The 137,446-nt window shown below is 44.0% G+C and overlaps 13 protein-coding genes and 1 pseudogene across 28 annotated transcripts in view; 9 read left to right on the top strand and 5 right to left on the bottom strand.

The window, feature by feature from the left end:
- pde4a (phosphodiesterase 4A, cAMP-specific) overlaps nt 1-10,424 on the top strand; it is a 34,974-nt gene extending 24,550 nt beyond the window's left edge. The window contains exons 1-18 of one of the 3 annotated variants that reach the window (XM_067233488.1): nt 4,129-4,157; nt 4,504-4,631; nt 4,989-5,105; nt 5,250-5,345; nt 5,495-5,552; nt 5,884-6,001; nt 6,095-6,224; nt 6,944-7,028; nt 7,123-7,201; nt 7,372-7,455; nt 7,545-7,709; nt 8,314-8,404; nt 8,580-8,649; nt 8,747-8,836; nt 8,940-9,014; nt 9,113-9,212; nt 9,435-9,594; nt 9,730-10,343. In XM_067233488.1, the coding sequence (XP_067089589.1) occupies nt 4,532-4,631; nt 4,989-5,105; nt 5,250-5,345; nt 5,495-5,552; nt 5,884-6,001; nt 6,095-6,224; nt 6,944-7,028; nt 7,123-7,201; nt 7,372-7,455; nt 7,545-7,709; nt 8,314-8,404; nt 8,580-8,649; nt 8,747-8,836; nt 8,940-9,014; nt 9,113-9,212; nt 9,435-9,581 (1,605 nt within the window). In that variant the 5' untranslated portion in view covers nt 4,129-4,157; nt 4,504-4,531 and the 3' untranslated portion in view covers nt 9,582-9,594; nt 9,730-10,343. Of the gene's footprint in view, nt 3,705-4,128; nt 4,158-4,503; nt 4,632-4,988; nt 5,106-5,249; nt 5,346-5,494; nt 5,553-5,883; nt 6,002-6,094; nt 6,225-6,943; nt 7,029-7,122; nt 7,202-7,371; nt 7,456-7,544; nt 7,710-8,313; nt 8,405-8,579; nt 8,650-8,746; nt 8,837-8,939; nt 9,015-9,112; nt 9,213-9,434; nt 9,595-9,729 lie in introns of those variants that run through there. The other 2 variants (XM_067233486.1, XM_067233487.1) reach the window with 2 other exon arrangements.
- Nucleotides 10,425-11,219: 795 nt separating this feature from the next.
- Nucleotides 11,220-26,653, bottom strand: elavl3 (ELAV like neuron-specific RNA binding protein 3). 2 transcript variants are annotated; one of them, XM_067233489.1, is made up of 8 exons: nt 26,364-26,653; nt 20,118-20,334; nt 19,907-20,010; nt 17,571-17,724; nt 17,157-17,385; nt 16,971-17,024; nt 16,540-16,578; nt 11,220-15,765 (listed from the first exon to the last, which is right to left on the bottom strand). In XM_067233489.1, exons 1-8 carry the CDS (start codon nt 26,370-26,372, stop codon nt 15,417-15,419), a joined length of 1,155 nt encoding a protein of 384 aa, XP_067089590.1. In that variant the 5' UTR covers nt 26,373-26,653; the 3' UTR covers nt 11,220-15,416. The 2 variants fall into 2 exon arrangements, with proteins under 2 accessions (XP_067089590.1, XP_067089592.1); XM_067233491.1 differs by having other exon boundaries at nt 11,220-15,744.
- A 9,580-nt stretch (nt 26,654-36,233) lies between these two features.
- Nucleotides 36,234-61,178, top strand: LOC136941312 (dedicator of cytokinesis protein 7-like). 7 transcript variants are annotated; one of them, XM_067233795.1, is made up of 49 exons: nt 36,234-36,349; nt 38,680-38,767; nt 39,372-39,547; nt 39,718-39,786; nt 39,928-40,054; nt 40,315-40,527; nt 40,795-40,880; nt 40,993-41,059; nt 41,355-41,504; nt 42,110-42,190; nt 42,640-42,796; nt 42,926-43,056; nt 43,530-43,623; nt 43,757-43,919; nt 47,374-47,491; nt 48,258-48,328; nt 48,441-48,579; nt 48,685-48,786; nt 48,879-48,965; nt 49,077-49,308; nt 49,414-49,578; nt 49,789-49,961; nt 50,593-50,694; nt 51,073-51,156; nt 51,594-51,689; nt 51,838-51,978; nt 52,249-52,362; nt 52,535-52,705; nt 52,848-52,987; nt 53,411-53,580; nt 53,738-53,889; nt 54,362-54,544; nt 54,727-54,853; nt 54,989-55,073; nt 55,260-55,356; nt 55,501-55,635; nt 55,790-55,942; nt 56,083-56,241; nt 56,373-56,666; nt 56,783-56,926; nt 57,035-57,166; nt 57,343-57,357; nt 57,785-57,910; nt 58,021-58,110; nt 58,201-58,437; nt 58,554-58,697; nt 58,834-58,940; nt 59,048-59,221; nt 59,781-61,178. In XM_067233795.1, exons 1-49 carry the CDS (start codon nt 36,297-36,299, stop codon nt 59,821-59,823), a joined length of 6,357 nt encoding a protein of 2,118 aa, XP_067089896.1. In that variant the 5' UTR covers nt 36,234-36,296; the 3' UTR covers nt 59,824-61,178. The 7 variants fall into 7 exon arrangements, with proteins under 7 accessions (XP_067089896.1, XP_067089893.1, XP_067089895.1 ...); XM_067233792.1 differs by having other exon boundaries at nt 51,073-51,360; nt 51,405-51,689; XM_067233794.1 differs by having other exon boundaries at nt 49,786-49,961.
- On the bottom strand, nt 44,743-48,966 carry angptl8 (angiopoietin like 8). 2 transcript variants are annotated; one of them, XM_067233799.1, is made up of 5 exons: nt 48,860-48,966; nt 45,980-46,286; nt 45,280-45,429; nt 45,024-45,146; nt 44,743-44,922 (listed from the first exon to the last, which is right to left on the bottom strand). In XM_067233799.1, the coding sequence occupies exons 2-5, from the start codon at nt 46,283-46,285 to the stop codon at nt 44,869-44,871; spliced, it is 633 nt and encodes a 210-aa protein (XP_067089900.1). In that variant the 5' UTR covers nt 46,286; nt 48,860-48,966; the 3' UTR covers nt 44,743-44,868. The 2 variants fall into 2 exon arrangements, with proteins under 2 accessions (XP_067089900.1, XP_067089901.1); XM_067233800.1 differs by lacking the exon at nt 48,860-48,966 and having other exon boundaries at nt 44,743-44,927; nt 45,980-46,295.
- Nucleotides 61,179-62,057: 879 nt separating the features above from the next.
- On the top strand, nt 62,058-78,950 carry kank2 (KN motif and ankyrin repeat domains 2). Of its 2 annotated transcripts, XM_067233117.1 has the most exons (13): nt 62,058-62,095; nt 67,800-67,904; nt 71,652-71,737; nt 72,020-73,396; nt 73,552-73,764; nt 73,848-73,959; nt 74,041-74,736; nt 74,834-74,921; nt 75,068-75,287; nt 75,475-75,617; nt 76,303-76,503; nt 77,934-78,032; nt 78,179-78,950. In XM_067233117.1, the coding sequence occupies exons 3-13, from the start codon at nt 71,701-71,703 to the stop codon at nt 78,233-78,235; spliced, it is 3,243 nt and encodes a 1,080-aa protein (XP_067089218.1). In that variant the 5' UTR covers nt 62,058-62,095; nt 67,800-67,904; nt 71,652-71,700; the 3' UTR covers nt 78,236-78,950. The 2 variants fall into 2 exon arrangements, 1 of the variants encoding a protein (XP_067089218.1); XR_010876403.1 differs by lacking the exon at nt 62,058-62,095 and having other exon boundaries at nt 67,791-67,904; nt 77,912-78,032.
- A 7,915-nt stretch (nt 78,951-86,865) lies between these two features.
- Nucleotides 86,866-87,656, top strand: LOC136940504 (hemoglobin embryonic subunit alpha-like). The gene is made up of 3 exons (XM_067232686.1): nt 86,866-87,022; nt 87,150-87,357; nt 87,441-87,656. The coding sequence occupies exons 1-3, from the start codon at nt 86,928-86,930 to the stop codon at nt 87,567-87,569; spliced, it is 432 nt and encodes a 143-aa protein (XP_067088787.1). The 5' UTR covers nt 86,866-86,927; the 3' UTR covers nt 87,570-87,656.
- A 2,539-nt stretch (nt 87,657-90,195) lies between these two features.
- Nucleotides 90,196-94,578, top strand: LOC136940533 (hemoglobin subunit beta-1-like; annotated as a pseudogene).
- A 1,372-nt stretch (nt 94,579-95,950) lies between these two features.
- On the top strand, nt 95,951-96,744 carry LOC136940502 (hemoglobin subunit alpha-1-like). Its single transcript, XM_067232684.1, has 3 exons — nt 95,951-96,110; nt 96,238-96,445; nt 96,529-96,744. Exons 1-3 carry the CDS (start codon nt 96,016-96,018, stop codon nt 96,655-96,657), a joined length of 432 nt encoding a protein of 143 aa, XP_067088785.1. The 5' UTR covers nt 95,951-96,015; the 3' UTR covers nt 96,658-96,744.
- A 3,222-nt stretch (nt 96,745-99,966) lies between these two features.
- On the top strand, nt 99,967-102,587 carry LOC136940433 (hemoglobin subunit beta-like). 2 transcript variants are annotated; one of them, XR_010876392.1, is made up of 4 exons: nt 99,967-100,123; nt 100,226-100,448; nt 100,802-101,011; nt 101,100-102,587. XR_010876392.1 is itself a non-coding variant. In XM_067232579.1 (3 exons), exons 1-3 carry the CDS (start codon nt 100,032-100,034, stop codon nt 100,928-100,930), a joined length of 444 nt encoding a protein of 147 aa, XP_067088680.1. In that variant the 5' UTR covers nt 99,967-100,031; the 3' UTR covers nt 100,931-101,057. The 2 variants fall into 2 exon arrangements, 1 of the variants encoding a protein (XP_067088680.1); XM_067232579.1 differs by lacking the exon at nt 101,100-102,587 and having other exon boundaries at nt 100,802-101,057.
- Nucleotides 102,588-104,887: 2,300 nt separating this feature from the next.
- LOC136940432 (hemoglobin subunit beta-2-like) lies at nt 104,888-105,767 on the bottom strand. The gene is made up of 3 exons (XM_067232578.1): nt 105,614-105,767; nt 105,287-105,509; nt 104,888-105,143 (listed from the first exon to the last, which is right to left on the bottom strand). The coding sequence occupies exons 1-3, from the start codon at nt 105,703-105,705 to the stop codon at nt 105,015-105,017; spliced, it is 444 nt and encodes a 147-aa protein (XP_067088679.1). The 5' UTR covers nt 105,706-105,767; the 3' UTR covers nt 104,888-105,014.
- A 4,623-nt stretch (nt 105,768-110,390) lies between these two features.
- LOC136940431 (hemoglobin subunit beta-2-like) lies at nt 110,391-111,266 on the bottom strand. Its single transcript, XM_067232577.1, has 3 exons — nt 111,106-111,266; nt 110,797-111,019; nt 110,391-110,646 (listed from the first exon to the last, which is right to left on the bottom strand). Exons 1-3 carry the CDS (start codon nt 111,195-111,197, stop codon nt 110,518-110,520), a joined length of 444 nt encoding a protein of 147 aa, XP_067088678.1. The 5' UTR covers nt 111,198-111,266; the 3' UTR covers nt 110,391-110,517.
- Nucleotides 111,267-113,850: 2,584 nt separating this feature from the next.
- Nucleotides 113,851-114,644, top strand: LOC136940503 (hemoglobin subunit alpha-2-like). Its single transcript, XM_067232685.1, has 3 exons — nt 113,851-114,011; nt 114,129-114,336; nt 114,425-114,644. The coding sequence occupies exons 1-3, from the start codon at nt 113,917-113,919 to the stop codon at nt 114,551-114,553; spliced, it is 432 nt and encodes a 143-aa protein (XP_067088786.1). The 5' UTR covers nt 113,851-113,916; the 3' UTR covers nt 114,554-114,644.
- Nucleotides 114,645-116,397: 1,753 nt separating this feature from the next.
- nprl3 (NPR3-like, GATOR1 complex subunit) lies at nt 116,398-127,377 on the top strand. Of its 4 annotated transcripts, XM_067232676.1 has the most exons (14): nt 116,398-116,604; nt 116,832-116,901; nt 119,310-119,348; nt 120,133-120,265; nt 121,806-121,880; nt 122,853-123,006; nt 123,161-123,242; nt 123,363-123,500; nt 123,933-124,089; nt 124,489-124,595; nt 125,152-125,281; nt 125,907-126,096; nt 126,304-126,496; nt 126,920-127,312. In XM_067232676.1, the coding sequence occupies exons 1-14, from the start codon at nt 116,406-116,408 to the stop codon at nt 127,083-127,085; spliced, it is 1,833 nt and encodes a 610-aa protein (XP_067088777.1). In that variant the 5' UTR covers nt 116,398-116,405; the 3' UTR covers nt 127,086-127,312. The 4 variants fall into 4 exon arrangements, with proteins under 4 accessions (XP_067088777.1, XP_067088775.1, XP_067088774.1 ...); XM_067232674.1 differs by lacking the exon at nt 119,310-119,348 and having other exon boundaries at nt 123,164-123,242; XM_067232673.1 differs by lacking the exon at nt 119,310-119,348.
- Nucleotides 127,378-127,835: 458 nt separating this feature from the next.
- Nucleotides 127,836-130,117, bottom strand: mpg (N-methylpurine DNA glycosylase). Its single transcript, XM_067233675.1, has 3 exons — nt 129,731-130,117; nt 128,929-129,133; nt 127,836-128,620 (listed from the first exon to the last, which is right to left on the bottom strand). Exons 1-3 carry the CDS (start codon nt 129,935-129,937, stop codon nt 128,187-128,189), a joined length of 846 nt encoding a protein of 281 aa, XP_067089776.1. The 5' UTR covers nt 129,938-130,117; the 3' UTR covers nt 127,836-128,186.
- Between the last annotated feature and the right edge of the window lie 7,329 nt (nt 130,118-137,446).

Here is a 137,446-nt window from a genome sequence, read left to right as displayed (position 1 = left end):
GGAGGAGGACGAGAACGTCATCGAAGAGGAAGGGGAGGTGGTGATGGAGGAGGACGAGGAGGCAGGAGAGCAAGGGAAGACGCGGTTAGGGGGTGAGGAGGGGAGAAACTCTGACACGAGTCCCGTGGAGGAAGAGGAGGAGGAAGATTCATCCTCACCAGCTGATGACACATGAGTTTTGCCCCCCACCCCCCTCCCCCACCCAACTCACATGCACACACATTCTCTTTATCCATCTTTATTTTTGATGGCAAAACCAAGAACAAAGAAAAAGAGTACATAAACAATACAGACCTTTAAATCTATTTTTCAAAAAGGGAACTTAATAATAACGCTTCAAGCTAATAACACAGCAACTGTAGATTTGACGTGGGAGCTGGAGTCATTCCAGCAAATATAATCTGAGGATCTGTGGATGAAAAGGCATGGGGAAACACATCAATAATGGGCCATCGAAGTCGGTGTAGTACTCTGGAACTGAAATGTACACATAAACACATACAGACGCATACACATACACCAAAGTAGTCATGTTAAAACACCGACAAATACACACAACACGCACAGACAAATACACGCACACGTACTATACAGAGTCACTTAAACACAACTGCACACTTGTAACACACGTGTGTGTTTTGTGTGTGTGTAGATGGGGTCTTGGATTGGTTCTGAGTCTCTTTGGAAAAAGCCATCTCTTAGTGGAGTATTAAATAGTGTCAGTCAGTATTAATAGTTCATGTTTGTCAGAATCTCAACAGGAACTCTGTTTCCTCAGAAATGCTACACTTCAGAGTGACTTTTTTCCATTTCTGTCGGAAAGAATAATATGGATCTATAAAGCAGATGGAGAGGAAGAGAGGAGGAGAGGAAGGGAGGAGAACAGACAAGGAGAGGAAGATAACGATGGAGAGGAAGATGCTGCGATAAAGGGACCTGCCGGTCCCACCCCTCTTTTCCCTTTATGAGAAGTGCTACCGGTGCAAGATGGCTGTGTGCCTTTCTGAAACACCAGCTCCCTGAATGGAGTTGCTGTGAAGCAATGCATCGTGGGACAGGAGTGTTTGCTTTTGTCTTCATTTTTGATTGTCTCTTGAGATCTATCTTAACTGTTCTTTATTTACTGTGTACTTCACAAGCTCAGTTTGTTTCTGTGTTTCTGACATGTTTTCAGTAAGTCTTCCTTTGTTGCTCTTTTAGTAATGAGTTGTCTCAAAACTCAAAAAGAGCAGTCACTACTACTACCACACCTCCACTATACCGCTAATAGACTCTTTCCTGCAACTGGGTTTTCTTCTAAGAATGACTTTTTTTTACTTTATGAGTATAAGCCATGTAAATCTTTGGAGCATACGTTATGCCTATTTTCTATTTATCAAAGTTTTGCTGAATATGTTGAACACTTACTAATAATTTCAGCAGCAGCACTAATTCCATATTTCATGCAAATTGTGTGTTTCACGTCCAGTCTCTCTTCACATAATGCTTCGGTTGTCACCAAAACATAAGATTAAGAGATCAGTGATGGAAAAGGAGCTTGCAGAGGGCAGAGGGAGTTTGAGGAGAAACAGTGATTTTAGGGTTTGAAAATCAGGGAGCAGTACTGGTTGGAGGGGAGAAGCTTGGCCAAAAGGAGGACCGGCAGTCCCAAATCATCCTTATTATATTTGAAGCTTTTTTGCCTTAATGTCACATGCAGGACACATGCTGTGCCTGCCACTATGTAGATTTATATGATATATTCTAAAATATCCTAGTATATTTATACCATGTCTGTATGCCTCTATCTGTGTGAATTGTCTTTACACAATTTATCCAGCGTCCTGCATTTTAAAGAGAAAGTGTAACATTGCTGCTACATAATCAATATGTTGCTACAATGTTATAGCCAATATTAAGAATGTGTTGTGATGGTCATGAGAGGACGAACCCACATTTCAATCCCCACTTGAGGGGCCTCTTTGGGGGAGGGTTGATTTTTACCCTTTACAGTTTTGCTTTAGGTGGAAATTAGCAAGACGTGGGTATGGAGGTTTCTGATGATGAATGTGAAGGTCCATGTAGAGAGAGAGAGGGAGAGGGAGAGAGGAGAGAAAGAGAGAAAGAGAGCGATGAGAAGAAGAAAAGGATCGGGAGAGGGTGTCTTTTGTTGCCACAAACTAGCTTGTCACACTCACAATCATCATTATTATGGATTGATGGTCAGGCCTTGATCAGGACAACTTGTAAAGGTGACAGTTTGACTTGGGATTTTTCATAGGGTAAAATGCAATCAGGAAGGTTCTATCGAGGGCATACGAAGCTGGTTTCTGCTGGTCAGTAACCGGGCTTATCTTAAGAATCCTGTGCCTGATGGAAGAGGATCCTGGGTGTCCGGCCAGCTCTGTGATTGGATAGAGCAGCTTTGTGGGGTCACTGCTCTGGCCTTTGATATGTGGAATGGGAATCCGGGGTTACTGTTGCAGTTGCATCTGATATTCCCATGATGCATTTACCTATCTCTGAAGATGTGGCTTTGTTTTTGTGGCTTTTTGTTGTTACGAGCTATAAAAAACAAACACCTATTTAATTGCCATTTTAACACAATACTGTAGCAATCGTTTCTTATTAAGGAATTATTCAATTGATTGATCGCTGCCATTGTTTTTAAATGATGAAAAGAAAACCATAGAAAATACCAGAAGTGTTTTCTTTGAACAGTTTGTGTACAGTTTTTATTTTTGTATCATTCTGGTGGATGGTCTGGAAATTGAACAACATATTGATAGTATAACTACTAGCATTACCACGGCTTGTTTTGTATATAGTGTAATGTTGGACTGTAAATTATAAATTTATCCAAGTATATTTGTCATCATCCCTGACAAATTACCTTGTATGGTTGTTATAAGACTGAGGTAGTAAAGTAAATCACTTAAGCACTATAGGCCAAATCCTGACACTTTCATCCTTCCTCTCTACTGTCCTTCTCTCTTGTGCTGTCCTTTTCTCACACACTCTGAATTGTGTAAATTCTAATTGTATACAAACGGTCAGAAAAATATTTTGTACCAGCACTTTATTTTTGGGCGGGTCGTAAGGTAGGTGATGTGGTTACAGTAGTGTGGGTCTATGTGTCGGATGATTGATAGTTAGCTGTTACACTGATTGCATTCCATTGGGCCAGATACCTGACCCTTTTATTGTTAGTTGCATTTGCCCATGCTCTGTTGGCATAGACAAATGTCATAGAAAATGATCGCCATCAATAATCCAGGAAAGTTCATACTAGTGTTTTTGACTGTTTGTGTCACATGGTGTGACTCAGAAGGAAGAAAAAAACGGTTGTGCCCTCAAAGGTCACAACCTTGCCATTTCTAGAATAATCTCCACTTTTAATTCTAAGTCACTTTGGTCATAGAATCCCTCTGAGAAACTATCTGGGCTTTAATTCATTTGTTTGTTCACAAGTTAGTAAAATTATATAAATTGAAAAAACACATGAAATGATTGTAATATTTGTAAATTATATTGCCGTAATGTGTAAAATGTGTCCAAGTTATTTTCTATTATATTATTTTTATGAAAGGTTTTCCTCTGAGAGAACTGAAGTGTTATTTTGTGAATAAAATGCATTTAATAAGCAAACAGCTATATATAAAATAATTATATATCAGTATATTTTTCTTTTATTTCACTGTTCGGTACTGTAAAGTGTGTTAAGATTACAAATAAAGGAAGATTTTTATATTAAAGCCAACATGCAAAGTTTTACTTTCCATTTGTTGCCTTATTTCAAAGAAAATATGAAAACATTGCATATTTATTTCAGCTGATTTGACCCCAGGCTATATTTAAAAATGGGAATAAATGTATTTATTTCCCCCTTTATTTGATACAGAACGCACATCGTGAGGCAAGCGTATGACCCACACAGTAGGGACACATTATATAATAGACATAATGGGCTACTGTGCATTCTATTTGACTTGATCTTCTTGCATGAGATGGCTGCTTCCGACGCATTTACCCAGAATACTCCTCTTCTGATGTCTCCTTAAGTTTTCTCCAATCACCAAGCGAAACACATGTCGCAGTCCAATCAGAGAAAAACACCACATTGTACGTAACCCACGTCCTAAGAGTGTTTTGTTGTTGGCAGTGCGGAAGAAGGAAGGGTAATGAATGATTAGCTTCTCATTCTGTATTCCTCAAATATTATAATTCTTGTCATAGCAAATGTATCATAAATTGTTACTCCTCGTAGACAGTGTAGCCAAATACAGTATTATGTTCTTAGTGCTAAGTCTGCCATCGTTAAGCCTATATAATTTAACTAGCCACATAGCTAGCTTGTTAGCTTTAGCTACCACTGCGTAAGGTGGAGCTAATACAAGCTTCTTATTGTTAAGCAAATGGTCGGCTGTTGGTGAACACTATCTAGCGACCTAATACTGTAATAGCAAACGAACCGGGGTTTCATTAACGTAAATTTGGGAATTGTGTTGACTTTCCTTTGGACAGTTGAGATCTGCAAAAAGCATACTGCACCATGTCTAGTGTGCACATAACGTTACTTCTGTTGATGAGCCTAGTGGTGTGCACATGCACAGCGGTGGAGATCCAGCGACCGCGCGGCGTTCCTCTTTCAAGTAAGCTTCAAGTGTAAGACAGTATATTGAAGTAGAACGGTGGAGTGAAGTGGCTGAGCCGTTAGGGAATTGGGCTAGTAATCTGAAGGTTGCTGGTTCGATTCCGTGCAAAATGACGTTGTGTCCTTGGGCAAGGCACTTCACCCTACTTGCCTCGGGGGAATGTCCCTCTACTTACTGTAAGTCGCTCTGGATAAGAGTGTCTGCTAAATGAGTAAATGTAAATGTAAGAACGTTCCATTTGATTATCTGACTACTTCAATATACTGTCTCACAACTAAGAATATGTGGATATAGCAGCAAACGTGTTTTTCACAGCCTAATCATGTCATAATCATCTATGGTTTGATTGCACAGAGCGTCAGTTCTATGAAGAAAACAAGCCTTTCACCTGTCTGGACGGTTCTCGCACCATCCCCTTTGATAGGGTCAATGATGACTACTGTGACTGCAAGGATGGCTCTGATGAGCCAGGTACGAGGCTCTCAAAATAGAGGAGATATTTGTCTTGGCATACAGTTATCATTGCAAGGGATCAAGTGCTGCTTACTTAATCTATTAGGTCTCATACAAATCCTACGTGCCATTTAAAGTATACATCCCTGTTATGCATTTCAGGTACGGCTGCCTGCCCTAATGGCAGCTTCCACTGCACAAATGCTGGCTTCAGATCCACCTTCATCCCTTCTTCACGCATCAATGATGGCATCTGTGGTAAGAAATGCAAATGTCTTCACTTGACCTGGAGGTCAAGGTCAATGTCCCTGTCCTCTCTGCTGAGTCTTGGGCGTTCAGGTACCAGGTGTACAGGTTTGTGAGGCACTCTCTCTCTCTCCCCCCCCCCCCCCCCCCCCCCTTCACAGACTGCTGTGACACTACTGATGAGTACAACAGCGGTGCTACATGTCAGAACACCTGCACGTGAGCATAGCAAAGACCTCCGTCCACACACGTAACGCTGTGTTTACAATCTATACAATCCATTTCCAACGTCAGCGCTTTTGGATTCAGTGTGGGTGTAGGCTATCAGATGCTGTCAGAAGAGCGAGAACTTCATCACAAAACGGAGTGTTTAGCACTGGATCATGTGTTTCCTTGAGACTGAACCACCAAACATGAACTTCCCATCTTTTACACTGTCTTATGAATAGTGTGATTTTAATATATCATTGTTATGACATGGGATTATTGTACACATTTCTGGCAATCCCCCATCCAGTCATTGTTCTGATTGTATTGCTGTGATCCTCAGGGATTTGGGCCGCCTGGAGAAGGAGAGCCTGCAGAAGCTAGCTGAGGTAGCTAAGGAAGGTTTCCTGCTCAAACAGAAACTGATACATGAAGCCAAAAAGGGTCAAGAGGAAAAACAGGTGAGAAAGGCAACCCCAAGAAGTTGTTCGCTCAGGGCACAATACTTTCATCGACTTGTATGAGCTTTTTCTAACGTTTTTTTTCTTCTATAGGACAAGGTGAAAGAGCTTCAGATCAAAAAGAAGGAGTCTGAGGAGAAGTTGGAGGCTTATAGAACCGTGAAGGAAATTGCAGAACAACCAGAAAAAGAAGCTAAAGAGCGCCACCTAAAGGCCTGGGATGGTATGTAATAGTTAAATGACTACGCTGACATTTTGTGGTTCTCGGGCACAGAGGTAACAATGCCGTTATTAGACCCGATAGATGTGAAGAATCACAAAAGAAAATCTAAATGATGATTAACACAGGCAAGGAAAGATTGAGAGATGCTTTTACAATCGTTTTGAGTTGGGAGTTGGGATTTTCAATAAAATAAATAAATAAAACAAAAAATGAAAATACATTTCCAACTCTTAATAAAAATGAATTACGCGATTAGAATGGGATCTTTTGCAAAGAACCAGAAGAGATGTAGCCTCTGCTAGTTTCTACAGTATAATGACTCAACTCCTTTTGTTCTAATGAGATTGATCACAGAGACTGAATTTCTGTGATGATTATTGGTTAACAGTGCTTGGGGGAGACTGTTGACATGGGGGTGGATCCATATGCAGGCTGTTGTTTCTATGTCAACTCTCATTTTGACATTTAATTATAAGTGAGGGACAACTGGTTGTTGAGTATATATTACAGTTGGTTATAGTTGGTCCATTTGACATTATTTATGAATAAGGAGTGGAGCTGATTATCCTAAGGGAAAAAAGACACATCTCTGTAATGAATGCTTCTGGTTAATACATAGTCAATTATTTACCTTGAAATGTTCTTAAATTGTCATTTGGAATTAAATTAAAAGAATCCCATTGTCTTCCTTTTTTCCCCTTTTGTTCAATATTTTTTAGAACAGAAAGAGATTGTTCGCATGGAGAAGGACAAGGCAAGGATGGCCGAGGCTTTCCTGGAGCTGGATGATGATGCAGACGGCTAGTGAGTGCATTTCTGGATCTCGCATCCATTTGTTTCTGTGTCATTCAGGAGATTCCTCCGTGGTTGACTAAGGGGTTGGTTTTGTTCATCCCAGCGTTTCTGTGGCTGAGCTTCAGTCCCACCCAGAGCTTGACCCAGATTCCGATGGCACTCTGACAGAAGCAGAGGCCCAGGTAAGACATCCTGTCGCGTTCTATCTCTTCTCTTCTCTCTGGCTTCCTGGGAACACATACCATCTCACTACCGGATGCCAGTATAGCTTCTACAGTGGATTTGATCAGATATTTCTCCATAGCTAGTCCCGACAGAGTCTAATGCTTATACATGTCTTCTGTTTCCCCAGGAGTTGCTGGGGGCAACCGACAGGGTGGACACGGCGGTGTTTGAGATGACGTGGAGCAGGATCCAAGACAAATACATATCAGAGGTAACCACAGAGTTGCTGATCTACTCTCCGCATCTACGGTTCTCTTGTGAGGAGGGATGTGGGTGACCGTGTGTGTGTGTGTGGCGCAGGCAGACAGCCAGGCACCAGTGGAGCCCCCCCAGGAGGAGGTGAGGGAGCCTGTCCCCGAAAGCGAATCTGACCACTACCCCGAGGAAGACGTCGGCGAAGAAGAGGAGGAGGAGGACGACGACGAGGATGAGGAAGACGACGAGCCAGAGGATGAAGATAGCAAGGCACGAGCAAGTGTTTATTTTAGGGATTGTCTCTGCCTGTCTGTTCTTTAGAGTGAGAGAGAGAGAGAGAGAGAGAGAGAGAGAGAGAGAGAGAGGGGGGGGGGGGGGGTCAATGAGCTCATCTAACAGCACTTTCACAATTCTAATTTTACTCAGCTCATATGATGTGGATTTATACTTTGTTGTAGTCATTTATACTAATCCTACTTCAGGGGTGGCATAGTCGCTGTTTATATCAAAGATCCGTTTAACACAGTGGGGCTGTTGTGCTTTGACTCCTAAAAGCATGAATTGAGACGCTTTTTAGAATCCCTGACAGTCTCACTTTCTGGTTGACGACTGTGAAAAGTTATTTCAATGGCTCATGCTTTTGTGAGCATCATAGTGGGCTCCCTAGTGCAAAAGAAATTAGATCGCAGCACACGTTGCCGGAAGCGACCAGAGTTAACACCACCCTTTTAACCTGCGTCTGCTACCCGGGTTATTGAACATCAGTCAGCACATTCAATCCCAACAGCTCACCTGTATTTTACAACTGGGGGAGCGGGAGGGGGCTAGATTGGTCTGGAAGATGTAGAAGTGACCCAGTGTGTTTGGTGTGTAGGTACCTCCCCCAGCAACGACTTCAGAGAAGAAGGAGGATGACCAGGCCTCTATGCCACCCTACGATCCAGAGACACAGAGCCTGATTGATGGTGAGCTGATTCAGCGCTCGACTTACAATGTGCTCGCGACTAAAGCACCTTTTTGAAACGGAGACAAATTGCTTCGGAATAAATGCAGGCGTCCCGTTTCTTTTATTGATTGGTTTATCTGGACCAAATCCTTTTGTGCCATGCGGCCGTAAGATCGTATAATGTAACCCCTCAGCTGCACAGAAATCCCGGGACGAGTTCGACGAAGCCGAACGAGCACTCCGTGAGATCGACGATCAAATCAAGTGAGGGACTCGCCGCATTATGGACGACCCGTCTGGCTTTTAAACCTGCGGCGGAGAGTCGATGGCAATCTAAATCTGCGTTTTACTGTGTATCCAGGAATCTGGAGAAGGAGATCTCTTTTGACTTTGGCCCCAGTGCAGAGTTTGCTTACCTCTACAGCCAGTGCTACGAATTGAGTACTAGCGAGTAAGTCACATGTCGTGTATGTTTGTATGTGTGGTCAAGGGAGTGTTTCATTTCGATATCCGACTGTGACCTTCTTGTCACCAGCAACTTCTCGTCATTTCAGGTACACTTATAGACTGTGTCCCTTTAATCGAGTAACACAGAAACCCAAGTTTGGGGGATCGGAGACCAACCTCGGGTAAGAGAGAACCTTCTAGTCATTACCTCTTTTTACTGAAGGCTGATATGATGGTAAATTACCACTGTGGTCTCTCTCTGTGTGTCCCTCCCCCTTAGCTCTTGGGGCACATGGGCAGGCCCCGAGGGCAACATCTACTCTCTGATGAAGTATGATCATGGGACAGGCTGCTGGCAGGGCCCCAACAGATCCACCACAGTAAGTCTCCAGTCCAGTCGAATCCAGTCCAGTTAATTGTCAAATAGTCACATGACGCCACCTGTCATTTCCTGGAGTGCGTTTCTGCCGATTGCAAACGCTTGACCGCTTCGAATCAAACTCGGCACAGCTAAGGAAGTGTTAGTCGCAGGAGCTCGAGATCCAGACAGGGTTGTCCCAGGTACTCAGACAGTTGAGATGCTGCCGATGTGCCGGTGTCAGGTGAAGCTGACCTGTGGGAAGGAGACGGTGGTGACGTCCACCTCGGAGCCCAGTCGCTGTGAGTATCTGATGGAGTTCACCACGCCCGCCGTGTGCCACGAGCCGCCCGGCGTGGACTCGGTCGTCCACGACCACGAGGAGCTCTAGGCGCGCCAGAGCGGTACGTATTATAGAAGCTGTAACGCTTGCTGTGTACCTCCTGGCTTTGGCCGGACCTTTGGAAGGAAACGTTGCTATATGTTGTTTCAGTCACTTTGTTTTGTTTTATTTGTTAATGTTTCTTTGCTTTTTCTAGGTTGTTGTTTTGGGACCACTGTGGGGACAGGCCTCCCACACTGCTAGGCTACCACCTTCTCTCTAGCACTCCTACTTCTGAGATGGTGTTGCTGGAAGGAACTTCCATTCTTTTTCTGTTGGTCAGACTTCTGTTTGTCACCTGTTTTGTTGTAACAATCTGATATGGTGTCAGTTAGTGTCCAAATTAATGTCATTCCAACCAAGAAATCTGAATAAAGATGATTTTAAAATGATCTGAATTGGTTTCTTTTATCTCATTGCTAAACACAAATATTGACAGGAATATGCTTTGCTGTATTTAATTGTTAGAAAAAGTCTGAGAAGGTGTAATAAAGTAGCATTTGAGCTAAGGCATAATTAATCTGCCTTAAGTCTGTGTAAAGCATGTTGGTATTGGTAAGATTTGGCTCATACCCATTTGAAGCTAGAGGACCATTTATTCCGAAATGAAACTTTTTCAGTGTAAGAGAGGGTAATAGTTAGCATTGTTGTAAGGCTTATTTCTGTACCTGTGACATTTAATTCTCCAAGGGAGGACTCTGAAAATGTGTTGACATGAAATTCTCCATCATTGTAATTTACATTTTGTAATTATTGCAACTGGATGTTGTGCATTCATGACAAAACAATTACATGCAAATTAGAAAATTAAGCATAATCTATACATGTTTTAAGCAAATAAACAAGATCGAACAAATAAAAGCAACTTGGTTCACTCAGATTTGTAACTTTTATTTTATTTTTTTTCTGGCATGTAAAGTACAAATAATTAAACAATTCCATGAAAAAGTCTTCAAGCGTCTTCAGCTGAAATCCCAGTAATAAATATCCTAAACTAAACTGAAAGGTTTATTTTTCTTTGTAACGTTTTGTCTTTGTTCATTTGGTCATGTTTGGAAGTATGAGATTTAGATATCTTTCTACCGACGTGAATGCCAGTAGGTTTTTTGATCATTTTCTCCTTTGATTTGTTCTACCATTCCAGGAAAATGTAAGAAGAACATCAATAAGTTACTCTGTGTCCCTTCTTCTAAATAAATAGACACAAAATACAGTTGGTTGAGAAACAGAAGAACCACTGACCCCTTTTCATCCCACATGATCCCCAACCTTCCTTTCCTCCTGCAGCTGTTACTGCTAACAAGCTCAGGACTGCATCTCAATAAGCTCACGTGGCTTCCTTCTGTTGTCCCCCCTCAATTACCTACACTGGAACTAGTAACAAGATGGAGGTGTCCACTTGGAATCAGGGGTCTAACTCAACAAGGTCAGAGCAGAGGGAACAAGGAGAGGAAGCCTTCACAGACTATTGAGATACCTCTCATGTTATATTCAGTCATTAACCTCTCCAGCAGTAGGAAGAAAGCATGTTTGGAGCATGTGGAGCCTAAGGCTTCTGCCTAGACCCTCACAGCCTGGCCCCAGGCACCTCCTCACATCCTCACAAGCTCAGGGGTTCTCAGAGTGGCCGGAAAAACAAGACTGTGATTAGATTAAATAATCAAAAGATTTTCATTTAACAAGACAAACAGAACACAGGCAGTAAAGGCATAACATCTAGCACACAGCATGTATGTTTATACACTTCAATTAGTTAAATATAGCAGTGCATTCTTTGACTATGGAGAACTTTTCCAAATCGTACTTCTAAAGCTGTTTTTAATCTATTTGTTCCCTTTTTAAGAAAGAAATGGTGTAACCACAATTTTGGCAAACTTAAATTTTTTTCAACTTGCAAATATAATGAAATAAACCATAAATATACACAAAACATACTTTATACGAGGCAATAATAATAATCATAATAATAATAAATAGTTTTTAAGTTAACAATAAGTTAAAACTACAAGCTTAAAGTCGCCAAATAATACAAGTTTGTTGGCGCTATCTTGAATTTTTTCAGTTTAAATTATTTATGTTGCAACAAAAGCTACCACAGACTTTTACAAACACAATTGAACACAGTTTGATTGAAATAAAATTCTAACTAAGTCTAAAATCGGCATACACTGTAAGAACTGCAACTAATTAAATAATGGAATAAAAATCATAACAAATTGTACCCAATCAAAGCAACCAAATAAAAACTTTGACCCATGTGTGTCCTCTATGGTAACATCAACAACACAAATACGCTAAGTTAACAAGTGAAACTTGATATGTAAAATAAATCAATAAATTACAAGAAAATGATATTCTGAAATTGACATGGGCTAAAACTGATGATATATTAGACAGTATTCCTTTCAAGGTCTTTTGAAATTGCTCTTTAATTCACCCAGATATGCAGTTAGTTTTAGCTTGCATGGTTAGAGCAGTAATTGGGGACTGGAAGGGATTATGGACATTTAGAGATCAGAGCTCTTGGTGCTTTTTTGATTCTCTGTTAATTAATCTGTTCATTAACACTTTTTTCTTTACATTTGATCCTTTCTCTATTCCGCAAACCATTTCAGTGTGACGTTTAATTTCTTTTTTTAAAAATATATATATCTTTTGTTCTCAGTCAATATAAAAACAAAGCACATTGCACTTACTGTTCCATAGGAAAGTTTTTTTGTCTTTTTAAATGATTATTATTGTTGTTCAAGCGGTGCAGTACGGTGGCCTCCTGCCATTTTCACTGTCTCTCTACTGCAGGTGGGAGGGAGATGGGTCTCTGTATTAACTGTGTATGGAGGGACCATTTGGGCTGTTGGTCTGGGGGGGGTTAGCTAACTATGCTAGTCTGGATGTGGCCAGACAGCTCTGTTTTGTTCCCAAGGTTTGCCGTTGGACTCTCCCAAGTGCTGCTGGGTCAGCTTTACTTGCCACCTTCTCCAGAGCAGAAGTGAAAAAGGCTTGTTTGTTATTGGATGTTGCTGTTTATTTGTTTTTGGTCGGCACTTGGCACACCACCAATGATATTAATCTGGGCAAAACAGGAGATGAAATGGTTTTAAGATGATAAAAGCCAAAGGCAAAGTAGAAGTGGTGCAATGTGAAGAGCATTGGGTTCAATTCAATCTGCTGTTTTACAAAGATATTGTAATCAGGCATCAAGGTTGGAGATCAAGTGTACAGACTATTTTATGTGTAATGTTATTGGAATATGGTACACATCGGATGTAATTTTTTTGCGGGGAAATAAACTGTTTCCATGTTACAAATTCAAGCATTTTGGCGAAGTGATATTCATTCAACACAGAAAGTGTGATATGCTGTATTACGTTTGGTGCTTTGCATTTGGCAAGTACAAACTGATATGAACAACTGTGATAATAAAACTTAATGACGGCACAAAACTCAAAAGGTATCCTCATGCAATAAATAAATGTTGGGACTGATATTGTTAGACTGAATCAAACTGTACTGATGATGAAATTCAATCAAATTCTTTGGCTAAATATTATGTCAGATCGTTACAGTCAAGATTGGTGTTATTAAGAATTGCTTTAAACCTCTCTGTGACTGTCCCAAGCAGCCAAACATGTACCAACAGTAACAGGGCCTGTCTTAATGCAGCTTAGTGCTTAGTACCACAGCACTGCACTTCACTGCTCATGATTGAAACAACATTGTATACAATCTGAGAACAACATATACTGGATGTGTTCATCTACACTCACATATTACAGATGCTGACATGTTTCTATATTATTTGCTAATTGTTGAATTGCGTTGTGTTTTATCCATGTCTTTGTTTTGTTGATTTGTTTCAATTTAAATTGTTTTTCTCTCATTTCATACATTTGAACAGTTAAGTTTGTCTGAGATAAAACTTCTCTCCTCCCCCTCCCCTAAATGCCCATCCGTACACCACATGCTCCTTCCTCCTCTCTCAGAGGAGATCAGAGGGCTTAAAATAAAGACATGTGGAGTCCCAATTTTGCCAAGCTTAAGAATCTGTAAAAATTCAGCACAAGGTCTTGTTCTTTTGTATGTATAAAAATAGATTTATCTAATGTAATCCTTTCAAAGAGATCGTCTTCCTCTTTGGCTAACGCAGCGTTATTTTAAAAAAAGCAAAATGTCTTGATTACATTTGACCTTATTTAATCTACTATGTGCAGATGTCTTGATATTGTAAGCCAATAGCTCTCCCCATGGAACATACTGTATAAGGTCAAGATGCTGGAGTCCAACCGCCAGTCACCAAAACAGCTGATTTTTGCCACAACATTTCATCAAGGATGCCTTAAATCATTTTCATGCAAATGGAATATTTTGGGAAACGCTATTTTGGTGGTAGTGCCGATCAGATATGAAATGAAGAAATAGAATAACTACTGTCTTGTTTGTTTATATGATTTGTATATATGATATACATGCCCTGGCTAGAATTTTCAGGCATGACTTGTTATCCAATCGATGACGGGAAGAATTATGATGATAAGCTTCTTGTAAGGGATTTAAAAGACATTGAGGAGCGCCTGGCAAAGCTGAAGGAAGAGATGGAACTATAAGACAGTCCTCTCAATCTGCTTTAGGCATGCTGTTTTGTGGAGCCCTGTTTCAGGTTGGGTTTTAGGGTAAAGTGGCTCTGTGATTTGGTGAAATAATTTCTCTCTAAACTCATCCCCCAGCCTCAAGAGATTCACTCAGGAACACTGGCACCATAGGAACAAAATAAATCTGGGACAGCTGCTTGTTGTGGAATCCATTCTCATGAATACAAAACATGGTGTGAAAGTTCAAGGAGATTCTTCAGCTTCAGTGACCGAAATTATTGTGTTACCTATCCCTATGGGAAGGTGGATATGTGAATGTGTCTTCCTGTGGTAAATGTGCGTGCTGTTTTTTTCAGCAGTGGTTTTCTCGTGTGAGATTCGTGTGTTGTGAGGGAATAGTGTGATTGTAAGGCCCATCTAGCTGCTTGTCTCTGTGACCAGTATCCATTACTTCACCTAAATCATATTGGGTCTCAGCTCAAATAGAGAAACGGCCCTAAAAACTAGGTACCACTGAATGCAGAGCTAGGGAACAGTAGTCAACGTTTCTAGAAAATGCTTACATACTCGGCTATTTAACCACCTTAAATATTGAATATATAGTTATATTTTTAATATACGTATATAAGAGAACACTGTTTTTAATTATTTTCCTTTGATCTTAAAAAAAATCACTGATTCAAAATGCCCAAGTGTAAAAAAAGTGACTACATCTTCTCCAGCAAGATACTGGGAGAGTTTGTTGGGTAAGAGTTTGGGTAAATTGCACATATTTGCTCATTTCGATTTTTGATCATTTTGTTCAGTAGTGGTCGTTATTTGCCTGAATTCAATCAAAGCACTCAGCACACATTCTCTGTCACATTCGTTAGACGGTCTCCCTCATAGACACCTCTCAAACCCACCCCCACAGAACAACTATGCACCCCTACTAATTCAATCCAGGCAAACGTAGGGAAGGACTAGCATGTTGTGTAAGAGAAAAGAAAAAACTCTACTTGTGTATTTGTTTGAAACTCTGACTATCATTGTGTGTGTGCTTGGATGTGTGGATATGTTTTGGTATCGTATGTGTGCTTGTGTGTGTGTGTGTGTGTGTGTGTGAGAGAGAAAGAGCGTGTGTGTTTGTTTGTGTGTGCGTATGTGTGTGTGTGTGTCAGAGAGAGACTCAGTCCAGGCCCATGTAGAGTGATCGTACAGGGAGCTCAGGTACTCTCCCTGCAGGCTGAAGAAGCAGGTACAGGCTGCACCTCTCTCAGGCCTTGTGCTGCTTGCTCGTCTTGAAGGAGACTTGCAGAACACGATCGCCGAGGCGGTAGCCATTGAGGCTGGCGATGGCCATGGCTGCCTCGTCGTAGTTGGTCATGGTGACAAAGCCGAAGCCCTTACATTTGTTGGTGGTGAAGTCACGGATGACCTTGACGTTTGTAACGGCGCCGAACGGCCCGAACAGCTGCCACAGGACGCTTTCATCAGCTTCGGGGGACAGGTTGTAGACAAAGATGCACCAGCCGGCTCCGGTGGGTCCAGTGAGGTTGACCCCTGCCAGGCTGGTCATGCTGTCGATGGTAATGGGTGAGAACCTGGGAAGGAGAGAGGGAGAACTACCATGGGTGTCATTCTGAAGTTCCACACAGCAACCAGCACTCTACTGTCTCATACAGGCATGTACTGCCACCGTTATAACTGTGTAGCCAGGCATGGAGTGTCGGGACCCCCATCTCCATCCCCATTGCCGTAAGTAGATAAATGCATGTGTGGGCACAACAGTGGTTCCAAACTACCTGCTATCACACGAAATAACCCTGTGGGCTATGACACACAAACTCCCACACTCTCTGCATATTTTAGTCATATTCTCTGTTGACCAAAGCCTCTGCAAAAATTAGACACATAAATCACAATGTTCAACAGAAATCACAATATTGAACAAAACACAGAAACCTATAGAGAGGGATGAAAGCAAATCAGAATCAAATCATAGGAAAACTGGAGCAAACAGAGGAGACGCAAACGGAATCTGGTATGTCCATGCTGGTGGAAAAAAAAGGGACATTAAAGCAACCGAAACTGATAATGTTAGTTCAGAAATAAATACATACAAATCGATTCCATTCATCAAAACAAAAGAACGAAAAGGTTCAACAAAGCCATGCCAGAATACCCTGCTGTTAGGAGTCTTATCACTGCTTGAAGTGTGTGCAGAGAGTATTTAATTGTCCTGGATGCTTACGTAACAGTGGATTGGACTGTGAATAGGAAACGAGAAAATGATCTCTAATTTTAAGGTCAAATCAGCAGTTGGTATTCCGGTCACTTTGTTTGAGGTATATTTTTGAGGCATGGATGCTTTTTGAACGTACACCTTTGGCATTTACCTCTTGACTCCGTAGCTGGCGTTTAGTAAATTGTCGAGTCTGCAACGCAAGAGGGAGAATGAAGGGGGTGGAGAAGTTAGTTGCGATATCCGAGAGGAGGAAGGGCTTTCATTGATCATGCGGCTCCTTCACCAGCTGGCCTCCAGAGGGCGCCCTGCACTGCCAGTGAGTCTAAAGTCCCCAAAGAACCAACCAGAGAGCCATAGCCTAGCCAACCACAACACTCCACTAGACAAGTGGGATGTGTGCACATACTGGAAGTGTGTGGGTACGCATGTGTATGCATTTGTCATGTGTGTGGGCTTGTGTCTGCGAGTGTGTGATTTCGGTTGGATTCTTTTGTTTGTGAGGGGAGGAGGAAATCTCTTGGATCTAGAAATATGCGAGGAGCTATTTGCTTTTATTGTGCTTTGTAAACTGGGGTCTCTTACATTGGTTTTGTGCTGTTATTTGGATCGGGTCCCTTTCCAAATGGAGGGATGATGCTGCAGTTTAAAAGAAAGTCAGAGAGAAAGGGGAGAGAGGAAAAGAGGATGAGCGCCGTAGTGCTCTGTCCAGGTGGTCTGGAGGGGTTGAGGTTTAGGTGGTGTGGGGTGAGTAATGTTGGGGGTCAGTACCTGAAGCGTTGGGTCTGGTGGTGCAGGGGTCCAGTGTAGCGGCGAGCAGCTGTCTGGTACAGCTGGGTCAGGAGAGCCTGGCCTGTCTTCTGGCTGGGGTTGTTGGCGAATTTGACGGTGATGGGCTCTGAGGCGCCCAGGGGCTTCTGGCCGTTCAGCCCCTTGATGGCCTCCTCTGCCTCGTTTCGCTTGTCAAACCGGATGAAACCCACTCCTCGCGATATGCCTGCTCCGGATCAGAAAACAGGCCAATGTTAGCACCTGGGGGGGAGGTTGTGGGGTGAATCACACGCAGCCTGCCAACACTCTGCCAGTCACACCACAGTCCAGTGACGTGGGTAAGTTCGCTTTGGCTGGATGTCGGGTATGGGAGGGTTAATGTGAGGCTGGTGTGGGAGTGAGTTAAGGCTGTACCTGTGACTTGATCCACCAGGATGCGCGAGGTGATGATGCGGCCGTACTGAGAGAACAGCTGTTCCATATCTTTTTGACTCATGGTTTTGGGGAGGCCACTCACATACAGGTTGGCATCCCGGATGGAGGCTGAGCTAGGCCGGGCGTAGGACACCTACAGTACAGAGGCACACGTAAGAAATGGGATCGATTCAACTGAGTTGACTCGAACATTCCCAGATCTTTCCCAAAGTCTTCACATACACTCTATTCCCATGTTTCTCATCAGTTCTATCAGTTCTCTTTCCCCACATCTGATCTCCCATATGCTTCCTCTGACCCATCCTGTATCTTCACACAGGGGTGTCATCTCAAACTACAGCAGTTTTTCTCTGTCTGAGAGGACACCCACTCTCATCCAACGACTCATGTCCCAGACACACTGTCGCCTGCACTGCTGATGCCTAATCTACTTCCATGGCTGAAATGGGCAGATCCACAGAGATGGGTCTGGGCAGATATTTCTCCTTTTAATTGCACTGCAGTACTTCCACAATCAATCCATTGCAGCACTTGATTCCATGGCGTGTCCACTTGCTCGGTGATTGATTGTTATTGTCTACCCTAGAGCCCATTGCTACATCAGTATTCTGGGAGCGTTCCGTGGTACCGTGTGACTTAGTTGATAAGGAAATGTGTAAGTACAATCATGTGCAGAGAGAGCGAGCAAGTGAGTGTGTATGATAGATAGTGCAAATCAGTGCATTGTGGTGAGTGGTGTGTTTGTGAGTGATGGAGAGAGAGAGCGAGTGTTGTCAGAGATAGGCTGATCTCCCCTCCCTCTTCTAGCTCCTTCCTTTGTTTCTGTCCTTTGGGGGGGTGGGGGGGGGGGAGAGAGCTCCACTGGCAACCAGCTTATAATGTCAACAGAACAGAAGACTTGCAGCATCCCTGAGAACTCGGATGTTACACTCACTATCCTGACAAACAAAAACTATTCATAGAATTGAATTTGAAATCATATATTTTTTAAATACATGGATACAATAATTCAACCAAGGATGCAGGCATATTAAAAGAGATGTTGACTATTTAAACAAGATACAGAATGGACATTTTGATCATGTTCTTTGTGCTTGTGTGTGTGAGTGTTAGTGTGTGTGAGTGTGTTTATATGTGTGTGTGTATACGTGTGTGTACACAGACATTGTGTGAAAGGGACTGCACCGTGTGGTGCAGTGATTGGGGGTTCTGTTTGGTGGGGGGTTGGGAGGAGTTGCTGCATTCGGGGAGCAGAGGCTGCCCTATAATTAACCCTCTCCCTGTCTCTCCCACCGTACAGATGGTGCCTGTAGCCCATATGGCCTCTAATCCTGTCATTGGCATTCTGTTCCCCAAGCTACCCCCTACCCCCTACCCATCACCCCTGCCCCCTCCCTCCCTCCCTCCTGCACCACCCCCTCTCCCTCCACCACGCCGGGCTCTTTCACAATGCTTTCACGGAATATGTATTTGCTTTGTCATAGCGCTGGGGCGTTTCAAGTCTAGTTGTTTTCCAAATAAAACTTTATTCATCGATTCATGGTAAGCAAAGACAATATCAATAAACTAAATTATTTTTTGAACGTACGGTAAGTGTTTGCAATTTGTAATAATACAGAATATCAAATATCAAATATGAGAATAACATGGAATAGTGCCTGTATAAAAGTATGTCTAATATATATATATATAGTGGTATATGTTCACCAATGAAAGGAAAGTCTGCAGCACTATACGGATGATAAGCAATATGGTAAGTCATGTGTCAATAACTTGGTCTCTCCAGGACAGCTGAAGCTGGCTCTCTAGGCCTGGTCTTTCAGAGATTTGATTTTTGGTAAGCCTGCACTTTGTCCCAATCTTTGATCTACTTTGATCGGGTGGGGGAAGGGGAAGAGGGGAGGAGTAGTGTTTAATCTGACCCCCCCCATCCAACATTGGGACAAAGAAGCCCCCTAATTAGCCCAGATTGGAGGCAGATGGGGTAGCCTGGACTGACCCCCTGGCCCAAAGTGAGCCTTCCCTAATTACATTTCCATCACAATCACCTCTGCATGCTGCCAGACCCTTGCTTTCTGACCTCCACTCTCTCTCCCTCTCTCTCTTTCTTTTCTTCTCGCTACCTTTGTTCTGGCATCCTCTCCTTTCAGTCTCCCTCTCCCTGCTTTCCTCCCCTCCCTCTGTCACGTCTGTTTCTGCGTCTCTCTAGCCCTCTTTTCATTTCCCACTACTGTTATTCACATCCCCTGGGCTGTATTGAACCTGAGGATGGACTGTGGAGTGGGCTCAAGAGATGGAGCCAGAAGTACTCTTACCTTGATTGTTTTGGTCTGCAGTTTGAGCCCATTGAGTGTGTTGATGGCCTTGTCTGCATCATTGGGGTCTACGTAGTTTACAAAGCCATAGCCCAAACTCTGACCTGTAGATGAATATAAATCTTAGCACAGATGCTTCACACCTCTAGTGATGCTGCATATAGTGTGTGTGATCTTGATAGACCTAGTTGGGTGTTCAACAGCAAGATACCTGTTATCTTGTCTCTGACTAGCTTGCAGGACTCAATCTCTCCGATGCTACCGAACAGACTTTTGAACTCCTCTTGGGTCATGTTCTGCGGCAGGTAGTTGACGATCAAGTTAGTCTTGCTGTCGTCTGTAGCACCATTGGTGCTGATGACTGGGCCGTTTGGCAGGCTGGTTCCACTTGGACCATTGGACACCTGAGTTTCCATGGTGCTGATTATCTGCTGATGAAAATGATGGATTTAGACTTGAAGTGACACACAATGATAACAGAAAGACCACAAACACACACACACACACACACACACATGCTATCTCTCTTGTCCTTGTCAGGGGACAGGTCACAAATCATCTAGCTAGCAGGTAGTGGGGTAAGAGGGGTGGTTTGCTATACATCCAAACCCTTGACCCCTCCCTCTTACCCCCACTCTCCCCTTCCCTCCCTCCTTCCCTCCCTCCCTCTGGCCCTGCAGATGTCACAGTCCTTTTTCCCTTTCCCTCCCCTCCCCCTCTTCCATCCTGGGTCAAACACCATTACATCATGACACAGGCTCTTAAGTGATGATAGAGGTGGTGTGGGGGGTGGGAGTGAGATGACAGACAAAAGAGAATGGGACATCGTCCAATGTTCGGTCTTCACATCACTGAAGGGTGTCATGTAAAGGGAGCAGGGGTTTTAAACAGAACAAAATGGAGAATGGGTGTTCTCAGGACGGGAGAATTGATGTTTATCTGGGTACCCTAACTTTCTCAATGCTTTTTTGCAACTCGGACCGCACCATTTTTATTGCGTGTGAAGAGCGAGAGTGTACACACACCTCTGTGTTGCTTTTGAGTAAACCATGTTGCTTAGTTTGACCCACAGGGGGATGCTGATGGAACAGATGTGTGCAGGTCAGCACTGAAACTCCCTGCTGTGTCTTTCCTCCCTTCCTCCATTTTTGTACAATACATCTTACATCCTAGAAATATAAACAAACTGCAGACTTCATTTGTCCCAACATCACTGGGCTAATTGGCTGCTCGCAGCGTCCGAAAAGGCTGTTATTCAGGCTAAAAACCTAGTGGGAGATACAATCAGTCTGAGGGGTCGCTCTGAGGGCTAGACAGAACTACCCTGTAAACCTACTAGCCTGGAATCGTCAATGACTGTACGTTTGTTGTTGTGTCTGTGCGATGATATTTTGATACTGTTCACCAATAGCAAATGTAGTTCCATCCCGTATATTTCCTACGCCATCACAAACAGCTTCTATCAAGCATTTCCCTTCTCTTCTGTGCAACCTGTTTTCTACCTCTGAACCTTGCTTCAAACCCAGGTTGCCCAGGTAACCGCAGCTGAAAGACAGTTGCTAATTGCACATTGACTTGCTGACTTTGAGGTGTGTGTGTGTGTGCACGTGTTTGTGTATGACGCAGAGACGTTAAAATGAGCGAGAGAGACTGACATAAAAAGATTTAAAAAAACATCTCTGCCGGGCAGATATAGTTTTTTTTTCCTAGCGTTAATATTCTAAGGGTTTGCAGAAACAAAGAATATGTTTAAGTAAAATTCACATTGACGGAAGGGGAGAACATAAGAGGAGAAGTGGAAGTGAGACAGGCTGTGAATTATGACAGCCTAAAAATAAATCTCATATCTCGGCACATGAGAGCTGCAGCAAAGTGCACAAGCCATCCATCATATAAATATTATGGGTCCTTTAGTAAGTAGCTATCATTCCTTTTTTTCTGTGGACAGTGGAGAGAATATATAAATGTCAAACACTGAATCTAGTCACTGCATTTGTAAAAATAAATATAGATATTATCACTTACACTCAAAATGTGTTTTTCCAACTGACAAAAATGACTGCTCTTTGGACAAAGATACAGAATCTAGGCAAATCTGATTTGCCAACTGAAGTGAAGCATGGCAGGGCACACATCCATAGTGACAAGTGCAAAAGTTATGGTTATATAATCCACAAGCTCAGGAAGCACTGGGTGGCCACAGAGACTGGCTGACACAAGCAGCATCTAAAACTGCCCTAAGATTCTCATGTAATAGAAAGAGGAAAACGACAGGAGAAAAAAAGCTTTTAGGCTGTATGCTATAAATAAAATAACTCTGAACTTCTGATGTAAGCATGGATATCTCTACAGAAAGACAGACCACATCACAAGCATCCGCAAATGATGACAATATCCAAGCAGGCTGTATGGTACTGTAACCATTCTGGAGGTAACCCAACTGGCAAGAGATGCATGAAAAAAAAGGCGGAAGAATTCCACTTTGAAGAAACAAGTTAATTAAAAAGATCTTACAGTAAACATCGCAGGACAGATTTAATGTGACTAAAATGAACCACGCAAATACTCAAAACAGTCATCAGATTTCCGCTGGTGGACCAACCTAGCCTGTCCCAGCCTGTGCTTTTTCTATTTCTGGGACCTGAGAGACCTCCCTCAATATTTAATGCACTGCATCAGCATCGCCTACACATGGACTCAGACTTGCACGCAAACAAGAACCCTGCCTCCTCTGCCAAGTACACAGACCACCTACACTGTACACTGTCAACTACAAAACAGAGAAACATTACATGACCAAATGCAATTGTGGAAAACAATATCCTTTGTGAAATCCCAGGCTAATCTAAGAAAGTGGTATAAAAGTGAATTGGGATATCAATCTTAATTGTGTCTGTACATTTTAAATGTCTTGGTAAAAATACAATAAATAGCACTGGTATCTATATTAGCACCATACCAAATCTGAACCAAATTTGTTAGAGGTTGTTAGAGGTTCGTTTGTCTCTATCAGAGAGCTAGAGGCTCAAAATCATGACTGCTACAAACACTTCCTGGTAAAGAGAAGTCACTGGTAACAGAATTCCCAGGAATCGTACTGTCACTGGACTGATTGTCATGGGAAATCACATTGGAGAAGGCTGCTTAATTCATATTACAGCAACTCGCACAATTTCCGTGGTCACATACAATATATTTCACTAAACAGTAAAAGGTCAACATTTGAATTTAAGATTTCTCATCACTAGTATTTCCCCATGCATCTCGTCTAAAATACATGAATTCATCTTTTGGAAGGTCTGAATCCAATCTGATTGTTAGGTTGGAGTGTAAATAGGCCTTCTAAATATCACAGATTACAGGATTATCCTAAACAAAAGGCATTAGTCTCACTCTCGCTGCAGCTTAGGGGATCATGGTGGCAGCTGTAAAACAACAGGACAACAGGAATCACAGCTCAACACAAACATACAAACACTAAAATAATAAAACGTACCACTGAAATAAGGCCGTTTGTTTTTATAGACGTAATTCTTTTGCGTATGTTTCATGAAGTTCAGCCTTACAATCGCAAACAAAATCATTACTGTCAACGTTTTACTGGAGGGAGAAATAATCTATCTGCAAGCCTAGCCTACGATGAGACCAAGGGCGCTATCCAGAGTGCTGAAGAAGGGAGTGGCTTTCGCGCGATTTGATTTGAGGCAGGTCCAGACAGGTCTTTCTTAATAAAATAAAAAAGAATAAAGAAGGAACCTTTACTATTGCATGTAGATATTTGCTTTCTTGACATGAAAATAACAATGTTCGTCTTTTATAATTTATGGGAAATCTTTTGTTTGATACTCCTCGTTTCTTTTATTTATTTCGAGTTATTCACCCTCTGTGAAAACAAGACATGTGCGCTCTGTAGGCATTCATAGACCCGAACGCCTTTTCGCTGAATAAACGTATTGAAACAACCAAACAAAAGAGCCACCCGTTCCTCTTCTCGCGCGCAGAGACTATGGCAGCACTATGAATATTAATGTAAACAGTAGCGCTTTGTGTCCTGGCCAGGGGCTGCAGGACGCTCCGGGAACAATGAACGTTACACTTTCCAGCACTATTTCCCGTTGGAAAGTCACAAGTATTTAATAACGATGAGAAGCCTCTACATAATAAATAACAAAAAAAAAAAATACTACAATTTGTCATACTAGATGTTAACAAAGATGATAAGAATAATAATAAAAAATCATAGTAATAATAATAATGATCATGATAATAACATGTCTTCTCGTTTTTATGCCTTAAAGGGCAATACTGATATTCGGCCAATTTCCACATGGTTGCATACAATCACCACAATCCACGAGTAGGCAATAGTAGGCTCTTACTACTAAGACTTACATAACTACCAGACAATTAAGAAATTGTATGACTTTCGTGCATTGCCCATCCTGGCAATCCAGAATACCAAAAGGAAAATTAATCTGATATTATCTCAATATTGAATATGAACGTGGAATTTTCAGGAAAGCTTGCTAGATCACTTGGAAGTGTATCTGTACCATACTGTATCATCACATACGTTTAGGTTCGTTTTCACTCGGTGGCTTCTACTGTCCTTGCCCTTGAATTGTGTAAGCGCCTCGGGAAGGTTAACTGACTCAACGCATTTATTTGCTTTGCACTGCGGTACAGGCGTGCTCACGGAGGACTGCGGACCATGTGGAGGAGAGCGACACGTACGTGACGCTGCCTGGGCCTGCTTGCCTGTCGCTTTATAGGCACAAAATACAAGAACACGTTGTATAGCTACTCTGAAAACACAAAAGCCGTGGTAAGCTTAAATTAAATAGGTAATGCAATATATGAAATATGAACATAAACCTTTATTTATTCCCAATCGTGATTAAGGCCCAATGACACTAGGCACACAGAATGCTTCGGTAAAATAACTAGCATTTTCTTGTGTCAGTTCCATGTTATTATTGTATTAGAACGTGCAACAATTTGAGACATGCTAGTGAAGCCATAAACTACGAATGTAGGCCCATAGCCAAAAGTGGATGTTGTGTTGTCACAGAGCCTACAGAGACATATTTGACAGAGGAATTCATCACAACGAAACAATGTCTATATGCAATACGCTTTACCTGAAATAGTTTACGCCTACAAGCCTAAAGATAATACAAATATATTCTGCTAGATGATGTAGCATACATTAAGCCTTCATATGTAGTCTCGGCCTAAAAGATTGGTTTTAGGCCTTACATTTGGCAATGCAGTTTTGGTTTACTATTGAACGTTGTCCTAAGCAATGAAATATGCAAATGCCACCGTTTTCCACCTGCTGATAGGCATAATTAGAGGACAGATACCTTGTCTCGTCATTAAGTCAAGAGGAGAACGTGAGCATGAAAGACCAAACGCTGGCGCGTGCCATCATTATCTGCTCGAGTCCAGCAGACACGCCCAATTCGGCCCTCGGCATTGAACAAAGCTAATTTATTTGCGCTCCACTCCTTTTTATCCAACAGGCGTGATTCGGACGGAGGCAGCTCTTACATAGATGTGTTATGATGGATGGGTAAAAATGTGTTTGCAAATGGAGAGATGCTTCTCGCCATCCCTATTCTCTCGGACTCTAAAATTTCCAGCCCATTTACTCGGTTGCATCGCAACGCGAACCCTTAGGAATTTTGACTTGCCTGATTCAATCCAAACCAATGGATGCGTAATCTCTCTCATCCCCTCCCCCTCCCTGAGTGACTCGACCCTTTTTCTTTTCCTTGCTCTCGACGGGCCCTCAGCCTCCGAGGCATCATGTTTTGTCTCAGAAATTTGTCTCGAGCATCCTTCTGCTGCGCAAGGCAGAGAAAAGCAGTCCCATCCTGGCTCAACAGCATGGGGCCTCAGCACCCTGTCCCTACGCCCTTCTGCCTTTTTACTACCACCCTTGTTTCCTTCGGAATTCGGTAACCTTCCTTTCTGCTCTATTACCGTGATGAGGTAAATGTTACGTTAAAACAGCTACATTCATACGCATGGAAGATATTAAACATAAATGCTATTTAAAATGGGAGAATAGTGCATTGTGCATCGTCGAGGATAGGAGATGGTGGTAGCGCAGTTTTGGCGCATCGACATTACTAATTGCCACGATCGATCGTTAATCTTGTCAAAATGATACAGGATTACGTTGAACAGAGAATATTTTTTATCTATAGGCCACTAATCCTTGTTAGTATAGTCCAGTGAATCCCAATACATGTGTTTATGTTGGGAGTACATTGAGATGCAACAAAGATATGTGATGATATTTAAACCCCATGTATATGCGTGTGACAATAGTCGCAAAAATCATAAATCAAATTGAAAACAAAGAATTGAGCTTTTGGTCATCGAACATGTATAGCCTGCCGCTAGAATATCGCCCTAACAAATAGAAGAGATAAAGATTCATACGTACAGTAACCATTCTTGACGTACAATGAAAGAGGTCTAGGTCCTTCGTTTCAGAGGTCTTGAAGCCGTAGGTTGAGTTTGTAAGTATTGTTTGGCCCCTATAGTATATGGCCTTTCTGTTCTGTATAGAGTGGCTGTGTCCAAATTAAAAGAAAAAAAAGAAAAAAGGAAAAAAGACTATCTTCACCAGGGAATCTCAGCCCTTTGAGATTGTAGGTGTCCTCTGTAGGATGAAAATGAGGAGAAAGGGGTTTTCTTCAGGATGATGATGAGGGAGAGCTTTCTCTCAGAGTGGCGTGGGCGATGGATCAGAAAAAAAGAGAAGAAGCAGTGATCCCCAGCAGGGTGTGTCCAGGGGAGGGTGTTCGGATTCGGCTGTGTTTGTGTGTAATTCCCAGCTCCTCTCGCAGTCTCCTTCTGTGCCTCTGCTGCAATGTTCTTCTTTTATGCGTCCTTCTGGCTGGCAGAGCGCGCTGCTGATTGGCTAATTGTGCAGGGAGGGTACTACATGGCAGCCATTGCAATGCGCTGCTCTCCCATTATCCCCTTCAGGAGAGATCACCAAGAGCCCCCCCCCCTCTCCCTCTTCTCTCCTCCCCCTTCCCTACTCCATCTCTGCCTCCCTCCCTCCATCTCTTCACTCCCTCCTTCTCTCTGCCCTTCCTTTCTTCCAGCACACCCCTCACACACACACATGCAGAGCTAGTGAATAGGGCTCCACCTGCACTATCAGAACAGATGGGTGCAGCACAAGACAGTAGCCTTCTCTCTCTCACACACATCCTGCTCTCTCCCTCTCTATAGCCTTTCTCCATTTCTCTAATGTGTCCTTTCCTGTTTGGAGGCTGTACTGCACGTTATCAGAGTCTTCCCTTTGTGTTTGTGAAGGAAAATGGTGTGTATAGGAAAATGTTGCGTGCACAACTTAGGTAGTCCATCCCCTGACAAACAAGCAAAAATGACAGAAAGATGTAACAAAGCATGAAATCAGCAGAGCAAACTAACAAGCTGAATAAACATCTAATTCCCTCACCAAGTCCTATTAGCTTGTTGTGCCTCTGTACTGATTTGTGTGGTGCAGATGGCATAATAGTGGGTCAGGTGCAAGCATGAGAATATGGAATTAGACGAAACTAAATAGATTTTTTGGGCGTGAATATTTAATGTAGGGTTCATTGAAGACGACCCCGATTGTTCTTAGAGTACATGGTGAATCTGAAATGTTTGTGGAACTGTCTGTTGGCACACACTGTTATGTCAATAGGAGCACCTCTGCAGTGATTGTAAACTACAGTCGGTCATGTTGCTAAAGCATCCTCGCAGTGAGTAGCTGTCATCTCTGTCTCAACGCCTCCTATACTGCTCCCTCCCTCCTCCCCAGCACTGTGGTGAGTGCTCGCTGAGACAGGCTGTTTGGTCTCATCTATAATGCATCCCATGCCCCGGGACATCATGTGTGACAAATGACCTATTTCAGCACAGACCCCCATAGGGCCTTGACCTGAGGGTGTGTGCGTGCGAGTGCGTCTGTGTTCGAGTAAGGGGAGTGTGTGTTTGTTTGTTTGTCTGTTTGTCTGTTTGTTTGTTTGTCCAATTTGTAGGGTGGTTGCTATTTTACGCAAAGAGGAAGTGCGTTAATGTGTGTTTGTATTTTTGCATTGAGCATGTGTTTGCGTGTGGGGGGTTGGTGTGATACAACAATGGTGGGGTCTGCCTCTGTATCTCCCCAGCTTCCCTTGAGGAGTCCTCCTCTGATGTTTGCCTTGAAGAGAGAGTGAGAGTGAGAGAGAGAGAGAGAGAGAGAGAGAGAGAGAGAGAGAGAGAGAGAGAGAGGAGGGAGAGAAAAGGAGGGGTGGGTCTAGTTCTGATATTAAGCACTAGCTGCTCAAATATCAGTCATCTTTTATTTAATCTGGGAACTATACATAAACAATTTATTCCTTGAAAGATTTTGGAGGACACACAGTATCTAGATTGAAAAAAAAAATCAATACAGTCGCTGCTTTATGTACAAGAAAATAGTCAAAAAATCCATGGAGCATGACAAGGAATCAGGTGGAGAGAGCAGAACCAATCAGGGCGAGGCTAGGTGTTTGTGGAGGAAATCCTTCTGGGTTAGGGGAGGTCAAACGTGAGGCCGGTTACGGGGTGAACAGAACTAATCTAGGGTAAGGCTGGCTGCTCCAGGCTGATCTTAACTGCTCCACTGGGTTGAAATAGATGCTAATTCTTCACATAATTTTATTGTAGCTTCTGCTCTTTTCTCTATTCCTCCGTCCCTGCCTGCCTCTCCCCTTTCTCTCTCTCTTCATTCTACTCCCTCTCTTTCTGTCTACCTCTCTTCCTTTCCGTCCTTGTCCTGAAGCTCTCTCCCAGCCAGTTTCTGAATTTGGGCCCTGTCTGATATTTTACATAATTGCCTTACATAAGTAGCCAGCTCAGCTCCAAGCTTGGATGATATTAGCGGAGATGAATATTGCATGAGGAAAGCACTCGTTAAGCGTTAATAAGAGGATAGAGATGGGGCTCCACTGTCAGTCGGTCTTAACCCCGCCCCCACTGTTCTGTAAAGCAGTGACTCTACTCAGCTTTTACTTATTAGTATGAGTGTGTGTATGTGTGTGTGTCTCAGTGTGTGTGAGCGATTGTGTACATGTGTGTCTGGTGTGTCGAATGGAGAGAAAGGGTGGGAAAGGGCTAGGGTGTGTGCGAGAGAGAGACATAGCCAGTGTATTGGTGTGCGTGTATATCTGCATGTAAGAAAGAGAGAGATGGAAATGTTGTCATTAGATGCTTCTGCATTGTGCTCTGCTTTATTTGCTGGATAAAAGCGACTATTGTGACCCAAAGATGGCCAAGTCTGTTGACTGCAGCCCCATGCACTTGCAGTTCACACTTAGTGTGAATAAACGGCCTTAATTGCAGCCCCTCATTAGAGTGGTAGTTGGCAGAAGGGCAGCTGAATCCACCCTGTGGGTAAGAGGGCATCTGAAGCACCTGTTGTTTCTGAATGAAAGGATCAAGCACCGCTCTTGCCTGAAAACCTTTTGTTATTCTGCTGATTATTTTCCTGTTTTTTTAGGGACTCTGGCAAAGGACGTGATTAGGAGCCCTGTTGCACTGGTTCAGATTCGAAAGAAACCCAGTCTGTACATTTGTTAAGACTTTATTTTAGATTTTTTACTGACTGAGTCTTTGAGGAATGTTATTTGAATAACTACATTTTGAGCTGCTTATGTAAAACATTTAAGTTCACAGATTTCAAAATGCACCGTTGACTATAAATAAACCCTTTTAAGTTGGAATATGAATATTTTTGCTTCAAAATTTAAGACGGTAGTTTTATTTGACGTGTTGGGTACTTTGTACGCACCAAAATGAGATGGCCATTAACAATAAATAATTTGAATCTAGAGCCAATAACGTGTATCCCAGAATTTATGTCAAGCCACTTGAGACACAAGCAAAAGAAAAGTTAAATCAATTAGAATAGTCTAATTATTTTTTGCTGATTTAACAAAAAGACAAAATATTTTACTATGACAAAAATTGCCCAAAGAATTGGGTGACTGCTCACTCGTTTGACACTTAATTTGTTTTAATTGTATGATTTGTTTTGAAGTCACCAGCACACTCAGGTTGAAGTTTGCAGTAGTAACAGATTATTACAAGAAAGGCAAATGGAAAATCTATTGCATAGCTGTGGTGTTTCTAGAAAATGATAAATATCGCCCTACCGTACATTACCTTGAGTACATGTGAAAATGTTTATTGTCAGGGTACAGACCTCACATGCCTTAGGAATCAATTAAGAAATGTCTACCTTCACATTTTGTATTACATTGTTGTTGCACTGCAGTGTTGTGATCTCTGGATGCTTGGTTTTATAAGTGGATTAGAGAGTGTGTGTGTGTCATTGTAGGATGGGTTGGTTTATTTAGTGGTCTTTCCATTGGACTCAGCTCTTGGCAATTCAGGGCCTCATGGTAAAAGGAAAGAGGGCTTACAGCTTTTAGGAATGGATCCAGAATTAAATTACTCCTCTTTTAAAGGACATTTGGAGATAATGGCTATTGGCTTGATTCAACCCTGCATGCATTATTTGGCATTTCTCTTGTGCGCTCCCTGTCTGGTTCTCTCTGTCTCAGTGTGTTGTCTCTGGGCTATTATTAGAGTAGACAGGCTTGTGGGAGGAAGACTCTGAAGTAGACTCATTTTTTCCATGTCATTTTTACTTATTGATTTTCCATTTGAGTGTGTGTGTGTTTATGAGTATGTTCCGTGATAATGTTTGTCTTTCAGTGTTAGTGTGGTGTATGTGCATAACATATCACGCTCATATGGGAGTAATGCAATCATACATACATTTTGAATTGACACTCCCATTAGCTTGTCCATATGGCGTAAGTTATAGTGCACTGCGTGTGTGTGTGTGTGTGTGTGATTGAGAGAGAGAGAGAAGTAGGAGTGTTAGTGGGACAACCCTGCCTGGTAAGGAACATGTTTTACTCTAAACCTTGTTAAATATAGAGACGTGGTTATTAATCTTTCATCCCGACCTGTCTGCGTTGGTACCCAGGGAGAAAACCTTAAATACACAAAGCTCTCAGACAATCTCTTTCTTTTCTTCCTTTCTTCTGTCTTTCCTTCTGCACCACTCTCTTCTCACTGCCTTTTTGTGACATGCAAACGCAATAACCAAGAAAAAAGAACTGTACACGAAATAAATGTAATAAGACAAATGTGTGTGCCTTAGCTGAGCTATTTTTTGCCTTGCTATTTTATGCCTTTTGTAACTTTGATATAAAAATTCCAAAATGTTTTCTTTCTCAAGATAAGCAGGACAGAAAGATAGATACCATACCTATTTGGGGAAGGAACATATTATCACTATAAAATGCAAATGCTTTTTCCACTTTATTTAGGTCTCATCTCTAAAGCATCTTCCTTCTTGCCTACTCTTATTTCAATCCCTTGCTTTCACTGCTTCTGATGCATCTCACTGAGCCCACCACCACCACCCACCACACCCAGCTCCAGTAATAAGAGCCTTGAAATCAATAGCACATTAGTCTGGCCGGAAGCTCTGGTCGAATTAAATATGAATGACTGAGATTGCGGCTCAACCTTCTACTGAGAGAGATGCATGATGGCTCATAGGGGAGATGGAGTTGTGCTGAGTTCTTTCCGGTAAACACCCAGGCCTCTGCTAGACCTCATGAGAGATTGAATCACAGGGATGCTGCTGGGACGGAAATCAGGGTGCAGCAGCGTTCAAGGTTCCTCCCGTATTGTCTGAGAGGACCTGTTCCTCTGTGTGCTGACGAGTGACCGTTAACACGGCGTCATCTGAGTAAAAAGACAGAAGGCTGGATGTCACAAGGAGGAGACGGCTCAGGAGGCAGGGAGAATCAAACCACCCCGCCCATCCTTGAGAAACAGAGCAGCGGCACCATTTGAATATGAAAGACCCCTCCATGGTTATGAACAGATTGCATCTCACATTTTTTTGATATGGCCTCTCTGACTACAATCGGCCTCTCTTTTCTCAAGCGGACAGGTAAAACGTTTGGTGCATTCACAAGCGTTTTACTGCCTCGTCGACTGCCGCTTTCATAAACGGAATCAGGGAAAAAGGAAGGAAATTATCACTTTCAAAAGATTGCATTTAGCTGCGTTTCACTCGAGAGATTGAAGTGACAGCTTGCTGGACGCTTGGGAGTGCTGAACAGTTAGACGTGGGGGTAAACGAGACGGAAACTGGAAATTCTTCTGGGGATTCGTGCAGGCTTTGCGACCAGTAATAAACCAGTAATATATAGGTAGCTGTGTTGAAGACATATATTTCACCCCATCATAGCGGTTTGTGACAGATGGACTGAGATTGTTCCCCCTTTACAGCTTAGTCTCACCCCTCCTGCTCTCCCTCTGACAGATGCAGAGGGAGGACCACGGCCCACCTCTCTTTCTTTCCATTGATTTGGGTGTTTGAACCCTCAGGGACTGGATGGTGTGTGTGTGTGTGTGTGGGGGGGGGGGTTTTGAGGGGTGGAGGTGAGAGGGATTGGGGTTTAGTCATTTCCTGCTGGTCAAAGGGGAAGACAGGCCAAGGAGGTTGACAGTACAGTGCACGTTACATGCCCACAATGGCATCTCCTCATGAGAAGATGAGGGTGGGTTATGGGCATGCTGCTTGGAAGAGTGATGGAAAAATCCCATAAATCTTGGTTAGTGTGAGACAAGCATTGCATGCATCCATGCATGTAATGAAGGCAGAGAGGGGAGAGAGAGCTGCTCAGATTGGTATTTGCTATGCCTACTCTGTATACTATCTGCATACAAATAAGTCTGCAGGGACATCACCGTTTCCAATGTGGTACTCTCTACAATCCAAGAACTGTGATTACATTGATCCCCATTTGAGCCCAGACTTTGATGTTTGGTTGTCTTTGTTAAAGCCCTGTGTTTGGTATCTCAATCTGCAGTGTGGGATGTGCGAGGTAGAGTTGAGTGGTGAGGTGGGACAGCGTCTTGGATCATGCAGTCTTGAGAAACTGAACAGTTTTGAGTCGTTTCAGTTTCAGTGATTATACCCAACCCCCTACCCTTTCAACAGTAAGACAAATTCCATTAAAGGGCTCACAGCTGTCCGGCAGCAGATGCGCTTCAAGCTCCACCTCACTGTCGGTCCCTGGAGGAGAAAGGTCGGTCCAGGGGTGGAGGGTAAAGCAAGCACCGTCCTGAAGATGCTACGTGTTGATGCTTTAGGAGCAACACTCGCAAAAGAGCATCTGCCTGCTCCTCAAACAGGGCCATGGAGAGATGCCGCCCAGATTACTATTAACATTATTGATCACTTTAGTTTGATTATTGTTAGGGTAATGAGCTGTGAACAGCAGCTGAAGGATCGGTATTTTGAGAAGAATCATTCTCCTTGGTGATACATTGCTTACTTTATTGTGTGTTCAAGCTTTTTCTTTGTCTCGTTTGCTGTGTTACTTACACAGGCTGTGTATCAGTCTTTTGACCAAATAATTCAACAATTTGGTTTACTCATTGTATGGTTTTTCATACTTTTTATTAAAAAAATTAAACAGTGTCTTTTTTTTCTTTCTCTGGAGTGAATGTAAAAAATATTCATGATTGCTGAGGTAATGTTCTGGAGTCAGGCCACAGTGAGCAAGTGGTTAATGATTTTAATGGGACTCCCTGGCGTGGTGGGGTGGAGAGGGGGCGTGCTCTGGGCACGGGCGCGTGGCGGGCGAGCAGGTGGATGACGGGCAGCTGAGGAGTGGGCTTGGGGGGAGGGGTCATCCATTTTGGAGGACTCTTGGGGCTGACAGAAATCCTGAAAAAAAGCAACCCCATCTGGAACCGGGGAGGGGGCTTTTATGTGAAAGAGATCTAGTGGGTGGTGTCTGACACTCTCTCTTTTGTTCTTTGGTAATGCAGCAGGGATGGTGGGGGGACTCGCTCGCTGCCGTGGGGGAGGGGCGGTCGAACAATAGTGCTGGTCTAGGAATCAAAAACCTTCGATGAACAGACAGGAAAGGACTGGAGAAAAGAGGAAGGCTGAGGAGGTGGAGACAGAGGAATAGACCAGTTGTACTGTTCATCTAAAGCACGCTCAGTCTTATGCTTCACAACAATGCAAGGACAACACAATGTCATGGCAAGCATTCAGTACATACAACCCTACCAGCAACAACTGACCTTTCTTCATCCAATAATGTACAATATGTCATAGTGGGATTAGGTTTATGGATGGCTCACATAGAGTACCCATGTATATTTCAATTAGATTATCAATAAAATTACCCTGGCAGGAAAATGTGTTAATGTTATTAAATTTAGTAATGGACTTGGAACATCTCGGACAAATATTATTGTTTCGCATTCACATTCATGCATCCACCTCCACAGAAGATTTTACCATCTCTGATGCACACAAGCCCCCTTTTAGGTCTCCTGTTTAAACAAGGGCTGGCAACACACTCGTTGTGTTTCGCTATAGACAGAAGGTGAAGAAGGATGAGTTCTGGGTCTGTGCATGCAGTGGACCTACATAGAGGAGATAGAGGGAGTCGGATTCATTTATCTTCATTATCTCGGTCTCTGGGCCAGACTTCTGCCTGCTGTGAGAGCTGAGGCTGCTCTCTGAGCAGCTCCATGCAGAAACATATATCCCCAAGATGTCTGTCCTTGCGCGGCTACAGCCCAGCCCAGCCTCTGTCACACAAGGTTAATTTCTCCTCAGTCTCCCCCTCTCCATTTTTCATAACCCCCATATACATGCCATCCATCAGCCATCTTGCGGACGCTGTCTGGCAGGGCTGAGTACCTGCAGCAGCTCTCCAGGGTGCTGAATTGGAGGACCACGGGGCAGAGGGAGGGAGGGAGAAAAGGAGGGAGGGAGAGATGGAGGGAGCAGGGGTGGGGGTGGGGCTGCAGCAACAGCAGCAGCAGAAGCTCTGTATGTCTAGGGTTTCCTGATGGAGGCCATGGGGGTAGGGAAAGAAGGCAGGAAGAAGGGAGTGGTAGATTTACTGTAAATTGACATACGTTTCCTAACTGGGAGGGGTTGAAGAAAAAAAATCCTGCTCTTTTATTGGCCTTTTGAGAGAGAGAGAGAGAGAGAGAGAGAGAGAGAGAGAGAGAGAGAGAGAGAGAGAGAGAGAGAGAGAGAGAGAGAGGAGAGAGAGAGAGAGAGGGAGAGAGACAGAGAGAGAGAGAAAGAAAGACAGAACAGACAAGGTTAGAAAAGCGGAGAAGCCTCCTTTCGGGGATTTCAACGTAGGCCCTGACGGTGCTGAATTATAGATTTGAATTAACACTACCAGGTTGCTGGATGTTGATCTATCAAATAAAGAATTGCAAATATTGCAGCTGTCGAGACAGAATTTACAAATATGTCTAGCTTATCTTTGAATTCTATTAACTGATTAACTTTTAAAATATACATCATAAATGTAAGTATGGTAATCAAGTTAAAAATACAAAACACAATTCTGGTAAATGACGTGAGCTTTGGTGCATCATCACTATTACCAAAGTAATGTTGAGTCTATGAAAAATCACGGTTTTTGTGTATCTTATTTTATTTGACATCAACCCAAAGGCACAGATTTCTTTTATGAAAAAAAGTAAAGAAACCATCACCTTCGTCACTGGTAGAACCAAGAAGATAAATTACATTCTAAGGCCCATGCCCTGCCCTATTCCACATATTCATGGCCAACACCTCCATCTGCAGGTCAAAGTAAGTCAGGTCTGAACATTGTGTAAATAAATAAAAATGAAACAAACAATATATCCAAGGTTGCAAAACTGAGAGATGAAGGGCTCCGTACCGCAATATATATTTTTATACACAAACACGATATTTTATTACATTTTCCACATGTTTATTTTTCACTTCAACTCACTGCTTAAAATATTACAAATCATGTGGGCGCAGGAACTGCGAGACGTTGGCTACGAACAATGATTTCTGTTTTAGGCCTACTACATAAATCTGGTGCCTTAATTACCTTAAATCCTACAAAATCATAGGGTTTGGGCTAAACCTTTGTTTAGTAAATATACTGTATATCGAAGTTAGGCTATGTGAAGTAGATTGGCATGGCAATACAAGAGTTCCGATTTCATACAGAATTGAAACCTGTGCAACCCTAAACCTTACACAGATATGGGCCATTGGGTGTGTGGCTGTGTTACCGAAACCGGTCCGTTGAGAAGTATGAATGCAGAACTGTAGCAACTGCCGACCAATCCTACTACACCCTTCCCTTCTGCTCCCAGCCACTAGGAGGAACAGGCAACCCAATTGTGGGACAAGGAAGCTGGGATAAGACACAACAGTATCGAAGTAGGCTATATACTGCAGCAGATAACAGAAAGGAGAGTTCCGAAGAGTTGTCTTACATGGACATTCAAAATGGCATCAAGTTCAACCAACGAAAGGAGGGCATTTGCACACAAAATTAATAGGTGAGAAACCTCTTTTTAACTTCGTCTCATGTGTGCCGCATATCGGATGATTTGAATTCGAGTATCTGGGAGACAGATTCGGCAGCATTTTAGGATTAGGGATATCACTGACAATAAACCGCGGCAGACTGAGACCGAAAGATTAGTCTTTTTAATTGTTCTGCGTGCACTTCAAATGAAGCTATGATAACGTTAGCTGACATTGAATTCGTTTAATAAAACAAAATGCGTTGTTCCCAATCTTAGTGTAATGAGCCATTGGCATTGCACTTGCTAAATAGCTAGCCAACCAGATTAGCTTTCTAGCTAGCTTTACTAAATGGGATTTAGGGCCACAAACCCTAATTATCGGTGCACTAATACAATTTAGATAAATTGCGAAATATTGCATCCCAAACCACTTACAACCAAACTGGAAGTTGATATACAGACGATAGGTGGTGGTTGTCACATTCTTGCACTTGCAGTGCTAGCTATCTACACAACTTAACGCATGCCATTGTTGTCAGCTCCGCTCGCTTAAGTCCCATATCGATCCCCTCCCGTGTGTGGTGATATCAATCAACTCAGATTTGAACTGTTTCTGAGAAATGGAAATGGGAAGAATCATTTCCGGTGCTAATGCATCAGACTCCTTAAAGTGGCTGACTGAATACATAAAGTAGCTAAGTGATTGCATACAAATCATCCAGTGTCAAACTCGCTCATGATTTTGAACACTCACAGAGTGTGCATGTAGATCTGAATGTAACGTTTAAGAAACGTAGACGCCAGTAAGACTAAAGAAATGTAATTCTACGTATTGCTAAATGCTCAGGACCTCCAGTCAACATGTGTTTATATCCTGGCTAATCAGTGCCTTGCCTTAAGACAATCCCGGTGACCCCAGAGGCTCCTGCATTCATTTGTGCAGTGTGTCATTTTTAGTTGGCTCAGCAGTCAAGACTAAACAAATATGTTTTGTTTGCAAACGTGCATAGGTTGCAGGATCCCTTTATATATATATATAAAAAAACATCCACACTCCCTTCTGCTTTAGTCCTTAGTTCAGCCTTCTCCTCACTGGGACTTAGACTATTGTTTCTGCTCAGGATACAGGAAAAGGGCGTGAGTTGGTGTTCCGGTTATTGCCCTTGGAGTAGCAAGCTTCCCCTTTTCCTGTGTTAAATACTAGTTGGATGTGGGGAGGCCGACTTGTAGGCTTATACTGATATGATGTATATCAGTATAAGATGCTCTCATGCTACTGTACATAATTTGTGGAACCTACAGCCACACGTTCCCTGCCAGAAAGATTCTGTGACTTGTAATATGAGAGATATGGGAAGTGTTGTAGGGAGACTTTTAGTTGTTTTGTTGTGATTTTCTTTAGTATAAATGTGTGGCTTGAAGGCTCGCTATGCATACAAAAATAACAATATTGGGACCGTGACAATGGGTAGGGGAAGCCTGCGTGGGTACGCAAAAGAAAAAATGAAGAAATGGCCCATTTTGAGTTTCTGGAAGAGCAGCTGCATGTTCTCTCTGAGAGGATTCTGCGTGTATGTGGTTTTGTCCCTCTGTAAGCCTTCCTAACTGTTGCTCCGTAAAGGCCACGGTTCGAGTTATGGCTCTGTGCCTGGCTCTGCAGTCTGTTGGTCTGCCACTTCTCTGAGAAATCTGGCTTGAATGCTATTCACAACAGCTGCTGGCTTTCAGCACTGCTACTGGTACCAGCTGCTGGAGACAGTGGAAGAGAGTTCATGGAAATGTCGTTGTATTTTTTCCGGAGTCTTATGAAAGTCCTTTTATTAATGGTTCTGAACACAAGTGGCCTCTCTCAGTTTGAAAACTTTTTCAGCGTAGTGTCTCTGAGTTTGTTTTCAGGGTATGATTAATTCATTCATCTATGCCGTCTGACTTGGGTTAGCATATCTGCAGAGAATCCAAATTAAGCTTCATAATTTGAATATGCATGATGGTGAAGAGGCAATTAGATTTTTGGGACATTGCGGGAGTTATTTCTTTGATTCACGATTTGGAAAAGAGCCTGAAAGTCTATAATTGCATACGGGCACATGTAGGCCCGCACATGGACTCACAAACACATAGACACACACACACTCAAACAGTGTCAGTCTTACTTAATTGGTTGAGAGGCTGTATTTTCCTGCATTGGATTCTATCAAGATCACTGACCCAACTTCAGTCTGTCAGTTACCTTATTATTATCTTCTGCCTGATAATAAAAGTGTGTGAATAAAACTGCCTACGTTCCCAGCCTCCGGTCATCTGTCCCCATCTCTTAATGTACTCGATGACACGTGTCCAAATTGCATTTTGTGTCTCAGGACCGTGGCGGCGGAGGTGAGGAAGCAGGTGTCCAGAGATTACGGCTCCCCTCAGCTGTGCAAAAAGCGACCCGGAGCCCATCAGCCTGTGAGTTCGACTGTGTGCTGGTCAATGTGAACCATACAAATCTGCACTGGTGTCACACTGTGGCACAGATGAGGGTGGAAGGGGAGGTGTTTTTTGTTTTTCTTCTTCTCCCCCATCAACGAGAAGTCGCAAGTCACTCCTGAAGAATCGACCACAATCAGTGATATCAGACATGCATTCCAAGCATAGCGATTGAAATATGCAATAAAACAACCCATTACGAATGATATAAAGGTGCCATTGTCGGCTGCTCATGGTGAAGTGCAATAAAAGAGTCAGATGGCTGAGCGGTGAGGAAGTCGGGCTAGTAATCTGAAGGTTGCCAGTTCGATTCCCGGCCGTGCCAAATGACGTGTGTCCTTGGGTCCACTTCACCCTACTTGCTTCGGGGGAATGTCCCTGTACTTACTGTAAGTCGCTCTGGATAAGAGCGTCTGCTAAATGACTAAATGTAAATGTAAATCCTCCCTCCAGAGTATAACAGTAGAGAGGAGCAATCAAGGGCCGATCATTCCCCTTCCCTGTCTCTCCGGCCCATTCTCCTTCCACGTTGCCGGTGTCCTGTTAGAAAAACGTCTCATAGTAGCTTGCTGACTCTCGGCAGGTGCCCCTGACCGAGGTGGTGGAGCCTTTGGACTTTGAGGAGTATGTGAGCAGCCACGCCCCGGGAGCGGAGTCTGGGCCTCTGAGGCAGCTGATGGAGTTCCCCCAAGACGACCTGGAGCTCCTCCTGCAGGAGAGAGAGTGTACTACACTGGAGCCCCCTCTGCCTGAGGAGGAGTAAGATGCTCGCACGCACGCACGCACACACACACACACACACACTCGCCAAAGCACATCTCGGCGCACTAAATAAACAGCATTACAGGCCACTTACCATACTTAGAGAAGTTCTCTGCCTCTATCAATATGGATGACATTCTACATAATGGATGTGCTTTTCTGCGCAGCACGCTGGACCCCAGAGTGAGAGATGCCTTGGCAGTCTACACGGATGACTGGCTGATTATCCAGAGAAAGTGAGCAATGTCACCATGTTGTCCAATATGCTTCTCTTGTCACGCTTGGGGTTCCCCAGTGTTTGTTCCGTGGTGGTCTTGGAGCGAGTTGAGTCGCTCGAGATGACCCCCTGAGCGTCGTGTCTGCTTTCGCGCTTGCAGGTATCAGCGCTACAGCACTGCACACTCGCCCCACAACTCTGAACGACAGAGAGAGAGGCAGAGAGGCCTGGTCAAGCAGACCTTCGAGCTGGACCAGACGGCTGCCGCCGAGCGCCAGGATGACCAGGTAGCTGTCCCGAGGCGCCAGAGGAGCCTCGTGGGGGAAAGTCCGCCTCTGTGGAATGTGTTGTGGTTACTGGACTAATCATATGGAATGTGCAGTGAATAGGGCCACACACTCTCCCCTTCAGTCGTTTAAGCTTACGACAGGAGATGTTGTCGTCTGCAAATTCGTAGCATAGGAACTCTGAAATGGTACCTTGTTCTTGCAAAGGTCAAACTCTCTCTCGTTTTGTGTGCGTGCGTGTGTGTGTGTGTGTCTGTCAGGATGACGCGAAGAGGCGGTCCGTGTCCCTGGACGACACACCGCGGGGGAGCTGGGCCTCTAGCATCTTTGACCTTAAGAACTCCTCTCCTGATGCCCTGCTGCCTTCCGTACTGGAGCGGGCAGCTGCCGAGGACATGGACCGCCGCAACGCCGAGGCTCGCCTGCAGGGGCGCCATCCTGACCTGCTGGGGCTCTACCCTCCTCCGGACGAGGTCAGGCGACAGGGAAGAAGAGATTTCTAAGAGCTCGTGTTTCACAAGGACTCCTCATGAAGGAGCTGTAGAAGTCTGGACTTGGGAACGGCCTGAATGTTATCGCCTACCTCTACATCTTTCTCACTTCCTCTCTCTCCCCCCTTCTCTCCCCCTCTTCTTTTATATCTCTGCGCACACACACACACGCTGTGTCTGTGTCCCTGTTGCCATGGCGCCTGTTCAAACACGGGTGTTTGTGTTCTCACGGCCGTGTCTGGGAGGCAGGACGAGGCTGTGGAGCGATGCTCTGTTCCCGAGGTGCCCAAGGAACACTGTGGGCAGCGAATCATGGTCAAGTGTCTGTCCCTGAAGTGAGTACCATCCCTCACTCACCGCTGAAGCCCTTCATCTGGTCCCCTCAGTGATCCCAGTCACACATGCCTCGATCACCCAATAACATTGTGTCCTGCCACTTGCTTTCAGATTTGAAATAGAAATCGAGCCGATATTTGGAACCCTTGCTCTGTACGACGTCAAGGAAAAGAAAAAGGTAGCCATCCTGATTTTATACACAATGTGATCTTCAAGCGCAGGGCAGGCCGAATGTAGGGACTGTGTTTATCTAATACACATGACCGGTCATGTTGCCACAGTGAAGCTTTGCTCATGGCTGACTGATTATATTACTCTACTCTTGAGTGTCTTGTGGTTAGAATCTCCCCCCCCCCCCCTTCAAAACAGAATTCAAATCCCTTGACTTCCATTTCCACTGATCGACTCGCTCCCCCCCCCCCCCCCCCCCCCCCTCCCTCGCTGCCGTATCATGATGTGCCTGTCTTCCCCAGATCTCAGAGGACTTCCACTTTGACCTGAACTCAGACCAGATGAAGACCCTGCTGAAGCCGCACATGCCTCACACGGCCATCTCAACCCTGGCCCGCTCCGCCATCTTCTCCATCACCTACCCCTCCGCAGACATCTTCCTGGTCATCAAGGTACAATCAGCACTGAACGACTGACTCCATAAGTCCAGATGCAACCTGAGAAATGATTCTCTCAGGACCTCCCCCCCCTGTGTTACCTGCATCAAAACAGACTTTTGATAGCCTCAGTTCCTGTGATTTCAGGACTTATTAAAAACAAATCACGATATTACTCACTGTAACATTCTTATGAGGTTCCCCACAATTGTTTTGGATCCATCTAGTTTTCCCAGCTCTTACTTTTTCTTATTAAACAGTTCTGGTAAATATTGTCATTATCTCTTGCAGACATTGGCTTTAACCTTGAACTGTGCAACAGAATGATGCCAAGCTCATTTGCAATACTGAATCATTTAACATGGCCAAAACAAATTGATCAGTTCTTGACTTTCTATGAAGTCAATATTGTCTGACCAAATAGTAAAGTTCAATGAGACATTAGTTGACAATTTGGAATTATGAAAAAAAAAAAAAAAAAAAAAACTCCAATAGCTATATGCATGCTTGGGTATCAATATCTGTATCAATTATACATCTCTAGTCATCATAACTATCATTTCAAGTTATACAATATACTTGTAATACAGTACATGTATTGCTTTTATTGTATGTTTCAGCTGGAGAAAGTCCTTCAGCAGGGTGACATTGGGGAATGCTGTGAGCCCTATATGGTCATGAAGGAGTCAGATTCATCCAAGGTAAAGTTCCTAACTGCCTGGATGTGAGTAAAGAGGGATAATACACGTGCTGCTGTGCAATCATAAGCATTTCTCAATTCTGTCTCGACACCTGCAATATTTGCAATTCTTTATTTGATAGATCAACATCCTGCAACCTGGTAGTGTTAATTCAAATCTATAATTCAGCTCCGTCAGGGCCTAGGTTGAAATCCCCGAAGGCGTCTTCTCCGCTTTTCTAACCTTGTCTGTTCTGTCTCTCTCTCTCTACTACCTCTCTCTCCTACCTCTCTCTCTCTCCTACTTCTCTGTCTCTCTCTTACCTCTCTGTCTCTCTCTTACCTCTCTCTCCTACCTCCCTCTCTCTTCTACCTCTCTCTCTCTCTCTCCTTCCTCTCTCTCTCTCTCCTTCGTCTCTCTCTGTCTACCTCTCTCTGTCTCTCTCTCTATGTCTACCTCTCTCTCTCCAGCACAAGGAGAAGCTGGAGAAGCTGCGTTCGCAGGCGGAGCAATTCTGCGGCCGTCTGGGGTGCTTCCACATGCCCTTCGCCTGGACCGCCATCCACCTCCTGAACATCGTCAGCAGCGTGGGCGGGCTGGACCGCTCCGACCCGGACTCCGACTCGGGTACTCATCCGACCATCGTATCACCATGAAGGATGGGAGTCAAACCCTGCACTGAGTGAAATTCAGCTTTGTGGCTGGTGTGTTCCCCAAGGCTCTGAAAGGCAATGTGCTCTCTTCCCTTCCTGTCAGAACGCAAAGGCCATGGCACGTGGAACGAGAGAAAAAAGAAGGGATTCGAGCGGATGAGTGTGGGAGATGATATGTGTAACTTTGCCACCTTCCGTCCAGCCACCCTCACAGTCACAAACTTCTTTAAGCAGGTTAGTTAGGGTCTGTCTTAGTGTGTGTGTGTTTGTGTGTTTTCGATGTAAATGGGGATGTTTGTTGATGTAGCAGAACTATGCGTGTGAGTGCTATGTCACAGGGTTTGTGTAAGTTTCTCCGTTTTTGTGTGTGTGTGTGTGTGTGTGTGTGTGTGTGTGTGTGTGTGTGTGTGTGTGTGTGTGTGTGTGTGTGTGTGTGTGTGTGTGTGTGTGTGTGTGTGTGTGTGTGTGTGTGTGTGTGTGTGTGTGTGTGTGTGTGTGTGTGTGTGTGTGTGTGTGTGTGTGTGTGTGTGTGTGTGTGTGTGTGTGTGTGTGTGTGTGTGTGTGTGTGTGTGTGTGTGTGTGTGTGTGTGTGTGTGTGTGTGTGTGTGTGTGTGTGTGTGTGTGTGTGTGTGTGTGTGTGTGTGTGTGTGTGTGTGTGTGTGTGTGTGTGTGTGTGTGTGTGTGTGTGTGTGTGTGTGTGTGTGTAGGAGGGAGATAGGCTGAGTGACGAGGATCTCTACAAGTTCCTGGCAGACATGCGCAGACCGTCGTCGGTTCTCCGTAGACTGAGGCCTGTTACAGGTTAGAGTAACACACATTCACACACCCACACACACACGTATACTGAGGACACATCTTAAATGCATCGCCATGACGTCCACCCTCGTGAGTGTAACTCTGGTCCCTGCGTGTGCCCCCTGCTGTGTGTCCGCAGCCCAGTTGAAGATCGACATCTCCCCGGCCCCCGACTCTCCTCACTACTGTCTGTCCCCTGAACTGCTCCACGTCAAGCCCTACCCAGACCTCCGGGTGCGCCCCACCAAGGAGGTGCTGGAGTTCCCCGCTCGCTATGTCTACACCCCCCACACCACATACAGGTCAGCGCACACTCACACACACCTACCGGCAGACATTCCCCCCCCACAGGCGGTTGCGATGAATCCACGCACTCATAACATAGACATCCAACTTTATTCACGTCATCAGTTAAACGCTTTATTAACGGAGTTAACGCAAACCCATTTTAACGGCGTACAGTTTTTTATCGCGAGATTAATGTTAATTTTGGCCTAGCAAACTTTGTAGTTTTATTCACATGCTGTTGCAACAGCTACTGACGTTAGAAAAACTACAACACCACACCGGATATAGCTAGACCAGAAACAAAACAGGCATTTCGCACACACTTGTTTGGGCTTGCGAGCCGGCTAAAGAGTAGTAGGCTAAAGTTACATTTTGAGTGGATGGCGAGCGCGAGATGCCGAAATGAATGCCAATAAGATTCTGAATGGAAAGTTTACTTTAAAAAAGTTGCCAAATGGTTCTATTGACAAGACCAAAGTGATCTGTGTGTTTTGTTGTTGTGTGAACTCAAGCTATCATCGCAGCACGTCCAGTCTGAAATACCACTTGATGGCCAAGCACACAGCTGATGTGAATACTCCACCCCCTCGTCAAAGCCAGGCGATTGCAATGTTGTTTTCAATATAAAAAAAAAAAAACATTTGCACCAAGCGATCCGATCCATTTTTCCATGTTGATAAGAGCATTAAAATGAGAAAAAATAATGGGACAAAAAGAAATCAAGGGACATTTAGAATAGATAAAAATATGACATTAATGCGATTAATCGTGATTTAAATATTTTGATCGTTTGACAGCACTAATATAAATACAATGAGTTATTCGTTCTCATGAGTTTTTGTTTATTGCTTTCAGCGTGGCTGTTTGAGTTGACAAGATGTGTATACTAGGGAGTGTTGCGCGCTGTTTCTGTTGGTGCGAAAGGGAGACCGCGGTGTTCTACTCAGGCAGGAAGACCTCGTGTCAGTTGAACGATCCCCCAGGTGATGTAGACTCCGGAAGGGCTAAATCCTGGCCCTGCTCTGCAACGAGAACAACAACACGATTGATTCGCTCAAGCACTCAGCCGCTGTGGATCGTTAATTCACGAAGCGAGCGTTTGGGACGTAGAGACCAACCTGAGCCGCCCCTGCCCTCTGCAGCCTGGTCAGCTTCCTGTTCTGAAGCTCCAGGTTCTGTCTCTGTCTCTTGTTCCACTTCTCCAAGGTCTTCAGAAGAGCCGAGTGATTGACGGCCCTCTCCTAAACAAGACATGAAAAGTGTCTTCTTTTAGTTTGAAACAAATACCGTACCTCCGGAACGACACCCGAGTTGCAAGGCGGCAGGTACCGTGGGTGCCTGCGTGCGGTCGAGGGAGATGCACCCTGGGGGTACCTGTAGTTCCTGAAGCCGGATCAGGGTGGAGTTCTTCAAGTTGGTCTCGAGGTTGGCCACCTTCTTCTTCAGCTCCTCTTCCTCCTGTTCCACGTGGGCCAACTTGCCCTTGGTCTGCTCAGCTTGAGTGTACAGCTCAGCCATCTGGGCCTGTCAAAGAGAGCATCTGTCAGCTCTTTCCTCCTCTCCCCCCCCCTTCCCCACACACTGGGCTCCGACCAGCTGGTAGCTGACCGCACCTCAACACATACTTGCTGTTCAATGGCTTTGACACCTTCCTATATTCTTAAAATAGCATCTATCCCAGAGCGTTTTAACGGTAACTTTGCCCGATGGGTACGCTAAAACAGGTATGCTTTACTCCCACGCACTGTTTGTAATGCGTTTCTAAAGCGTTGGCTGTTTCCTTCACATTTGGCAAAGGAAGAAAGGGCTGCAGCTTTGTTATGTCTGTTCCGCTGCTCGGCTCGTCTCCTGGCCACAACAACAGAAGCTTATCTGACTGGGATTTCAGCTACCTGGCATACCATCTCTCAGCTTCAGCACAGCAAATCCACCCACATCCACGACTTGATAGCAAGGCCCGAATATTGCTATTAAAACAAGTCAACCATTCATCTCCATTAACCAGACAGGTTCTCAGATAACGGTGAGGAGAGTGTTGAGGGGGGGGGAGGAGGAAGGGGGTGTTTTTCCTCACCTCCAGCAGCCCGAGAGCCCCTCTGATGTGGACCTCCCGCCCGGCCGCCTGCACGGCGTCCTGGCTCAGCCCGTGCAGCGCCAGCTCGTGGCTCCTCAGGGATTCAGTGATGCGGGCGATCTTAGCCTCGGTGCTCTGGTAGATTTCGTGGAAGGACTGGCTGAACTGGAGCACGCCGTACATCAGCACGCTCACCTCATCCTGCGAGGCCGCCGCGGCCTCCGCCTTCCTGGGCGTGGCGAGGGGGGCGGCGAGGGAGCCGGTCAGGCACGCCGACACGCACAGCAGGCACAGGGTCACCCTCATCCTGGAAAGATTACTAATGAGAGACCGAACGAGGTTCTGTCTGAGAATCAATATGTCCAAAATCCAATTCTCAGTTCCCCCCTCAGTCCCCCTAATAGTTTATGGTGGAGCCTTTCTCAGAAGTGACGTTTGCGTGTTTGTGTGACTGTCATTTATATTGGATTATAGAGTAGGTGTGCAACATCGCTGTGAAATATTTGCTCAGCAATGGACCAATCAGAGAGCAGTCCAGTGGCCTTAGTCCGAACGACCTTGAAGTTTTGCTCAACCCCTGAAATTGTTCAATCCTTGGGCTCTAAATACCGTTTGCCCTACACAAGCTTTCTTCTCACGCTGTTGTATCTATATGTCACCATCCATTATAGCAAGTCTGAGGATCAATTCTTTGCGTTGAGAGATTCTTGATGGTGGATTATCAGCAACTGAATCAAATCGGAGGTTGTCAAATGTGCACGTCGGTGACTCTTCTTGTGTTTGACTTGGGAGTGGTTTCCAGGTCACTCACACCTATGCAAGTGACCTCATGCACGGGTCAAACTCTCTAGGCTGCGTTAAGGACAGTCCAGCAGATTGACAGATGGCCTGTTCACACAACACAGACAGATTAATTCGATAGTCCCCTGCTGTTTTGGTCAGACTGTTGGGTCTGCCTGTTCTCTCACAGTCTGTACACTGCATATATCTGTACATGATTGACAGTGGGGTTGCCGTGTCCGTTACCACTCATGTTTACTCAGAACACACATGGATTCTCACAACCTCTCTCTCTTTCCTCGCTTCACTAGTTTGATTTACTTTGCATAAAATTGGCTCTCATTAAGGCTTTTATTTATTTATTTGGACTGCCTAACTGTTTTAAACCCTCAGCAACCCTCTGTTGGATATTTCACAGGCGCGGCTGGAAAATGTGTTTGGCTGTAAATACATGGGCAGGCACACTGTAGACGAGCTGAAAATGGAATGCCTTGACCTCATATCCCATCGCTATTCTGTCATTGCATTGAAATTCACCGCCTCCTCCCTTTCTCTTTTCCTCCTCGGCGTCCTCCCTTCCTCCCCCTCTTCCTCCACTCCTTTGTCGCCTGCAGGAACCTGCTGTACGTGTACCCCCAGAGTCTGAACTTCAGCAGCCGTCAGGGCTCTGTCAGGAACATCGCTGTGAAGGTCCAGTTCATGGCAGGAGAGGACCCCAGCCAGGCCATGTCGGTGAGTGGCTCCGACCAATCGCACGCCAGGAGACTGCAGTGTCCTCATGACAATGGCATCTCCCCCCACAAAGACCGGCCTCGGGCTATGAAAGCTAAGGTTTCGTTGTTTGACAAGGTCCCCCCCCACACACACACACACACACACACACACACACACACACACACACACACACACACACAAGAATGTCTATTGTGTGTACAGCTGTGTTGCATTAGGATCATTGTGGTCTTAGTTTCTTGGAAAATACAGTATGTCTGATACGTTGATATATGTTTTACCTGCGTGATGTTTTTGAGTGCAGTTCAGACAAAGGGGGATGACATTTTCTTAATCTGATAGAGGTAGAAACTAACCTAATTATAATCTGTGCAACTGTCACTAGCCTCCAATTCCTAACAGGGAGGTGGATTACCAAATGAGCAGTCCAATCAATTTAAATAACAAAAATAAAATAAAACATTCATAAATTAAAATACACATGGACAGTTACTTAGTGTAATTGCTTAACACAAAATGCATCTCAAAAGTGACTAGGTTTTTCTTGACATGTATTTTTACAAACAAGACAATGACATGCCATAAACATGTTTTGCCAGTAGATTACATCATGCTTGACTCATGTTTTGACTAACTTATCCTTGAGATCAGATCCGCTTGTGATGCGGAGAAACACAGTGTGATTTCAGGTGCACCCCCTGCTGCTGAAACGAAAGCAAAAAACACATTTGACGTCATGAAAGCGTATCTTTTCTCACTCAAACAGGTCATCTTCGGCAAGTCCAGCTGTGCAGAGTTCATAAAAGAGGCCTACACTCCGGTCATCTACCATAACAAGTATAACTCCCACCTCGTTCTTTCGTCACACCCAGATCCTCTTCATCCTCTTTCCACCGCCTCTCACCTCCCTGCCTCTCTCTCCCTCCGTCCCTCCCTCGCCCCTCCCCAGGTCTCCAGAGTTCTACGAGGAGGTCAAGATGAAGATTCCCGCCAACCTGACGGATAACCACCACCTGCTTTTCACCTTCTATCACATCAGCTGCCAGCCCAAGCAGAACACGCCCCTGGAGACCCCAGTGGGATACACCGTGAGTACAGCATGCTAGGAAGGCCACGATCACAGCCGCGCTGCCATGCCATGACGGTTCGTGTGGCCAGAGATCTGAGGTCCTGCTGCCATCTGCTCTCCACAGTGGATCCCTCTCATGCAACATGGCCGCCTTCGGACCGGCTCCTTCAGTCTCCCCGTGTCTGTGGAGAAGCTGCCCCCCAGCTACTCCGTCCTCACACCAGATGTAAGTGTGTCTGTGACCGTGTGTTTGTGTGTGTGTGTGACTGCGTGTGTCGTGGTCAGGGTGGTTGACGTACCCCGTGTCTGTCGTTCCAGGTGCAGCTTCCAGGCATGAAGTGGGTGGACAACCACAAAGGGGTGTTTAACGTGGAGGTGACGGCTGCATCGTCAGTTCACACTCAGGTCCGAGCGCGACACACCTCACCCCCCCCACACACACACACCCTTTCTTCCTTGCTAATTCAGCCTCTCGTCACACCTCCTAAACACGGGCGCGTGTGTCTGTGTCGGCAGGACCCTCACCTGGACAAGTTCTTCACGCTGGCGTACGTCCTGGAGGAGTACTCCTTCCCCTTCCGCCTGAAGGACGTGATCATCAGCGAGGCCAACGTGGAGGGGGAGCTGAAGGCCAGCATCTCGGCCCTGCGCGGGGCGCTCCTGGACACCTGCGTGCGCTTCCTGCACCAGCTGCTCAGCAAGCTCATCCTGCTCATCGTGCACCCGCCCGTCATCGCCGGCCAGATAGGTGAGACGGCCCCCTGGGCTTCCAGGCGGCCATTTTGTTGACCTCGCCCCCCTCCTCCTCCTCGCGCTGAGGCCTCACGCTCCGCTCTTCCCCGTTCCGTCTCAGTGAACCTGGGCCGGGCGGCCTTCGAGGCCATGGCCCTGCTGGTCAACCAGATCCATAAGAACCTGGAGGGGAACCAGGACCAGCACGGCCGCAACAACCTGCTGATGTCCTACATCCACTACTGCTTCCACCTGCCCAGCACCGAGCCAGCCATGCCCCCTGCTGGTGAGTGATCCCTGGGCCCCACAGCCCAGACCCCTGGGGAGTCAGCCCCCACAGGGCTGGGAGATGGCTCTCCACTTTAGCAGAGAGATCCATTATCACTATCCTGCATTTAGCGGAGATCTCCGTCGATAAGGGCGTTGGCATCCGTTGCCGTGGCGACTCCCAGGACCACGTTTTAACAGATAGCCGCACCTTCTTTCTCCTCAGCAGCAGGATCCCCGGCCTACGAGCTTCCAATCCACTACGCCACGTTGTCGAGGGCGACGGCGCGCCCCAGCAGCCTGCACCTGTCCCGCTCCAAGAGCATCAGCAACTCCAACCCCGACCTGGCCTCCTCGCCCGCCTCCCCTGACGAGGAGGTCCAGAGGATCATAGGCAGCAAGGTCAGCCTCAAGACGTGTCCGCGGGACCCAGGACTTCCTGTGTTTCCTTGCAGCGATGAATCCTATTTTTGAATGCTATTTTTCTTTGATTTGCTCTAGCATATACTGCATTATGTTTATGTGTAGCTCCTTCTACGGCTCTGAGTTGTTCCTGTGCTTCGCCTGTAGTTAGGGACGGAAACCGCGGTCTCTTCCCATGGACAATTACTGTTGTGTGTTTCCTGTCCTGCTAATGAAGGCGCCATTAGCGTGTGTGTGTGTGTCCCTCCCTCCCCCCCCCCCCCCCCCCCCGCTGGTCTCCTGTGTGCTGTACTGGATGTTGGTGTGCATGCCTGTGGTTTGCAGGGGAACTCTGTTGATTCCAACTGCCGACGCCAATTATGCAATTATGCTGTGCCTCTGTCCCCTTGTCTTCTGTCCCTCAACACCCCCCTCCCCCTCCTTCCTCTCCCCCCCCCCCCCCTCACTCCTGTCTAATCTGCCCTTGTATCCTCCCTAATCTTCCCCTCCTAAACCCCCCCCTCCATCTCCCTTGCTAACCCCTCCCTCCTCTCCCTCCCTCCTCCCCCTCCCTCCCTCCCCCACCTCCCCCCCGGTCCCTGCCTCTTGCCTGCCTGTGTGGGGAATCCAGGGGATAGACCGTTCCCACTCCTGGGTAAACTCTGCTTATGCCCCCGGGGGCTCCAGAGCCGTGCTCCGTCGGAACCCCAACTCCAGCTGTGAGCTCAAGCAGGTGCCTACGCCCTCCCTCTAATCTCCTCCTCCTCGTCCACGTCCCCGAACGTCACATCCGACACCCCGTCCCCACCCAACTCACCCTCGTCTCCCTCCGCTCACAGGGGACTGCATCCGTTTGTTTGTGTTTGTGTGTGTGTGTGTGTGTCCATTCATTCTGCTGTCCAATCAGACTCGCCCAGCTTTCCCCCTTCCTTCAGCTAGACCTTTCTTTCCATGCACATGGGTCTCATTCATCCGGGGGTTTATGCTGTCACGGTCAAGTTCAGCTCGGGGAGCTTTCACAACCCGACCGGTCTTCTCATTGCTCCCGTCATGTCTTATCACCCCACCTTCTCATCTGCGTGTCGCCATGGCACCATCACCCCCATCTCAGACGAGCGAGCGAGGCTGTCGCATGTCGGCCTATCTGGACAGCTCCTCCTTCTGCTCCGCTCCCACTAGGCAGATTGCCAAGAAGGTAACAACAGTCCAACACACGAAAACAAAACGAACGTTCGACCACTTCACTCATTGTCCACATTCCAAACTCTTCTTATCATGCCCATCCTCACCCACCACTAAGCTGTGTCTGTGCGTGTCCCAGTTGAGCCACCGTATAAAACCAGATGTGTTTGTGCGAGAACCTGTTCCTGTGAGCGTTGACAGTCACCAGAGGTACGAGGTTATGTTGCTTATCTGAAGCGCGTGAGTTATGCCTACAGTGAGCTGCCTGTATCAGGAGTCGGCCTTAAGGAGCTCGCACTCCCACACGACGCATATCTCCGTAGATCTCGCAGGCTCAGCTTCGTCCCCACGCCACCTTTTTGTGCATTCGCGAGATATGTGGTTCTCTTTACTGACTTGTCGGTTGTTTCCCCTCTCTGCCTGGGGTTCCTGTCCTGGCCTGTGCTCCAGCTGCTCCACGAGGAGCTGGCCCTGCAGTGGGTGGTGAGCACCAGCACTGTGAGGGAGGCGGCCCTGCAGCAGGCCTGGTTCTTCTTCCAGCTCATGGTACGTCTCTCCCGGGGGGGCCCCTGGAGAAAAGCACCGACACGAGTCCTTGCGCCTGTCAGGGTGGGCCTGCGTTCTGCCCTGCGTTCAGTGTGACCGTGTGGTTGACGGCACCGCTCTCCCTCCTCCCCCTCCCTCCTCCTCCCAGGTGAAGAGCATGACCCACCACCTGTTCCTGTCCTCTCGGATGGACCTTCCCAGGAGGCAGCGTTTCCCAGACCGCTTTGTGGACGACATCGCCGCGCTAGTTTGTGCCATCAGTGCAGATATCGCCAGCCGGTACCACAAGGTACTAAATACACCGACCCATCTCGAATCCTTTTACTCGCGACCTCCTTTCCTTGTGTGGTTAGTTCATTTCATACTTGTGCGTTGTTTTAAAAGTAAGTACAACAGATATGACTTTGAACGATACAAATATGTTTTATTATTATCCTCATTATTATTGCATAACTGTATATCTGACACTCCTCTGTGTCTTTCCTTGTCTTTTTCACGTTTTATATCAATTTCTCACGTTATACCACCCCCCCCCCCCCATCCTCTTTCTCTATAACAGGATGTGGAGCTTGTGGAGAGGTTAAACTGCAGTCTGGCCTTCTTCCTGAATGACCTGTTGTCCCTTATGGACCGAGGCTTTGTCTTCAACCTCATCCGCACCTACTACAAACAGGTACAGTACTAACAAACTCATCCGCTTCTACTACAAACAGGTTCCAGCAATAACAGGCTGCTTTCCCCATGAAACCATTTTCAGATGTCGATCTCTATTTGGTCCTTTCTCAAACAATTGTGCCTGTGTTTGTGTGCCAATATGTGTGTGTGTGTGTGTGTGTGTGTCCCAGATTGCCAACAAGCTCCACACAGCCCAGAACCCCAGCACTTTGACCGCTCTAAGGATGGACTTCTGCCGCATAGTGTGCAGCCACGAGCACTACGTCACCCTGAACCTGCCCTGCTCCACCGTCAGCCCCCCCGCCTCGCCCTCCCCCTCCACCTCCTCCACCACCTCCCAGGTGCTGGAACTGCACCCTCCAGTCACTTCACAACAGTTTACCAACAGCGAATCCAATGGAGTGGAGATTTCCTCTTGATTTGGGATGTCGTTGACCCCCAGCCTCCTGTCCTCCTCTCCCCTGCTTCTTCTTCTCTCCCCAGAGTTCAGCGTTCTCCAACATGGTGCAGGACCAGGGTGTGGCCAGCATGTTTGAGCTCTCCGTCCCCTTCCGCCAGCAGCACTTCCTGTCGGGCCTGCTGCTCAGCGAGCTGTCCCTCATCCTGGAGCCCGACGGAGAGGGGTGAGGCTTGACCGTGCACGCAAGCCCACACACGCCCACACACACTAGCCTCTAACCCACACCCACCCACACACTAGCCCCTAACCCACACCCACCCACACACTAGCCCCTAACCCACACCCACACACACTAGCCCCTAACCCACACACGCCCACACACACTAGCCCCTAACCCACGCCCACACACACTAGCCCCTAACCCACGCCCACACACACTAGCCCCTAACCCACACCCACCCACACACACTAGCCCCTAACCCACACACACTAGCCCCTAACCCACACACGCCCACACACACTAGCCCCTAACCCACACACACACACTAGCCCCTAACCCACACACACACACTAGCCCCTAACCCACACCCACCCACACACACTAGCCCCTAACCCCCCGGGTGTTGACGCGGCCCTTGTTCCGCAGGGTGTTTTTCCTGCACAAGAAAGCCATCAGTGCGGTCCACTCCCTGCTGTGCAGCCACGACGCAGACCACCGCTACGTGGACCCCCAGGTCCGCGGCCACGTAGCCCAGCTCTACCTGCCCCTCATCCCCATCATCATGGAGACTCTGCCACAGCTTTATGACTTCACAGGTCAGGGCGACCACTGGTCCGACGCCATCTAGGTTGAGATATCGGGGTCGTAGAATGTCTTGTGTGTTTTATAAACTCCAAAGTCGAGGTAGCAATGCTTTTCTGTTTGTGTGTGTGTGTGTGCGCGTCTCTCGACACGGCGTCTGTGCATGTGCAGACACCTCGCCTGTTCGTACGCGCCACGCCCCCGCCCTGGCCGACGACGGCGACCCCGACAACGGCAACACCATCAGTCAGTCTGTTGCCATGGCGATCGCTGGATCCCCATTGCCTCATGCCAAAGCGAACCCGTTCGCCCTGCCCACAGTGGTAAGACAAAACACCCTCCCTCTGCGCTGCCCACGCACGCACGTACGTCAGATGTCAAAACACGCTCCCTCTGCGCTGCGCACACACTGGTCAGATGTCTAAACGCCTTCCGATCTTCCAGTCAGATATTAACTGGGGGGGGGGTCAAGAAAAATAAGGTTTAAATGCAGGCACATTTCAAAAAAAGGCTATTCAAATTGGACACCCCTAGTTGGATGCTGAATGAAATATGTCCTTGTGCACATGCAGGAGTCATTCCATTGTGATATCACGGGGAACCAAACATTAGAACAGCATGTTCTTTTTCCCAAGGAATGTACCTTCCATTCCACTACACCTCTGCGCCTGCAGGTGGCTCTCGAGGTGCCACGTCCCTGTTTTCACAAACACTCGCCCGCTACTGCGTGCAAAGGCTGTGGGAGTGGATCTTGATATAAGCCCGTGTGTGTGCGTGTGCGTGTGTGTGTGTCAGGCCGGCCGCCAGGGCAGCACCCTGTCTGCCGAGTGCAGCAGAACCCTGCTGGTGTGTTTCCTGTGGGTGCTGAAGAACGCCGACGCGGGCCTTCTGGAGCGCTGGGTGTCCGACCTGTCCGTCCTCCAGATCAACCGGCTCCTGGACCTGCTGCACCTCTCCGTGTCCTGCTTCGAGTACAAGGTAACCCCCCTTCCCCTCGCTCTGGCCCCCCCCTCGCGCGCCCACCTGTCACGCGGCGCGGCTGACCCACGCTGACGGCGCCATATTTATCAGCGACGCATTATTGTTATTTTTTTTTTACCTGCCGCTTTCTGATTCCCGTGGCGGTTGTGTTCCTGCTCTGTGATTGGTGGGGTTTTTAGGGGAAGAAGGCCCTGGAGAGGATCAACAGTCTGACGTTTAAGAAGTCTCAGGACATGAAGGCACGTCTGGAGGAGGCCATCCTGGGCACCATCGGAGCCCGCCAGGAGATGGTCCGACGCAGCCGAGGTGCCAGCCAGGAAACACAGAAAAAAAAGACTGTAGAAAAGACTATCTGTTCACGTTTTATGTTTTCATTTGGAGGAATGTTGGGAGAAGGAGGTGTGTGTGTGGTGACTGAAGTTTCAGTGTGTTTGTTTCCAGAGAGGAGTCCGTACGGCAGCCAGGAGAACGTCCGATGGAGGAAGAACGTCACTCACTGGAAACAGAACACAGACCGAGTCGATAAGTAGGTCTCCTCGTTTACATGGGCGCCAAGCGAAACCGCTCGCTTTAAATACACACTCGAATGACGGTTTCTCACCCCGGATTGCAAGTTTGCTTTGCATTTCTGCGCTCTGCTGGCTGTTTCTGTTTGAGAGGGTTTACTTGTAGGTTCCTCTATTTGTGCGAGTGACGAGTTGTGTTCTGACAGGACCAAGTCTGAGGTGGAACAGGAGTCGGTGGTGGATGGTAACCTGGCAACTGAAGCGTCCCTGGTAGTACTGGACACGCTGGAAATCATAGTCAAGGTACAAGGAGACCTCCCCCCCCCGCTCATGCGGCAGTCATTCTTTCTCCTTCCTGGTTCGTGACAGCAGTGGTATCACACCTCCCGTTGTTCTCCCCGCCCCCCCCCCCCCCCCCCCCCCCCCCCCCCCGTGTGTGTGTTTCAGACGGTGCTGGTGTCGGAGCTGAAGGAGAGCGTGTTGGGCGGGGTGCTCCGCGTCCTCCTGCACAGCATGGCAGGAAGCCAGAGCGCCCTCTTCCTGCAACACTGCTTCACTACACAGAGGGCCCTCGTCTTCAAGGTGTGTGCGTGCGCGCGCGTGTGTGTGGCTGTGCATGTGGTTGGCTGTAAGGCACGTCGAGAATTCCTTTCGATTTTGCGGCACATCATTTGTCAGCAGATGCTTCTAGGCTGTACAAAGCTGATTAATGGTGTGTGTGTGTGTGTGTGTGCAGTTTCCAGAGATGCTGTTTGAGGAGGACACTGAGCTGTGTGCAGACCTGTGTCTGCGTCTCCTGCGTCACTGCGGCAGCAGTGTGGGCGCCGTCAGGAGCCATGCGTCCGCCTCCCTCTACCTCCTCATGAGGCAGAACTTTGAGATCGGCAATGTGAGCCTGAACCGCACCTACTTACTGGAAGGGAAAAAAAACAAATACTAAATGAAAAAACGGCACGCGAAACTCAACAATGCCCGTGTGTGAAGCCACGGTGAGATGAATAATGATCTTTTGATCTGGGTTTGGGGCAGAACTTCGCCAGGGTGAAGATGCAGGTGACCATGTCCCTGTCGTCCCTGGTGGGGACGTCTCAGAACTTCAACGAGGAGCACCTTCGGCACTCCCTGAAGACCATCCTGACGTACGCCGAGGACGACCTGGAGCTCCGCGACACGCCCTTCCCAGAACAGGCAGGAACCCCCCTTCCTCTTTCCACCTGGAGAAGGAACGCTGACCAGGACTTTTGTTGTATATTTTTTTTTTTTTTGCCCTACGGCATCAACATCTCTCCTCTCCTTCCGTTTGTGTGTTGTCACTTCAGGTCCAGGACCTCGTGTTCAACCTACACATGATCCTAACCGACACCGTCAAGATGAAGGAACATCAGCAGGACCCGGAGATGCTCATTGACCTGATGTACCGCATCGCCAAGGGCTACCAGAACTCTCCGGACCTGCGTCTCACCTGGCTCCAGAACATGGCGGGGAAGCACTCGGAGAGGTCCAACCACGCCGAGGCAGCCCACTGCCTGGTGCACAGCGCCGCCCTAGTGGCAGAGTACCTCAACATGCTGGAGGACTGCCGCTACCTGCCCATCGGCTGCGTCACCTTCCAGGTCGGTCGCGCGCGCGCGTGTGTGTGTGATGTCACCGTGCATGTCATTGAGAACGGACTTGCGTGCTTGTCCTGATGCGAGTTTTCCTGACAATATGTACCCCACGACACATGTAGAACATCTCGTCGAACGTACTGGAGGAATCCGCCGTGTCGGATGACATCCTGTCCCCAGAGGAGGAGGGCATCTGTGCGGGGAAGTACTTCAGCGAGTCTGGCCTGGTGGGACTCCTGGAGCAAGCGGCTGCTTCTTTCAATATGGTACAGCTCACCCCCCACCCCTCCACACACCCTCCTAGTAAACAAGGCCTGTCTGTAGTTAAACTCACCGCAAGATCATAACATGACCATGTGGTGTCTGTTCCACAGGCTGCCATGTATGAGGCCATCAATGAGGTCTACAAGATCCTGCTGCCCGTCCACGAGGCCAACCGGGACTTCAAGAAGCTGGCCACGGTCCACGGCAAGCTGCAGGACGCCTTTAATAAAGTCTACAACCAGGTGTGCTGTCAGCCTCTGGCAGTGACATGCCCCCCTCCCTCCCCCCCCCCCACAAGCTGCACTGTATTACTGTAAATCTGACATTAGAGATTGATATGCCACCACTACATTCACTTCTGCTAGAAATGAACCAACAATGCGTACCGTTTAACCGAGAGATTTTGTTTGTTTTTCAGAGTTCTGGATGGGAGGTAAGAAACAATTTGTGTTTGTGATTGTGTCTACTTTGGCCGTTTTCTTTCAGCCGATAACATTTTCTTTCCTCTCTTTCTCAATTATTCCTACATCCTGCCTTTCTTGTCCTCTCTGGATGGTGTTTAACCGGTGAGTGAAACAATATAAAACCCCAAACCTAATTCAGACCTCATTTGTGCCCTCAAACTTTCCCTCACTTACAAGCACACAGTGTAGAACCATTGCTCAACTCAGACTCAATTCCCATGGGCCTCCTTAATGGTGGCTGCGGTTGCAGCTGGTTTTAAATGTTGTAACATGTCTATTTAGGCCAGCTCAGCACCAGCTCTGAAAATGATCTGGGGTGGTTGTTTTTGTTGTTGTTTTTGTTTTTTTTCTCGTCTCTTCATCCTCCCACACCCCCTCTGTTCGGGCAGGACGCAGAGGATGTTTGGAACCTACTTTCGGGTGGGCTTCTACGGCTGCAGATTCGGAGACCTGGATGAGCAGGAGTTTGTGTACAAAGAGCCGTCTATTACCAAGCTGGCCGAGATCTCCTACAGACTGGAGGCACGTCAACATTTGTGTGTGTGTGTGTGTGTGTGTGTGTGTGTGTCTGAATGGTGGAGTGGTGCCATGTACGGGTGGAGCTGACTGGTTCTCATTGATCTGGCGTTTAGGAATTCTACTCTGAGCGATTCGGGGATGAGTTGGTGGAGATAATCAAGGACTCGAACCACGTGGACAAGAATAAGATGGACCCCAACAAGGTCAGACCAACCGACGAGTAGCTTAGAGGGCCACGTCTAAACTCGCAATCCTCCTCGTTGCTAACTTGAGTGCGCACGTTGGTCTTCCAGGCCTACCTGCAAATCACGTATGTGGAGCCCTACTTCGACACCTACGAGCTGAAGGAGAGGATCACCTACTTCGACAAGAACTACAACCTGCGCACCTTCATGTACTGCACCCCCTTCACCCTGGACGGGCGCGCGCACGGCGACCTGCACGAGCAGTACAAGCGCAAGACCATCCTCACCACCTCGCACGCCTTCCCCTACATCAAGACCCGCATCAACGTCATCCACAAGGAGGAGGTGCGCGGGCCCCCTTCCGTGTGCGCCAGTCTGGTCGCGACGCGTCGGCCCACCCTTAAGGGGCGCGGCATCTCGGACCGAGAATGATTGTCCTCTTGTGGTCCCTCGTCTTTCAGATCATTCTGGTGCCCATGGAGGTGGCCATAGAGGACATGCAGAAGAAGACCCAGGAGCTGGCCTTCGCCACCCACCAGGACCCGGCAGACGCCAAGATGCTCCAGATGGTGCTGCAGGGGTGCGTGGGCACCACAGTCAATCAGGTACAGCTAGCACTTAGCCGGCCCCGGCCCTGCACACGTGGGGCGTCTGCAGCCAGTGTTTATTTGTCTGAGTGGAAGTCTGCGCGCGTGTGTAAACATGTCTGAGCGTGCTTGTCACGGCTCTCCTCCTTGGCAGGGCCCTCTGGAGGTGGCGCAGGTCTTTCTCTCCGACATTCCCGATGACCCGAAGTTGTTTCGCCATCACAACAAGCTGCGCCTCTGCTTTAAAGACTTCACTAAGAGGTAAGGACGTGTTCCAGACTCCAGACAGTGGACTGTCGTAGTCTGCCCGGGGGGGTGGGGGGGGTGGGGGGAACCAGCCTTGACTCTCTGGGTCTCACCTCACGCAGGTGTGAGGATGCCCTGAGGAAGAACAAGGCTCTGATCGGACCGGATCAGAAGGAATACCACAGGGAGCTAGAGAGGAACTACCATAAACTGAAAGAGTCTCTCGGCCCCCTCATCAACCGCAAGATCCCCCAACTCTACAGAACACTGCCAGCTCAGACCACGCAAACACAACGGTAACACGAGCCTCTCTCTCACACACACAGAGACGCACTCACACACTCGGTATAAGCTCATCCAATTCAACCCAGCACCGAGGCTTAGTCAACACACAATGGTAACTGGACTCTGTACTTTTACTGCCTGAAGTCACACGTTTCAAGCTGATTCAACTTAACACATCTCTGCGAACCACATCACTCACAAACACTACAAGAACTCCACCAAATGCCCACATACATCCAAACTAAATTGATGGAATACCCCAAAATGTCATCACTTGACGCATGCAATGAAGCTACTGGGGGGGGGGGGGGGGGGAAACTGCCTGATTTGTTATGGAAAGTATCAGCACATAGTTTGTTGTTTTATTACATATTTCTTGGAGCCAGCTGCATGACTTATGTTATTGTTGGAAAGCTGCTATTTTTTTTTTATTGAAACCAGAACTTTTGTATCACCTGTTGCCAGAGCACAGGTCTTACCCTTTCTGAAACCTCTCTCTCTTCATCTGTAACATTTGAAATGCTTCTGCAGAAAAGTAAGACTTCTTTTTTGTTTGTTGGGGGGGAACAGGAATTCTTACAGCAGGTCCAGTCTTCGCAGAGTGGACTGTTGAAGCAAGGCAGACTTCCGAAGACAAGAAATGAAGGCCTTGAGAGCTTTATTCTAGTCTGTGTTTCCCCACCCTCACACACCAACTAACTAAAACACACTTGCCATCCTGTCCCATCTCTAGCTTGCACTCCCCACACACACACACACACACACACACACCACAGGTCATGCTATCCAACCTCTAGCCCTTCCTATTCATTTGCTTCCCACCCTGAACCATCTTTCCCCCATTACTCCTTCTACCCTGTCTCTCACACTTCTACAGAAAACACTCCCACTGTTTATACTGGAAGTCTATCAGCACAGTAAACATAGTCATTGCAAGCATGGTTCTGGTTCTTGAGCATTTCGAGTCTCTTTCAAGAGAAGTCTCTTCATTCTGGACAAGGACTGAGCCCCCCTGTGTCGATGTCCTGGGTTATTTTTGATTTTTCAGAACTGGAGAATCCAAACACTCCCCAGCACTTCCGTAATTGTCTGTTTGCATTGGGTGCGTTTGTGTTTGGGTTTTAGTATGCGGTTTCTGAAACCAGGAATCTTTCCCTTAGCTTGTAATAGTGTTTGCTGTGGAAGAGGCTAGTCACATGTTGTGGTTAGATGGTCTGTTCACTGTGATTGGTGGTCTTTGGTGAATTTGTGTGTGATTCTTTGGGACCAGTTGCTGCCAGACAGTCATTTATTTGTCCCGGGTAGTTTTCTATGTTGATGTGTCCTCATACCAAATAACTGACATTCTTTCTTACACAGTGTAAGTGGCGGCAGTTTCTTTTGAGCACAGATAAAGGGGGTACGGTAAAGAAGATGAGACGGGCACAGTGGAGGGACTGAGTCTTTGTTGGTCTTTGTTTAAAAACTGTGAAAATATTTGTTTTTCAATGCACTGACCAAAAACAGTCGTGTCACTGTACACTAATGTTCACTTCATAAACATTACCCCAGAAAATCTCTATATATCTCACTCTTTCACCAAGACACGCACTGACACAAGAACCTTATAAGAATTAAAAATATGACAGATAGTCCTATGTTTCCTGTTAATAAAGGTTTTTTCTTGTGTAGTTGTGTCTAAATAAGACAGAAGCACTCCATATGCTTTTGCATTTAACTGTGGTTGTGGGAAGCAAATTAAGTAGTGTTACTATTACTCTAACTACTGTATGGGAACTACTGTATCTATTATATTGCACTACTTCAAACTGCAGCACCTGACCACTGTTATGACTGTTGTATTTTCTCTGCTTTTGTACTCTTCTAAAACTGAACTTTACCTATCAGGAAAAAAAAGTTGTATTTATTCCTTTTTTCATATTTTGTGTTTTTTACTGCTTTATATTAAAATTCCTTGTAAAATAATGATATTTTGCACTGTTAAGTGATTCAGATCAGAATAGCAATCAAACACATTTAACCTTGCCAAAGCTATTTATTCTGATAAGCAACCTTATCTGCAATGGATTTTACAACTGAGTGTCAGGGTTTTCGATTAGCACCATTTGACTGATTTTCAAAACTTTGATCTGTTAAGCCTACACTTGATGATAAGTAAAAAATTTATTTGTTTAGCATTTAGCTAAACAAATACATAGCATACACGTAATCCCAAATGTTCTCTAATTAGTAAACACAATATTTAACCGAGTTAATGGACTTGTTGCTTCGATAACAGCCGTTGTGCTTTCACCCTAATTACTGCCCAGGCAAGACTCATGTAGGCTACAGTATACTATGAGATCCAGATGTCTTCTTTAGCACAAACGCGCGCCCTTTTTCGTTATTTTTACGGATTTACCTTGTTCGTGTGTCTCACATTGTGCTGAAACCTAAAGTGTAGGCAAACTAGTTCCAAGATTTTGTCTGCACGTTAGTCTATATTGTTAGACACAGGGAACGTGCTGAATGTATGACGTAATTTTACGCGAACCATATTCCCCTTTATTACAGCCACTGATAAAATGTGAATGGACTGCATATTGTGAGGGCACCCGGTCCTTTTAAACTTAAATATTGTTTTCACGTAGAATATGGTGATATTTTAAACGCGCTGTATCTTAGTGATCCCTAACATAATATGCTAGTTGATTATTCAAAACCGAAAAACGTAACCACATACAGTTTAAATCAATTGGGACCCCCAACCACTCGCGTCAAATTTGAGCTGCTGGCCCTTTAAGATGGAAGAGGGAGGGGGTCTTGTCTTGGTTGCGGTGTTTTTTTGTCTCGCTGTCAGTGAGCGCTCCCGGACCGAGACGTCTAAAAGGATTTCTTGGGGATAGGTAAGGACTACAACGAAAATATTTAACTAAGCTTTATCTTTCTATTGTTACCGTAAGTATATTTGCTTAGTTTACGAGTTTAGAAATCTGTCTTGAAAAATGCTTCTTTTGTCTAGTACGGGTCCTACCCATATCTCGGTCGTAGCCTACTAAGTAAAGTAACGGGTCTCTTATCCACGTACTAGCACACAATTTAGTTATAGATAAATTGTGACTGTCTGGCACATTGTATTCTCATAACCTTTCGCATTAGACACCAGTTGTCCGTGGATCTGCTTTCGTTCTTGGTTTTTGGTCAGAGCATCATCTTATGCATGCGCTCGTATAGTCCGTCGATGAGCGCACACAATACATTGATAGCCTATTGTAGCGCGTGTTGTCCAAGAGCAGTTGTCTCGAGACAGTCAAAATAATTTATTTTCAATTCAACCTATAAGTAACCAGCAATACACCTCGTAGATTAAAATGTTTCCCTCTACTGTTGCTGAAGTGGTTAACATTTATTTTCGCATAATAGGCTTGTTGACTCATCTATTGTCAAACTTCAAGGAAATCTTTCCAATTCTTACTGAAACTATAATACATGTGATATAATTATCTTTGAAGTTAAGCTCCTCACTAAGGCTTGAAGATTATTGACTAAAAACAAACCCGTGAATGTTTTGACTTAATGGGGTGGGTGGGTCCGTGCATTTTGTAGGTTTCATTACTTCCAGATGTTCATCAGTTTCTCATTGCCGCTTTGCCTAATCACTGTTAGATGGTAGCCACTCATCGGTCAAATTGAATGGGTGACCGCACGTATAGGACCAATGCTGAAAGAAAGTTTCAGAATAAGTTGCCTCACTGGATTGGATTGATTATGCATATTTTCCAATTGTTTCCTTTTTGCCTTTTTATGTTTTGACCTCTGATTAAATGGGACGTTAGTTCGTCAGGAGGCGTAAACTGTCTAATCTCGGGAGCTAAGACTGTCTTGACGAAAACGTGTCTAAATACTTATTATCTTGAGTGAACAAGCAATCTAGCGTAATGTCAAACGTTCCTCAAGTTGAGATGAATAGGATTTGAATCACCATGTCGCGTGACGATGATGGTCCCATTGGGTTGTCATGGATAGTGCCCAGCTGGAGTTGCCCCCATGTTATCGCCAGCCTCTGTAAGGATGGAATGTGTCCGTCTCACGGACTCAAATTCCAAATTACAACGTTTTGAACAAGGGGCGCTGTAGTGGAATTTCAAACGGAGGAATGCAGGTTATAAACCCCATTTGTACGGTGGGCGACACGCTGGGCGTTTAAATGGTTTAGCAAGACTGATGGTATTACGCCCTGAACCTGTATGAGGCTGCCTGTAATTGTCTGTATTTATTCACATGAAGTGACAGTTCACAACATGTCAAACTGTGCCTTTGCAGACGCAGTCTGTTTACTATTGAGAAACGTTTTGTGGGGCAATGGAAAGATATAAATGAATTATTTAAGGATTTGACAATAAGTATAGATTGTTTGGATGTAAACTTCAACATGTACTCTGGGCCACAGTCCATCACATTTGTAAACAGTTATTGCTGAAACTGTATAGTCTAGTTCTCCTAATGGTACATTGTATGTACATAAGGAGACAGTGTAACGCTGTTTCTCAGATCCATTTATTATGTCTCATTAAAGTGACCTTATAGTTGCAGACAGAAAGCTGTCTTTTGTAAAATAACAATGAATGCAGAATGGGCATTTGGTCGTAATATCTGGGGTAGGCTAAGAGAGAGACGCCAATTTAATAACATTAGTGACCATATGTCCAGATAAGGCAGAAAATCATTATCTGTTTGTCTAATCTTCAGTAATCCTCCTTAATGCATTAATCCTTCAGAAAAAAAGATGGACTGCTCTGTTCATGAACTCCCTAAAACTCCCCTTGGAATGTGAGTGTGTGCAAATTTGCCATGTCTGTGGTCTAGTGGTCATTTCATTTACAGCTTTAATCGAATCAGGTAGTAATTGGTCAGGACCCTTGTGAGGGGACCACTACTAGAAGACATAAACTTTAGTTTTAAGACCGCTTCTTCCACCCCCTCCCAGTCCCATGTGCTGCTCCAGGCTCAACTCCAAATGATTGACCCCATGGGTTTAACCCCAACACTGCCCTGACCACCTCTTTTCCGTGCTGTCCTGACTGCAGCTCTGGTCTTCGTCTGCCTCTCCTTCACACACCAGCACCCCTCCACTTCCCCAAATCATTACAACACACTGTCTCTCTGGCCTTCATCACTCCTGATCCCCACCTCCAGCACTGCTCAGGAATTCTCTCTCCCTTTCCCTGTTTAATGCCTTGCTCTTTTTTTTTTGTTTCCCTGGCCATTCCTGTGTCTCAGCCCCACCCTTGCCTGGTTTCCTGTTGAAGGTCAGCACAATGACCAATAGCAGCTGGGATGATGTTTATTCTGCTCCTGTTCCAACTGTAATGTGAGGAGGGAGGCCCCTCCCTGGGCGGGGCCCGGTTCCCTTCTGGCCTGGCTTGGCTCGGCCTGGCCCAACCTGGGCTGGTTTAGTCTGGGCCTGACGCTTGCAGCAGTATGTCGTCTTTTTCCCCACACCACTCCTTGATGGCAAAAAGTGGCCCATTTGCACTGGGCACTCTTTTTTGGCCTCCAACTTAGAGATGGATGCCTCGTGATTGAGTAACGACTTGAGTGTTCCCACTCCAAACCCCACATTAGTCAGACACCAAAGGACCTTCTCCACAGAAGAGAGGTTTGTTTGTTTTACTCTGGTGATATGACTTCATGTGTCTCCCTCACAAATGTAAATGCCATGCCTGTCAAGTAGGGATATAAATGAAAGCACAGTTGCAGATGTAAACACAGTGCTGCTGACAGACACGCCTACTATCTCTACTTCAGTCTGCCAAGTTGAAGTCTGGGGTGGTTGGGATCTGGGGCTATCGTGTTCGTTGGTTATTATTCATTACTGGCCATATGACTAGATGGAGCTATCTGGGATGCAGAGTAGGGCCACATGCAGGAGTCCTCAGCCATACATAAATATTAATGAAATTCATATGTGGGTTGTGCTCCACTAACATTCACTACTGTGTATATCTTTTTATAGTTTTTCAGTTATTCTAGTCATTGAATGTCTGTGTTTTAGAAATTCTGTTACATTGGGTGTTGACAAAATAACAATGGGCTGTTTTTAGTTACGAGAATTTAGCTGTTTGTTTGTAGACCCTAACAGTCCAAAATAAGTGGGAGTCTGCACAAAAAGCAATGGTAATGTTACACGCACAATTGATTGGATTGTATAGAGTGGTCTCGAGGATCCTTCCTTACTGTTGGTAAGGAGTTTCACTAAAGCCTGGTCTAATCACCCCTTACCTATATCTGCTCTGCTTTGGCAAGAATAGGCTCTCTTCTGGTGCAGCTGTTGGATTATCCAGTGATTCATACTGGTGGATACTGAACCTCCAAGAATCACGGGACTATCCTTCTAGAATTTTCCATCTTAAAAATAATTCCTCTCCTTTTCTTTTCATTCCCTTTTTCAGTCTCACCCTTATTTTCTCACATTCCCTCCCGTTCCCCCCAACTGTTACTCTCTCTCTCTCTCTCTCTCTCTCTCTCTCTCTCTCTCTCTCTCTCTCTCTCTCTCTCTCTCTCTCTCTCTCTCCACACACACTCCTTCATTCCCAGTTTCTCTCTCCGCCTCGTTACCCTCTCTTCTCCTTCTTACTCTTTCTCCTGAGTTTCGGAGGAAGTGACTGGGTTGTTTCTGGATCCTGGGGGAATAGAGGGATGGAGCTGCCTTTCCTGTAACCCCTTCTTGATCAGTACTCAGACAGTGCAGATGCGTGGAGATCACTGTGCCCCACCAGTCTATTCACACGGGAGAGGCCCAGTTCAAGTCTGTTTGGTGGGACTGAGAGGGCTCCCTCGTGCACAGCCCCAGGGCTCGCTGCCGGATGGGGTGTCGAGTGACTTGGTGATGGCGATTTGATCTTTTGAGTGGGCGCATGTCGTCATCACATGGTTGCTGTTGAGAGGCTGCCAGCCACGTTATTTTTACGGTGGTTTTCAGGCCCGCCATCCCGGCCTGCAGTTTGAGTTGTTGTGTGTTGATGACTGAAACGGCTAGGTCTCTCCTGGCTCGTCTCATCAAAGTCCCCGCCTGAGGAAATAAACAGAAGTTATACAGCTGTGTAGGTGTGGGAGACACACTGAAGGGGTGCAAAGGGTCTCGGGGAGTTTGTGTGTGTTCTCAGCTGTGAGGTAGGAGTTTGTGTCCTAGGAAAGGGGAGAGATACAACTACTGTATCTCTTCAGGAGTATTTGTCTGTCATACAGACAGAGGAATGTACACACTATCACGCACCTCTCCTCTGCACCAGGGGAATGCTGTGCGTTAATGGACTGCCTCACAGTTATACACTTGCATCAGGTTTGTAAGCAGCTGTCAATGTTAGGATATATTGACAGAACATTTTATAGCAATTAGATAGTTTGTACTGATGCAGACATGTTAAGTAGACCTAAACCTTGGTCATTTAAGATTTGCCTGTTCCTTATTTCTGACAGATCCATAACCACTATTATGTTTGTTTAGAGGCTTCAAGCTCTCTTGTGTTTTGTCTCGCTTCTCACTCTCTCTCTATCTATCTCTCTGTCTGTCTCTCTCTCTGTCTCTCTCTTTTTTCTCTCTCTCTCAGCCCCTCCTAGCCCTATATTAGAACCAGCTGTGGAACTAGGGGCTGAATGAATGGCTCTTTGTGATTTGGCTATCGTTCCTGTGTAAGGGTCTGTTTCTCTCTCTCTTTCTCTCTCACTCTCTCTTTCCATCTTTTCCTGCATCTGTCCTTCTGCTATGACAAAAGTACTAAACAATGGGGTGCCTAATACCAACCCCTGTTGGTATCTGTTAATGGCAGTCATCAACGTTGCCGGGCCATGAAAACCTCCAACAAAATGTCGGCCCCTAAACCCACACACACACAGCACTCAGCCTCTGACTCATCAACCGACGACATATCTCCTGGACATGCGTTTGTTTGAGGGCGAGTTTCAAACTCTCCGCTGCCCATTCGGAGAGGCAGGGGACCTCGGGGTGTTCCTGCCTAGCGCGAGAGTGGGTGTTCATGGCACCGGCTGGAGGAGGGTGAGTCATGGAGACATGGAAACAGAGAGCATTGCTCAATGTCATGGTAGGGTGGTTCCCAGGCTTGGATTGATTAGCCACACAGCGTGTTGTTGTGGTGGAAGAGAGGGGAGACATGATGATTGCGAGGCAGGAGAGAACAGGGTGAGAGCAGCAGCTCAGAGGGTCATCTCGTGGACTTTGTAAGGAGGCGAGCTTGATTGACATGTTGTGGGGGAGACGAGGGTCTGATTCTCATGGTGTGTGGTGTCAGTGTGAAGCAGCGGAATGCGCCGCTGGTATTAGTTCACAATGCAAAGGTTTTCTTATTATTATCATCGACATTCCTCGATGACGGCGTCGATGGAACAGATGGGACGCGATGGCATGTCATTTCGATCCCTGGCAATTCCTGTAGACGTGGGCACAGCCTGCTCTGGTTCTATCTTTAATGTACTTCATGTGTAAAAAAAACAAAAACAAACAAACATACTGAAACGTGGATTAAACCGCTACCTCACAGCTGTTATTATGTCATTTCAAATGTCTTTCGCATGCTGTATTTCTGGGTTTAGGTGCCATAAAAAGCAGGGAGAGACAAGGAGACCGGGGGAGAGGAGCCAGAGCAAGGAGACTGGGGAGGAGAGACCATCCCTGCTGCACCCGGAGCTGAGCAGCTGGTACGAAGCAGAAACTAAATCCCTTGCTTCCTAATGCCTAAACCATTCCCAACCTTGTGCAGAATAGAAATCAACAAAGTCTAAGACTTAAAAAGAGTCAATGGAAAGATCCATCAGGACTTACTCTGGGTAGAGAGAATTGAGGAATGTCTAACTTGGTTATGTCGTCAGAAATAATCCCTTGTCATGGCAATGAAAATGAGGTGATACAGTGAATGAAGACTGGTTGACATCCGTGAGGAACTGGCTCTGAGAGTTAAAACCGACATCTTTGCCACTGGGCTTGGTAATCCCACTCCTAGACACTACAGACTTGGTTTCTTGTATTGTAGGGCCATCAACTATTTTATTAATCTGTTTGGTCCAGGGGAGTCGTGTTTACTCACTGTAGCCTTTGTAACTATGAGAAACCATTATAACTCACTCTACTGTAGCAAAAGTGCATGCCTTGTAGTATGCCACAGCATTTCAGAGCAAGCAACGTAGCTTGCATGCGGTCATACTTGTCCTACATGATGTTTCAGTCAAACATAATTAATTTGTCCCAGGAACCTGAGGAGGGGTCATGCCTCCTGACTCTCCCCCCTCCCATTCCAATTCCTAATCTTAATAGTTGGAATGGGTGGGGGGACCCTGGAGGGGGCAATGTGAACTTCCGTTATTGTGGAATGTTGGGGGGAAGAAGGGAGGGGGCATTTGTCTCGGGCAAGGGAGGCATTCCTCCCTGATGAGGGTAGAGCAGGGCGGTAGGAGTGTAAAGCAGAGCTAGAGGAGGGTAAAGCAGAGCTGGAGGAGGGTAAAGCAGAGCTGGAGGAGGGTAAAGCAGAGCTGGAGGAGGGTAAAGCAGAGCTGGAGGAGGGTAGAGCAGAGCTGGAGGAGGGTAAAGCAGAGCTGGAGGAGGGTAAAGCAGAGCTGGAGGAGGGTAGAGCAGAGCTGGAGGAGGGTAAAGCAGAGCTGGAGGAGGGTAACTGAAGGAGGGTAGAGCAGGGTAGAGCAGGACTGGAAGATGGGTAGAGCAGTGTAGAGGAGGGTAGATCGGGGAGGGTAGAGCAAGGTAGAGGAGGGTAGATCAAGGAGGGTAGAGCAGGGTAGAGGAGGGTAGATCAAGGAGGGTAGAGCAGTGTAGAGGAGGGTAGATCAGGGAGGGTAGAGCAGGGTAGAGGAGGGTAGATTGGGGAGGGTAGAGCAGGGTAGAGGAGGGTAGATCAAGGAGGGTAGAGCAGGGTAGAGGAGGGTAGATCAAGGAGGGTAGAGCAGGGTAGAGGAGGGTAGATCGGGGAGGGTAGAGCAGGGTAGAGGAGGGTAGATCAAGGAGGGTAGAGCAGGGTAGAGGAGGGTAGATTGGGGATGGTAGAGCAGTGTAGAGGAGGGTAGATCAAGGAGGGTAGAGCAGGGTAGAGGAGGGTAGATCAAGGAAGGTAGAGCAGGGTACAGGAGGGTAGATCAGGGAGGGTAGAGGAGGGTAGATCAAGGAGGGTAGAGCAGGGTAGAGGAGGGTAGATCAGGTAGGGTAGAGCAGGGTAAAGGAGGGTAGATCAGGGAGGGTAGAGCAGTGTAGAGGAGGGTAGATCAGGGAGGGTAGAGCAGTGTAGAGGAGGGTAGATCAGGGAGGGTAGAGCAGGGTAGAGGAGGGTAGATCAGGGAGGGTAGAACAGTGTAGAGGAGGGTAGATCAGGGAGGGTAGAGCAGTGTAGAGGAGGGTAGATCAGGGAGGGTAGAGCAGGGCTGAAGAAGGGTGGGCTGAGGGTGAGGAGTGGGCACACTGGTCTCTGTTCACTGTCATGTCAATGGAACACTGTTTAAGAGTTGGGAGAGAGGGAGTAAGGTCACCAACACACACAAGGGAGCGCAACACACATCACAAACACCCAGTGAGGTGCTGTTGCTAGTGCTGGCAGATGCGGAGGGTTGGGGGGAGGGGAGGAATGGGCGCACCAGGCAAGGCTTTAGAGAGAGAAGGAGAGAACAGAAGAGAAAGGGGAGTGACAGGGAAATTTGAAGCAGAGAGCAGCAAATTATGTGTCCCCTTGATTTGAATAAGGGAAGAAAGGAAGGGATGTATTGAAATGGAAAGCTTGCGAGAGCGGGATAGAGGGTGAGAGTTTAGTGAGGAGAGGACAGTTTTGGACATCCTTGCTATAGGCGGGGATGTTTTTCACATAGTCTGGCTGAACTGCAGGCCAATTACATCAAATCTTATCAAATGTCTCACTGTGAACCCTAGTCTGTACCTTCCTAAACTGACTCTTTTTGAAAGTTATTAAATCCAGTATTTCTACAATTTAAAATCAGCAGGACTGTTCTGCTAACAATTCTTAAGATTAAATGTGAATATATCAAAGAGTGAGAGATTGTATCAAAATGCCTACATTCTCTTCACTTTTTGTGTGTGCATGTGTGTGTGTGTGACTGTGTTCCACGTCACAGTGAGGGAGTCTGATGAAGGGACAGAGATAAGGTGGAATTATACCGCGACATTCGACTGACTAAAAGGGCTCCAAAATACCAAGTCAATTCAGTCAGTGTTTCCAAGTGCCCTACTTTTCCTCAAACGGGCAAGAGCATAAACAGGCAGTGACGAGGGTCACGAGATTAGAGGGAGAGACAGAGAGAGGTTAGTGTGTGTGAGAGCGAGAGTCAGGGAAGAGAGAGAGAGAATGAGAAGAGAAAGACCAAATTGAATGAAGCAGAGAGACTCCATTCGTGCTGATCAAAAAGAAACATGGTCATGGAACTTAGCATTTGCAGAGAATAAAGTGGTCAAGTCCAAACTTTTGATTCCTTCCTGACTTTCTTTGACTTATGTAATGACGCTCACATTACTAATATTACAATACCGATAGTTCAAACAGTACATCCCAGGTTCCCACAAACCAGTGACCTAGAAAGTTAATGTTTAGCAGGGGAGACACACAGACTGAGAGGCAGATCCTTGTGGGCAGTATGTCATAGCTGGCAGAACGTCATTCACCGTGGGGCAAGCTGACACAAACTGCTGTCAGGAAAATGGTCTTGTCATTTCTGACAACACCCAACTATATTAAGCTAACGGGCCGTATCTCAGGAAGACTATATTGAATATACTGAATAATGTATTAACACTATCTGTGCTTCCAACTGGTCTTTGCTAATTAGATGAATGTATTTGCTTGGGATGAGTGCATGGGAGTGAGAGGAAGGGGCGACAGTGGTGAACTGATATCTCCTGATCATCAGCTGACACGTTCAAGGGTAAAGAGAGGGAGACAGCGAGGGGAGGGAAAGAGAGAACGGAGAAAACTAGGCACGGGGGAAAGTTGTGGAAAAAGAGTCGGAGAGAGAGAGAGAGCGTCTCTAACCCCTAAATCGAGAACCTCTTCGAGTGAGCAAATGATTCCTAATAAGGTTGTAACTGGCAGCCTCTACGTTCACCCTTGGAACAAGCTGCCAGGAAACTATTCTGCTTCTCCCTTTTGCTGAATATCATGAACATAAATATATACAAGATAAATTAAAAGACAATACACAGAAGAAACTGAGAAAGAAAGTAGGAAAGGGAGCAGTGACTGGAATAGATTTGGTCTCACAACACATCTTCACTGACATCGAAGACGTACAGTGAACTGTACTGTACTGTACATGTTAGGGGCTACCAACCAGTACTGGCACTTCTGAGGTTTTGGGACCCATGTCTGTAGATTCATGGCATCAGCTCTTTTACCAGAAACATTAACCCTAAGTGTTCATTGTGTGTTTGTATCTTTTCAGGTGAGGATTTGTGGGCAAACGTGTGACAGGCAGCCACAGGTGAATCATCATGGCTCAGGTGCTCCATATGGACCCCAGCTTCCCAGGTATACCCTAATATATTGTGTTGTGTTATTTACATTTTTCAGAAAATCTGCAAGTAATATTTGTATCTATCATGAGGGTTCATCAGGTTGCAACCCATGTATTTAACTGTGTTTGTGCTTCATTTCAATTGTCCTTAATTTAGTTTGTACCTCATTTAGAGATAATTTTAGAGCACATACATAAACACACAGTAGCCAAGAGATAATGCTATTTTCTGAAGTCTGAGTCTGAGATTAGACGCAGATTTCCGCCTGTTTAAAGTTGATTTCCTTCCCCCCTAGGGAAGCTTAACCCGCCAGCTCCCCCCTCCCTTCACGGGAAGGAACAGGAGGCGCCCTACTCGGTGGAGACCCCCTACGGCTACCGTCTGGACCTGGACTTCCTCAAATATGTCAACGATATTGAGAAAGGCAACACCATCAAGAGGGTGCCCATGCAGCGTCGGCCTCGGTACGGCTCTCTTCCCCGTGGCTACGGCTACACGGGCTCCTGGTGGACCTCCACAGAGTCCCTGTGCTCCAACACCAGCATGGACAGCAGACACTCCTCCTTCTCCTACTGCGCCCCAGGCTACCACACCTCCCAGAGGCCCAGCTTCAGCACAGCCCGGGTGGAGAAGACCCTGCTGGACGCTCGCAGGAAGCTGGAGGAGGAGAAAGACAGCCGTCGGTTCTCCAACCTGGGCAGCATGCACAACAGCGTGGCCGGCTCGACCACCTCCCTCAGCAGCGCCCACAGCTTCAACCGAGCCCAGGGAGGAGGCTCCTTCACCCCCATAAGCTCCGGCTTGTCCACGCCCGTGTCCCCCACCCCCGCCCACCTGCAGCACGTCAGGGAGCAGATGGCCGTGGCCCTCAGGAAGATCCGCGAGCTGGAGGAGCAGGTGAAGACCATCCCCGTGCTCCAGGTGAAGATCTCCGTGCTGCAGGAGGAGAAACGGCAGCTCAGCGTCCAGCTGAAGAGCCAGAAGTTCCTGGGCCACACGCTGGGATTCGGCAGGGGCCGGCCCCGGGGGGAGCTCTACATCGACATCCCTGAGGAGGAGGTCAGTGCTGGGGCGGGGAGGACCTCCATGCCAGCAGGGGTGCAGTCCCCCACCTCCACAGACAGCATCAAGCAGGACTCGGGCTGTGAGATAGAGGACACGGTGATTGTAGGTGGCGTGCGTCCGGGCGGGAAAAGGGAGGTGCGCACCATCGGTGTAGGTCCAGAGGAGCAAAGTGGCAGCTCTCAGGTGGGCGTGGGAGTACAGGAGCAGGATCTGGGACTGCTTCCAGAGACACAGGCCCTGAGGAACAAGGTAGGCCAGCTGGAGGGCCAACTTAAGAGGACCATGGATGAGCTGCAGGTTTCCCAGCAGCAGGTGGAAAAGGCCCAGAGAGAGAGGCAGTCCCAGGCACAGGCCCCCCAGGCTGACCACTTTGCCAGAGCCACCAGTCTGGGCTGGCAGGAGCAACAGGGGCTGCAGACTGTGGTCAGCTTCACCCAGCAGCCCCAGCACAGACAGCAGAGGACTGTGGGTATCCAGGTGTACACCCTGGAGCAGCCCACTGTGGTGGGGGTGGGCACGTTGCTCCGAGCAGAGGGGTGCAGTTCCATCGCCCTTCTACCAGTTGGTGCAATCCAGGGAGGACATGCTCAAACCCCGGTCTCAGAAGGTAGGCACAGTATCCACAGGGAATCATATGAGTTAACTGGAACTAACTGAAGGACTTGATGACTTTCTAAGTGTTTGAACAGGTCATTTTGTCATGCATAAAGGAGTATTATTTAAATTGTGTTGATCTCTGTTTTATTTTCCATCATTTCCCAGAGCCACCTGTTGAGCTACCCATCGCCATCAGCTCCAGGCAGGTACGAGACATCCTGAGAAGCGAGGTATCCACTTCTGTGCCAGTGACTAATCCCGCAGTCACCATGGAAATCATTGACAAACAGATGACTTCATTACATGTGAAGGAAGGAGAGGCACACCAGCATACAGTCGTAGAAGCCGTCCAGTCTCAAGAGGACCTCTCGAAGTCTGGTAATTGGAGCTCAATGTTGTCCAACTTGTAAATATGAATCTAAACCACTGTCCGTAGCGTTGACTGTTGCTCTCGTCTTCAGCTTCGGCCTCTCCCCAATCCGCTCTGAGGTCCATTATGAAGCGGAAGGCAGAAGTTGAATCTGGCTCTCCCTCAACGAAGAAGAACTTGCAGTTCATTGGAGTCAATGGCGGGTACGTTTGTGTAACTCGAAAGGATGGTTTCGAACAGGTCATAAGGTGTTCTGGAAAGTAACGATTGTTCTTGTCCTTCAGGTATGAGTCAACGTCGTCAGAAGACAGCAGCAGTGAGAGCTCGGAGGAGGAGAGTGATTCTAGTGAATATCATGAAGCCAAGGACAAACTGCCGGATACTGCAGCTCAGCCCAACCAGCCAACAGGTGTCCCTGACTCCCCCCAGCCCCCAGCTACAGACCTCACACCTCTGCAGACGGCCATCCAACCACCAGCCTCTCAGCCTGCCACTGAGCTGAGCACCCACCTGTTAGCAGTCACAAACACAGGACTTCAACACGAACCTACCCAATCACCAGCCATGGACACAGTCGTAGAGCGATATACTTCTCCACAACCAGCCTTTGACTCTACACTCCCATTCCAGGCCTCAGTCAGTGACTGCGCCCCTCAGGAGAGTATCAACCAATTACCAGACAGCACAGTCCCTCAAGAGAGTACCTCTGAAACTTCAAGCACTGAACCAGCACCTGAACGAGACAGCCTCCAATCACCTCCTACCTGCAGCACACCACAGCAGAATACCACTCAATCAGAGACCACTGAAGTCACCCAGCAACAAGAGGCACATACGACTAACCTCGCCCCTCAGCATGGGGCCAACCAATCAACAGCCTCCGAACAAAGCTCCCAGCAGTGCACTATTCAGGCATCAGCCTCAAAACCAGCACCTGACAGCAGCCCAAGTAACAGTGTATCAGCCAATCAAGACAGCAGGTTAGCATAAATAAATACCATCACACAAAAGATCTTATAACGAAATCTGTTGTATATTTACATAATTGAGTGGCATCGTTTCCCTTGATTCCCACAGATTAACACTGGGTGACAGCCTGATGGCAGCTCTCAATGCCCTTCAGAAAGCTCTTGGTGAACCCAACGCCTTCAGCCAACAGGAAGCGGTACGCTCTATTTTATCTCTGCATTCATTTACTGTCAGCTTACTTGTATGTGGACCTGACTGTGGGACTCTCAGTGAGCATCTCTCATTAGTTTTGTATCCATGTGAGCGTGTGTCTAAGGCCTGCTTGGTGTGTCTCTTTCTCAGAGGACAGCCTACACCACAGTGCTGCAGGAGTGGCTCCGTGTGTCCTGCCACAAGGCGGCAGACACAGCCGTGGTCAGAGCCCACATGGACACCTTTGCCTCCATCTCCCCACAGCTGCTGGAGTTTGTGGTCAACATGGCCGACGGCAACGGCAACACAGCCCTGCACTACACTGTGTCCCACTCCAACTTCCCCGTGGTCAAGCTGCTGCTGGACACGGGTGAGCCTGGGATGCGGGTGTGCGTTTGTCATTTTAGATGGCCCATCGTGTTAGTGGCTTATCCCAGATGTATACTGTGTATATACACATGCATGAATTTCATCTGATGAATTATGAGCTACATACGCTGTCGTTAGTCGTCACTGTGATGACCTGGTGTAACGGTTTGCCCCACATCCCTACCCAGGTTTGTGTAATGCTGACAAGCAGAATAAGGCAGGCTACACAGCCATTATGCTGACTGCTCTGGCTGCCTTCCACTCTGACAGTGACCTTCACACTGTCCTGCAGCTGCTGCGCACCGGGGACGTCAACGCCAAAGCCAGCCAGGTATGCCCCCTGCTGGCCAACAGGCCCTCCTGCAGCCCCTGGTTCAGCCAAGCTGAAAAAAACCCTGACTAGTGCCTCATTTAGAAAACAGTGCGTATGATCCCCACTAAAAGTATCCGTGCGCACAAAAGCCGAAAATGGCGTGCGCCAAAAAGTAACATGACTTTTGAAAAGTCGTGACGCACGAACACCAAGGCAATGTTTTAGAAATCGCAGTCCACCTGAAATGTGCACACATGGATGAGCCTCATATCCCTATCTCTACACGCCCACATTCAACCATGAAGTTAATGCAGAGCACCTCATGAATTGTCAATGCATAGAAATGAGCCCGATGAGCAATGGTTATCTATAGTGAATAATGGCAACAACCAAGAAGATCAAGAAAATTTTGTTTTTGTTTTTTTTTCTAAATCAAAGCAGAAGTGGTGGCTTTTTATCTGGTTAAAACGTTTGAAAACGTTTTTTTCAAACTTGTATGTATGGTTCTCAAAGCTCCACAGCATAGCAACCCCAACTCCTTCAGTTTGGAAACATCTAGGAGTGTGACGATCCTGGCTCTTTATGCAGCTATCAAAAGGTGCCACGAAACTGTGGCCTGGAAAGCGCATTAGGCAGAATCATAGTAATTTTATCATGGACATAGACCTTTGATTTTGAGCTTCTGCGTTTTGTGTTACCACAGGCCGGTCAGACGGCGTTGATGTTGGCAGTGAGCCATGGACGAGGAGACATGGTGCGAGCGCTGATCTCCTGCGGGGCGCAGGTTAACATCCGGGATGACGACGGCTCCACCGCCCTCATGTGTGCTTGTGAACATGGCCACGTAGACATTGTACGCCAGCTGCTGTCTGTGCCAGGCTGCGATGCCACCCTGACGGATAACGTGAGTGAATGTTCCTAACCGTTTTAGGATTCCTCCGGTAGGAGGACCCTATTGTATTTGTTGGTTGTATTATTATTATTAATCCTCTTCTCCTTGCGCCACAAAAACAAAAAAAAATATTGGTCACAAATGTTCTCATTTGGCACATTGATACTACAGGCCAGTGGGTACCACCACACCAATAATGGGCCACATTGGACCTTAGGGGGCGCCACAAGCAACGCCCAAAAGTCAAATTTGGCATTTCCACCCCATTGCTCCAATTATTCTGGAACTTGGTGTACATGCCTTATTCCTTATGGGGAACAGAAAAGCCTCAAGGACCCATAATGTCAGAATGATGACTTTTCTTGTACTGTCCAAATTTGGTACAACCTTCAAAACCTTTCTCCTCATGAACCATAGATCCAATCAACTTGATTTGTTACAGATGTGTAGAATACATGTCTTTATATAGGGTGAAATGGAATAAGAAATGCAATACAAAATGGCTGAAAGGGGTGTATTTATGTAAATACATTGCCTCAATATCTTTGTGTCAATAAATCAAATATAATTTTGAATTATGGTTTTTCAAACCGAATAGGGTTCAAGATGACATCACTCTGAAGTACCATAAACAATGTCACCTTGATATGGCAAAATATGATTGAATTACAGCTGTTTAAACTTTGGCTAAATCTAACAATGCTTGCCACTGGAGAAACAGATTACTTTTTTACATAGTAACTGACCGCACTATTTCTCAACACTGAGAATAGCTCAATGGGCTGAGACAGTGCACTGCAGTGTGTATGGTCACAGGTCAGAATCCAGCCACAGCCTTTGGGCCTGTCATGATACTGATTACCTGTTTAGTTCGACAGATGACATCATTCTGAAATACCATGCACAATTTCACCTTAAAATGTCAAAAGATGACTGAATTACAGCTGCTTAAACTTTGTCCCAAAGCTGACCAAAGCTAATACTCTGTCCTTTCTATTCATAAAAATCTCAACAGTTGATGCGTTGCAGAGAAGCTAGAGAGGCTGACTTGCAACCTCATGCTCTTGAGTACGAATCTCCATTCAGCCTGTTGTTGTTGGCCAAACATTAAGTAGTTTTGCTTCCATGTTGTCCAACTCTTGATCTTCTACAATGTACGTTTGTATAATATTTTGCCATTTTGCGGAGGAACCCGCATCGCTGCCTGCAGCTATAGTTGGTCTTGAATCCTCCCAGATATCCCGTTTCTCGAGATCCGTTTCCTGTATTTCTAATTTTCCATTGGCCCTGTGTCTCTGTGGTCTAAGTTAAGCCTGGTCTGTCCAGCTGTGTGCCCCAACATTTCTGGTGTCTCATCTCTCTTGTTGTTTTTTTTACCTACCTACCTCTTACCTTTCTCACCCGCCTGCTTTGTGACCAGCCTCTTGTTATTGCTCCACCAGGATGGCAGCACAGCCCTGTCCATTGCCTTGGAAGCCAGCCAGAATGACATTGCTGTTCTTCTCTACGCTCACCTTAACTTCGCCAAGCCTCCTTCCCCTGTGAGTGCTTTCAAATACAGCTAACCTCACATCCCCATTGAGTGTCTCTCTTTCTGTTTGTGCATCCACACTGTATAAATACTATAAATAGAGACAATTCATATCGTTTTCTATGTGTGATTTTGATGTATGCATTTTATCTCCAGGTTTCTCCCAAGTCTCCTATTTTGGGCTCCTCTCCTCCTTCAGGGGAAGCAAAGTGACCACCCTGCAAAGTCGAACTTGGTCCCACTCCCCCCGTCTCCATGTCTGCAACCAAAAATGCCTTTACAATTGTATGTGTGTGTGTGTGTGTGTGAGAGTTTGTTTGTCATCGTCCTGTTCCCATTGACCTTTTTTTTCTTTGTACAGCACATACATATTTTAGCACTTGATACTTGCATTCAATTACTGTAATGCATTCTTTTAAACTATGGCCATACTTTGTGTTCTTATCCTCACAGTTCTTTGTACACTACATTCTGACATTACTTATTTGGTGTTGTTGCTTACTTGTTCCAGGTATTAACTGTTCACATAACAAGTAAAACTGTTTTGAGTAGTAATAATCCCGCTTTCATTCATGTTGTGTTTTAGAGACTAAACAGTCATAAATTGACAACTAGACATAGGCTCTACTGTTATAGTAGACAACTAGACATTCTGAGTTTATTAGAATCACTCCTGTTTTATTTCATCTGCATATTTGACTTATTTCAAGAAATATTTTTCAGATTTATGTAAGTATATCAATGAAAATGTATCAATTACATTACAGTTACAGATATTAAATGTGTCGTCACAATCCTCTATGGAATACTGAAAGCCACCAACATATTATTCAAAAATCTCAAAAGTGTCCTTTAGCCATTAAACCGATTAATGCTAAACATATTCAGATACAGGATACCCATTAAAAAACAATAGCCTATACCCATATTTGTAAGGATACTTGTATATTTTGGGGCTTTTTGCAGCAAAGGATCCGGGTTGATATAAAACCTCAGCCACTGCAGTAAAGCCTCAGTCCATTGTACGTACTCTACCTTGTGAGCCACAGAGATGCCCACTTTAGCCACACACTATTTTTATAGTATATTTTTTGTTAGTCAAGCTACTGCAGTGCCCGTTTGAAAGTAAGCCTATTTTGTGATCTGGTGAATAACCTTGCTTAGTGCAACTCAACATGGCTGCAAACGCGTTTATATTTATTTCTCGCGTACTGCTCATTCAAACAACTTAAAACTCAATTTTCAGCCTTCGGACCTAAGCAAAACACATGGTGAATTTCTAAATCTTTAACAAACTTCATACAAATTCCCAGTTCTCGAGGTATTGAGCCAAAGACAGACTGACAGAGATTCCCGCCTTCTTAGTTGGCTGGATGAGATGTTCATTTAGAGATGCAGATATTCCCTAGTAAGTGGTAGACTGACAGCACTGCTACTTCAGAGGCCATACACCACTGATAATTGGCCTACTTCTCTGCATACTGTAATGTTTTAATGAGAAGGAGAGGAAACCTGATTTTAATGTAAGCTGACCATTGATATTTATAGATTTGGATGAGTTCCAAAGATATTTCACTGCCACCAATGATTTTATAGGACTGTATTCTGGTGTTATGATCATATATTGATCAGTAAATGGCTCAGCATTATTACTGTGGTGATCAAACTTGTTTCCTGATAAGGCAACTGTTAATAGTAATTACTTTCACCTACTGACAGTCATGGTCCAGTAAAGGTACTGCAATGTTGTTCAGGGTCATGTGAAAGGTTTTTATAACTAGAGGAAATGTGAATTTGATGGTAAGTGGAAATTATGTTAAGTGGAGGTACTTGGTCTGCTTTGAATTTGTATGGTCACTGGAAGGTGTCAGATAAGATCGTTTATGGAGGTCTTCGGTGTAAAGTAATTTACCAAAACATCAATAATATATGTAATTTGCTAAGATTATGTTACATGCTAAGATTATTACTTTTTATAACCCATACTAAAAATTACAATGAAGGTGAATTTGTATTCCTTTTTAGCAATATCTCAGTTCCTTGTCTTTTCATATCTACAGATGTCTTGAGTGGTTGGAATTTTATAAACTTTTATATTCGTTTATTTAACTCCATTTTATATTTTACAATTGTATACTCTTTTCACAGTTAAGTTTACTCACTTGCACATGGTGTATTTTATTATTATTTGTATTTGCATTTTACATTTTCTTTTGCTATATGTAATATGCTCATTTTGTATTTTTTTGGTTTATGGGTTTTGGAAGAAAATAAACAAATGTGGACTATAAGGGGTTTTGTGTGTATGTGCCTTAGCTGTAAGACATCTCAGGCTTCAGGGAGACATTATCATGCGTGCTGTTATATTCATCATTCATCAGAAAAAACTATCGGTCTAATACGCATTTCTTTAATTTACTGATATTTGTTTAAGACAAAAGACACATAAGCGTATTATATACGTTTATGGTCAAATGTAACTTGAATTAGGTAAAGCCTTGTTTAATAAAATTATATTTCAGATAGATAAGATGTTCTTCCATGGGCATCTTTTCTATATATGGACAATAACCTTAAACTAAGGATAATAGGTAAGTTGGTACCCTCTGTCTCAAGAAATGATCTTATCTATGATCTTGTCAAGCACATTGAGGGTGTAATGGGAATATTTATGATAGATATGCACAGGGGTGGAACCACAAATAATATTGTGATAAGGCACATGCATGTACAAGGCTTTTCGATAACCATTTTGTCAAGGATGTAAAATGCCCATTCATTATTGTTTGAAGGCTTTTCCCAAAAAATATTAGGAGATTGAAGCAGTAACAGATACCTTTTTGTGCCATCTGGGCAAGATGTGGCTGATTTGCTCTGATTTGCTCAAAAAACTAGCTTTACAAGTTCAAGTCCCTACCATTGTGTACCAAGTACGATACGGGTAGGCTACAACAGAATTTTGATAAGCACTGTTGCGTTGGAAAACCTGTTCACGTTGGGAAATATATACGCCTATGCAGGTCCTACTCCTAAAACACACTTCATTGAAACACTAGGCTACTTATGACCTGCTAACCCTAAACTAAAGTTTGGTCATGCGTAAAGATTTGAAGAAAAATACACACGCTTTAGGCCTTTGCTGAAACCAGCAAACATGTTTTGGAGCAGAGTTACTGAAGGATTCAAAATCTTTGTGTATATTCCAATATGTAATGATGGTATTCAATGACACTAATCTGTGTTCTAGAAAGAGTGGTCTGGAGTCGCAGAGGTCCGATAACATCAGCTTTAATGCAGCAGTTGGAAATCAACAAGTACAGAGCTCTGGGGTTGTCTAAGTTTCCCTACCCGCAACAGAGTTTGGACTGGTTCACGAAGTCCAACTGGCTATCTTTCCCTGCCCCAGCATATCATATACAGTGTAATTTAAACACACAGATTGAAAAAAGGGTTGAGCTTGTTCTCTCGTGCATCAGGGAGTTGTTCTTGCCTAGGCGTCCCACCTGCTCGGGTGCCATCTCCACCCGGTTTCAAGGTTGTTTCTGAAAATGAAGAGATAGAGACACAAAGAACAGCCTGCTTCCCACACTCAGCGTGAGACCCAATGTTTAAGCCTGAGCACACTTCTAAGTTCATAAGACATAACTGCAATATGTCTGGGAGTCAGATGGCTGAGCGGTGAGGGAGTCGGGCTAGTAATCTGAAGGTTGCCAGTTCGATTCCCGGTCATGCCAACTGACGTTGTGTCCTTGGGCAAGGCACTTCACCCTACTTGCCTCGGGGGAATGTCCCTGTACTTACTGTAAATCGCTCTGGATAAGAGCGTCTGCTAAATGACTAAATGTAAATGTAATAAGCACAATACACAACTTTAAGACATGCATCCTTCATAAAGTCGTACGAACATTGTTCCTGTTGTTATTCACTCGTGCACATTGCCCGTGATGCATTCGGTTTTAAAATGACACAAATATTAATAACTGGGATTATAGATAGTGCCGTGCCCGATATGCAGCTGGTGATTACAGTTCTAGAATTGTGCGGTAATGTATTATACATTCTTTATTACGTAACGAATTACGTAAGCATTTCATGAATGCATCACGCTGATCGTCAAGTCATGACACACTGTGCTGTATGCAAATGCAAAGGTTACATAATGTGAACTATTTTTAACCACATACGATATGAATAAAAAACCATAATAATAATTATTATATAGCCTAAACGTTTTATGTACCGAGAGTAAATACGTATGTTATTATGCGCATTACGCTAGGCTACTCAATTATTTTGGCTAAAGTTTATTACATTTCCCATGCAAGGAGCGTCTTAGGCCTATAGCATAGGCTACCTTTCACTTAACTAAAAGGGAAAAATACAATGGCTTTTGCCAGATAAGCAAACTTGTCATCCCAGTATCCTTTAATTAAGCTAATTTAACCTAATGGTACGTGTATAAACTGGTAGGCCATTTCAGTCTCAAAAAATTCTTTGTAATCTAAATTCATGCCACGCACATTGAGGGAAAGGGTGCTACCACACATAATCTTGTGATAAAGCGTACAAGTGCAAGGCCCTTAGATAATCAAGTGTGTAAAATGCCCATACTTTTTTGTTGGAAGGCCTATATTCACAGATTAATTTGTAACAGAGACCAACACACCGACACACTAATGCAGGCTGTTTATTTGGCCTAATGTACTATTAGGCTAATATAAGAGGACTGTAAACCCGAAAAGAGAAATACAGTTTCAACACCGTAGTTAAAAGCCTACAGAACATTTGAAAGTTAAATGCGACAAAGGGAAGGTTCGACATAAATGTCTAATGATTTAAATGCAGACAAAAGAACCAGCTTAAAGTCCAAGCCAATAAATGCCTAATAAATTACTCCAAATGGTTCTAATACTCCTATCGACGCACGAAGAAGGCATATTCTACAAAGCTACCCCTGTTAAATACTGTGGTCAACTGTTTTTTAAAGAGCCAACGTCCGAAAACCTGTTTGTGCATCAATTGATTTAGGGTTGGGTGGTCATTTGAATGGTTTTATTTAGGCAACTTACCACACGTACATTTTTGTTGTTTATTTAATTTAGGATAAGGATTTCGTTTAATTTGAAGGCCAAATCAAAATCTGTTCATACTAACTGTTTATGTAGGCTAAATGTTATTTTTTATGTTCATTTATCAGACTTAAAACACCTTTGTTGATCGCCTTCATTTTTTTTTTGGTTGAAGCATTTGACATCAGTATGATCAGTATGATAATAAAAAAGCACTAAGTCCTATGTGTATGATTTTTACTTGGATGTTGACTTAACCCAAAGACTAGATTCCGTTGGCTCTTTAGCACACCATCTTGACTTTCTGAGTGGTGGCCCCGCCCTTCATCATTGATAACCATGGATCGTAGCTATTACGAGGGTTCTCTACGATCAAAATAACGATCCATCGTTATTTCTTACGTGCGTTTCCCGAACATGCTCGTAAGGAGAATCATTGTACGTGTCTCTTAAGTTGCACTTAACATGACGCTGTCCATTGTACTGAAATGTGATTCTTCTGACGCAACTTTAAGACTTTCAAATTAAAACGTTAACCAAAATAATCTTATTTTCCATCGGAAGTAACTTTCAGCATTAGTCTAATGTAGTTTTCATGGTCTGCCTACGTGTGTCTCCACCGAGTCTCTGCTCTACAATGCATTTTGCGATCTACGACTGGTCTGGAGCTCTCGTTACTCTACGAGGATTTTCAAGTGCCTCTTTAGCTACGATGGTTTCGGGAAACGGCCTGTACAACTAAGATCCATCGTACGATGGACTCTACGATCAATTTAGGCTTACGACGCTTTCGGGAAACGCACCCCAGGTCTTTGACATGTTATTGGAAGGCTTGAGCACAACCTTTGTTCTCTCACATATATATTTATTGGGTGTGCTTTGCCTTCGGCAAGGGCACAACCTTTGTTCTCTCACATATATATTATTTTTTTTATTTATTTTTTCCCCCCTAAAACTCAGTCAATATTTGGCCTACATAGACAACGTAGGTGTCAAAAGTTTCGTCTTGGTAGCGATTGAGTTGCTTCTATTGGAATTTACCTTCCATTGCATGGTTTAGGCTTAAGTTAAGTTTTTGTGGCGAAAAGTGAAGCTAACGGTGGCTAATTTGCTAGCCACAGTCACTGACGTTACTAACGTCACTGCGTCACTAACGTCACGAAAACACGCGTGACTACCTTTGGCAGAACATTCGTTTCGCATCTGTTAACTTGGGGAATAGCCTTTACTGCAAGGCAGCTGCAGAAACGCCACAAGAAGAGGCCAGGGTGACATACAGTAAGTACCAGAGCGACTTACAGTAAGTACAGGGACATTCCCCCGAGGTAGTAGGGTGAAGTGCCTTGCCCAAGGACACAACGTCAGTTGGCATGACCGGGAATCGAACTCGCAACCTTCGGATTACTAGCCCGACTCCCTCACCGCTCAGCCAACTGACTCCCGCCACATCTACTTTCGGAAACAGTAGTCTACTATTTCACTGAAGTATTAGCATCATGACATTAGCCTGTGTTGCCCGGGCAACACATACTACAGTGGTCTATGATGTAGCGTTATTCCCCACATATACATTTTCGTTGTAGGATTTATTCTGACATTAGAAAACGATTTGTTGGTGAAATTACCATTACCTGTGGTTTCAAACCAGTGTAGCTCACTGCAACGCTGTAGCTTACCCGAGACACACTACAAAAACATCTACACTACACAGCTGTTTAGGAAGTCAAACGGCAACAGAACATGTTCGGCACTCCCCTTACTTAAATCAAAAGTCTATCTAACTACTAACCTGAACTTCATTGCCACAGCCTAAACGTTGTTAATCTGTTCATGAAAATAATTAATTTAATCTTAAACCGTACAACGGAACGTTAAATCCAATTCAACCAACGCAATCGCTACCAAGACGAACACAGCAGTAGTCTAGTACTGTACAGTAGTAGTACAATTTACCGGGGCAGCTTCTCCACACAGGGCTATATCGCATTTTGCGTTGTTCTGACAATGATCGCTAAGACTACTTCAGCCAACTGGACTTCAGCCGATATAGGGCCAACACTAAAGCATGCTCGTGAATCAACAACGTAACACATAACTTGAACCATAATCGGGCCAGGTACAGTGTGATGTAGTCAGTACAACTACACCATGCCAGAGTCGGCCCGACTTAATGAGAACGTATAGCTTCAGGCAACCCTGATTTCAGCCGATAGAGACAACACTCAGACTAAGCAGCATGCTCGTGAATCAACAACGTAACACATAACTTGAACCATAATCGGGCCAGGTACAGTGTGATGTAATCAGTACGACACCATGCCAGAGTCGGCCCAACATAATGAGACCGTATAGGCTACTTCAGCCAACCCGGAATTCAGCCGATAGTGCCAACACTCAGGCTGAAGCTAGTCATGCTCTTTGCATCAACAACGTAACGCATCATTTGAACCATAATCGGGCCAGGTACAGTGTGATGCCTAGTCAGTACGACGCCATGCCAGAGTCGGCCCAACTTAATGAGACCGTAGGCTTCTTCAGCCAACCCGGACTTCAGCCGATAGTGCCGACACTCAGGCTGAAGCTTTGCATCAACAACGTAACGCATCATTTGAACCATAATCGGGCCAGGTACAGTATGATGTAGTCAGTACGACTACACCATGCCAGAGTGGGCCCGACCAAGTGAGACAATACTTCAGCCGACCCGGACTTCAGCCGATTGTGCCAACATTAAGCCGGAAGCGGGCCGACAGTGCTTGCTATGTGGGCAGTGAGCTTTTTATGAATGAGCGATTTTCCACTAAATAAATGTCAAACTTATTTACGTTTTGGGGGGCATATTTTCAGTTAGCAGATGGTAGGCTACTGTTTGAATCGCGATTCCATATTCTACTGCCGGTAACGTCGTAGAATAATCTTCAAAGGGGGTTCTTTATTAATTAATGAATGCGGTAGGCTAAATGCCTGGAAATATCACGAGAAGGGAAAACTTAAAAAGACGTTTAAGTCATAGAGATTAGGTACATTTTTACACCGGTCAGCCAAATTTGTTCGTTTTGATTCAGCTATGAGGCTGCCTCTTGCAGGGGAAATGAGAAGACATCATATTTAATTCTACACTTCACTCGTATTTTGAATTGTAAATGAGCAGCAAAAAAAAGATGCTTTTAAATCTATGTAATCTTTATAAATAATAAGTAGGCCCTATGCATTTTTATATAAAATATACAGAAATATCAGTTGTAAAAATGTCATTAAAAAACGGACCCCTGTGCAACCGACGCAAGCAAGCACACCCTACAATTTCCCCAGAAATTGTACCCTCTCTAGTTGGTAATGTCACAGATTATTATCAATTATTAATTCTGTCATGCAGTCATGAGGTAAACTTTTACTTATTTACACTGTAGCCTACAATATACTACAGCACTCTTGCAATTAAATAATCCTAATAAAAGTACAATAAGTAAGCCGACCGTTATAAATATTGTAATATTTTAACGTGGAATTCCGTTAAATTATTGCAACATGGCACCTGCGCAAAATTGGTCACCGTGCCATTAAAACATTATAGGCCTAGTGAATTAAGTTAAAAAGTCAATATAAACTATGTATAAACATGTAGTTTAAATCCTTAGAAACTTAAATTAGAGCATAACTACTTATTTTCTATCGCATGCAAGTGAAGCGCTAATCTTAAAACAATGTGGAAGGCTTCCAAAGTTTCACACGTAGAGGTTGGGTGTGACCACTTAACTAGCTTATATAAAACGCACGCAGTTGAGAGCTGGTCACTAAACTTCACTAGATTCAAACTGTCAAAGACAACAAACAAGATGAGTCTCAGTTCTAAGGACAAGGCAACCGTCAAGGCCTTCTGGGCCAAGGTGGCACCTAAAACGGAAGAAGTCGGATCCGACGCTCTGTCCAGGTATTTAAAACGTGTTTTTGAATAGTTGTTTGGACCAAAGTTAAATTATAGACGTAGGCCTGTAGCCTATAAAGTAATATAAGCTATGGGTGCTCTTTTAAAATGCATTCATATTATTTTCTTATAGAATGCTGGTGGTGTACCCGCAGACCAAGACCTACTTTTCTCACTGGCCAGACCTGAGCCCCGGCTCTGCTCCAGTGAGGAGTCATGGAAAGACTATCATTGAAGGTGTTAGTGAAGCCGTCTCCAAAATCGACGACCTTTCCAATGGTCTCATCAGCCTCAGTGAGCTGCACGCATTCCAACTGCGAGTGGATCCTGCTAACTTCAAGGTTAGCAAAGTAGCTATAGTTGGGTTTTAGTGCTATGTTGTGACTTGTTACGTTGACGCGTCCTTTGCTTTTTTTTACCCCAGATCTTCTGCCACAACATCATCGTGGTTCTGGCCATCATGTTCGCCGATGAGTTCACCCCAGAGGCTCATGTGTCTCTTGACAAGTTCCTCGCTGCAGTGTCTCTGGCTCTGCAAGAGAAGTACCGATAAACTGCTGAACATCTTTCAGAGATATTTCAGAGACAACATTGCCCAGGGGCACTCTGTACTTCAAAACTAAATAAATGTTGAAACAAATGAACTTGAGTTTTCATTCGTTTGCGGTTTTCATTCGTTTTTAGTCAGTGGCCTAATTATTTTGTCAAGACTTAAGGCATACAAAGAGCATAGCTTAGGCCAACATAACATTGCAGACCAATCAAATGGTAACATATTTTTGATTTTAGCTTTGTGTATGTGGTCATAGCGAAAATAATGGTTAAGATGTTGATGTACAAAATTTCTCAGGGTGTTCTCGGATGGCTCTTTAAAAACAGTTGACCACAGTATTTAACAGGGGTAATAGTTTTGTAGAATAAACCTTGTTCGTGCATCGATAGGAGTATTAGAACCATTTTGAGCAATTCATTAGGTATTTATGGGGTTGGACCTTAACTTGTGCTTGTACGCTTTATCACAAGATTATGTGTGGTACCACCCTTTCCCTCAATGTGCGTGGCATGAATTTAGATTACAATTCCCATGCAAGGAGCGTCTTAGCCCTAGCCCTAGCCGTCTTAGACCTTTCACTTAACTAAAAGGGAGAAATACAATGGCTATTGCCAGATAAGCAAACTTGTCATCCAAGTATCCTTTAATTAAGCTAATTTAACCTAATGGTACGTGTATAAACTGGTAGGCCACTTCTGTCTCAAAAAATTATTTGTAATCTAAATTCATGCCACGCACATTGAGGGAAAGGGTGCTACCACACATAATCTTGTGATAAAGCGTACAAGTGCAAGGCCCTTAGATAATCAAGTGTGTAAAATGCCCATACTTTTTTGTTGGAAGGCCTATATTCACAGATTAATTTGTAACAGAGACCAACACACCGACACACTAATGCAGGCTGTTTATTTGGCCTAATGTACTATTAGGCTAATATAAGAGGACTGTAAACCCGAAAAGAGAAATACAGTTTCAACACCGTAGTTAAAAGCCTACAGAACATTTGAAAGTTAAATGCGACAAAGGGAAAGTTCGACATAAATGTCTAATGATTTAAATGCAGACAAAAGAACCATCTTAAAGTCCAAGCCAATAAATGCCTAATGAATTACCCCCAATGGTTCTAATACTCCTATCGACGCACGAACAAGGCATATTCTACAAAGCTATTACCCCTGTTAAATACTGTGGTCAACTGTTTTTTAAAGAGCCAACGTCCGAAAACCTGTTTGTGCATCAATTGATTTAGGGTTGGGTGGTCATTTGAATGGTTTTATTTAGGCAACTTACCAATTATTTTTAACAGGGGTAATAGTTTTGTAGAATAAACCTTGTTCGTGCATCGATAGGAGTATTAGAACCATTTTGAGCAATTCATTAGGTATTTATGGGGTTGGACCTTAACTTGTGCTTGTACGCTTTATCACAAGATTATGTGTGGTACCACCCTTTCCCTCAATGTGCGTGGCATGAATGTAGATTACAAAAAAATGTTCAAGACAGAAGTGGCCTACCAGTTTATACAAAAGGTTAAAGTTAAGGTTAAAGTAGCCTAATTAAATGATACCCAGGGATGACAAGTTTGCCTATCTGGCAATAGCCATTGTATTTCTCCGTTTCAGTTAAGTGAAAGGTAGGCTATAGGCCTAGGCTATATGTTTTTCATGTTTTTAATACATATCGTTTTTAATGAAGGCAACTCTTCACCGTAACGGTTTGCTAGGCTATATGACAAATCAAATCAGCACTCCTCCTTCCAATGGAAACGGGTGCTGTTCATGAATGGGTCCCAAATGTTGCCCTTTCTACTTGAGAAATTTGTATTTTTTCCTAAAGGGAGTCCCGTTACGACACTAGAGGTGCCGCCGAACAGTGCGTTTAAGTGCGTTTCCCAAACATGTTCTTAACAAGAACGTTATACCTGTCTCTTATAGGCCTACTTAAGACGCTTCCTGGATGCGGAAATGTGATAAACTTTACCAAAATAATTGAGTAGCCTAATGCGCAAAATGATTGAGTGTTGAGAATTGAGTAAAACACAAAAAAAGTATTTACTGTCGGTACAGAAAACGATTATAGGTTATATCATAATTATTATAATGGTTTTTAATCGTATGTGGTTAAAAATAGTTCACATGATGTAGCCTAGGCATTTGCATAAAGCACAGTAGGTTTCATGACTTGACAATCAGCATGATGCATTCATGAAATGCTTACACAATTCGCACACCATTTGATTTACTGTGCTCCAAAACATGTTTGCTAGTTTCAGCAAAGGCCTAAAGACCGTGTATTCTTCCTCGAATCTTTACGCATGACCAAAATGTAGTTTCATTAGTGTTTCAATGAAGTGTGTTTTAGAAGTAGCCTAGGACCTGCATAGGCCTATATATTTCCCAACGGAAACCCAAAGGTTTTCATTTTAATGTTGTTCATTTAGGCAAGCTCTTTGAACCGTATTTGCTTTGAGCATAGTCACTCAAACTGAACTTTACCTTATCACTCGTTTTAGTCAAATTATATTTAAAACGCAACAGTGCTTAGCCCATAGTTTGGATTCATCGAATCGCAAGCTGTTGTGGGGGTCTATTTAAACGCTGCGCGCTCTGGTGCCAAAAATCATTATCTTTCAGCGAAGTACTCTGAGACACAATCAAAGGCAGCAAGATGGTTGAGTGGACAGAGTTCGAGCGCACTACAATCACAAGCATTTTCGCTCAAATTGACTATGATAAAGTGGGCCCTAAGGCTCTTTCAAGGTGACTATAGCTTTTTTCACAATTTTTGAATGCTTAAAACAAATACGTTCTTCCTTACCGAGATTATAAACTGAAATTAAAGTATAAAGTGTACTTTTTCAGAACCCTGGTTGTGTACCCATGGACACAGAGGTACTTTGGTAACTTTGGAAACCTGTTTAACGCCGCCGCTATAGAAGGTAATAAGATGGTCGCTGCTCATGGAGTTGTTGTCATTCACGGATTGGAACGGGGTTGGAAGAACATGGACAACATTAGAGAAACGAATTAACTGAGCCACCTCCATTCTGAGAAACTGCACGTGGACCCCGACAACTTCAAGGTAGGCTATATATTATTCGTCACAAAAAAATGGACTTGGATGTATTTTCGCAACTTTAAGACTTTCAAATTAAAACGTTAACCAAAATAATTGACGAATTACGGTACACAAAATATTTTCTGTCGCTAAAGAACATTTTACATGTATTATAATCTACTTATTTTAGTACTTTTCAATGTACATTGTATGATGCTACATGAAGGCAAAGACAATAAAGTGAACGTGCAAACTGCTGCATCTGAGTTTTACACCGCCGGTGTCAGTTCCCTGCAATCAGCGTGACGAGTATAAAAATGCTCAGGTAACGTCAAACCTATCTATGAAAGACCAATGGCGTCTGACAAGAAAAGAAAGGCTGGCTTCAAGGCCGAAGAAATGAGCATTTCTCATTGAAGAAATTGAGAGAAATAAATATATTTAATTTTCTAGATTCAAAGGTGCCCACACCAACAAAGAAAAAACCAAGCTGTGGGAGGAAATAGCTCAAAAAATGACGGCAGTCAGTGGGGTCAGGAGAGGGGGAACTGACGTCAGAAAGAAATGGCAAGACTTCGCCAGTCTTTCAAAAAGAAAGGCTGCAGCAGTGAGGGCTTCTCTAAGCCAAACTGGTGGTGGCCCAAGCTCTGCCACATCTCTGACACCAGAGGAGGAGAGGGCAATACAAATCATGGGTGTCGCTTCCACTGACGGAATCACTGGGGGGGTGGATATCCGGGGGGGGTGTTTTGCCCACAGCCAGCACCTCAAGAGCACATGACCCTGGTCCCCCGGTCTCCCCTGGTCCCCCGGTCTCACCTGGTCCCCTGGTCTCCCCTGGTCCCCCGGTCTCCCCTGGTCCCCGGTGTGCTGCAGACGGTGGTCTCAAACGCACCCAGGTTCGATACCACCTGTGCCTGCAGCCAGGATCTGGTGGAGCTCGAAAGAGAAAAAATCTACATCTTGAAAGGAATTCAGCAAATCCTTCAGGACTCAGCGGCCAGGGATGCACGTTTTCAGGAGGAGGTCTTGGACATCAAAAGGGCTCGCCTCCAAACTGAGGAAAAGAAGCTCTTACTGGAGCAAATGAAATTTGAGAGGCCCTCCATTTCTGTGCCAATTCTTCTGCCCAACCAACAAGGTAGTGTATAGGTGAACTTACAGCCTAAGCATACAATGTTCATTTTAATTAAGTAAAAGCTAAATTGTGTATTGTAGTCTATCATATATTCAGTGTTCCCTGTCCCATCCTTACATGCTTTTGTTTTTTCATCTTATAGATCCAAGTGAGGAGCAGGAGCAGGGAGAACAAACTCTCCAATAAAACTAATATTTCTCTGATATCCTGTGCCTTGGTTTTTAACTCTTCTTGATACTCCACTTTCCATGGGCAAATCTATAGGATTCCTATATTTACTACTTGATTGAGCAACAAGGTAAAACACCATGCATATAAATGGTATCACACATGCCATGCAGCTAGCAGCCTAAATAATACAATGTACAAATACAAGCATCTCAATCTACAACATATTTACTGTCTTATTTTCTAGTGTTGACTATATCTACAATCTTGCAATAATAGGCCAACAGCTTTCCAAGACCATGTTTGCAATCTCATGATTCCCACATTGGCCACAAATGACAATGTGACAAACACGTAAGTATTGAATACCCCATGTCTTCAACATGGAACCATTGTTTCCAACATGAATAATCAACTCTACTTTAATTGATGGTTGATCAATTATACTCATTATGAGTGTTAGATGTGTCAGATGACTCTAATCAGTTTAATTGACATACAGACCCGTCCATTACATTCTCACGGTATATAAAGGAGAGGTCTAGTCTACTTCTCAAGCGGAACATGGCTGCAATACAGCAGATAATACGATTGAGAGCGAGAGAGAGAGAGCGCGACGGCGGCGGCGGCCCAGAAGTAGGCTGGTAAGGCTCAATGCCTTTGTGAGGATGACGATGAGTCCACTGGACATCCTCGAGGATTCTGCCATCCAACATAAATACCGTCTCAGGAGGACTGACATCATGATGCTCCTAAACCTGGTCGAGGCAGACCTGCAGAGGCCAACCAGGAGGTCCTACGCACTCACCCCTGCAACCCAGCTACTGGCAGCGCTGCGTTTTTATGCCACTGGCAGTTTTTTGGAGGTTCTTGGCGATGGATATGGGCTCTCCAAGGCCTCAGTATCGAGATCCGTGGAGGCTGTAACATCAGCACTACTTCGCCAAATCCCAGACCACATCCAATTCCCCACAACAAGAGGGGACAAGTCTGCGGTGAAGGATTTTTTTTGTGTGAAGCATAACCTCCCCCAAGTCATTGGGGTAATTGATGGCACCCTCATTCCCATCCTCACCCCTTCCAATGAGGGCCATGTTTATTTTTGTAGGAAAGGCTATGCTGCCATCAACTGCCAGGTTATCTGTGACCATCAGGGGCTCATCACTGATCTTGTGGCAAGATAGCCTGGCAGCAGCCACGACTCTTTTGTTTTTTCTAACTCTTCTGCTGGCCAGGAGGCACAAGCTTCCAGGGATGGATGGCTGCTTCTTGGGGACAGTGGGTATCCATTGAGGCCATACATTTTTACACCTGTTGCGAACCCCCACAACGAGGCTGAGGAGAAGTACAATGAAGCTCACCGTGTGGCCAGGAGTATCATTGAGAGGACTCTTGGCAGATGGAAGATGAGATTCCGATGTCTCCACAAGTCGGCTGGAGGTCTTCTTTTCCACCCATCAAAATGTTGTGCAGTTATTGCAGTAACTGCAATGCTGCACAACATAGCTGTAAGAGCTACAACCCCCTTGGGTCCTCAAGAAGACCAGTTGGAGGAAGATGGTGAGGAAGAAGATGGCCCTCCCTTGCAGGCCCACAATCCCCGGCATGTCCAGTACCTGGCTGGCTTTGAAGCACGGCAGCGTGTCATTAATGAGTTTTTTGTGTAGGCCCTGAATGGCTTTTTTTTTGTATGAGTGTTCACTCCCCCAGCCCCTTCACCCTGTGACTTCCCAGTCAACCCTGTGGAGTCCTTCCATTTCCTGGGCACTACCATCTCCCAGCACTTTTTGTTAATCTCTCTCTCAGAGGCGCTTTGGATAAAAGCGTCTGCTAAATGAATACATGTAAATGTAACATCAGCTCCCTCACCAAGAAGGCACAACAGGATGTACTTCCTGTGTCAACTGAAGAAGTTGATTTGTCAAAGACAATGATGGTGCAGTATTGGGTACTGACAAGGATGGGTACCATATGTGAGTGCATCCTCACCTCCTTCATCACCATCTGGTACCCTGCCTTGGACACACTGTTCCACCCACTCCCCTCCGGCAGGAGGCTGCGGTCTACCCGGACAAGAACCTCTCGCCCAAGGAATAGTTTCTTCCAACTCTTACTGACTCATGTCAAAATGGAATTAGGCACAACTTGAATCCAGGAAAAGAATACCACATTAGGCCAAATGAAGTACGGGAGAATTATACTGCACCTCCCTCTTCCCAGGTAGGCTATTGTTTCCGCATATGAGGTGTATATGCGGAAAACATGAGACATGTCTGCATGCTCACATGTTTTGTTGCCCTCCCACCCTCTGCTTCTCTCAGGCACGCCAGGGGGATCTGCTCGTGCTTCTGCTTAGTCGTGACCCTCAAGGACTCTTCCACCACACCTACAGCCCGGTAACTATCCCATCCTTACCCACTTCATTCAGTCTTGATCATATTCTAGAGAATGACACTCTTGTCTTCACAGGACTCTAGGCTCGGCCTCGCTACCAGCCTCCCCAACGTCAGGCTCGGATTTGCCACCAGCCTCTTCATCCACCGGGCTTGGCGTGCTACCAGCCCTATAATTCTAATAAACATCTTCAATGTTCAATTGTTGTTGTGTTATTGCACTCGTAAACGCGTTACGTTAATGCATTTCTAGTTACTATTGCACATTACAACAGCCATATTTCAATGTTATAGTATTTTGAATAAGACTGATATTTGTTTGTTAAATCTACCTTCGTTTATTGCATTCGCCAAACCCACCAAATCAAATTATTTTGTGTAACCTAAATTTACTTGAGAATAAACCGGATTCTGATATTGTTTCGGCACTTAAACTTGTATGGTTCACTAACAAATATCCCAGTTCCAACGCAACTGGTGGAAAAAGAGAACCAAAATAATCTTATTTTCCATCGGAATTAACTTTCAGCATTAGTCTAATGTAGTTGTCATGGTCTGCCTACGTGTGTCTCCACTGAGTCTCTGCGCTACGATGCATTTAGCGATCTACGACTGGTCTGGAGCTCTCGTTACTCTACGAGGATTTTCAAGTGCCTCTTTAGCTACGATGGTTTCGGGAAACGGCCTGTACAACTAAGATCCATCGTACGATGGACTCTACGATCAATTTAGGCTTACGACGCTTTCGGGAAACGCACCCCAGGTCTTTGACGTGTTATTGGTAATGTCACAGATTATTATCAATTATTAATTTAAAATATGCTTTTAAATCTATGTAATCTTTATAAATAATAAGTAGGCCCTATGCATTTTTATATTTACATTTACATTTAGTCATTTAGCAGACGCTCTTATCCAGAGCGACTTACAGTAAGTACAGGGACATTCCCCCGATGCAAGCAGGGTGAAGTGCCTTGCCCAAGGACACAACGTCAGTTGGCATGACCGGGAATCGAACTTCGGATTACTAGTCCGACTCCCTCACCGCTCAGCCACCTGACACCTGATTTATATAAAATATACAGAAATATCAGTTGTAAAAATGTCATTAAAAAACGGACCCCTGTGCAACCGACGCAAGCAAGCACACCCTACAATTTCCCCAGAAATTGTACCCTCTCTAGTTGGTAATGTCACAGATTATTATCAATTATTAATTCTGTCATGCAGTCATGAGGTAAACTTTTACTTATTTACACTGTAGCCTACAATATACTACAGCACTCTTGCAATTAAATAATCCTAATAAAAGTACAATAAGTAAGCCGACCGTTATAAATATTGTAATATTTTAACGTGGAATCCCGTTAAATTATTGCAACATGGCACCTGCGCAAAATTGGTCACCGTGCCATTAAAACATTATAGGCCTAGTGAAGTAAGTTAAAAAGTCAATATAAACTATGTATAAACATGTAGTTTAAATCCTTAGAAACTTAAATTAGAGCATAACTACTTATTTTCTATTGCATGCAAGTGAAGCGCTAATCTTAAAAAAATGTGGAAGGCTTCCAAAGTTTCACACGTAGAGGTTGGGTGTGACCACTTAACGATTTTATATAAAACGCACGCAGTTGAGAGCTGGTCACTAAACTTCACTAGATTCAATCTGTCAAAGACAACAAACAAGATGAGTCTCAGTTCTAAGGACAAGGCAACCGTCAAGGCCTTCTGGGCCAAGGTGGCACCTAAAACGGAAGAAGTCGGATCCGACGCTCTGTCCAGGTATTTAAAATGTGTTTTTGAATAGTTGTTTGGACCAAAGTTAAATTATAGACGTAGGCCTGTAGCCTATAAAGTAATATAAGCTATGGGTGCCCTTTTAAAATGCATTCATATTATTTTCTTATAGAATGCTGGTGGTGTACCCCCAGACCAAGACCTACTTCTCTCACTGGCCAGACCTGAGCCCCGGCTCTGATGCTGTGAGGAGTCATGGAAAGACTATCATTGAAGGTGTTAGTGAAGCCGTCTCCAAAATCAACGACCTTTCCAATGGTCTCATCAGCCTCAGTGAGCTGCACGCCTTCCAACTGCGAGTGGATCCTGCTAACTTCAAGGTTAGCAAAGTAGCAATAGTTGGGTTTTAGTGCTATGTTGTGACTTGTTACGTTGACGCGTCCTTTGCTTTTTTTTACCCCAGATCTTCTGCCACAACATCATCGTGGTTCTGGCCATCATGTTCGCCGATGAGTTCACCCCAGAGGCTCATGTGTCTATTGACAAGTTCCTCGCTGCAGTGTCTCTGGCTCTGCAAGAGAAGTACCGATAAACTGCTGAACATCTTTCAGAGATATTTCAGAGACAACATTGCCCAGGGGCACTCTGTACTTCAAAACTAAATAAATGTTGAAACAAATGAACTTGAGTTTTCATTCGTTTGCGGTTTTCATTCGTTTTTAGTCAGTGGCCTAATTATTTTTTACAAGACTTAAGGCATACAAAGAGCATAGCTTAGGCCAACATAACATTGCAGACCAATCAAATGATAACATATTTTAGCTTTGTGTATGTGGTCATAGCGAAAATAATGGTTAAGATGTTGTACAAATAGCCCACAGTTCAATTCTACAATAGTCTGTTTCACTGACAGAAAACATTTTGTGATAGACACTGACACTGTACGCCTATTCAGAATTATTCATCAATAGCCTGCATGACAAAAAAATAGTAATCTAGTCTTCTAAAATGAAAAACAGAAGTGTAGGCCTATATGGTTGTTATTTAATTAACAAACTATTTAACCTTTATTTTCCATGACGCGTTATAACGGTGCCAATAGCCTAATCACAATTAATAATTGATAATAATCTGTGATATTACCAATAACATGGGTGTCATAGACTTGGGGCCAGTTGTTCAGAAGTGATCTGATCGGATTTAAGCTTTTGGATTGGATCAAGTCTTGAAAATAGGTTGTTCAGAATATAAAAAGGATTCTGAAATTGGATTAGATGACGTAATCCAATCTTGGTTTTGATCTGGCTCAAACCTTCAATATGCGTTCAAAACTTTTTAGTAGGAATGGGATACCTTGATCAAAAACCACCCAGCAGAAGGGTGGATTCAAGGTGGATTTCAGGAACAAAATGTGATGTAAAACTTGAAATTGGTCAAATAAAACTGTATTTGTATCATGCAATTCTATACATTTATTTATATGTAAGAACAGAAGTACAGATTCTTCTGGCAGAGGAACAAATCATTCTTTCCCAACTTCAGCAAACCAAAGCCCGACTTGAGATCCGCCTACTAAAAGGAGAGTTTCAAAAAGCTGGTCTCTTCACACCCGAAGACTAACTTTGAAAGTTTTTTAATCTTGTTAACTATTGGACATTTAGCCTTTTTTTGATTTTGAAACACATGTTCAAAATATTCACATTGTATTTGTGAAGAATGTATATTTGTTTGTTTTCAATTGTTTGTGGGTCAGATGATGGCTCTGACAGTTTGAATTGTTTTATTTTGACTTTTTCTATGTATTCAAATTAAAACACTTAAAAGTGACCACATGCTGGCTATTGAACCTGTTCTTTACTTGGCTAGCCTACTACATTGGCCTACATTGTCATACATAGTCCCATTTACAACACTGGGAATCTGAATTTGGTAATCTTGAAAAGTTTGTATCTGGATCAGTGTGATCCAATCCAATGTTGCTTTGAAAAAACAGTACAAATGTAAAATGGATTACCTGATCCTGGATAGCATGGGATTTCAAAATCCAGATAATTCTGATGCAGATTAAACTTTTTAAACAACTGGCCCCATGTTATCAATGATGAAGGGCGGGACCACCACTCAGAAAGTCAAGATGGTGTGCTAAAGAGCCAACGGAATCTAGTCTTTGGACAGAGTCAACATCCAACTAAGAATCATATACATAGCACTTTGTGCTTTTTTGAAAATAAATATTTTAGAATTTTTCAATAATGTAACATGAAGGAAATCAACAAAGGTGTTTTATGTTAAGCAGATAGCAGCAAACCGCTCATGGATTATGGATTTGCATTATAAAGCCTGATAAATAAACATACAAAATAAGCAGTTAGTACGAACATATTTTGATTAGGCCTTCGAAATGATTATCCTAAACTAAATAAACAATAAAAATGTATGTGTGGTAAGTTGGTTTGTAAAAATCCTAAATAAAACCATTCAAATGACCAGCCAACCCTAAATAAATTGATGCACAAACAGGGTGTTCTCAGATGGCTCTTTAAAAACAGTTGACCACAGTATTTAACAGGGGTAATAGTTTTGTAGAATAAACCTTGTCTGTGCATCGATAGGAGTATTAGAACCATTTTGAGCAATTCATTAGGTATTTATGGGGTTGGACCTTAACTTGTGCTTGTACTTTATCACAAGATTATGTGTGGTACCACCCTTTCCCTCAATGTGCGTGGCATGAATTTAGATTGCAAAAAATTGTTCAAGACAGAAGTGGCCTACCAGTTTATACAAAAGGTTAAAGTTAAGGTTAAAGTAGCCTAATTAAATGATACCCAGGGATGACAAGTTTGCCTATCTGGCAATAGCCATTGTGTTTCTCCGTTTCAGTTAAGTGAAAGGTAGGCTATAGGCCTAGGCTATATGTGAACATCGTTTTTAATGAAGGCAACGCTTCACCATAACGGTTTGCTAGGCTATATGACAAATCAAATCAGCACCCCTCCTTCCAATGGAAACGGGTGCTGTTCATGAATGGGTCCCAAATGTTGCCCTTTCTACTTGAGAAATTTGTATTTTTTCCTAAAGGGAGTCCCGTTACGACACTAGAGGTGCCGCCGAACAGTGCGTTTCCCAAACATGCTCTTAACAAGAACGTTATACCTGTCTCTTATAGGCCTACTTAAGACGCTTCCTGGATGCGGAAATGTGATAAACCTTACCAAAATAATTGAGTAGTCTAATGGGCAAAATGATTGAGTGTTGAGAATTGAGTAAAAAACAAAAAAAGTATTTACTGTCGGTACAGAAAACGATTATAGGTTATATCATAATTTTTATAATGGTTTTTAATCGTATGTGGTTAAAAATAGTTCACATGATGTAGCCTAGGCATTTGCATAAAGCACAGTAGGTTTCATGACTTGACAATCAGCGTGATACATTCATGAAATGCTTACACAATTCGCAAAAGTAAAATTTGATTTACTGTGCTCCAAAACATGTTTTCTGGTTTCAGCAAAGGCCTAAAGACCGTGTATTCTTCCTCGAATCTTTACGCATGACCAAAATGTAGTTTCATTAGTGTTTCAATGAAGTGTGTTTTAGGAGTACCCTAGGACCTGCATAGGCCTATATATTTCCCAACGGAAACCCAAAGGTTTTCATTTTAATGTTGTTCATTTAGGCAAGCTCTTTGAACCGTATTTGCTTTGAGCATAGTCACTCAAAATGAACTTTACCTTATCATTCGTTTTAGTCAAATTATATTTAAAACGCAACAGTGCTTATCAACATTCTGCTGTAGCCTACCCTTATCGTACTTTTTATCTTTCTCTGTTGTAGTCCAGCCCATAGTTTGGATTCATCGAATCGCAAGCTGTTGTGGGGGGTCTATTTAAACGCTGCGCGCTCTGGTGCCAAAAATCATTATCTTTCAGCAAAGTACTATTAGACACAATCAAAGGCAGCAAGATGGTTGAGTGGACGGAGTTCGAGCGCACTACAATCACAAGCATTTTCGCTCAAATTGACTATGATAACGTGGGCCCTAAGGCTCTTTCAAGGTGACTATAGCTTTTTTCACAATTTTTGAATGCTTAAAACAAATACGTTCTTCCTAACCGAGATTATAAACTGAAATTAAAGTATAAAGTGTACTTTTTCAGAACCCTGGTTGTGTACCCATGGACACAGAGGTACTTTGGTAACTTTGGAAACCTGTATAACGCCGCCGCCATAGAAGGTAATAAGATGGTTGCTGCTCATGGAGTTGTTGTCATTCACGGATTGGAACGGGGTTGGAAGAACATGGACAACATTAGAGAAACGTATTCGGAACTGAGCCACCTCCATTCTGAGAAACTGCACGTGGACCCCGACAACTTCAAGGTAGGCTATATATTATTCGTCACAAAAAAATGGACTTGGATGTATTTTCGCAACTTTAAGACTTTCAAATTAAAACGTTAACCAAAATAATTGACGAATTACGGTACACAAAATATTTTCTGTCGCTAAAGAACATTTTACATTTATTATAATCTACTTATTTTAGTACTTTTCAATGTACATTGTATGATGCTACATGAAGGCAAAGACAATAAAGTGAACGTGGAAAAAATGGACTTGGATGTATTTTTGCGCATGATGAAACTTGGTTAGTCTACATCTGCCAGTATCTGCCGATATGTTTCTGTGTATCAAACATCTGAAGTGTCAATCTGTTTTGTTCTACTTTGTAGCTGTTCGCTGACTGCCTGATCATCGTCCTTGCTGCCGAGATGGGCTCTGCTTTCACCGCCGAAATCCAGGGCGCGTGCCAGAAGTTCCTGAATGTTGTGATGTCCGCCCTGGGCCGACAGTACCACTAAGTATAGCCTATGAACAAAGTAAACCGAGCAAAAAGATTATCCAGAAATCAATAATTGCTTATCATTTGTTTAAGTGCATTTGTAAAGTGAATCTGTAAAACAGCATAAAATAGGGATAATCAGCAAATGTGAGTGGATTTTTGTATTCGTGCACATCAGAATCAGAAAGGATTTTATTTGCCATGAAAGTTTGCACAGACAAGGAATTTGCTTTGGCAGGAAGGTTTATTCGTGCACATAAACACTCTTGGTATAGCCTAATAAGACATTTACAGCACATTACCGTTATTCCCGGATGCCCCCACAGTATAGGCCGGGCTGGACTGGCCATCTGGCATACCGGGCATTTGCCCGGTGGGCCGACGCATTTTTGGGCCGAATCGCCGATATCATTTATAGCCTTTTTTTTTGTTGGTCGGGCCGGTGTTGGACCGAATTCTTACCCCCATTATTTTTTTTCACTCTGTTCTGTGTGCTTGTTATAATTATACTAGATAACCTTTCCAGAGGTATCTCTGCTATGAGTTAGTGCAAACCGCTAAATTGATATGAGGATACTGGTATTTTGGTGAAATGGTAGCTAATGTGTTAGAAGTAGCCTAGTTGGAGAGCTCACTGTCTGCTGTCTCTGGTGTCCATTTTTACTGTTACAGCTCAGGGGAACATTTCATTTATATGCATCTGTATGTTTCACTCATTGAACAAATAAATTCTAATTCTATACGGCTTTGTTCGGCTTGACATAGCGTCCATTATCTGGGTCGGAGGTAGGCACTAGGCAGCGAGGGGCGGAGCTTCAGCTCCTTCAGGCGACACGCCCCCCCCCCAGTCTCAAGCAGAGAAGACTGCTGATTTTTTCACGATTTCAAAGCCTAATTTAACATACTTGTCGGTGTTATTTTTTCATTCGAATTTGGATGGGCAGTTAATAACACATTATTCTGTGGTGTGGCGAACTTAAAACTCGTTTCCAGGTCCACTTTACAGGATCTTTAATTCATGTTTCATCAAAATATAAGTTATGTTGTGCTGCACTTGAGAGCCTATTCGATTTGTATGTCGTGCTGCTCGTAGGTAAACTCCGAATGATTGTCTCAAGAAAATAGACGTACTTTGGGGCTGCACTTGAAAAACGATGTTGATGTCGATGTCGTGCTACACTGTCCTATTATCGGAATGAGGGTAATATGTGAATTATGTTGTAGTTGCTGTTATGTCACTGTCTGGTAAAAGCGAGCATCCTTTGTATTCATTTGTACAAATCACTTTTAGTAGAACTATTCACTTCTGATTCTTGATTACGTTGTACTTGCTGTTATAGGTATACTTAGCTACTAAATGCACTATATGGCAAATAATTGGCATATAATCGTCTGGTAAATGAGTATAGCTACATTATTTTACAAATGTAGGCTATATAAAAAGGCCCCTGCTAACAGGTCCCTCCTACCAGAATTCTATTTCCCTCTCAGTAAACGACTTGCCACACAACTGTTTTGTGTTTACAATCATATCCATTTTATAGATCCTGCTTCCCACAGCCTAGTTTGTGTCTTCTAACTTGCAATGTACAGTGCTTGGTTTTAGTACCTGATAAGCCAAGCCTGGACCTTCCCTTTGTGAATGGCTAGTGAAAAACATCTAATAAATGATGACATTTTGATTGGTTCCATCACATTTATTTTAAACAAAAAACTATAATGATATATTTAACAAAAGGTAGAAAAAAATAAAGAAAGTGATCATTTAAATAAGAGTTTTAACAAGTTAGAGGCTTGATAATGAAAACAGGTCAGGGATGTTTACGGCAGGCAGCACAGACATATTCCTCTCAGTTGGATTATAGCACAACAGTGATGGAACCTTCTGAGGCAGCTGTCACAGCCAACCTGAGATTTTGGATAAACATTAAAATTAATTTGTGGAATGATAATGAATGAACAAACATTAGGAATGGCAAAAACTGTCACTGTCACCTATAATAACATTACCACTTATACAAAGAAATACCAGTGCTTCATTATAAATGTGTCTAGTAGTGAAAAAAGTATTGTATTCAATACCAGTTGACAAGCTATTACCCAGTTAGTGCCGCCATCCATATTGTCCACATCCCCGCATAGTTGGGGTGTGTCAGATTTTATAGCCCCAAGATATGTGGGGGGGGGGGGGGATTTCGGCAGGTATGAAAAACAGTGTTGCCAAAATCCTACTTCCCTTTTTAACTTTTACATTTATGCAACTAGTATCAATAGCTTTTTATGGTAAACTCTACAGGGCATGAGGAGCCACCAAAATAATTTTGGGGTGTGTCAAATTTTATAATCCCAAAATATGAGGGGGGGAGGATTTCAGCAGGTATAAAAAACTGTGTTGCCAAAATCCTACTCCCCTTCTAACTTTTACATTTATGCAACTAGTATCAAAAGCTTTTAATGGCACACTCTACAGGGCATGAGGAGCCACCAAAATAATTTTGGGGTGTATCAAATTTTATAATCCCAAGATATGAGGGGGGGGGGGAGGATTTTGGCAGGTAGGATGTTATCCACCATCATCCCTGTGCCCAAAAAGCCAAGACCAACAGGACATAATGACTACAGACCCGTTGCCCTGACCTCTGTGGTAATGAAGTATTTTGAGCGCCTGGTGCTGGCACACCTCAAATCCATCACAGACCCCCTCCTGGACCCCCTGCAGTTTGCCTACAGTTTGCCTACAGAGCCAACAGGTCTGTGGATGACGCAGTTAACATGGCACTCCACTTCACGCTACAGCACCTGGACTCCCCAGCATCCTACGCCAGGATCCTGTTTGTGGACGTCCCCGCCCTGCTTCAGGACAAGCTCTCCCAGCTGAACGTGCCTGATTCCACCTGCAGCTGGATCACAGACTTCCTGTCTGACAGGAAGCAGTGTGTTAAGCTGGGAACACACGTCTCTGACTCCCGGTCCATCAGCACCGGATCTCCTCAGGGTTGCGTCCTTTCCCCACTGCTCTTCTGATTACAGCTGGGAAGCTGACAACCTGGTGCAATGATGGTGCACTTCTACACAGCCATCATTGAGTCCATCCTCACCTCCTCCATCACCACCTGGTACGCTGCTGCCACTGCCAAGGACAAGAACAGGCTGCAGCGTATCATCCGCACTGCTGAGAAGGTTATTGGCTGCAATCTGGCTACCCTCGAGGACCTGCACTCCTCGAGGACCCTGAGGCGAGCGAGGAAGATTGTGGCCGACTCCTCCCACCCTGGACACTCCCTGTTTCAGTCACTCCCCTCCGGCAGAAGGCTGCGGTCCTTCAGGACCAATACAACACGCCACAAAAACAACAAGGCCAAGGGTTCACACTGACTTTTATGACTTAACCCTTGTGCTGCCTACGGGTCACATGACCCAAAGGTTCACAACGAACCAACGTTGTGTTTACCCAATTTCACCCAATACAAAAACAAATAAAAAGCATTTTCTTTTAACTTTCGCAATTTGGGGGGTCTGAGACGGCCCGGCGGTTAAAAAAAAATGCTTCACTTTGTTTTTGTATGCGGTAAAGTTGTCGCAATACAACGGTGGGTCACAATGACCGAGGGTTAATGTCCTAATAACACATTGCTTTTTGCACTGCATCACACAATTGTATCTTGTACCATTTCTATTTTTTGTAAATTTTGTATTATTGGTATTTTTATATTGTAAATTACGGCAACTTATATTTTATTTTATATTCTATTGTATATTTAACTTTAATTCTAATTCCACTTAGTATTGCTAGTTCCACTTAGTGTTGCTAGTTATGTACCCTTAGTATAGTTAGTCCTCATATTTAAATGTAAGATTCCTATATGTTTAATGTATGCACCTTCCTGCCAAAGCAAATTCCTTGTTTGTGCAAACTTTCATGGCGAATAAAACCCTTTCTGATTCTGATGTGCACGAATAAAAAAATCCACTCACATTGGCTGATTATGCCTATTTTATGCTGATTTACATATTCACTTTACAAATGCATTTAAACAAATGATCAGCAATTAGTGATTTCTGGATGATCTTTTTGCTCGTTTTAATTTGTTCATAGGCTATACTTAGTGGTACTGTCGGCCCAGGGCGGACATCACAACATTCAGGAACTTCTGGCACGCGCCCTGGACTTCGGCGGTGAAAGCAGAGCCCATCTCGGCAGCAAGGACGATGATAAGGCATTCAGCGAACAGCTACAAAGTAAAACAAAACAGACACTTCAGATGTGTGATAGACAGAAACACATCAGGAGAGACTGGCGGATGTAGACTGACCAAGTTTCATCATGCCCAAAAATACATCCAAGTCCATTTTTTTGTGACAAATAATAGCCTACCTTGAAGTTGTCGGGGTCCACATGCAGTTTCTCAGAATGGAGGTGGCTCAATTCGGAATACGTTTCTCTAATGTTGTCCATGTTCTTCCAACCCCGTTCCAATCCGTGAATGACAACAACTCCATGAGCAGCGACCATCTTATTACCGACTATGGCAGCGGCATTATACAGGTTTCCAAAGTTACCAAAGTACCTCTGTGTCCATGGGTACACAACCAGGGTTCTGAAAAAGTACACATTTTACTTTAATTTCAGTTTATAATCTCGGTTAAGAAGAATGTATTTGTTTTACGCATTCAAAAATTGTGAAAAAAAAGCTATAGTCACCTTGAAAGAGCCTTAGGGCCCACTTTATCATAGTCAATTTTAGCGAAAATGCTTGTGATTGTAGTGCGCTCGAACTCCGTCCACTCAACCATCTTGCTGCCTTTGATTGTGTCTAAGGGTACTTTGCTGAAAGATAATGATTTTTGGCACCAGAGCGCGCAGCGTTTAAATAGACCTCCCACAACAGCTTGCGATTCGATGAATCCAAACTATGGGCTGGACTACGACAGAGAAAGATAAAAAGTACGATAAGGGTAGGCTACAGCAGAATGTTGATAAGCACTGTTGCGTTTTAAATATAATTTGACTAAAACGAGTGATAAGGTAAAGTTGAGTTTGAGTGACTATGCTCCTAGCAAATACGGTTCAAAGAGCTTGCCTAAATGAACAACATTAAAATGAAAACCTTTGGGTTTCCGTTGGGAAATATATAGGCCTATGCAGGTCCTAGGGTACTCCTAAAACACACTTCATTGAAACACTAATGAAACTACATTTTGGTCATGCGTAAAGATTCGAGGAATAATACAGTCTTTAGGCCTTTGCCGAAACCAGCAAACATGTTTTGGAGCACAGTTAATCAAATGGTGTTGTAATTATATTTCATGAATGCATCACGCTGATTGTCAAGTCATGAAACCTACTGTGCTTTATGCAAATGCCTAGGCTACATCATGTGAACTATTTTTAACCACATACGATTAAAAACCATCATAATAATTATTATATAGCCTATGTAAAACGTTTTCTGTACCGACAGTAAATCATTATTTTTGTTTTACTCAATTCTCAATACTCAATCATTTTGCGCATTAGGCTACTAAATTATTTAGGCAAAGTTGATCACATTTCCGCATCCATGAAGCGTCTTAAGTATAGGCCTATAAGAGACAAGTATAACGTTTTTGTTAAGAGCATGTTTGGCAAACGCACTTAAACGCACTGTTCGGCGGCACCTCTATGTGTCGTCACGGGACTCTTTGGGAAAAAATACACATTTCTCAAGTGGAAAGGGCAACATTTGGGACCCTTTCATGAACAGCACCCGTTTCCATTGGAAGGAGGGGTGCTGATTTGATTTGTCATATAGCCTATAGCAAACCGTTATAAGCGTTGGTAAAACTTTCATCAAAAAAGATATTCACATATAGCCTAGGCCTATAGCCTTCCTTTCACTTAAATGAAACGGAAAAATATAATGGCTATTGCCAGATAGGCAAACTTGTCATCCCTGGGTATCATTTAATTAGGCTACTTTAACCTTAACTTTAATCTTTTGTAACTGGTAGGCCACTTCTGTCTCGAGAAATTCTTTGTAATCTAAATTCATGCCACGCACATTGAGGGAAAGGGTGGTACCACACATAATCTTGCGATAACGCGTACAAGTGTACAAAGCCTTTAGATAACCAATCAAGGGTGTAAAATGCCCACACTGTTTTGTTGGAACACACAGACACACTAATGCAAGGATGTTTATTTGGCCTAATTTCCTATTCAGCCAATATGAGAGGACTGTAAATCCGAAAAGATTAATAGAGTTTCAACACAGTTAAAACAGAACATTTGAAAGTTAACTTCGACAAAGAGAAGGTTCGACCTATTTTCTAATGATTTACCTAAATGCAGACAAAAGAACCAGCTTTCGTAGTTAAAGTCCAACCCCATAAATACCTAATGAATTGCTCAAAATGGTTCTAATACTCCTATCGATGCACGAACAAGGTTTATTCTATACAAAGCTTTTCCCCCTGTTAAATATTGTGGTCAACTGTTTTTTAAAGAGCCAACATCCGAGAACACCCTGTTTTCGAATCAATTTATTTAGGGTTGGCTGGTAATTTGAATGATTTTATTTAGGCCTTTTACAAACCAATTTACCACACATACATTTTTGTTGTTTATTTAATTTAGGATAAGAATTTCGAAGGCCTAATCAAAATCTGTTCATACTAACTGCTTATTTTGTATGTTAATTTATCAGACTTTATAAATGCAAATGACTATGAGCAGTTTGCTGTTATCTGCTTAACATAAAACGCCTTTGTTGATTGGCTTCATGTTACATTATTGAAAAATTCTATATTTCTATATATTTCTATATATTTCTATATATTTCTATATATTTCTATATATTTCTATATTTCTATATTTCTATATTTCTATATTTCTATATTTCTATATTTCTATATTTTAATATTTTAGCACAAAGTGCTATGTGTATGATTTTTACTTGGACGTTGACTTGGTCCAAAGACTAGATTTCGTTGGCTCTTTAGCGCACCATCTTGATTTTCTGAGTGGTGGTCCCGCCCTTCATCATTGATAAACAGGTCTAGACACCCATGTTATTGGTAATATCACAGATTATTAACAATTATTTATTGTGATAGGCTACATTAAAGCCAAACTAGACATAGCCTAGTTTCTGTAGTGGAACTATATTCTGTCATGCAGTCATGAGGTAACCTTTTACTTATTTACACTGTAGCCTACAATATGCTACAGCACTTGCAATTAAATAATCCAAATAAAAGTACGATAGGTTAATAAGACGACCTATTGTAAATATTGTAATATTTTAACTATGTAGGAATCCCGTTAAATTATTGCACAATGGCACCTGCGCAAAATTGGTCACCGTGCCATTAAAACAGTATAGGCTAGTAAAGTAGGCTAAAAACTCAATATCAACTAGGTATAAACATGTAGTTTAAATCCTTAGAAACTCAAACGAGAGCTAAACTTGCCTACTTATTTTCAATCGCATGCAAGTGAAGCGCTAATCTTAAAAAAATGTGGAAAGCTTCCAAAGTTTCACACGTAGATTGAGTTGATAAGATTATAACTTTTTATAACCCATACTAAAAATTACAATGAAAGTGAATTTGTATTCATTTTTAGCAATTGCTCATTTCCTTGTCTTTTCATATGTAGCCTACAGATGTCTAGTTGGAATTTTATAAACTTTTATATTTGTTTATTTAACTCTCCATTTCATATTTTACAATTACTAATTGTGCATCGGTCGATTTCTGGTTTTTGTGGTCATTTAAATGTCAATTTCTTTAAAGGTTTTTCACAAACAATAGGTTAGGCTAATAGGCTATAGCCAAAGCTCTTTTTTATTTTATTTACATGCAAGCAGTATCATATGTAATTAGGCTATGTAAATGAATTGCGTGGAATTAACACACGGGCCTAATCAATATACTTATGATAGGCTAGACTATATGATTATATCATTTTACATGCTTATTGTTTGGCGATGTTTTTATCAGATTTTAGAAATGGTCAGTAGTTCGCTGTTATCTGCTCAAAATAAAACCTGTCTATATGACAATGAAAAAATTGACCATCAGGCCTAACATTGGCCATGCAGTTATGATCAATTTGGAGATTACGCTACGTTAAACTTCTTGGTTACTTTCAATTGTTCAATTGTTTTTGAGACAGGCACGTAAGAGGCCACTGTCTCCAAAAGTGATTACAAGTGCTTATATTTTAACACATGTAGGCTATTGTCATTCATATTAGCATGACAATATTTGAGTTGAACTTTCTGAACGATTTAACGATTTGACGTCAGGTTGGTTGTGTATAGGGTAAACAACCTTTACCAGGCTAGTTTAAAAGTATAGGCTATTACAAATAACCTTGTTATACGTTTTTTTTTGTAGTTCTTTAGTGGAAATCCTTTACCATGGAATATGACACTGACTAGTCGTTTTGTCTCTCTGATTATTTGGGCTGAAGTTAGCTAAATTGATTTTTCGACTGAGTGTGGAGTGAGGCAGTGGGGACCAAAAGAGTTAGGCTACATTTTACAATGGAAATAATGAACCTTAATAATAGCCTAATGCTTTGGGGAAAGACATAATTCACAGAACAGACTCGGTATTTCTATTTTGGAAAATATAGGCTAATTGAACATGCCATTTCTATTTTTAAAACGTGTCTGTAAAATTGCACAACTAAACCCTCTACTGTGGGGGCATCCGGGAATAATTGGACAGGTTATAATTGGTTATGTGCTGTAAATGTCTTATTCAACACTGTGGAATCCTTCCGCTTCCTGGGCACTATCCTCTCCCAGAACTTCAAGTGGGAACTGAACTGAAGCCACTGCCAAGGAAGAGAGCTGCAGCGTATTATCCGCACTGCTGAGAAGGTGATTGGCTGCAATCTGCCTACCCTCGAGGACCTGCACTCCTCGAGGACCCTGAGGCGAGCGAGGAAGATTGTGGCCGACTCCTCCCACCCTGGACACGCCCTGTTTCAGTCACTCCCCTCCGGTAGAAGGCTGCGGTCCATCAGGACCAATACCACACGCCACAAACACAGTTTCTTCCCTTCCGCTGTTGGCCTCTTCAACAAGGCCATGGGTTCACACTGACTTTTATGACTTAATGTCCTAATAACACATTGCTTTTTGCACTGCATCACACAATTGTATCTTTTACCATTTGTATTCTTTGTAAATGTTGTATTATTGGTATTTTTATATTGTAAATTACGGCAATTTATATTTCATTTTATATTCTATTGTATATTTTACTTTAATTCTAATTCCAAGTAGTACTGCTAGTTCCTCTTAGTGTTGCTAGTTATGTACCCTTAGTATAGTTAGTCCTCATATTTAAATGTAAGATTCCTATATGTTTAATGTATGCACCTTCCTGCCAAAGCAAATTCCTTGTCTGTGCAAACTTTCATGGCGAATAAAACCCTTTCTGATTCTGATTCTGATGTGCACGAATAAAAAAATCCACTCACATTTGCTGATTATGCCTATTTTATGCTGATTTACATATTCACTTTACAAATGCATTTAAACAAATGATCAGCAATTAATGATTTCTGGATGATCTTTTTGTTCGTTTTAATTTGTTCATAGGCTATACTTAGTGGTACTGTCGGCCCAGGGCGGACATCACAACATTCAGGAACTTCTGGCACGCGCCCTGGACTTCGGCGGTGAAAGCAGAGCCCATCTCGGCAGCAAGGACGATGATAAGGCATTCAGCGAACAGCTACAAAGTAGAACAAAATAGATTGACACTTCAGATGTGTGACAGACAGAAACACATCGGGAGAGACTGGCGGATGTAGACTAACCAAGTTTCATCATGCGCAAAAATACATCCAAGTCCATTTTTTGTGACGAATAATATATAGCCTACCTTGAAGTTGTCGGGGTCCACATGCAGTTTCTCAGAATGGAGGTGGCTCAGTTCGGAATACGTTTCTCTAATGTTGTCCATGTTCTTCCAACCCCGTTCCAATCCGTGAATGACAACAACTCCATGAGCAGCGACCATCTTATTACCGACTATGGCGGCGGCGTTATACAGGTTTCCAAAATTACCAAAGTACCTCTGTGTCCATGGGTACACAACCAGGGTTCTGAAAAAATACACATTTTACTTTAATTTCAGTTTATAATCTCGGTGTTTTACGCATTCAAAAATGGTGAAAAAGGCTATAGTCACCTTGAAAGAGCCTTAGGGCCCACTTTATCATAGTCAATTTTAGCGAAAATGCTTGTGATTGTAGTGCGCTCGAACTCCGTCCACTCAACCATCTTGCTGCCTTTGATTGTGTCTAAGGGTAGGCCAACTTTGCAGAAAGATTTAATGATTTTTTGGCACCAGAGCGCGCAGCGTTTAAATAGACCCCCCACAACAGCTTGCGATTCGATGAATCCAAACTATGGGCTGGACTACGACAGAGAAAGATTAAAAAGTACGATAAGGGTAGGCTAGCAGAATGTTGATAAGCACTGTTGCGTTTTAAATGTAATTTGAATAAAACGAGTGATAAGGTAAAGTTTAGTTTGAGTGACTGTATGCTCCTAGCAAATACTGTTCAAAGAGCAATTGCCTAAATGAACAACATTAAAATGAAAATCTGTTCACGTTGGGAAATATGCAGGTCCCAGGCTACTCCTAAAACACACTTGAAACACTACTAATGAAACTACATGACTCATGCGTAAAGATTTGAGGACAAATGCACAGTCTTTAGGCCTTTGCTGAAACCAGCAAACATGTTTTGGAGCATGGTTAATCAAATGGTGTGTGAATTATGTAAGCATTTCATGAATGCATCACGCTGAATGTCAAATCATGAAACCTACTGTGCTTTATGCAAATGCTCATGGGAACTATTTTTAACCACATATGATTAAAAATCATCATAATTATGATATAGCCTAGCCTATGTAAAACGGTTTTTGTACCGACAATAATTATTTTTGTCAATACTCAATCATTTTGCGCATTAGGCTAATCAATTATTTTGGTAAAGTTTATCACATTTCCGCATCCAGGAAGCGTCTTAAGTAGGCCTATAAGAGACAGGTATAACGTTCTTGTTAAGAGCATGTTTGGGAAACGCACTTAAACGCACTGTTCGGCGGCACCTATAGTGTCGTAACGGGACTCCCTTTAGGAAAAAATACACATTTCTCAAGTGGAAAGGGCAACATTTGGGACCCATTCATGAACAGCACCCGTTTCTATTGGAAGGAGGGGTGCTGATTTGATTCGTCATATAGCCTATAACCGTTATAAGCGTTGGTAAAGCCTTCATCAAAAAAAGATATTCACATATAGCCTAGGCCTATAGCCTTCCTTTCACTTAAATGAAACGGAGAAATAAAATGGCTATTGCCAGATAGGCAAACTTGTCATCTCTGGGTATCATTTAATTAGTCTACTTTAACCTTAACTTTAATGTTTTGTATAAACTGGTAGGCCACTTCTGTCTCGAGAAATTCTTTGTAATCTAAATTCATGCCACGCACATTGAGGGAAAGGGTGGTACCACACATAATCTTGTGATAAAGCGTACAAGTGTACAAAGCCTTTAGATAACCAATCAAGGGTGTAAAATGCCCATACTTTTTTTTTGGAACACACCGACACACTAATGCAAGGCTGTTTAGTTTGGCCTAATTTCCTATTCGGCCAATATGACAGGACTGTAACCCCGAAAAGATTAATATAGTTTCAACACAGTTAAAACAGAACATTTGAAAGTTAACTTCGACAAAGAGAAGGTTCGACCTATTTTCTAATGATTTACCTAAATGCAGACAAAAGAACCAGCTTTCGTAGTTAAAGTCCAACCCTTTAAATACCTAATGAATTGCTCAAAATGGTTCTAATACTCCTATCGTTGCACGAACAAGGTTTATTCTACAAAGCTTTTCCCCCTGTTAAATATTGTGGTCAACTGTTTTTTAAAGAGCCAACATCCGAGAACACCCTGTTTTCGAATCAATTTATTTAGGGTTGTCTGGTAATTTGAATGATTTTATTTAGGCCTTTTACAAACCAATTTACCACACATACATTTTATTGTTTATTTAATTTAGGATAAGCATTTCGAAGGCCTAATCAAAATCTGTTCATACTAACTGCTTATTTTGTATGTTTATTTATCAGACTTTATAATGCAAATGACTATGAGCCGTTTGCTGTTATCTGCTTAACATAAAACGCCTTTGTTGATTGGCTTCACGTTACATTATTGAAAAATTCTATATTTTCTATATATTTCTATATTTTAATATTTTAGCACAAAGTGCTATGTGTATGATTTTTACTTGGATGTTGACTTAGTCAAAAGACTAGATTCCGTTGGCTCTTTAGCGGACCATCTTGATTTTCTGAGTGGTGGTCCCGCCCTTCATCATTGATAAGCAGGTCTAGACACCCATGTTATTGGTAATATCACAGATTATTATCAATTATTAATTGTGATTGGGCTACATTAAAGCCAAACTAGACCTGGCCTAGTTTCTGTAGTGGAACTATATTCTGTCATGCAGTCATGAGGTAACCTTTTACTTATTTACACTGTAGCCTACAATATACTACAGCACTTGCAATTAAATAATCCAAATAAAAGTACGATAGGTTAATAAGCCGACCTATTGTAAATATTGTAATATTTTAACGATGTAGGAATCCCGTTAAATTATTGCACAATGGCACCTGCGCAAAATTGGTCACCGTGCCATTAAAACAGTATAGGCTAGTAAAGTAGGCTAAAAACTCCATATCAACTAGGTATAAACATGTAGTTTAAATCCTTAGAAACTCAAATTAGAGCATAACTACTTATTTTCTATCGCATGCAAGTGAAGCGCTAATCTTAAAAAAATGTGGAAGGCTTCCAAAGTTTCACACGTAGAGGTTGGGTGTGCCCTCTTAACGAGCTTATATAAAACGCACGCAGTTGAGAGCTGGTCACTAAACTTCACTAGATTCAATCTGTCAAAGACAACAAACAAGATGAGTCTCAGTTCTAAGGACAAGGCAACCGTCAAGGCCTTCTGGGCCAAGGTGGCACCTAAAACGGAAGAAGTCGGATCCGACGCTCTGTCCAGGTATTGAAAACTTGTTTGTTTGGACCAAAGTTAAAGTATAGGCGTAGGCTTATAGCCTATAAAGTAATATAAGCTATGGGTGCCCTTTTAAAATGCATTCATATTATTTTCTTATAGAATGCTGGTGGTGTACCCGCAGACCAAGACCTACTTCTCTCACTGGCCAGACCTGAGCCCCGGCTCTGCTCCTGTGAGGACTCATGGAAAGACTATCATTGAAGGTGTTGGTGAAGCCGTCTCTAAAATCGAAGACCTTTCCAATGGTCTAATCAACCTCAGTGAGCTGCACGCCTTCCAACTGCGGGTGGATCCTGCTAACTTCAAGGTTAGCAAAGTAGCTATAGTTGGGTTTTAGTGCTATGTTGTGACTTGTTACATTGACGCGTACTTTGCTTCTTTTTTTTTTACCCCAGATCTTCTGCCACAACATCATCGTGGTTCTGGCCATCCTGTTCCCCGATGATTTCACCCCAGAGGCTCATGTGTCTATTGACAAGTTCCTCGCTGCCGTGTCTTTGGCTCTGCAAGAGAAGTACCGATAAACTGCTGAACATCTTTCAGAGATATTTCAGAGACAACATTGCTCAGGGGCACTCTGTAGTTCAAAACTAAATAAATGTTGAAACAAATTAACTTGAGTTGTCATTCGTTTGAGGATTTCATTCGTTTTTAGACAGTGGGCTAATTATTTTGACAAGTCTTCAAGGCATACAAAGCATAGCTTAGGCCTACATAACATGCAGACCAATTCAATGGTAACATATTTGTTATTTTAGGTATGTCGTCATTATCTATGTTGTCAATAGCTGTGTAGTCATAGATATATCCATAGATATATATAAACACTAGATGTCTTACGGCGGAGTCTAGAACGTCCGCACATGGCGGCCATCTTGCTACAGTCAACGTCAGAGATGTCGGTATGCCACTGCATACTTATGAATAATTATGTTTTTTTTTTTAATAGAATATAAGTATGCAGTGGCATACCGACATCTCTGACGTTGATAACAAACCAAACCGTTTCAAAATCGGTTGAAAATTGAGCAAGTTATGGTCATTTCAAAAGTACATGTAGAATCAACACAATGTTATGGGTGAGCGAGTTGACTGTAGCAAGATGGCCGCCATGTGCGGACGTTCGACTCCGTTGTCCGGCAACGCGGACGAGACATCTAGTGTTTATATATATATGTATGGATATATCTATGTGTGTAGTCATTAGAACCCGTGCAGTTGCTCTTGGGAAAATGCGCTCGGACACAGCCGGCAGTTCTCGAATCGATCTCACGGTACTTTGATGGACACGTCACAGTGACCTAGCCTCGGCGCCGTCTCAAGTTAAACAAAAGTCTAACCAGAATTCACAGCTTCAAGACAGCTGGCTGTATGAAGTCGAATACACCTAATGACAAATGCCCTGTGAATAGTAAAAACAAATATATCAACTTGTGTCTCGAATAATGTGCAACATCAGCTTGTAAGATTTGCATCACGTCGCAATACCTTGCCTTATATTGACGTATAATCATGCTACATGAACCAAGTAACTGCCTATGTAGCAGCAGCAGGCTAACGTAGCTGTTATGTCCAGTCTGTTACATTTTTGTGCGCTCTGTAGAGAAGAGAGAGGCTCAGGGATGGGATGGTTTTGCCTGAAATGAATCATGCTAGATTATACATTGTTTACAGTCAACAATGTTATGTGACTTTTCAACCAACAAGCAGATGTTACGTTAGTGTAAGCTGATAGCCTAAAAGTCGCATTGGCTTATTTTGTTATGAGATGATAAATTAATTAATGTCCCAATTGGTAGATGTTATTATATGGCGGTATAACTGTACTATATAACTGTGGTGGCCATCTACTGTAAACAAATATAGGATTAAAAATGTTGATCGCTTTTTTTTTAATGTTAGAGCAATAGCCCCTCCAAAAGTCTGTGCACGTCGCTGGTTAGCTGAAATATACCCAAAACAAACACCACTATATAATTTCAGTATTTTTAAATCGAGGGATAGACTTTGGTCGATGGTCATTGGATCTCTATCAGAACCTTGGAGAGCTCCGACGTAACGGCGATTGTTTACTGACAGCTCACTGAGATCAGTGTGAAAAGGTTGGGATTGGGGAGCGGTCGTAAATGCGTCGTGCAAAATGAACTATGTAACAATGTAGCCCATAGCTATTGAAATACCGCCCCCCCCCCACACACACACACACACACATCAAACATTCATTCTTAAACGCAAATTATCTATTTGTGTTATTCATTGAGACGGACTCAAGAATTTAGGTACAATCAGAAGCGGAACTATAGTTGAAGCCGAAGTTTCTCTGTAGCCATAATAGACGTAACACACAACACAGGCAGTGTTCGACATTGCTATAATATGTACAATCACTCTTCTTCTGTTGAGGTATTTGCTGATAGAAACTCGATGTACAAACACTCACAAAATAATATTAACAAAAGTGGTGAAAAGACAAGTCCCATCAGCGTTATTCTGGTCAGTTCGGGTAGTCGAGGTAACAAATTGCTATTTCGATACCCATTCCAAAGACTGACCGAGTGTCCATCGTCTCTTCCGAGTAAGTAGGCTACAGTACTGTCTAACATTATTATTAAGTAACATGTTACTCAACTTACGAACTAGTGGACTACAACTTTGCCGTGCTATCACTTTCTTTACCAAATCCCGGCTAACATTATTATAAAGATATAGCTGTAGCCTACTGAGATAATCAGATCATACTTTGCAATACCACAGCTTTACCGTACTCATTGTGCTTGAACATGATGTCTTTCTGTCCTCAAGCAAAACAGAGAAGTCCATATGCATTGAACACAGCAGGAGATGTTCTAGAGGATCAAGATGGGGATTCAAGGTAATGTTCCGACTTCCGAGTTACATTTTTCGCTTTAGCCTCCAAAATAGTCTGTGTACTCTAAGCTAACCAGGCTCATCAAAATTGCCTCTTTTACAGTATTTTAGAGTACACTAATGCCAAGAAGGAGTGGTATGAATGACTTAAATGTGTTCTGTAAATCAATTCAGAAGCCAGAATATTATATTCTACACCATACTACCACATCATGTATGTAAAATAGATTGGACATTCAACCTTATTTTCAGATGAATATGTATAGATCCTGTCTTCTTCAGGGACTGAAGGAGAGCTTAATTTGAGACAGTATATTACTTAATGGGTGTTCTTCTACCTATCATATTCTGCAAGGCTACTCAGTCCTAGGATGTGTGTATGCACATATCAGTGCTTCAATGTTTTGTTTATGTGCTTGGGGAGTTAGAAAACAATGACTAAGATTGAAAAAATAGCATAGCCTGTTCCATAAATCTTGCTCAAAAGAGATGTGTTTAAAGTCTAAAACCTGACTTGAATTAACCAATCAACTCAATCGAGGCTAAAGCGGTTCCATAATGGCCAATTCTAGTTCATGCAATCCGACTAATTTGAGTCAAGTTCAAGTAGTCAAGATATTTGCGGGTGCACCCTATTCTTAAAGATCCTGTAAAGTGGAATTGAAAACGAGTTTTAAGTTCACCACACCACAGAAGAATGTGTTATTAACTACCCATCCAAATTCGAATAAATAAAAAAAACACAGACAAGTATGTTAAATTAGGCTTTGAAATCGTAAGAAAATCAGCAGTCTTCTCTGCTTGAGACTGGGGGGGCGTGTCGCCTGAAGGAGCTGAAGCTCTGCCCCCTCGCTGGAAGGCGCCGCCTCTCTCAAGTACCTACGACCCAGATAATGGACGCTACGTCAAGCCGAACAAAACAGTAGAATTTATTTGTTCAATGAGTGAAACATACAGATGCATATAAATGAAGCTTGTTCCCCTGAGCTGTAACACTGGAGTACAAATGGACACCAGAGACAGCAGACAGTGAGCTCTCCAACTACTTCTAGCACATTAGCTACCATTTCACCAAAATACCATCATTCTACACCGAGTAGCCTAATATCAAGTTAGCGGTTTGCACTAACTCATAGCAGAGATACCTCTAGAAAAGTTATCTAGTATAATTATAACAAGCACCCAGAACTGAGTGATGAACTGCTGGCGGTGGTGGATGGTCCAGGTGCGACCGGAGGAGGAACGGCTGGGAGGGCGATGCTCGGTACAGCTCTGCAAGAGAAGCCGTGTGTCCGCGAACCCCGTCTGTCTCTGGTCCATGTTAAAACTATCCGCCGTGAAATGTTCACTGCAGAGGTGGCTGTTGGAGTTGATCCGAAGCTTTCCATCAGCGTGGCTCTTCACAAAATCAATCCACCTATTTTTCCTTTCCTCATCAATTGGGAAATTAAATAGCGTTGCAGCGCAGCTGAAGTTCTTGCATCCAGGGAAGATGCAGTTGCGGGTGGAGAGAGACATCCTGAAGCTATCTATCTAGCTAGCTAGCTGATGTAGGCTACAATAACAGTACAGCAGGAGGAGCCATTCAGTGATCTGACGTAGATCTGACGTAGATCGGTCAAAGTGACGTAGATCGTTAATTTTTTGGCTCCGCCCATTAAAACCTGGTCTGAAAACGGAATATAAACTGTTCTACGGTCTAACTCTGTGCGACAAAGTTTTCGCGCTTTGCACATGCTTTCAGAAACTCATTTCACACGTATATAATGTACTGAGAAGCAAATCATGGAATTTGCTTTACAGGATCTTTAAGCAGCCAGAGAGGTAGAATGTGGATCATATCGATCCACCATTGCAGAAAGCAATGTTGGATATGGCGTCACGCCAGAAGGTCTGCGGTAAATCATTGCTTCCCCGTCAGGTAAATGTTACAGGAACGTCTGGTTAAGCAACAGCACGGGTTAAGCCTGACTTAAGCCCATGACCAGGTTAGTTTTGCAGCATAAGTTGTCCTAGTAACTGAGCTTGAACTAAATTGAGCAGGCTTTATGGAATTGTATCAACAGGAAATAAGCCAGACTAACTGGCATAAACCTGATTTATTCAGTAAACTCGCTTTATGAAACAGGCCTCTGGTCAGGATGGGTGGACATAGGATTACTGACAATAGTCTAATAAGAAATACTGTTCCCAAAACATCAAACAAGACAGTTTGACAGACCCATCGTTCCAAGATGATGATAAGGCTCATTTGCGGAAAAGGCTACATCTAATCACTGCTTTCAATTCAATATGAGGTAGTGCGATGTTTGTTTTTGTTTCATGTCCCTCTGTTGTGCATACTGTCCAATTGTCTGCTGCATTTTTTCTTTTGTTTGCTTTTTTCTTTTTATGGCCCCATTCCCATTTCAGAGAACTATCTCCACTAACTGATGAACAGTTGGTAGCAGGGTAAGACCAAATCATTCTAAACCACGTTCCTTTTGTTTAGAACACACCTGTCTTTATTTACCCCGCCTCTTCCTTCCTGTTTTGTGTCTATAGCTTATCCTTTATGTTCGCAATGATGCATATGCCTCAATCACCTGAAAATCCTATAGAATTACTGAATATTCAATGATCCACTCGTCCAGGTATATCCTGCATTTCAACCATCACTTGTTTTGTTCCTGTGAAACCGAAAATACATCTGTTCATTTTGCAGTCTGAAACTGCTTTGTATCAATTGCAATTATAGTATGTGTTCAGTATCTATCTATCTATCTAATTCTTATATCTAATTCATATTAATTAGCGTACTTATACTGTATGTACGTAAGCTTACCATGTTTAAGTATACTGTCAGAATATTTCTGCAGCAAACATAAGAAATAAGTTGTCATCCCTTTGTTTTGATGGTAGATCTGGCCTGCTGCATGAGCTATGTAAACCAGCATGAGTACATCACCTCCCCTTTACAAAGCCCTCACCTCTCTACCAGAGAGGGTCTATTCTCAGTTTTCTATCCTCTTTCAAAGATTTACACAAGCTGCTATCAAACGCTGATCAGTAAAGTACCTTCCAGGCCAATCCGTCTAAGGCTATGCGTAGACATGTTTAAACAAAAGATAATCAAGATAAAACAAACAATAATTGGATCCCTCTGACTCGTCCTTTGTCTCTCCTCCACCTCCTTTCAAACTTCTACTTGGACTAACTGGTGTTCTCACAAATGTATTTCCTGTGTTTAAATCAGGTTCTCAGACATCATTCTTGCAACCATCCTGGCCACCAAATCGGACATGTGTGGAAAGAAGTTTGAGTTGAAGATAGACAATGTACGTTTTGTTGGGCACCCAACTCTTCTACAGCATCCTCACACCATCCAGGTAAGAAATCACTGAGTACGTTTATTTACTCTGTCCACTTTGTCTACACGTACGGTGAAAGAGAAGACTGAATGTCTGTCACTACTTTTGGCTATCCCTCAGGCAAACAATGATCTTGTTTTTTGGGAATGTCCTTTAACACGCTTTGGTATTTAAGCCACTAACCTACGTAAGCGCTGGAAGGCAAGCAACAAACAATTAAATCTAATCACCAAGGAAATTCACCCAAGAAAGCTAACTTTCCAACTTTCACACCCATGCCTTCCCTCCAATGCCAGTGTACTAAACACCTGCAGCTGTACCCTTTTTACAGTGAATGGCTTCCTATAGTAAGCTAATCACTGAAGCTAACCACTGTTGACAGATACCTTTCTGGTTTCTGTGTTTTTTAGGCAGTATTGATGACCACTCTGTCTGGTGTTCTATTTCTTGGGTTGAAAATTAAGTACCAGCTTTGATGACTTCATTAGAGTTGTTGCCATGCTCAGATGCATTTTTGACATATAATACACCAAAATAAGTCAGTGTTCTGACATGCAAAATCAATTTCAAAGTAAAATATAATATGCAGGGCCAGGTGGTGGAGCTAGATTAGGGTGAGTCTGTGTTGACTAATAGTAACTATTTATGGAATTCAAAACATTTTCCTGAAACCATGAAGCGTATTTGAAACTCTTTGAAGTATTATATCAAAAAAACTATTTAATTGTAGTTTGTATGACATGCGGCACTAAATTAATTGTTTTGTCTCTTCAAAATTATTTTTTCATTTGCTTGCCATTCAGGGCTTTCACGCTTAACTTGTCTAGTGAAGTATTTATGTTAGAGTATTTACAACGTTGTGCATGTTAAACTGAGAAAGACAGCAAATGTTGAGTAGTCAAGACAAACCTTTTATCGATAAAAAGGGTCTACTACATTATTATAATGTAAACTGTTGACTATAATTACATGTGGTCATCTAATTTAGTTGGAAGATTAAAATGACTGTCTGTAATTTAATTTCAAGTATATTAATATATACTGTATATCAGGGGTGTCCAACCCCTAGAGCACTAACTGCCAGTAGGTTTTCACTACAACTCTAATCTTGCACACCAGATTCTAATAATTAGTGGGTTGATCTGGTAACTAGTTTCAATAAAGGTCAAATAAGATGGATCAAAAGCCAACAGGCAGGTAGCTGTCCATGAACAGGGTTGGAGATCCTTGCTGTATATTATACAAAAGTCCCCCAGCATTATGGCTGTGTTCTTAGATGCAATCAACTTGTATTCAATTCAGTGTATTCATTTATGTAAATGTGATCATCAATGTTTCTTTGGTCCTTTGGAAATCAAAATATAAATAGACTTAGTCCTTGGGATACATGTATTTTGTAATTTCATTTGAATGATTATTCATATTACACACCCTCGTGATTAAATCATGTGACCACCGTTTGTTGAAATGATTGTCACTTGAGACATACATGTGACCATACTTTTATGATTCAAGGAAATGTATGCTAAGCATTGTGTATATTTTTTATTTGTTACAGGTGTCCAAAACAGACCCGTCACCCAAGAGGGAGACGCCGACGATGATCCTGTTCAGTGTGGTGTTTGCTTTGAGGGTATACAAGTTCTATGACGCCTAAATGATATTTCAGGGTTTCTTCTCTCTGAAATGCTATTTTTTGTTATTTCAAATAGAAAAATAGCTATGTACAGTATTTGACTAGGTTCTGGGACATGAGCAATACTATCCTGCATGCAGTTTGATAGGGGCTTGGTTCAGCTGTGTTGGGTTGAGACAAGGTCAGGACTGTGTTCTTAGGAAGGGTGGGGTATATATGTGTGATAACTTTCCGGAATGACCAGAATGAACAGAAACAGGGTGGGGGGTGTAATCAGGGGGTCCAGGATGGCATAGTCCTGCCCTGATCATCTGGGGCTGGGTGACTCAGCTTGGTTGACTGCTGACTCACTGTGTCCTCCAACAGCTGACATGGGTTTAATAGTGTTACGTTCCAACCACCTTATCTGTCCAGCAACCCTGGAATGTTCTCTGGCATAAAACCGGACATTATTCAGTAGATATGCTTAGCTCTCTTGACAAAATAGCAAATGTTTGTACTAGTTGGATCACAGTGGAAAATGCACTTAAAATAATATTATTAGCTATGCTTTTTTGGTATCGGATAGTTTGAACTCTCCCATACCAAGTCTTGTTCTACATTACACATACCGGGAGTGTAATATTAGTTAGAAAACATTTGTAACTAATATTGAATGCATTTTATTAGGCTATTGTAGTAATTTTGATAGACTATAGTAGGGAGTACGTCTCAGGGGCTAGAAAGAGCATGGGGGGCTGGATTATTTATTGATTTCTAAGTGGATGTAGTATATTTTGGGTATCTCGGTATATACGGTATATGTGTCATACCTGTGAATGTGCACTGATCATAATTAGGCTGCTCACGAGTTGAATAATGATCAGTGATCAAGTGTAAGCATTACGCCGTTACTTCCATCCCTACTGTGTCTGCACCTCCCTAACTCGTCTTCGCGCCCCCCCCCCCCCCTCCCCCCCCCCCCCCCAGGCCAACGCAGACCCCTCAGTCATCAGCTGCATGCACAACCTCTCCCGGCGCATCGCCATCGCCCTGCAGCACGAGGAGAGGCGCTGCCAGTACCTCACCAGAGAGGCCAAGCTCATGTTGGCTGTTCAGGATGAGGTCACCGCCTTGACAGAAAGTGAGCATCCCTGTCACGCACACGACTCAACCACTCCTCGTCCTAGTCGAGCCGTCCGGCCCTCACAACTCGGACTGCATGCCAGAACGATCCCTGTGAGGTGGTGTGCTCAATGGCAGGTTTGTGACGGTGTTCTCTGGATTTGTCATGTCAGCAGATGGCAGCCCCCAGTCCCCGTTCAGACAAATCCTTCCCAAATGCAAACTTGCCAGGGACCTGAAAGAGGCATACGATAGGTCTGTAATAACACACCGCGCGTCATCACATCACATTCCCTTGCTCCTCAGCACCCCGTCTTGCTTATTGGAAGCTGTTACGTTACACAGCTGTCCCGTGTCTCTCTGCTTTGTTTGCAGCCTTTGCACAACTGGCGTGGTTCGAGTTCACATCAACAACTGGCTGGAGGTGAGCTTCTGTCTGCCCCACAAGATCCACAGGGTGGGGGGCAACCACATCCCCCTTGAGGCACTGGAGCGCAGCCTGAAGGCCATAAGGTGTGTGCGTGGGATGGTGTTTGTCTGCGGGAGGCGTTTCGTCTGGGTTTATAGCTGGATTACTCTCTTGATCCACGGGCCACCTCTTAACGCTGTCGAAGGTCTTCCTGTGGGTTCTTGTGGTCTGCAGGTTGATGTGATATGTACAGTGGCTGTGCTGTGATGCAGGGCCACCTAGTGGTGTGTGTCCCAAAACGCCATCCAACACAGGTCCCGAAATGCAAATTCTCTGCTCTCGTCAAAGATATTGTACATGTTCTGTGCAACAACAGGATGAAATATATGAGATTATGTTACTGGTCGAATGTAATTTCGTCAGTGTGTTGTCGGATAAACCTATACATCGTAGTCACTTTTTGCTGCTAGATATTAAACAATAGTGGAATGCTCTCTCTCCCATAGAGAAAGGCAATGACTTGTGTTGTTCCGCAGGCCATACCATGCTCTTCTGCTACTGGACAGTGAGAAGGCCTTGCTGGCCCAGCTGCCTCTGGACTGCTCCCCTGCCCTGGTGCGCCTGATCAAGACCTGCTCTGCAGTCAAGAACCTCCAGCAGCTGGCCCAGGATGCAGATCTGGCCCTACTGCAGGTCCAGTGACACTAGCATCCAACTTCAGTCACACTAACACGCTGCGGTCCCATCACTTGTCAATCTCGAGAACTGTATGTCATGAACACATGCGTTACAACATGTCATTGGGGTCAGGTTACCATGCAGAACGGGTGCGAGCAGTTTTCCACCCACTTGCCATCCACATTCACATGCATGCAAGCATGGACTCACAATTATGTGGGCATTTAATGTCTCAATGTGGAAAAGCAGATCAAACTGAGTAGTACTAAATGATGCACAACAGATGGCATACTGCCATCTACTGGACTTGAGGCACTTAACAGTAAGCACGTCGTTAATAAGGAGCTGTCCTGTTTTTGTTTGATGTTTTAAGTCAGCTAAACTGAAGAATCACCTTGCTATTTTTCTGTGCAGATCTTTCAGATTGCAGCTCACCTGGTATACTGGGGCAAGGCCATCATTGTCTACCCTCTCTGTGAGAACAACGTCTACATGCTGTCCCCACACGCCAACATCAGCCTGTGAGTCTTGTCCCATCGTCCTTCCTCCTTCCACCTCCACCTCTCTCTCTCTCTCTCTCTCTCTCTCTCTCTCTCTCTCTCTCTCTCTCTCTCTCTCTCTCTCTCTCTCTCTCTCTCTCTCTCTCTCTCTCTCTCTCTCTCTCTCTCACACACACAAACACATATACACTGAGCCCAGGGTTAGATTCACTCATTTGGCTTCATCTCTCTCTCTCTCTCTCTTTCTCTCTCTCTCTCTCTCTCTCTCTGTCCCTCCCTCGCTCTTCCATGCTGCTTCATTTCTGCTTGCATCGTTACCATGCCTCATCACCCAGGGAGAGCTCAAGGATGACAGGAGACCAACCAACCAAGGGATATACCTTAGACAGCCTGTCTGTTTGGAAATCACATCATAGCTGTCGGGAAAATTACTCGTAATGATAAATGATATTATCCAGTTCATGCGTCTGGTAAACCCAATATAGTTTGAATGAAGCTGGCAAAAATGCTGCGTACAAATTGTGTGAAGCGAACTTGAAGTGCAGGGCTTTACTATGGTGAATATCCCCTCTCATAGGTACTCGCTATTGGCTGAGCAGTTTGCCCAGCAGTTTCCAGGTCATGAGCTGCCCTCTATGTTGGCCAAATTCTCCCTGCCTGTTTCCCTGGCAGAGTTTAGAAACCCACTGGATGCTCCTGTGCAGGAGGTAAGTGGTATAGAATGGTATATAAAACTGAAACGTATGGTTATTTAACCCTTGTGTTATCTTCGGGTCATTCTGACCCATCAGTCAACTTTACAGCATACAAAAACAAAGTGAAGCATTTTCTTTTAACCGTCAGGCTGTCTCAGACCCCCCACATCGCAAAGGTTAAAAGAAAATGCTTTTTATTTGTTTTTGTATTGGGTAAAATTGGGTAAACACAACGATGGTTCGTTGTGAACCTTTGGGTCATGTGACCCGAAGGCAGCACAAGGGTTAAGTCAGAAGTGAAGTGAGGGGGTCTGAGAGGCAGAGACAGAAATGTTCCTGCTCCATCCTGGTCGGACATTGCCTAAGTGTAGGTCATCAATTATATAAAGCAGTCAGTCACATCGGCTTCATCCTTTAAAATGTCCATTATTTATGAGAACAAGATCAGAACACAGGCTACATTATGGCCCTATTTTGGGTTCAGGTAGAACTCTCCAGAGGCTGGAAACATACCAAAACTGCCTGTGGTGAAGAGGATGAGCTGAGTTCCTTTTTCACTGGCCCTGTCTTTCTGTAAGGATGACTGTGACCTGGTTTGCTCTCCCCTGCCCTGCTCTCCCCTGCCCTGTGTGTCCAGGCCCAGCTCATCCAGATGGTGGTGTGGATGCTACAGCACCGCCTGCTCATCCAGCTGCACACCTACGTGTGCCTACTGGTGCCTCCCGGTGAGGAGGAGCCGGGGCTGCGGGAGGAGGAGCTCCCCCCGACGGCCAGGGTGGGGGGCCGCAGCCTCAGCACTCCCAGCGCCCTCAGCTTCGGATCCCCAAGTAAGTGTCCCCCCCCCCCCCCTCGTCCAGCTGCTACACCCAGGGTCACGGTGGTCAGTGAGCCTCAAACTCTGAGCTATGTGCCAGGCCGCCTCAGTGTAGCGGCAGCCTGAGGGGGAACTTTTGTCTCCGATTCGCCGCCGCTAATCATCGAATCCGTCCCGGGTTCCTCGTCCCGGCTGATCGTCAGCTGTCTACTGTCTGTAGCCAGCAGTGACGACATGACCCTGACCAGCCCCAGCATGGAGAACTCGAGTGCTGAGCTGATGCCTGGTGGAGACTCTCCCCTCAACAAGAGGATGACGGAGACCTTGCTGGCCAGTCTGACGGAACAGGAGCGCCAGGTCATCCTCAGCATCCCTGCTGCCCAGAACCCGGAGGACCTGCGCATGTTCGCCAGGTAGGCCCTCTGATCCTTGGCGCTGATGGAAACCCTATGGGTTTGGGACAATGATGTTGTGCGCTACAGGTCAGATTCTCTCTCTGTCGCCCTCTGCTGTGTGTCAGCCAGCCTAACAGATGGACCAAGTCTATAAAAGAGGACCCCCAGTGATCTGAGAGGAAATATAAATCAGTTTGCTTTGTGTTTCGGGGAATTAAGATGTTTTTTGACTGGAAAGCAAAGGGGTTAACGGAAAAATTTTCGTGAGAAGTGGAAGCAGTTATTCAGTTATGTGCTGCAATGCAAACTGTACTGTATTCCACTCATTTACAGTCCTGCCTTGTGGTAGGTTTACTTAGTTCATGGTTGTGGGAGAATCTGATTAACTTCCTCCTCCGTGCTGGTTGGACTACAACCTCCCCCCCTCCCTCCCCCCTTTAGGCTGCTGCACTACTTCCGAGGTCACCACCACCTGGAGGAGATCATGTACAACGAGAACATGAGGCGCTCGCACCTCAAGACGCTCTTCGATAAGTTCCGCAGCGTGCTGGTGGTCACCAACCATGAGGACCCAGTCATCTCCCTCTTCCAGTCACCTCTTGAATAGGGAGTCTAGGAGGAGACAGTCTCGGTTACCCTGCTCTTGAACACGATGACAATTTGACAATGACGCTGCTTTGACTGTTCATTTTTTCATTATCGCTGGGAGGGTGATTGTGTATGCCATTGTACAGAAAAATAATCTACCGCTCTTTAAGATAAATGATTGTGCTTGCCTGTGTTAGCTAATGCTCTGTATTGTTTAGTTTTTTTCCCTTGCTATTTGAGATCTCTTTGTGTTGTTATTAAATTATTACAGAAATCTGCTGTGCTGATAACGAGGAACTGTCTAGGTTGACGACTGTGCATGATGAACCTTTCCCATTACTGAGGTTGGTTCGCTCTCGTCAGATGTGGTTGATCGGTTGTAGTAAACACAGCAGAGGTGTGCACATGCTGTAACGATCATTCCAGACCACAGGCTGCCCTGAATAGCCCCCGTCCTCCCCCAGAGTCTCTGGAGTGCCAGAGAAAAACTAAGAATGAAAAGATGCCAAACATCAGACAAGCTGTTTTTTCTTGAGAGGAGGGGAACATTCTAAACATCTGTGAAATTGATGAGAAGAGGATTTTTTTTTTTTTTAAGTGAAGCAAGGACATTCGTTCCAGTGCATGCTTCAAGGTAAAGAATGTGAATTGTCGGTTGGCCATTTAGTTAGGTCAGTTGGATTGATTGCAAGGATTATGGATCAAGGAAAAGAACACAGTACAGTTTTATACCCCAAAATATTTTTTCACATGTAAAGAAAAGTTCAACAAATCACTACATTTATAGATTTCCTTCAATCTATTCTGTGTTGTTGAGACAGAGAATAATGGAAGTGGAACCATAGCAAGGATTTCTGCAGAGTTAATGTTTCATTTAGCACATCTTGAATTGTGGTATTTGCTTATCAAAACATCTGGTTATGGGTGTACCTTGGTTCTACTCCATCACTGAGTATTGTGGAAAATTGATAAACATGCCCATGTGTTGAATAAGTGAATAACAAATCGGAGAGTTAAGACAAAAACAACTGTATGCTGTCAGTTGTATGCTCACACATTGTAGCAGAAGCATGGGCCTGAATCAAGAAAAGCTCATGTCCACACGACACGTTTGACAGTTTCAGTTCTGTCCTGTGTCAGCGTTACATTCCTCCACTGACGGAACCAGGTCATGAAGGGCGCCGCAGACCACAGCCAGCCTCTCTGCCTGTCGGTCCACCACGCTCACACATGGGTGTCCTCGCAGATAGAAGCGCAGGGGTCTGGTGGCCCATTCTCCATGGGACTCTATGCCAATGCGGGATGCCGTCACCACGTCCAGGGGCCCCGCCTGGGAGGTCCTCTCCAGCCACACGTCTGGGTCAGAGGCCAGGTCTCTGCGGTCAAAGCGGCGGGGGATGTCCAGAGCTTGGCACAATTTGGAGGGCCCGTTGCAAAGCTCTTTGTCCTTGAGAGGTCGTGCTCCTTCCTTCCGTCTGGCCACTCGCAGCTGCCTCATGAAGGGCATGCCCTGAAGGGGTCCCAGAGCGCGTAGTAGAACTGCAGCCCCCTCCCCTGCAACAACAAAAGAAGCACTTTTTTGTGTGCTTCTTTTGTTGTTGCAAACAATGCACAACCAGTCAGCAGGCTCCACTCTGTCTCCTTCCTCTTGCCCTTTCCTTAATGTTGACTGAAAAAACAGCACCATTTAGGCTAGGCCTCATATAGTCCATTAATGAGAAACATTTCAGTCTTTAACGAGGTGGTTTTCCAACAGATAAGACTTCATTTCTAAATATGTTACATCATTACAACTGCTTCATGCGGTTTTATGAGGTAGTGTTCGACACTTTTTAAGACCACCCTTAGTACAGTACCCTTACCTTGACTGGATACATTCATACAGAGATAAATGCCATAGATTGAATACACATAGATTGTGCCCGGCTTCATAAACATTGCCGTGTTCCTCTCTGTGCGCTTCCCCCCAGCTGAGTGAGATGCTTTGTCCTCCCCTCCAAGGTAGGCCTCAGTCTCCACCACAATGCCTCTCAGCTCGGTACCGTCTGCACATCGGCGCACCAATACCTGGCACCAAGACAACAGTTAACTACTGGTGTTACAGTATCCTCGACCATCTCAAATGTATGAGTGTATTGGGGATGGGGGGGATCCAAAGCGACATGGGAGGGGTTATTATAAGCCCAGAAGATGGCGTAGGTGTGCAAATTAGGTAACCACAGAAGGGAAAGCTGCATTTAATAGATCGTTGTTGCTTGCTTACTTTAGTAGGTAAAATCAGTTATGTCGAGAACATTATATGAACTGTAGAGAAGCATGAAGACCACAGCTTGTATATGTATGAAGCCTGACAGAATATTGCCTGCAGACTTTATTACAGGCCTTCAGGAAAGTGGTCCGGATACACATGCATTATTATATAGGTTTATGAGCTATGAAACAATGACTATGTCTACTAATGTTTTGGTACAGCCGACTAAAGCAGGAAGTAACTCAGTGGAAAAGCATTTGACTGCTGATCAAGATACCCAAAGATCAAAAAAGGGGGCCCTCTACGTTCCTTTGATAAAAGCGTCTGCTAAATAGATAAACCATGACAACCACCAGCACCCCTGGCCAGCATTACAATTACGTGGGTACAATACGTTAGTCAAATGACTGTACCTTGCCGAGAAAGGCTTTAGCCAAACAAACACATGGCTGGTTGAAAAAGTCTTCTCCAAGTCTGCAGGGATCCCCTTCATTGTGAAAAGAAGGACTAACATCCTTCACGTGGACATCGCCACTCTCACAATGGGGCACTGGCCTTACTCGTTTTGCCTGATCTGCTGACTCTAGGGCTGAAGGCAATTTTCTCTTTCGTGCTGACATACTAGTTCTGCGTAAGGGAATCCACTTCGCCTGTCTTCTCTTCTGTTCTAGGCTAGCTAGCTAACATGGTTAGCTAAAAACATTAACTAACTCCTGTCTGAGCTGGTTTTCGAACTTCAGCCTGTGCAACGCTCAACAGATTAGGTTAACAAATTAGATTCTACAATAGTTAATGATAAAATCAAGCTGAATCGGCGTTTGACATTGGCTTCCAAATCAGCTAGCTCATTTTAAAGGCACAGTACAGTAATGTGTTACAGGGTTAGTGAACTACGGTGAACCCATATCCACAGTATTTCTATTTCGAAGTAATGCGATCGATAGGCTAACAGTGTGATTGACAGTATGATGATAATTTTATATTAGTAAATTGTGGGAAAAGAAAGATCCAAGTCAGGTGCATTACATTGCCCTAGTTTTAGATTTCCATTATGTTGCTAGTCGGATAATTGATACATTTGATTTGAACAAGAACTAATCTGAGCATGTTACTGTACCTACCTGCTTTTCCTCATTTCCTCCCCATTTATTTGAGTCACCAGCCGCCACTGAGTAGGCCTAAACATTACTAAAACCCTATTATGTTCCACTGACTTGGTATCAATAACAAATGGGCTGGCATAATCCTGCCAATCAATAATGGTTTCTAAACAGCTGCTGTCACAACATACTTTAATTGTACAGTCTTTAGATTAACATTGGTATACTGTGGAGATGGTAGTGAAAGTATGATACATTTAAGTATTTTGCACATTTTAAGCTTTGAAACATGGACTTGAGTTAAATAGGTGACACCGCCTGTTTTGATTTTTGCAAAGCTTTGTCTGTGTTTGCTTTGATAGTTTAGAGACTACAGTCACAGGCAAAGGTAACTCAGTGGTATTGCACTCACAGTGACATCAGATTAGGTCAGTTTCCTGTTTTTTATTAATATTTTGTCTTGGACTTGTTTGAATAAGAAAATGTCTGTTGTTTTGAACTGATTAGGGATGACCTTGCTCTGATGATTTTCTCAACATCGCTTTCATAAGCATTGATACGCATTTCCTGTTTCACACATTTGGATCATGTAGCCTGTTCAAGTACTACTTTAGGACTATGCATTTTAGCACAGGATATTTGAGTAATTAAAGATGCATTATCACATGGTATTAAAGTAAGCAAATTAATGACGCTATGCTGTTGGTAGGCTATATGTTCTCTTTTCCTCATCCTGCCTTATCATTTCTCTCAGCTTTGTTAAGAAAACAGTCTTCTCTAATAAGTGGTTATAAATAGTGCATAAGTCCTCGTGTTTGCCCATGCCCAGGAAGCGGCATGCGCCAACTTGTCCTGGGGGGCAGTGATGACCCATGTGCCAGCCTGGCTGAGTAACAGAATGGGACATGTTCGTGCTTTATAGCACACAGCGGGGATAGCAGTCTGTTGACTGATTGATCGAATTTATTGGACAACTTAAAAATATGTAAACAGCCAAGCAGTCTTTCATTGACCTTTCCTATAGGCCTACTCTTTTGTATTATAATTTTATTATAATCTTTCCCTGAATGGACTTGGGGAATGGAAAAAGTATTATTCCACTAAGTAGGCCTAACTACAGGGAACAAAGAAGTGCTTTTGTATGAGGTACTCTATTCCATAAAATGCATTCCAGATATCCTAGTACCGGTGCTATGTGTATGTACAAGTACTTCCGTATACTAAATATTTGGCCTCTTAAAAATAAAAGAACGCAAATGTCCTAATATCATTAGCTGCCTTGTGGGCTATTTTGTGGTATACAAGTACACTTGATTTTTTAAGTTATAAGTAAGAGCTTTATTTTAAAATGAACGGAATAGGAAAAGCATGGAGGACATTAAAAACATCAACTTATAAACGCTATGACACAGGGACACTCAACTGTATTTTTTCCTCTGGAAATGTACTTGCAGGCATGATTAGTTGGGGTACGGGCTCCATGTTGGCCAGCTTGACAGTATGATCGTTGGTGGCTCTGATGGAGTTGACAGATTTGGGTTTCTAACTTGGACTCTCATGACCCTGCCTCGCACAGCCTTTCCCTTCTGTACGGTTCTGCCATCAGAGTCAGACGGACGTGTTTCCAGACACCAGACCTACCGCCTTCTGCTCCCCAGAGACTACCCCCTCCGAGGGGAGGCTCTGAACCTACAGGAACAGAGGGGAACATGTTGCAAGCCATATCCCAGGGTCCAATGACGGTCTCCTCTGAAACTTTTCCAAAGAAGCTTTTCATGCACCGACAAGGGACTTTGAAGTGGTTGCAGTCTGTTACCAAGCAACAACCTAACAAGTCCAGACTAAAGTGCATTGAATACATCCCTTAGCTGTCACCTCATAGAAAACAACTCAGTTTTCTAAATCATCAGTCAACTGTCAAACCTGTCCTCTCCTGTGAGACCAGGTCTGATGTGTTCCAATGGACTGAATGAACCAAACCATATAAACTGCTTTAGTACCTGACGTGAAAACAATCTATAGAAAAGTGTGACAGAATGACCGAATCAACATTCAAAAGATGAGAGCTGCACTCTTGCTGTATTCTCTGGAGGAGAGCCAGTGAGGGCACCATGCCCTGGGGGGAGGGGGTTGTATGTGTGAACATAGCAGAAATAGGTGAAGGGCACTCATGAGTTGGCCAGTGGGTAAACTGAGATGCTTCAGTAACTTAAGAATGGCATAAACATTCCCAGATCTAATATTTGCATGGCTCATTTTAATGATGTCATGGCAGCTGTCCTGTAGTAACTTTTATCACTTGCTCTTGCGTGACCAAATTACATAACAATCTAGAATTAGGCCACACAGTTCGGAATCAAATTGGTTTTGTGTTACAAACTGTCCTCTTCTCACTCATAGGTAGACTATGCTATACTATCTCATTTATATAATAGTTATTTTAATCAAGAAGTGCTCCTTATAGTCTTGCTTTCTTTACATAAAGGTGAAACCAGGTGGTCTATAGTTTCTGTCAGTGACTGGTCCCTGGCTGTCTGGTAATTAGTTGAACAGCCAATGAGATGGTTGGATGACTTATTTAACGTCTGTCATCTATGTGATAGACAGGTTGAGGTTATTGTTGCCAGGCTTTGGCTTATGTTCCCTGTGTCTGTCAGAAGTGCTGGTGAAGACTGGGTCCAGCTGCTTTCGGTGCGACTGAGCCTGGCTGTAGTGTTGTGTTCTGGCCTCTTTTTTATCTCTGGCAGATGCAGCAATGACAATGCTTCTCTGCAAATGTGCCAAGGACTCATTTATAACACAGACGAATGCTCCCCATACCACAACCAGAATTCTTTAGAAGCACAGACTTTGAAAATGGGAGTCAGATGGCTGAGCGGTGAGGGAGTCGGGCTAGTAATCTGAAGGTTGCCAGTTCGATTCCCAGCCGTGCCAAATGACGTTGTGTCCTTGGGCAAGGCACTTCACCCTACTTGCTTCGGGGGGAATGTCCCTGTACTAACTGTAAGTCGCTCTGGATAAGAGCGTCTGCTAAATGACTAAATATAAATGTAAAATATCGTTGAACACCATGACTCACAGAAGCCATTAAAGTGGTGGGACTTTGATTTGCTGTTGAAATGTTCCTCCTGGAATCTCAGCACCTTTATATCTTGAAGAGCAGTGCAAATTATGTGTTTGTATAATGATTTACAAACCACTATTCTGCTTTGTCATTTACACATACACACACACACACACACATTATTGTGTTTATTGTTATGCCTGAACAGGAACAAGAATCCATCACACCTTGAGAGAGCTTTTGGGGTTAACCTATTTATAGTAATTAGGGTATCAGAATTACTGGTTTTAAAAGGTTTCCAAGGCAGTACTTGGAGAAAAGGACTCATTAACACAACTTCCACATGGTGTGATATGTAATGATTTATGTACTAAATGTTTAAACAGACAGATGGCATCCTGCTCATGTGTCAACATAGCACCTGTTAATTTATTTTAGCATCCAACACACATTATTTTCAATGTGCCCTTTTAATGCCAAGTAATCTTTATTTTACATACTACTGTACATGCACAGTGCTTCTATCTCCCTCTGGTAGCTGGACCCAACACTTGCTTAGATGTGTTTGTGTTACGTAATGCAATAACATTAACGGATGTCAAGACAAGTTAATAAAAAAAATGGGGAAAATCGAAATCAATATCAATAATTTGCCTTTGGTGAAGGAAAATAAGCACTCACGAGCAGAAATATATTTTTTTAATTTAAATGTTTTCAGGGAATAAAGACCAATATTATTTTCATGCCATGCAATACCAAGAGTCTAATATTGCATCTTCTGTTTGCCCAACTGAACTTCAGCTATATTTAACTGACATCTTTGTCAGCTGACAAACAGATACTAGCTTTATGTGTCTGAGGCTCCACAGCCTTTGACTTCTGCAATCTGTTCCTCTTTCCTTTCTTCTCTCAGCCTCTTTAGCTCACTTTCTATTTTATACTGCAGAATGTATCTTAAAATGCTTTCTCATTAGCTTTGAATGGCTTTTATTATTGGTTAGTCCCGCTTTCTATGAATCCATCAAAGTTTATATCTTTATTGGTGGTTTCACCATTGGTGAGGAGAAAGGTCAAAGTCAACGGAGGTCTTGTGGTCATGTGACATTAGAGGAGCCATACAGCAAGCCTCTGGATGGCAGAGTATAATCTCCATCTGCTTTCTTACTGAACTGTTTGATGGGATTCATTTTTAATGGATGATCATAAATGTTTTACGTGACTCCTTTCTTGTTTGGAGGCCAAGTGTCAGGTGCACTGCAGGTGGGCTGGCTACTTGTCAGGAGACAGAGGCAGGATTACTCTATATCCACCGGGACTGACTTCACAGGCCCCTGCCTCCACTTCGCTGTCAGAGACACAGATGGGGAAAAACAGCTGTCCAACCTGTTCACTCAGTTAGGGCTTCAGAAAAAACATCAGGTTCTAAATAAATTTATTGAACCAATGTTAAAATGTTGAATAAATGCACCCACCAATTACATTTACATTTAGTCATTTAGCAGACGCTCTTATCCAGAGCGACTTACAGTAAGTACAGGGACATTCTCCCCGAGGCAAGTAGGATGAAGTGCCTTGCCCAAGGACACAACGTAATTTGGCACAGCCGGGAATCGAACTGGCAACCTTCAGATTACTAGCCCGCTTCCCTAACCGCTCAGCCACCTGACTCCCCCCAATTAGTACACTGTAAAATGGTAACAAGGGGGATTCAAAAGTAATAATAGTGGAAATATTTGAAATAGTAGCTGAAACTTCAGCATTGATCTACCAACAGATGTTGGCCTCGTAACAGCTGAAGGCATTCTTTTTTGTTTGAGATATGCAATCGCTTCAGAAGGAGGATGTTTTCTCACAGAAAGGCCCAACTCTCCTCCCTCCTAACCCCTTTCATGGTGTCATGGTGTACCCTGATAACGGCTTCCTTGTCTAAAGTCACACCTGCAGCCATTAAGCCAGCCAGGAAGTGAGAAGGGGAAAAAGGGAGGCAAGGCTGTCTACAGTCTGTTGTTGGTCTTATCATCCACACTGTGACATGTCCCCAATAAATTAATTTTCAGCCTTCCTCTTGGGGTTAGCCGTCTGCACATTATGGATATGGGTTACCTACCTCCTGTTTAGTTGCTGATACAAAAGCGACATGTCCTAATTCATGAAATCATGAAATCATCTTTATGTCTTTCCCTTCACAGATTTCTGTGTTTACTGTACTGAAAGTAAAATCATTATTTCCATACTCACATAGTTATTGCGAATGTCTTAAGTGAAATGAGTGAATGTTTTTCTAATCACCTGTTAAAACGTCTTCCCATGCTCAGGACTGTTGTCATGGCGTTTCATTCCTTATGCATTCCTATTGGTAAAGCTGTGATCAAAATGTCTGTTTGATTTCTAGGCCCTAACTAAATCTCAATGCAGAGTGCACCTTTATAGAGTCAGACCTTCTCACAGAGGCTAGAGTCCTGTCTACCGTTTGAAGGAGAATCCTTTCAACTCAAGCATGAACATCATTCTCACTGAGCTTAACCCAGAAATGATGCACCCACCCAACCCCCACCCCCCTCCCACCACCTCCCTAGTTGGCTGACAGAAGAGGAAGCAGTTTATGGGCCATCTTATGGTGCTCCTTTAGTCAAACATGGCCCTTGCGCTCAACCCCTTTTATCTGTGTCTGATTGATGGGGCTTCAGAGGAGCTTGAGTGCTCTTACAGGTCTGGCGTCGCAGCTTAGGCCTAATCGTTGCTTTCGCCCTGACTTCACCCCTCCTTCTTCCTCCCTCTTCAAACCAGAGGGAGAGCTCACCGTTAATTACAGCTGCTTCATGGTATATCCATCAAATATTCCCTGTAGACATCTCAACATTACATGTCTTTAGTAAATATCTGACATTGTTCTCATTGCAGTTCTTGGGAAGTTTGTTCCCAAAAAGAACAAATTACAATTAATGAACGATGAACAACCAGTTATACTCTACTAGTATTTCCTTTGAGATTTTACACTGTTTTAAGCCCACTCTTGACTCCTACCATCTGTGTCCTACAGTCAAGCCTGAGGACCAGTGAGTCACTGTTGTACGATGGAGGTAACGCTAGCAATCTGTTGCTAGTCATGAATAACTGTTGCCTTCAGCCAGTGGTACTGTAGCTTCAGCTCTGGATCTAAACCAATACACATCTCACATTGCCTCCCTCCCTCAGATGTTCACTATGGTTGGGTAACACAACCAACATAAACTGCGTTACCCTGCTATTTCCGTTACACTGCCAGTTGACTCTACTCACTGTTTAGGAAAAAAACCACAAGCACATGGCATGAACATTTACATTTTACGGGCCCTGGCTGCCAGACATGCCTACTTGGACGTAGACATGTAGCCATGAGGGCGGACACAGCAGCCCAGAGCTCTGCTTGAAGAAGAACCTGGGACTCTGGTGCCCAGCAGTCTCATCTACATATGTCTGCCTAGACTTTGGCCCTGTCATCACCTCTGAAAGCCCCTGCCCTTCAGCATCCAAGTCTCCCCACTCTGGAGCTCCCAGGTGGATATGGGCTTTCACTGAAAACATGATGGAAAGAAACCGGAATGGTCTATTCATTAGAAGGAGCATTTTATTCTCTGAGGCATACTTATCCGCAGACTACTATTCTTGGACAAAAAAGCATGGACGAAAACGAGTGTACGAGTGTACTTTGCATATTCATTTGTTAACTTGACTGTCTGCGCATTAAACAGAAGGATTAACGTGTGAAATCATTTCAAATATACTATACTATAGGATCAAATTGAAAATTAGGTTACTGTACTGTGCCTCATACCTAGACATTGTAACATAGCAACCTCTTTTGACAGACACACTTGATAACAGCCCTTTTCGTGGTGTATCAGGAGTCAAGGAAAAATGCTTGATATGGTTAAACAGGCCAACTGCTGAGGTTTGTGTGCGTAATGATAAAAGTATGGCAAGGA

This window comes from Osmerus mordax, chromosome 3, assembly GCF_038355195.1.
Source record: "Osmerus mordax isolate fOsmMor3 chromosome 3, fOsmMor3.pri, whole genome shotgun sequence".
NCBI classification, from domain to species: domain Eukaryota; kingdom Metazoa; phylum Chordata; class Actinopteri; order Osmeriformes; family Osmeridae; genus Osmerus; species Osmerus mordax.
The sequence above is the reverse complement of the archived record's forward strand: the minus strand, read 5'-3'. Positions and strand labels throughout refer to the sequence as shown.

Bases quoted from the DNA above. Each gene is read 5' to 3' on its own strand.
- LOC136941312 (XM_067233791.1), top strand. From the start codon at position 36,297: ATGGCATCAAGTTCAACCAACGAAAGGAGGGCATTTGCACACAAAATT. The intron at 39,548-39,717 runs GTAAGATGCTCG...TTTTCTGCGCAG, and splicing joins CCCCCTCTGCCTGAGGAGGA to CACGCTGGACCCCAGAGTGA. The intron at 51,361-51,404 runs GTTATGTTGCTT...GCCTACAGTGAG, and splicing joins ACAGTCACCAGAGGTACGAG to CTGCCTGTATCAGGAGTCGG.
- LOC136940504 (XM_067232686.1), top strand. From the start codon at position 86,928: ATGAGTCTCAGTTCTAAGGACAAGGCAACCGTCAAGGCCTTCTGGGCC. The intron at 87,023-87,149 runs GTATTTAAAACG...ATTTTCTTATAG, and splicing joins GGATCCGACGCTCTGTCCAG to AATGCTGGTGGTGTACCCGC. The intron at 87,358-87,440 runs GTTAGCAAAGTA...TTTTTACCCCAG, and splicing joins TGGATCCTGCTAACTTCAAG to ATCTTCTGCCACAACATCAT.
- LOC136940502 (XM_067232684.1), top strand. From the start codon at position 96,016: ATGAGTCTCAGTTCTAAGGACAAGGCAACCGTCAAGGCCTTCTGGGCC. The intron at 96,111-96,237 runs GTATTTAAAATG...ATTTTCTTATAG, and splicing joins GGATCCGACGCTCTGTCCAG to AATGCTGGTGGTGTACCCCC. The intron at 96,446-96,528 runs GTTAGCAAAGTA...TTTTTACCCCAG, and splicing joins TGGATCCTGCTAACTTCAAG to ATCTTCTGCCACAACATCAT.
- LOC136940433 (XM_067232579.1), top strand. From the start codon at position 100,032: ATGGTTGAGTGGACGGAGTTCGAGCGCACTACAATCACAAGCATTTTC. The intron at 100,124-100,225 runs GTGACTATAGCT...GTACTTTTTCAG, and splicing joins GGCCCTAAGGCTCTTTCAAG to AACCCTGGTTGTGTACCCAT. The intron at 100,449-100,801 runs GTAGGCTATATA...TCTACTTTGTAG, and splicing joins TGGACCCCGACAACTTCAAG to CTGTTCGCTGACTGCCTGAT.
- LOC136940431 (XM_067232577.1), bottom strand. From the start codon at position 111,197: ATGGTTGAGTGGACGGAGTTCGAGCGCACTACAATCACAAGCATTTTC. The intron at 111,020-111,105 runs GTGACTATAGCC...GTATTTTTTCAG, and splicing joins GGCCCTAAGGCTCTTTCAAG to AACCCTGGTTGTGTACCCAT. The intron at 110,647-110,796 runs GTAGGCTATATA...TCTACTTTGTAG, and splicing joins TGGACCCCGACAACTTCAAG to CTGTTCGCTGAATGCCTTAT.
- nprl3 (XM_067232676.1), top strand. From the start codon at position 116,406: ATGTACAATCACTCTTCTTCTGTTGAGGTATTTGCTGATAGAAACTCG. The intron at 124,090-124,488 runs GTCCAGTGACAC...TTTTCTGTGCAG, and splicing joins CAGATCTGGCCCTACTGCAG to ATCTTTCAGATTGCAGCTCA. The intron at 125,282-125,906 runs GTAAGTGGTATA...CTGTGTGTCCAG, and splicing joins TGGATGCTCCTGTGCAGGAG to GCCCAGCTCATCCAGATGGT.
- angptl8 (XM_067233799.1), bottom strand. From the start codon at position 46,285: ATGAGGGTGACCCTGTGCCTGCTGTGCGTGTCGGCGTGCCTGACCGGC. The intron at 45,430-45,979 runs GTGAGGAAAAAC...TCTCTTTGACAG, and splicing joins GGGCTCTCGGGCTGCTGGAG to GCCCAGATGGCTGAGCTGTA. The intron at 44,923-45,023 runs GTTGGTCTCTAC...GTTGCAGAGCAG, and splicing joins AGAGGGCAGGGGCGGCTCAG to GGCCAGGATTTAGCCCTTCC.
- LOC136940503 (XM_067232685.1), top strand. From the start codon at position 113,917: ATGAGTCTCAGTTCTAAGGACAAGGCAACCGTCAAGGCCTTCTGGGCC. The intron at 114,012-114,128 runs GTATTGAAAACT...ATTTTCTTATAG, and splicing joins GGATCCGACGCTCTGTCCAG to AATGCTGGTGGTGTACCCGC. The intron at 114,337-114,424 runs GTTAGCAAAGTA...TTTTTACCCCAG, and splicing joins TGGATCCTGCTAACTTCAAG to ATCTTCTGCCACAACATCAT.
- elavl3 (XM_067233489.1), bottom strand. The intron at 17,725-19,906 runs GTAAGAGTACTT...TCTGTACTGTAG, and splicing joins TGCAGACCAAAACAATCAAG to GTGTCCTACGCCCGGCCTAG. The intron at 17,025-17,156 runs GTACTGACCCCC...TTTAAACTGCAG, and splicing joins CACCAGACCCAACGCTTCAG to CATCATCCCTCCATTTGGAA.
- LOC136940432 (XM_067232578.1), bottom strand. From the start codon at position 105,705: ATGGTTGAGTGGACGGAGTTCGAGCGCACTACAATCACAAGCATTTTC. The intron at 105,510-105,613 runs GTGACTATAGCT...GTACTTTTTCAG, and splicing joins GGCCCTAAGGCTCTTTCAAG to AACCCTGGTTGTGTACCCAT. The intron at 105,144-105,286 runs GTAGGCTATTAT...TTTACTTTGTAG, and splicing joins TGGACCCCGACAACTTCAAG to CTGTTCGCTGAATGCCTTAT.
- mpg (XM_067233675.1), bottom strand. From the start codon at position 129,937: ATGTCAGCACGAAAGAGAAAATTGCCTTCAGCCCTAGAGTCAGCAGAT. The intron at 129,134-129,730 runs GTACAGTCATTT...TCTTGGTGCCAG, and splicing joins CTAAAGCCTTTCTCGGCAAG to GTATTGGTGCGCCGATGTGC. The intron at 128,621-128,928 runs GTAAGGGTACTG...TTGTTGTTGCAG, and splicing joins TATGAATGTATCCAGTCAAG to GGGAGGGGGCTGCAGTTCTA.
- kank2 (XM_067233117.1), top strand. From the start codon at position 71,701: ATGGCTCAGGTGCTCCATATGGACCCCAGCTTCCCAG. The intron at 73,765-73,847 runs GTAATTGGAGCT...TCTCGTCTTCAG, and splicing joins AGAGGACCTCTCGAAGTCTG to CTTCGGCCTCTCCCCAATCC. The intron at 75,618-76,302 runs GTATGCCCCCTG...GTGTTACCACAG, and splicing joins TCAACGCCAAAGCCAGCCAG to GCCGGTCAGACGGCGTTGAT.